Below are 144,179 nucleotides of genomic sequence, written 5' to 3' on the forward strand. Positions count from 1 at the left end.
TTCGATTTGCCATTTGACAGGGCAATGTTGTATTCTCCTGTCACTTCTATCAACATTGCCTCATCTCTGCATATTTTTGCTTCTTAACACATGCAGAAGATTTTGTCACTATAAGCTATTGAACAGGAAACGTCATTACAGGCTATGGTGCCAGAAAGGGTAGCAGAAGTCTCTTGTGGAGCACAGCAGTGATTTACTATAATGCAGTTGAAGGGTCTGAATTTTGCCTTTGTGGAAGTCAATTGTGTAAAGCCTTGTGGTTTCTGTATCAGCTCTGCATTTTCCAAGATAACAGCAACTCGCTGTGATTGAGGATTCTAAACTGGAAAAGGGGAAAGTGTTGAAATATTTTTTGGAAATGTTATTTGATGTGGAAATGAAAAAAAAAAAAACCATTAGAAGAATGTGGAATGAAAATATCTAAGGACATATCCACCTTTACTATCAAGATTTTTTATGACAGAGGACTTCACCTTATATATTTTTTTTAATTTTCAAAATTGTTATCCATTTTTAGCATACATATTTTTTTGTCTCTCTATATCTTGTTAGCAGTACCATGGATGTAACATCTACTGATTAGCATGGGTGTTTCTAGTGGCTTCCTTTGTGCTTTCGAGAAGCTTTTTCATCGGGAACTGCAGACATTCTTTCCTCTTCACAAAAGTGCGCTAGGAAAGTTAGATCAATATCAGCACTAGGGAGAAGAGAACCGCACTGTTTACGTACTAATAGATGATATTTATATTCTGTCTGGATATATGTCTGAATTCTTCAGAGAAGAACACCATACAACTTCTCAGTCGCTTCAGTTGCTGTGAATGGCTTTGTTTTAATAGATAACACTTTAATTAGTGTATTGAGAACCATTATAAAGACCTTTTAATTCATCAGTTCCATGTTTCATGTTAGAAAACGTAAAATTCTGTGGAGTGCATCCAATAAATTTTCTAATTGGGCTTATATCTGAGCACCCTGCTGAAGCAGTTTGAGCCGATACAGTGCCGTCCTGGCAGTATCTCATCATTGGGAAGGACGGTTTTGTTTCACTTTTAGCATTCCCAAGGAGTCAATATATGAATATGCCATTTTTTTTTTTTCCCAGTGTCTTCTTTTCACATAGAAATTGCTTTGGAGGAGTGTTGTTTGCTGCTTATGGAATAATAGGTCTAGAAAGTATTTGGGTATTTATTTTGTAGGCTTTTCAGACACTGTTTTTATGTCTGAGAAATACCTTGCGTGGTAGGCTTGTTACATACTGTAGTGATTTTCTGCATTACTTGCCTGTTGTCACAGTATACAATGAGAAGTTTGTGTTTTCAGTTTGTAAGGAAGATGGTGACTCTTTGTTGAAGCTTACTGGCAGCCATTCAGTGGGGCTTCTTATTTATTCCTTTATGTATGCTATTGTCACTTCTGTGAAGAATGCATTGTACATTAAGAAGTGCAACTGCTGTAGGAACGACGTTTCATCAAATTTAACTTAGTTTAATGAATATGATAGTTGATTGCATATGCTGAAAACATAAAGAGACAATACTGTGCCTGAGTTTCATACATTAATTCAGTGTATGTAGTGTCACTTATATTCTGCATGTATGAAAATGTTACTTTTCAGTTTCTGAAGCTAATCCTGTATTTCAAAATTAGAATAAAGTGATTCTAATTCATCTCAATTTAAAATATTTACTGAAAGTTTTTGTTTGTTTTGGTTTTGTTTGATTTTTTTGTGTGGGGTGGTTTTTTTTTGTTTGTTTGGTAAACAGATGATCCGTTAGTTTTCTTAACCAATGAAACCTCTAAAAAGCCCCACCAGCAAAAGTTCCCGTACTATGAGGTTTTTGCAATAACCTTTACAATTTACTTTTGAATGACCTGTATCACACATGTTTATTAGTAGGTGAAAGCATTAAGTATAGTTTGGGCCCATTTCCAAGTTGCAATTATAACTTGCACATCAGCTAACGTGGGTATTATGCTCATGTCAGGTTCTTTACTGTGTTACAGAATATTATTAATTAAACAGAAGCAAACAGATTGCTTGTTTGTCCCAAAGCATTGGCAATATCCTTAATACATTACTGTGATGTGTACAGAAGCTTAAAAATATCTCAATGTTCAAAATGCTACAAAACACTACAAAAAAAAATACTACAAAACTGCTTATAGCCTTAGTACAGGCTGTATGTTAGCTTCTGGACTGCCTTTTTAGTTCTGCTTTGAATGTTTCAGAACAATTTCTCATTAGCATAGCTTTTAAATGTAAATTTCAGGCTTCTGGTGCTTGCCTGTTACATTCCAGGTAGTCAGTGGAAATTTGCTTTGTTCCTTGTGGAGCAGTCCACGTTCATCTTGCTCATATTAAATCCTTAATTTGAATCGGTTCTCTCTTCTGTCATGCAGAATCATGCAGTCCAGGGTCTCTTGGCTGATGAAACCAAGTGGTTGATGTTAATTTGGCGAGCTGACGTCCTATCAGTAAATGGGAACGCTAGCCTTTTTTCCTCGTCTTTCTTCCTTTCCACTTTTTGTTTATCCTCCTTTACCTGCTGGTCACTGCGGTCTTGTATTTGTTTCCCCACGCTTTTGCTGCATTCTCCAGTACATGTATCACTTTCGTCACGATTAGTGAAGGCTGTATGAGTCAGGCTCCAGATGTCAAGTCCTTGTAATATTGCTTGTAATCCTAGAAAGTGCTGTATGCAACAGCAAAATCGTCTTTGTGACAGTGAAAGAATACATAGAAAAGATCTTTCAATTTACTGTGAATAGTTTCAGCTGCCTTTATACTGAGAAGACTCCCCATAAGGAGTCTGGGCTTGACCTTAATTTTCTTCCCAGAAATGGTACTCAGTGTGCAGGAGGTAACTGGGTGAAACAGAAGAGCTGGTGGAAATCGCAAGCAAAGCAGAAGATTTAACAGCAATTAGTTATCTTCCATGTCCTGTGTTGTTGCGTTTCCATTCCTGCACCATACAGTGCTAACGTAACATGCCTGTTTGAGTAATAGCCAGAAAATAGGGATGTGAAATGACAAGGGATAAAAATTAGGTATGGAAGGATATCTCTAGCCTAGCCAAGTCCAGGCCCAGGTGTTGAAATTTAGTTTAGAAGTTTTGAAATACTCTTTATAACAGCTATAAAATGCAAGTTGTGATTACTGTGCTGCTTAATTGAAACACTTAGTTTTTTTTTTTTTTATTCTGAGGCAACTCCTAGCTTAAGTTTGGTCCTAGAGACCACTCTTAGGATATGCGTTTCCTCTGTGTCCTCAGGGCACTTCAAGTAATGCAGGAGATACAGAGCAAAGCCTTTTACTGTGTTTTCTATCTTTGGCATTGCATGTTTGCTAATCCACTGCCATGAGCATTAGTTTCCAGGGTATTATCTGAAATGGCTTTATGAAATAGTAGATGGAGTATCTGTCAATGAAACACAGTAAGGTTCTGTGTGGGAACTACATGATCAGGTGTGAAAGAGTAAACAGTGGAAGTGGGTCATCTTTCTCTTCTCATGAATTGTTTGGCTGTTTAGCTAACTGGCTTGCACGGTGGCAGTGAAAAGGAGGTCCTTGGCCTAATTTTTGTGTATATTTTTAAAAGTTCTGACACCTGTGTATTTTAGTGTTTTAGGAGCGATCAGAAAGAAACCAGAGCTGCGGCATGCCAGCTGTTTGCTGGCAACCAAACTTGTAGAAAAAGGGCAGCATAAAGAGTGGAGACAACACATTTTTGTTTGTTAGCATGGGAAGAATCAAATTTCAGGAGTGCAGGTTTGAAAGAGATCATCTTTAACTTTTTTGCATGCTTAGTAGAAGATGGCATGTTTCTTACCGTGTACTTGTCTAAAATTACTTGTGCCTTCTACATTCCTGTTATAAAACAAGAGGAAAAGGAGAAAGTGCTTTTTTATTTTTTTAAGTCACATCTTTCAGGTACCTGTGCCTTTAAAAACTTGAAAGTGAATTTAGCTTGTTATTCACTTAGCTGTATTTCTTCAGGTTGCCAATAAAAAAAGTCTTAGACAGTCTGTGTTCCTATTACTGTGAAGAGATTAATGAACTTTAGCACTGAAATACAAAAATAGTTAAATCTGCTTTGAGCTAAGCTAGTAAGCTCTTTGAGATGTGAACAGTATTTGTATCATGTATAGAAGAGCCGGTTTTGGCTTCAGACTCCTGTGATATAGACTGCTAGGAGTCTGCAAAATGAGAGAATCAGAAATAACTTCCCATTTGCGCATCTAGAAGTCTGTGAGGGTGTTATAAAAATATTCATTGTAACAAATTATAGATTTGTGCCTTTCAGCAAATAATCATGCATGCTTCCATATTTCTCCCCTGTGCATTATTGTTAAAATGCTTGAGAGCAAGTGGGTTTAAAGACCAGGACTGCAGCTGTAGTGGGCAGTAGTTACGTATGGGTATGTCTCTGTCCTGCATTTTGGACAGATGCGCGCTTGCTTCACATGTATTTCGGATATGTTAATGTGCTACTAAGCTGGTGCTGACAGATCCCACTTGTTCGCATGGCTGTGGCACAGCAGGAGCACAGTCACGTGGCTTTTCACCATTTCAGAGTGCGGCCAGAGCAGACCGGTCATCTTGAACTGCGACATGTAGAAATGCTCGTGTGCCTCAGTGTGTTGCTTCTGCATCAGAGGAAGTGTCCTGAAGGAAAACATCCTGACAGCAGTTCTGATCTTGCTCCTGCCTAGTGCTGCAGTCAACAAAAGCATTAAGCTGGTCAGCTGAGGAGGAATTCCCTGCTAGTAGAAGCAAAAAATAAGGAGAATTAAACTGAGACTTAAAAATGGGTTTGCTAATGCTAAGACAGCTCTAGACCAGTATTTCTACCTCTGAAGTGTGATGTAAATAGAAAGTATATAACAAGTGTCTTGGGAGAGGTAAGGACTTTTCATTTCAAATTAGATAGGATCATCTCCATCTACAGAGCACGTTTAGAACATGTGTGCGCTTTAGAAAGCTTCCATCATAAATCATCGGAGTTTGTACCTCTGGGATTTCACAAACACAGTGATGACACTTGTAACACACGGCTTTCACAGCACACCAAGAATAGGATTTTAGACAAATTGAATCAGAACAGAAAGCAATATCCAACTACTCCGAAAGATACAGACTTTTTGCAGTTGCACCTCTTCTTGAGATTCTTGGGGAGCTAAATCACAATGGTAACCCTGTATTTTTCCTGATCAGTTTTCTTGGAAGATGAGAACTAAACATACAGTGCCATGTGCTTGTGCATATAGTACTGTGATAAACAGGATTGTGGCACTGAAATAACTGAAAAATACTCTATTTTATTTTTTCCTGCACAGTTCTCTGTTTGCCTCCACAACACAGCCCCATGAGTAGCTGTGGAAGAAGAGCTGTAACAGTGAAACAGGAAAGAACTTCTTTGGTTGGGGTTGCCACTAAGAAAAACACGTGCGAACCTGACATAAATACCTCTGTTTGTAAATAGGGACTCTGAATGGAGGAAGTGTTCATAATTTGTTCATCTAGAAGGAAAAGTCATGAGTGATAAGGTTTGGGGTAGCCACCTTCCTTCATAACATTTAAATGATCTCATCTAGCTCTTCCCATGTAAAACAGACTTTTTTTGTCTTGCTTAATGGGGTGACAAGGTCAGAACACAAGGTGAAAACGTAAGGTATTTGGTTTGGGTTTCAGATTTGGTAATCATGTACTGGGATTTGCCTTGTCAAGTGAGAAAACATTCATGAAGGCTTATTTTTTACTGATACGCGTAATTTGGATCATGGAATAAGGTTACTTTGACAAATTCAGATTCAAAGGATTTGGGTGTCTGTCCCTAAGTGGTACACTGTCCTAAAGAGGATGATCAGCAATTCTATACCAATGTATTGGAAAATTCAAATGCAATACAATAAACTGGTATGACACCCGAGACATATGTAAACTAGTGAAGTCTTGGCAATGGAACTTGAAATCATTTTTAACTCATTTGATTTGGGATTTCTGCAGAAACCGCAAATAATACAGGCTTGTCAAAATGTTCATCCTGGCTTGTGTTCCTTCTAAGTGCCTCCATTTAACAGCTGTTTTCTTGCTTTTATTGCGAGGATTGATTCATGCTTGTCTTGCTTGGGTTATATTATAAGCAATGGTCCTGTTGAATTTTAGTTAGGCTGTCTTACCCAGAGATCTGTCAACACAATTCCTTGCCCTATTTTTCTCCAAAGTTTCAAGAAAAACTCTTTTTTTCCTGAGCATTTAGACATCACAGCTCCCTGCATATTGGTAAGGTTAGTGGATTCAAGCTGGAATACTATACTGAACTGCTTTTTTATTATCCAGAAAACAAAGGCACTGTTGTTAAAGATGACAAAATGCACAGCTGAGTTCACAAACTTGTAGTGATACTTGAACTCCTTACTTCCCATCTATCCATCTCCATCAACATATTCTGCTACTACAAAATTCTAAGCAGTTGCAGACACAGTTGGGGAAAAAAAAAAACAAAACATGGCAAACACCACCACCACCACCACAAGTCAAACCCCTAAAAGCAATAAAAAAGAATAAACAAAGCCATTTCAGAATTTCTTCCTCCTAGTGTAGAATTTGCTGCTTAGAAAACCATGCTGGCAAAAATCCAGCTGCCATACAGATCTGAGTCTCGGTTCCAATAGCTGTTAATTGTGGAGGCTGTATCGTGAGAGTCTTGCAAGTCTGTGTAGCATGAAGACTTTCTGACTTACATTACATTTCTTTTTGAAAGGTGACTTTGAAAAAACATACTATGGTTCATGCACCTGAAATTGTCAACATAGAGCTTGAAAACTGATCCCTCAGGGAATGTTTTTTATGAATCACTGTAAAGGAAAGTAATGAAACTGTAAAGTATCAGTGACAGCTATGACTCATAGCTTCTGATTAAAGCAATGGAGGACATGTTGTGCAACAGTATGCAGCAGCATTGTCATGGAATGCAAAATTTTACAAAGTATATTCCTAAAAGCAATTTTCAGGTAGGCTTTAAGCTCCAAAGTGACTGAAAATATGGTCACATCTGAGGTTATTTTAATTATCCAAGGAGACGTGGGTTTTTTTGTGGATTGTTATTTTGCAGGTCTGTTTCTTGTTTGCAGAAATCAAGCCTTTTTTCTTCTTCAGGGCTTAATGCTTTTCGAAATGTGACCCTTTTCCCTTTCTGTTGTTTTTCAGGGAAGTACTGTATTTGCTGCCACTTCCGGTTATTGGAATAGAAGCTGAGAAGCAGAAAACATGTTGGAAACAATTGGTAACCTTTTTTATTTGTATTGCTATATTATTGTGGCCAAATCAAGTGTGCATAATAGATTTAGGACATTTGTATGAGAGAGGTTTTGTAAAAAAATATCTGCTGTGCTTAGAAATACGTGACATATTTGAGTTTTTGTATTTTGTGTTTGAAAACAAAAGGTGTACCCTCATTTGCTTAGTGTTTTAGTTCTTAGCCTTTTGTTTTGATTTCATTGTTTTAATCTTTACTAGAAATAAAAAGTTTGTATGAAAAAGGCAGATGTTTTCTGTTGTGGCTGTTTTTGTCACTACATATTTAAAGTGGCCTGTAGCCACAGTTCCCATAACTAAATTTTAATAAAGGCTGTTTCACTTTGGTAACCCAGTTCTAGATGGAGAAAAATGTCATTTTCACTGGCTTCTGCTTTGTGCTCTGCCTCTGACTTCCTAATTCATTAGATGTGTTTGGGCTTGGATTTTTATTCAGAACTGAACCATTAAAGTCCTCTGTAGTTTGAGCAATAAGGAGGGATATGTTTAAACCTGTTACGTGCTTGTATGTGTCTGTTTCTGAACTGCTGCTGACTAGGTATGGTTATCACTACAGATACACATCGGGCCCTCCAGGCCATGGAGCGCTTACAGGCAAAACTTCGGGATCGAGGTGACATTGCAAACGAGGAAAAACTGAGCTTATTAAAATCAGTGCTGCAGAGTCCTCTCTTTAACCAAATTCTCAACCTTCAGACTTCAGTTCAACAACTGCGAGACCAGGTAGGAAAAGCAGCCTGCAAGGCGCAAGAGAAAAATTGCTAAGAAGGTGCAAAAATGTTTATGTCTCTGCTTGTTGAATAATGAAATCAAATAGCCTAAATTAAACATCAGATTCAAAGCTTCAGGGAACCAAGCGGGACATATTCATTGCCTTTCCTGGGCTTTTTTGGGGCCCATAGTTTGTGTATGCGTTTTTTTTACATATATGGTTGTTACTTCTGGTGTGCATAGTTGGGAAGTGATGATACTGTGTAATGAGTTAACGTAAGGCCTTCTGGTTCTGTCCTTCAAAAGGAGCATGTTTTGTATGAGGTCTTAGAATTATTTGCCTGGGAGCCTTTTATTGCTTTTTGTCTCTTATCCTGCTAAAATGAGAATATAAAAGGGCAGCTGTGGAATGTTGACTTCATAAGAAAATGAAGATCTGTTTTGTTGTACAGGAATAAAAGAACAAAGAGAAGCAAGGCCTTGTACCGCTTTTTTCCTTGCTCAGCGTTTTAAGTAAAAGTGTTACTTTTCTACATGTCTTTGATGAGGATAAGAAAAGGGGCAGCAAGTCAGCTATATTGACTTGATTATTTATTACTGTAATTCAGTTTCTTTGTCAGCACAATTGGAACTTGAAGAATATAAAAAGCAGCTCAGTAACTGCATTAGGACTAAACTGTGTATCTGGCTTTGCGAATAGTTGTTTTGTTGACTTCTGCAAGATAGGCAGCTTTGTGGCTGGTATGCAAAAATGCTGAAGTGGGAGGATGAAGCCCCTGCCCACCGACGTTGTCATCAGTGTGGAGCCGCATCTGGTCCCTGAACGAACTGTGGCTGGTGAGGCGTCCTCACAATTTTGATGCTGCTAAAACTGTGTGGCATAAGATCACAGTCTAGCTCGCTATTGCTTCTTGTAGATCATCTTGATTCTATTTAGCACAGACAAGAAATACGTTAGAAAGGTGTCCACTCTGCTCTACATTACCGTGTTTTTCAAATTTTGCATGTTTTGTATGTAAAGACTTGATGGCATTGAAGTGATTTAAAAAATCTAGGAAAAAAAACTGTTCTGATGGTTGGTTTACTATTTGAAAAGGAGAATTTAACAGCGACATCCAGAAATAATGTGAATTATGTGGTAATGACTTTGGGAACATGTAGTGAGAAATAAAAGTGCTCCTGAAGCATTAATGGGAATTTGGTGAAAAGGCAAATTAAATTTTCACTTGCAGACATTAGCTGTGAAATTAGAGGATGCTTCTCATTTTGAATACAAACATCTAAATAGGTAAAATGAAGCAGCTGATACTACAGATAGGTAATTTGAAAAGAAGGTAATAATTTTACCTTCTGCTGTAATGCTTCAAGTTTATCTTTGCAGTAACTTCGGTGGCCTGTGCATGTTGTATTGAACTTATCCAGTCTAGTTGACAGGGCAGCTGTTTGTATGTGAATTCTTTTCTTGAGATGTGCTTATACGAACACTTACATGTGCAAATGTTTGTTTCTAGCTATTCTTAGATTTGGGTCAGCTCGTATTATAAAATACTGTATTTCTTGGCATTTTCGAAGGCTCAGTTTTTTTCAGGTGTCCAAAGTCACCCTTCAGTTTTATTTTTGTGGCTGGGGAGGCACTGTGCTCTTGAAGGTACCTGCAGGTTGGTGAAAACGGAAAGGCATGTGAATAGTGACCAGGCTTTTTGGCTGAGCTGTGCCAGACTAAGGAAGGAAACAAGTTGTTTCCCAAGCACTTGCAATCAGAGCTATGTTTGAGACAGGATGACAAGTGGTGCGGAACTGTTGAGTGATTTGGCTTTGCAGTCTATATGCCTTTGAACCAAAGATGGCTGAATTTTTTGGATGTTTAACGATAAGCTGCACTGAAAGTTGAACGGGGGCCTGTTTCTTGTCAAGGTGAAGTGTGATGCTGAACTGCTCATATGTTTTTAACTAGTTTATGAGTTTTTAAAGAGCTGCGAGACTATTGCAAAATTATAAGGAGAAGGCCATCTTTTTAGGAAAGTATAGGTTGAAAGGGAGGATGGGGCAGAGGAGCAATAATGGCAATCTACTTTCTAAATCAAACTGATTCCTTGCAAGCGTCCCAACAGAAGTGACCTCAATAAATTTTGGGGTAGGATGTATTCCTATCTCAAAGCCCTGTGTCTGGAAGGCATAGAGATGATAGTGAGAGCCTGGTTTTCTGTTTGTGCAGCGAGTCTGGAAAATGAGCTGGCAAATCTTGGAAACATCTGTCATATTTTTCTAGCAAAAAATAGGATGCAAATATACAGTTTTAGCAGACAAATACTGCTTGCATTCCAGTGAGAGTTACTACAATTTTTTATGGTCTAAAATGGTAGACTTTCTTTTCTTTTTCTCCCTACCCTCTCCCTCCCCCCTGTAAGTGATCTTTCAAGCGGATAAGTGGTCTTTCAAGCACCAGAAGATCTGAAAGAGTGTGTGTTTCTGCATGCAGGGAGGTGTTTCGGATTTGCTGTCCTATTTCCTTAAAGCTTCTGTGTGTTGACTGGAAACTGATCTCCTTCATTGTTGGTGTGTGCTTAACAAGAGCCTCTTGAGTTTGCATTTGTGTTACATGCAGTGTTGTGGACTGAGTGGCATCTTGCTTCATCCGGATGTTGGTGAGGCATGATGCTAAAGTCAGCTTTGGTATTTATTGGTAGGTGCTTGAAAGACTTTTTTCTTAAACAGGCAAGCAGTATTTGCTTGCACTGCAAATCTGTCATTGTGAAGTTAAGAAATGAAGTGAGAAAAGTCTAAGGACAGCAAAGGGTTGTTTTTTTTTGAGAATGGCTATCCTGACTTTGCTGTTCACTGGAGTTGAGCATGGAAGGAACCAGGTCTTTTTCTGGCTCTTTATATCCATGTTCTTCAACGAATCCTTGTTTTCTTCTGCTGAAGAGAATTCTCTTTGTTTGAAGATAAGGGAGTGATAGAAAAGAAAAAGAGAGATTGTCGTGTTTTGAACATTTCAAGAATACTTCATTTTCTTTACAAGATATTTTAAAGAAAATACTCAGACTGTGCTGGTAGTCCTCTCCTGCTTCTCATCCTGTCCTTTTTGTCTCTCCCTTGTCTGCCTCTTCCTCCCCTCTTCCTCCCCTCCTCTTGCCACTCCACTCAGGGCTCTGCCAGAGCAAAATACTCTTCCCTTGGCTAGGCTGCATTCCTCAGATTCTTTTTGCTTGTGAGTTTGACCAGCTTGAACTGCTTGTTCGCAATGCAGTAATGGGGAGCAGTCCTGCTGCAGCACATAGAGGGTTGCATGGGATAGCAATGCTTAGTGTCAGCACTAGTGTGAATTTAGGGAAGAAGTGGAGAAAGCATGTCTTTTCATATTGCCTGTAGCTCTTTTTGTTAAAAGAATATGTTGAACAACTGTGACTAAGCATTGTTTGATTGCATTTAGTGTCTATCTGTGCAACTAACTTGAGTTTTATCATACTCGGTGGTATTTGTGAATTTTTGTCTTGTACCAAATTATGTCCACATTGCAGATGTTATATACAGTAAGGAGAAAGCAAATCAAAGAAAATCAGCATAAACCAAATTATAAAAAAAAGCAGTGTTCTTTCATATGATACTTATATAATCCCAGTGCTGTAAAGCTACTTCTTGATGGAATTATGGTGATTTTATTACTACAAAGTACTGTAATTTATATACTATTAAAAATACTTCATGCAAACACAAGAGCATCCTCTTTCTAAGATTTCCACTTGTGGTTTATTGCTCCCCCTGGAATGGCCTGTACTTCTGTGGTTAGCAGGAATATACACTGTTTCTTCTCAACTTTTACATGCCTGCATTTCAGAGGGAACAGGGAAGAAAGTGATCATCACATTTCTGCTTGTAATTTGTCTGCAGATTCTGAACTTCTACCTTTAGGGTCATTATAAATGTAATTTTAAACCAGAAATGTTTTAAAGTGTATGGGCATGTGTGTGTTTTTTGTGTGCACGCGCAAACACAAACACACAGAGCTTTATTCTGTTAACAGTTTTACATTTTTTCTTAAGAGTTTTGGGTTTTTTTCTTGGAGTTTCACAAATCAGAAACCACTTTATTTGAGGTAGACTTCCCATGTAAAGCACATCCTCCATTGAATGTGTGACTGTGTTTGTTTAAAAAGGTTTGATTAAAATGAGGTGGTGTTATCAATTCTTCTTGAAGAGGTGGTGTTTGATACTGTGTTGTAGCTGTGCTGTGATCACAGTTGTACTGAAGATTTCAGGTGAAGCTTTTAAAAGTTCTAGATAAACTGCTGTCAACTGGAGGGTAATTTGTACCTTTTCCTGCTATAGATAGTGTGCAGCACTTCTTTTTGGAGGCATTTTAACTGTCATACAAATAAAAAGCATCTAGTGTTTTCAGAATAATGGAGTTAATAATTAGTTATGGAAGATGTCGTAGAAAAACATGAACAATTTCCATCTTCTGGTTTGTAAGGGAGAAGAAATGTGAGAGATCAGTTAATACCTATATGTTTGCAGTGATGTCCCAGCTCATGCAAGTATGCAAAAGGGGTCAAATGTCAGACTGAGAAGGTGGGCACTGTATTGCCAGTTTAAACAGGATTTGGTGTATGAAATGTACAAGGTAAAACTAAAATATGGATCTGCCTGGTGCTATACTTCTATTCTAGCATGGGAATGTGTGAGTTTTATATCAGAAAGAAAAACATAAATCTCTAGGAGACTGTCTTATCTTAACTGAACAACTCTTCAAACTCACCTAGAGAAGAAAATGGTGATTACTGGGGATACGTTAAGGTGGAGGTTAGTGTGCCCATCATGGCTGGCCTGCTGTTTGAACATTACAAACAGTGAAATGCGCTGTCTAAAGTAATCCTCTGTTTAGCAGTATCAGCAGAACATATATAGAACATAGTGTAGGTTGGGCATAGAGTTCCTATGCATAATGCAGATTTTGCTGTATGGGATATTGAGTGGTACGAGAAGGAACACATTTACAGTTTTGAAATTTTCTGTTGGTACTTGAAGTTTAAAAATAAGGCTTCAAGGAAGTGGAATCCCAGTCTTTTTTATTGTCATGCAGAACCCTGGAAAACTTGTGCTATAAAACTATGAAAAGTATTTGAGGCTGCAGTGTGCTCATCCTATATTGTGGTAAATGTGCCAGGCAAGCATGTAATAGATTGATGTGGAGTAAAATACTGCTTGTTGACAGTCAACAAGCAGGTGGGAAAACAGCGAAGTGAGGGCTCCAGCTTCACCTGAGCTTTATGCATTCATTTAAAGTGGTGTCTCTGTTCCTCTGTGACTAGAGTGGTTGGCAGAAACCTGTTTGCAAGTAGGTAATTTACTATGGTTGGGCAAAGTGGAGCATTTTCTTATTTTCTTTTCTGCTCTAAGGAAAGCATGGTGTCAAGGCTGCCTGTATAAAGGTATGACTGTGGTTTGCAGATCAGCCTGGTGATTTTAGACTGGTTCAGTAATTTTGTATTTAATTTTACCTCATGTAGAAGGTCATACTGGCAGCCACAGAGCATAGTGATGCAGAAACTCTGATCAGTGAAATATGTTCTGTACGTAGCCCATGAGGTGTCTTTCTTTTGTTCGTCAAAATACACATACCATTTTTTAAATTTTTCTTGTAAAATAATTGATAAATTTGTTTTGAAAAATACTGATACTGTAGCAGAAGTCTGTTTACACTTGCTTACCTCTACAGTTGTGTTGGAGTACTTCAAGCTGCTATGCTGATATGAACAAGATAATTTTAGGCAGACTATGGAAAATAATTTTAGATTATTTTAATAGATATCTTTCATGTTTTATGCTGATAATTCACAACTTTACGTCTATTATAAATATTGAATATTTTTGTTTTTAAAGTGTCTTTTTAAAATTGCCAATTGGGATTTCAAATATTTTTAACAAGCAATTTGCCTATCATAATGCTCTTTGATAAAGGAAAGTTTTCTGCTGTGTCTACAAATGTATGTTGCCATCAATCTTTTACAGGTAAATATTACACCTTCCATACATTCCACTGGTGAATTCCCCCAACTTCTCCATCATGGTGTGAACATGGGGTCCTTGCCGCATAATGAGTCATATTTGTTGGCTCAGCAGAATGGCAGCCCAGCTAATGTGCTTGAAGCATCAGTGAGATCCATTACTCCTCAGATTAATGGGAAGTCCTCTAGTGATGATTTTGAGCAGCTGATCAGAAATATGTCCCAGGTAAGCATGTCATCTGGTAACCATAAAATGTGGATCACTGATTATCTGGAAGATTAAAATACCTGTATGTCTATTTAAAAGCAACTTTGTTATTAAGCAAACCAGACCTCACTTGCTATATAAAACTAAAATAAACTTTTTAATTTGAGGAGCAATTGGTAAATGAGAAAACAGTTGCAAAAGTCGTCTTGATACTGTCACTGCTGAGTTATTGTCCTTAGCTGGGCAGCGTGCCTCTCTCAGATCAGCACGCCTTTATCTTTCTGTGCTCATTTTAGGACTGCCTCTCTGTGCATGAGAGAGATGCTTTGTCAGACCGTGCTCTTGTGTGCATAACTAATGCAAGCTAGTTCAGTGACTTGCTTGGAAATAGATGGAAAATTCCTTTTTGGCCTTGCTACACATTGTTCTGTAATCTTACTGCTTTTCTGTGATAGACAGAAATGTTGTACAAGTCATTTCAGTGGCTGGAGCTGAAAATGGCCAGGCATATATATTCTAGCAGTTTTCTAATTAACCTGTAGTAGAGCCAGATAGTTTTCCTGGTCAGCCTTTTGCACTTTTTTCCCTCTTTCTGAAATTCATTCTCTTTTTCTAGTTCTACTTGAAAGTTGACCTGTTCCCTCTGAAGTTTTATAAACACATATATCCTAGTTTAGTCACTGTTAAACATGAACTCTGTATTTCACTGTTGTTTCTTGATTTCCTCTTCTGGGCCGTAATAAACTCTATTTCAGTTATTAGCTAGTGTAACCTTGTCCAGCTGTAGCTGTCAAATTAGAAACTGATTTCCAAGGTGTTTACCACATTCCTTAATGCTGCTTTTCAACATTTTTAACATTTGTAACCTTTTTAAAATTTTACTGAGCAGGGTCGTCATGTTGAGACCATTGAACTTATTAAACCTGTAAGTGGTGGTCTGGGCTTCAGTGTCGTGGGACTCAAGAGTGAAAACAGGGGAGAACTGGGAATATTTGTGCAAGAAATCCAGGAAGGAAGTGTGGCGCATAGGTAAGATTACTACTGGAATATTTTACTGTACCAAGGGTTAACACAACACTGCAATTTAGTTGTTTCATTGCTGTTACTTTTGTGGTACAAGGGCACGTGTCTCTTGTGTTCTAAGACATACATCACAACGGATTTAAAATTCCTCATCACTACAATTTATGTACATTCGGAACAGGGCAGTGTATGATCAGTCATAACTAGTAGGGTTGTTTGTGAGGTGGAGTGCCACTGAGCAGGTGTGAAATCCAGCATTTATGTCAAGCAAGGCTTTACCTAAAGTTGTTGGACTCTTAGAAGAGATATTCAGCTTATGTTATGAGAAACTCAGGAATAATAATAGCTTGATGAAAGTAGATTTTCAGCTTTAATCCTGAGTCCATAAGTAGCATTGAGAGAAGAACAGTGTGAGGAAGAAAATTAACTTGGTGGTGGATGGCAGCAGCTCTGGTTCACTGCAGAGCAGTGACGTTTATCACTGTGTATGGATTTGCTGATCAGGATCCTGAGATGCACTTTGTGATGCACTCGGTATGTTGGGTAGGGCAGCTGAGTTATCTTGGTGCTATTTCTCACTATGCTGTCGAGGGAAATTTTCTGATCATTTGTGATCTGAACACTGTCCTTTTAACAGAGGGCAGAATGTGGACTGCAGAGTTTGTTCTGTTACAAAAAAGCAAAGTGCTCTGTGTCATTCCAATTTTTTTAAAACCTGCCTAAATTCCAATTTATTTTTTCTTTTTTACCTCCAAGAGGTCTGTGCTTTTACTTGTCTTACTCCTCTTACTCCATGGAGTTGAGACCTGTCTTTACCGAATCAGGTCCTGCCTGTTTGATTTCACTGGTGGGAGGAGAAATATTCAACAGCTGTTACAGGGCTCATAAATCAGAAAGGCCCTGGCAGTACTAAGTCTTTGGGAGCACTCTGAAAAACAGTTCGAAGCAAAATATTATGGCTTGGAGGTAAATAGTCTTTGTCCTGAATGCTGTTGAGTACCTTGGCTTCTACACTGTATGTGCTCACAAAAGCTGGTGTAACAGGGGTCCTTGTTTTCTTTTCTGCCCTTTGTTTTCAAAGCATTGCCACTTAGAATATTAAATACAAGATTCCAGAGTTTTTCTGCTTTGTTGCAGAAGCAATAGAAATGGTGGAGGAGGCAGAGGGTAACTCATCTATGTAGGTTTCATACACTTCCTTTGAAGTAGGTCTGAGGAAGGTCCGAGTATGTAATTTTACAGTAGTGCTTCCTTTGTCAGAAAGTGAAGAGTTATTTTTTTATTTTGTTCAGGCCTTTCCTCCCTCATTTAAAAGGGTTCTGTTTTGTCATTTTTTTGTTCTTTCTCTCTCTGCCTCTTCTTCTTTTTTTCTTTTTTAAAATTTTTTTTCCCCTTGATTTTGTGCAAAACAAAATTAGTTTCTCTACCATCGTGATGAAAGCGTGTTCCACTCCATGATTTGATGAATATTCAGAATGGGTGCACTGAACAAAGTGGAGCACTTGGTCTGTTAAGCAAGAGGCTCAAAGTCAAGAATAAACATAAGTTCCCAGGCTATGGTTGGGAGTGACTGAGATCTAATATGCTTAGTCTCGGATGGGGGTACAAGGAGAAGAAAGCTAGCTAGGGGGTAGTAGCCAGGGGAGAGTGGCAGTGGGATTAGCTTCAAAGGAAGTGATCACCAGGGTGCCGCATCAGCTCCTTTCAGCAAAACTGCAGGGAGAGATTAAAAAGTGGGGGGAATACAGAACAGGTTATTAAAAATACTGGAAAACTGTCAAAATATTGTAATTTCTGTGGCAACACTTCTTTGGTTTTTCTTGTTTTTTTATTTTGTTGTCCCTCTTCCCTGTTTACATGTATGTAACAGAGATGGAAAGCTGAAGGAAGCAGATCAAATCCTTGCTATTAACGGACAAGCCCTTGATCAGACAATTACACATCAACAGGCTATCAGCATCCTACAGAAAGCCAAAGATAACGTCCAGCTAGTTGTGGCCAGAGGCACTTTCCCTCAGCTAATCAGTCCTGTAGTTTCCCCATCTCCATCTGCTGCTAGCACAGTTTCAGCCCATTCCAATCCGGTGAGTATACCCCAAATGTCTGTGTATTCATTTCTGGACATATATGCGCTTACTGCATCTAGTATTTTGAGACATTTCTTTGTTGCTTGTATATACATTTCTTTGCAGTTCTTGAGGTTTTTCATCTGTTCATCTTTGTTGATTCTTTTCCTGTGCAGAGTAGAAAATATTCAGGCTCACTAGGGGGAAGTTAATCACAGCTGTATTCCTTCTCCCCATCTACCAAACTCTCTGTATCCGCCTTACTTCATGAGCTTTACTTTGAGGTAGCAATAAACAGGATCTTTTTTTCTCTTTACATTCTGCTAGAGCAGACAAGATTTTTGAGGCATTGCAATCTGATGTACACCACCAGCTGAGTGGGTGCTTCCCTGTTTGCTTCTCTGTTAGTGGTGGGGCTCATGTAGAGCTACAAGAGAAAGCCATGAAAATGCCATGTCTAGGGACACACTGGGATCCCAGAGAACAGCTCTGCTACATTTCCTTTCTTTTTAAAGCTTTTGCATAGGTAGGTGTAGAGAACATAGCTCAGAAACGTGGTGATCTTCACTGCACTTTCTCTTCTGGTGCTGTCCTTGTGTAATGGCTCATCCTGAGATGACATGGCCCATGCTCAGTTTCTGTAGGTTTCACTGTTGGGTCATCTGTCACCCTTCTTTAAGGCAGTCGATACCTGGAAGCATACGGAGCAACCAGTCTGGAAAAAGCAGCCATGTCAGTGTTTATTTTAGTCCTTAGCACAAAACTTTTAGTGAAGATATTTCAGAATGTTTTGTTTCTTCTGTGTGCAGGAATAAAGCTGGTTGGCCTAACTTTTCTTGTCAGCACACAGTAGAGGCCTGCTTTCTTCTAGTATTCCTGTGATGCACATCTTTCTCTGTGTGATTGCCTCCATGTTCTACCAACAGCTTCCATTGCTTGAAAAAATGTTCCTTTCAAACCTACCACAGTGCCTGTTTTTTTTTTTCTTAAGCATGCCTTCCCCAGTCCTTGGGTTCTCTTCACTTTCAAACGCTGGGGGAAAGCTGCTTATCTGGAGCTGTTCTTTTTCCTTCAGGCTTTGCTTGATTGTTCTTGGTTAAGACTGTGGATTCTTGAACAGGTACTAAAGGGCTTTTAGTTTGAAGTACCTTAGCTATTCCAAAATAACTGTTTATTTTCAAGATCCTATCTGGTGGAGTACCAGCTGTATTTTTACATTTCAGATGAGCTTACAATGTGGTTTGTTCTTCAGGAGAAACAATACCAGGAGTTTCCAGTTGTCCCTTCAGTACCGCCTCATACCAGTGAGCTCTTCTGTCACAGCAGTTTTGCTTCTGTCAGAACATGAAGCCTCCCATCAGAGCTACTTCATTCCAGTGCTGTTGATATGAGACAACCCAGAAACCTTTGTTTGTTATACAAGGGGCAATTCTGCTCATGCATACCTCACAATATCTGGTGATGCTTTCAGCCTTAACCTCTGAATTTGCTTTATTTTTTCTTCTGTGCTTTGTTATAATAGCCAATGTGAACATGCTTCTATCTGAAGATTTTAGTTTTCAGCCTTGTGAGGTTTTCTGGCAGCTGTATTTTTCTCACTGATTGCAGGTGGACATGGAGGTGGACAGTCCTATGTCGCTGCTTAAATTCGTTCAGCAAGTTCTTGAAAGGCCTGACCTATTACCCAGCTCTGGTTTGTACCAGAGAAGTTCCAGCTGTTGTGGAATGAGCAATTTATTGCTTAAATGTTATGTAATCGTATACCTAATAGTAATTTTTAGAAAGGTCTCATATTTCCACCTTCCTCCCACCTTCCTTTATTCAAAAACATACCCAAGAAATAAGAGAAAATATTTTTCAAGTTTTAGTATGTATGTCCTTGTTTAAATCATTTGAAATTTGTATTTATTCCTTTTAGGTGCACTGGCAGCATGTCGAGACCATTGAGTTGGTGAACGATGGCTCAGGTTTGGGATTTGGAATAGTTGGAGGAAAGTCAACTGGAGTGATTGTTAAAACCATCCTCCCAGGAGGGGTTGCTGATCAGGTAAATTCAACCTACCCTTCTGTTTATAGTTCAGTAAGGTGTGAAGTTACTCTTTTATAATCATGCGAAGTAGTGGTAGCTATTTTCATTGTAAGTGTAAAAAAGAGAGGGCTGGTGGTGAAGTTTATCCTCAGTAAAAGTGTGTTTAGTGCAGGGATCTCTGTATTTGAATATAAAAGCTGGATTAGGCTCTAAATCACATTTTCAAACCTCTTACATCATACATGTTTTGTGCCAATGCATTTAGACTCCTAATTCTTTCATTAACATACTGGTTGTAATCCAGAGGTGGGAAGGCACCAAACACTTGCTTTGCCTGAACAGCTGAGAAGAGCATCTGCTTCTCTCCACTGGGCTTACTGAAGCGTGGAGGAAGCGTGTGGCTTCATGTGTCTTCCTCAGGACATAGGCTCTACTCCTGCCTGGAGAACTTGTGAGAACTGAATTTGGTGATCACAGTCCATTTCAAGCTTGCCCTGTGGACAAGTGTCTAGGATGGTGTTTATGAAGGTCGAGGACTGAACAGGCACAGAGACTGGTCAGTCTTCCAGCCACAGAAATGGTGCCTGCTAACAGGGGCTGGAGATGCACGGACAGGATTTACTGCTGCACTCTTTCCCTGAGCAGGTAGATTGGTTCCTTTTACAGACCTGTATAATGCTTTTCTTATGGGCTAGATTCGTGTGAAGCTTTTTTATTTGTTAAAGATAAATTGCTAGGAGAGTTAAACAGTGTAAAGCAATATAGAAAGCTGGATCACGGTAAGGAAGAAATGCATTTTATTTTGAAGTTACAGTTAATCCTGAGGACCAGTTTTTAAACAGAAGTGCAAAGCTGAATATAAGTTTGTATCCCGTCTTTTGGAAGTGCGTTTGGAAATAACTTAAAGTTCTCTAGTCTAAATGCAGTTGACAGTAACTATAACCATATGCATTTTTTCTGTGCTCGACTGCTTGAAAAAGGATGTCCTGGATATTTCTGGGGAAAAGGCCTAGTAAAATTAGTATGTCATTGTGCAACCTACTTTTCTTCTCCATGTTACTTGGATATTGACTTGCCCTGCCCCCCAAAAGTCACCTGGTTCATATGTCTTAAAAGTGACTAAAGCTATGTGGTCTTTTTCTAATGGTATGGGACATGAGAAGAATGGCAGGATGATAATGTATTTTTTCCACCATTATTCTTCCTCCAGCATGGGAGATTGTGTAGTGGAGACCACATCTTGAAAATTGGTGATACGGACCTGGCTGGAATGAGCAGTGAGCAGGTGGCACAAGTTCTGAGGCAGTGTGGAAATCGAGTGAAACTGGTAATTGCAAGAGGTCCTGTTGAGGAGCCACCTCCACCAGCAGTCCCTCCAGGTACACCAGTACCCATCTCCACAGCAGAGAAACAGGTAATCAACAGTGAACATATGTAACTCATGGCAAACTTTTACTGCAGACTTCCTTTTAACTACTATTTGAATGTCTGTCACGCTTATGTTCTCAAAAGCCAGGATTTTCTTTCCCAGTATTGGTGTTCTCAGCTGACAGTCTGGGAGAATTAAATGTTAGGAGTCCATAATGCAAGGACCTATATGCTTGATGAAGCCTTTTGGGATGAAAGCTTAGGACTTCCATATGTGTGATCAAATAACTTCTGATTCTGGGTTGCTTGTGATTGTGCAGTAATACTTTGGAAGTAACTGAACCTCTGCAGTCTTTTCTTCAGACAGGCAAAGCTGGCTCTGCAGCATTTCTCTGTCTGCCTGTCCATTTCCTTACAAGGAACATTTCTTATTTCAATATCATTGCAACCATTCATCAGACAGTTCCTCCCTGTGCTAGCCGGCACACAGATGCTTCTTTCCTGCATCACCTGGCATTGCTCATTTGCTAGACATCTTCCAAAAAAAGCCAGCCAGCTGCTACCCTTATTCCCCTGCTGATGATTGTGCTTTCTGTGCTATTACTCCTCTACAACTGTCAGCCACTTAAAAAATGCTGTAAACATTATCATGTCCTGTCACCTCAAAGCCTCTACAAACAGGTCATTTGTATGTTTACAGCAAAGCCTGGTTTCACGAGAGCCAGGAACAGTAGTGTTTTGTCACATACAGCTATGAGCAGATATGCTTAAATGTGGTTACATGTAGTGACTGAGTGAAGAAAAAGCTAATTGTTTCTGAGCTTACAACTAAATACAATAATTTTTTTAATTTATTTTTTCCCGGTGTTTTTCTAGACATTTCATTCCTAGTTACAAATCACGTTTCAGATAGGTCACTTTGGAAGCAAAAAATCTTTAAAAATTTTTGCATGATTACCATTATCTTCCCTCTGTCTTTTGTAGTGGTGTCTGTGGAAAACAAATGTATTAATTCTGTCTGCTGTGGCTTTAAGGCAAAGAAAGTTAATCTTAACATGGAGTCTTCTGAGTATCTAAGAGTGACAGTCTGGTACTTCTGTGTCTGTACATCACTCAAAGGCATGAGTAAAGGAATGAGTATTTAGCCCATATATTAAATATGTGAAAAGCAGCAGTCTCAGAAGCTGAATTTGATAATTTCATCTGTGTATGTTTCTTCAATATTTGCCTTTCTGAGGTGATACGGTGCAATGTTGAAGGCCGTATCTACAGCTGCAGGATATATAGTCTTTCTAGTACCAAGGAAATAACTCAAAGCCACCAAGTAGCAAAATGTGACTTTTTTGACACCTTCCTCTCCATTCTCATCCTTTTCAGTACCTTGTTCCTGGCACATCTTTCCTGGCAGGAGGCAGGCTATCTCAAAACTGCTGCAGTCAGCATGAAGTTTTGTTTTTGAAGGGAGCAGCCAGTTGATGGTGTTGCAAGCCATATTAATTTGGGCCTTGAGTGAAGATGATGGTGGAAACAGCTTGGTTTGTCTGTTTTTTCCTGGCAGATACAGGATGGATGAACACTATATGATGCTCTTAAAGCTATTAGTCAGTGCAGAATGGCATTCCAAAATGAGCACTTCTCATTATGTCCCTTGTAGATGTATATCCTGTAAAAATTTATGAGGTTACAGAAATTGGAGCCGTTTATTAGTGACATTACCTGTGGCCAAAATACTCCTGTATTATCAAGAGGAGAGGTAGAAATTTATTCTTCTTGTGTTTGACTGTGGTTTTGTGTGGAGTTACTTAGATGAAGAACTGAAGTCAGATTTGCTTTTGTAAAGTAACGTCATACATAGCTCTACTGAAGTCGTCTTATTTTGGCACATGCTACTCATCTGGTCAGACTGGGTTTAGATTGGATCTGTCTGGTTGCAGTATTTGTACTTTAAAAAATATTAGCTGCTATCTGTCATGCAGAATGGACAGAATAAAATCAGATTATAGCAGGATCTTGATAGATACCTATAATGTTTATGAAATCCCATTTGAATATGTGCATGAATATTGATGTCCACATAAATACACTGAAACTGAAGCTTGGTAAATGTAATCGTATACTGATATATATCAGTTATAGAAGTGGCTAGTAAGTATCTGGTTTACATAGCTGAAAGATGAAAAATTACCCCCTCTCACTTTTTAAAAAGTTGAAATTTAATTTTATAGGTAGATTTTAAAAATTTTAATATGAAATCAATATTGTTGAAATGGGATTATAATACGTATTGTACTGCCACTAACAATAAATAAATGAATTCATTGCCCTCAACATTCTTTGTTATTGAAATTCAGAGGATTGTAGTAGATGTTAGTGGATATTGTCATTATTTAAGTAGCTGGAAGTATAATTGCTGCTTTCAAAAACAGAATTTTTAAGTCTTTTGAAAGGAAAATATATAATTGCCTCAGTAGAAAACGCTTTTATTATGTTTTAAATTTGTCATGCACAGGAAAAAATAGCTAGTTATTTAGTAGGAATTTAAATAAATAGAATACAAATTGTAATTTTGATCTTTTTGAATAGCACAGCACTCTAAAGCTGGTTCTGAGGAGGTCCCAGAAGATCAGCAAGCTACATATTCTAACATTTAAGCATGGTTTGTGTAACTTACTGTACAAGAGATTAATTGTTTAATTTATACAAATTTCACCCGTTGATTTTGTCACCAAAATGTTTTGTAGGTTAGGGAGTAATATCCCAGGGGCAGTGAGGGACGGAGGGCATGATCTGCGTTGCTTTACAGTGAAGAATGGTGGCCAAAACCAGCAACAGCATCCTGGAGTGCATCAATAGTGTGGCCAGCAGGACTAGGGAAATGATTATCCCCCAGTACTTGGCACTGGTGAGGCTGCAGCTTGAATACTGTGTTCAGTTTTGGGCCCCTTACTACAAGAAAGACAATGGGGTGCTGGAGCAAGTTCAGGGAGGGGCAACAAAGTTGGTGAAGGATCTGCAGAGCAAGTCTTACGAGGAGCCACTGAGAGAACTGGGGTCGTTTAGCCTTGAGAAAAGGAGATTGAGAAGAGACCTTATGGCTCTCTACAACTACCTGAAAGGAGGTTGTAGGCATGGAGGGTGTTGGTCTCTTCTCCCAAGTATTAAGTGATAGAATGAGAGGAAATGGCCTCAGGTTGTGCCAGGGGAGGTTTAGAATGGATATTAGGAAAAATTTCTTCACAGAAAGAGTTGTGAAGCACTGGAACAGGTTGCCCAGGGAAGTGGTTCAGTCACCGTTCCTGGAGATGTTTAAAATCACAGAATCACAGAATGGGTGGGGTTGGAAAGGACCTCTGGTAATCATCTAGTCCAACCCACCTATTCAAGCAGGTTCACCTAAAGAAGATTGCACAGGAATGTGTACAGGTGGGTTTTGAACGTTTCCAGAGAAGGAGACTCCGCAACCTCTCTGGGCAGCCTGTTCCAGTGCTCTGTCACCCTCAAAGTGAAGAAGTTTCTCTTCATATTCAGATGGAACTTCCTGTGCTTTGGTCTGTGCCCATTGCCCCTCATCCTATGCCTGGGCACCACTGAAAAGAGTCTGGTCCCATCCTCTTGACATCCACCCGGGAGATATTTATAAGCACTGATGAGATAGCCTCTCAGCCTTCCCCAGGCTGAACAGACCCAGCTCTCTCAGTCTCTCCCCTTTAGAAAGATGCTTCAAACCCTTCATCAGTTTTGTAGCCTGGTGCTGGACTCCCTCCTGTAATTCTTTGTCCTTCTTTAACTGGGGAGCCCAGAAATGGACACAGTACTCCAGATGAGGCCTCACCAAGGCAGGGTAGAGGGGGAGGAGAGCCTCCCTCAACCTGCTGGTCGGGCTTTTCTTAATGCACCCCAGGCACCACTGGCTTTCTTGGCCACAAGGGCACATTGCTGGCCTGTTCTCCACCAGGACTCCTAAGTCCTTCTCTGCAGTGATGCTTTCCATCAGGTCTACCCCTAACCTGTACTGGTGCCTGGGGTTGTTCTCCCCAGGTGTAGGACCCCACACTTGCCCTTGTTGATCTGCATCAGGTTCTTCTCTGCCCAGTCCTTCAGGCCATCCAGGTCTCGCTGAGTGGCAGCACAGCCTTCTGGCATGTCAACCCTTCCACCCAGTTTGGTATCATCAGCAAACTTGCTGAGAGTGCACTCAGTCTCTTCATCCAGGTCATTGATGAAAAGGTTTAACAGAACTGGACCTAAATTGACCCCTGGGGAACCCCACTAACTACAGGCCTCCCACCAGACTCTGCACCATTGATCACAACTCTCTGAGCTCTGCCATCCAGCCAGATCTCCATCCATCTCACTGTGCACTCATCCAACCTGCACTTCCTGAGCTTACCTATGATAATGTTTTGAGAGACGGTGTCAAAAACTTGCTGAAGTCAAGGTAGACAACATCCACTGCTCTCCTCTCATCTACCCAGCCCATCATACCATCATAGGAGGCTGTCAGGTTTGTCAAACATGATTTCCCCTTGGTGAATCCATGCTGACTTCTCCTGACAACCTTATTTTCCTCCACATGCTTGGACATGATGTCCAGAATAAGTAGTTCCATCACCTTTCCAGGGATGGAGGTTAGGCTGACTGGCCTGTAGTCTCCTGGGTCCTCCTTGCCCTTTCTGAAGACTGGAGTGATGCTGGCTTTCTTCCAGTCCTCAGGCACCTCTCCTGTTCTCCATGACCTTTCAAAAATGACAGAGAGCTGCCTAGCAGTAGTATCTGCCAGCTCTCTTGGCAGTCGTGGTTACCTCCCGTCGGGGCCCATGGATCTGTAGGTGTCCAGTTTGTCTAAGTGAACTTTAAACTGATCCTTTTTGAGCAAGGGAAAGCCTTCCTGTTGCCAGACTTGCTCTCTTACCTCCAGGGTCTGGGATTCTGGAGGACCTGTCTTAGCAGTCAAGGACTCAACTCATTCTTCATCCCCCTCAGGCAGAGTTTGATACATTCAAGTTGCTCTCTCACATAAAGAGCAACTCTTCCACCTTGCCTTGCTAGCCTATCTTTCCTAAAAAGTACATAGGCCTCCATAACAACATTCTAGTCATGTGAGTTATCTCAAGTCTCTGTAATAGCAATGAGATCATGGCCCTGCAACTGCACATCGATCTCTCATTCTTGTTTATTCCCTATGCTACCTGTTGGTGTACAGACACTTCAGAGAGGTACTCTGAGCATGAGGGTTTCTCATGAGGGGTGCAGAAGGATCCACTGTAATCATATGTACCCTTGAGGTGGTTGGCCTTCTCATCTTGGGTGGCAGCTAAGGAATATCTGTTGCTGCTCTTGTTGATGTGTAGATGTATAGATGAGGTTCCTGGGGACATGGTATAGTGCCAGAGTTAGGCTACTGATTGGACTCGACGATCTTTAGGATCTCTTCCAACCTGAACGATTCTATATCTATAGTTTCTCTGCTGAATACCAAATAATAGCAGAAGCAAAGTTGGTACTTTCTCTTTTTACATTTGTGTACAAGTTATGTGTTTATGACATCAAAGAATGTGGTGGATCTTTAAAGAAAAAAGGTTCCTTTCTAATCATGCTTTTCTTTTTAGGCAGATGCTTCCGTTGACAGCAGTGAAGATGGGGAGAAATTTAATGTTGAACTTACTAAAAACATCCAGGGATTAGGAATAACTATTGCTGGTTACGTTGGAGACAAGACATCAGGTAGTAATTGATTCCCGCGGTTTAGTATACAATCTGTTGTGTACTATGGTGTATGTGCATCAAAGTCTTGATTTTAGTTTTGATACAGCATATCTAAAAAAACATTGATCATCTAAAATCTTTTTAAGGTTTGTAAAGAAAAGGGAATTGTTTTTCCTTTTATGAGAAGGACATCCAGATTAGAAGCAATCAGTTTTATTATAAATTCCCACCTCAGCATTTTTTAATTCACTCTTGGCTAACGCTTGTGCTTTTATGTTTTTACAAAACACTTCTAAAATAGATTGAGGCATTTTAATTGGAACTGGTTGGGATTTTTATAATACATTACATTTTCATTTTTAAAAGGCTCTTGAAAGATGGTGCATTAGTTTTCTGAAGATATTGTTATTACTTTTTAAACAATGTGTGTAGTACTGCTGGCAGATCAAGAATTCCTTAGTGACTTCTGGATGTGATAAAATATTTGTTGACCTCTGGACTGTTGCAGACAGTAAGTCAGTTAATTTAAATAAAGAAGTGCAACAGTGCTCATGTACAGTTCTGTATTTTACTTTGTAATGTCCACTATGTTTTTTAGAAAAACAATCCAGAACCCTGTTAGGTCTCCCTATGGGTGATTTGGCAAATGCAATACTGCTAGGAATGGATCATTGTTGAACGTGTTCTAAAACATCTCAAAGAGCTGGTGGTTTGAATTCTACCCGTGTATATATTGTTAGAAAAATGTGTGGATAGGTTTGTCACATGTTATTGGCAGTTCATAATCTATTGGCTTTCAGAAGCTGTACTAAATTTTAACAACCTATTCCATAGGACAGGATGGTCACAGTTTGTGTAAGTCCACTCAAAACTTACTGCTAAGCAGCTTCCAGTTGAATCTTTAAAAGGCAAATTAAGTTGTACAACATGTGGTAGATTATATAGCATATTTTAAATTATTTAGTGTTGGAGTTTCTTCAGTCTTCGATTTTAAATTACTGTGCTGCATTTAAAAATACTCCTGCTTAGGAACTAGTTGAGCATGTCATTTAATTTTGTGACTTAACAGTTAAAGAAAGACTTTGCTGTCAGAGAAGCAGTAATAAAATACTGCATTACAATAACTGCAGCTGAATCTTTCATGAATGACAAATAGCAACTTGTCACATTACCATCCAGCTGCTACAGGATATAAAAATTTTTGGTAGTTAGTAGGACTAGCCATTCAATTATTCACGAAACCTGGACGGGGGGGAAGCAAAACAAAAAACAAAACAACAACAAAATCAAACAAACAAACAATCATAAAAGAATTGTCAGTGTCTTGACTTAAATATATCTGTAGCTGCATATAGTAATTAGAAGAAAACATAGATTTCACCCTCCTTCTTGCTAACTTTTGTAATATTGAGGCCAAGTAGAACATGAATTTCAGGTCTACAAAGGCACTGGGATTTCTTGACAGCTGTTAAAACTCACTTGGTAGTGGGTTATCTTCCCATTGAACATATTCATTTAACAGAGTTGGAGCTTTTGTTGAAAGTAAACTCTGTTAAGGTTTCTGATACCGATGTTGCAGGCTGGTGATCCTCAGACCTGATCTTATGCCAGTCTAAAATGGTTCTGATAAGGATTTTTTTTTTTTTTTTTTTAAATTGGCTGAAATACTGACAACTGTAGTTAAAAGCCTGTTCAAATATAAGTTGTAGTCCTGTTGGCTTGTAATTTTATGCATTTTGTTATCCAAACTTGCATTTCCTTAAACAGTTATTAAATACATAGAAAATACAGAATTTACCAGTTTAGTGTACTCAAACAGAATTTTTTGTCCTGTAGTTTTAAATCTCGCCAAGAGTCAGGGGTACTTTTTTGTCAATATTGATTTCAACGTTTAGATTAAAATATGTCAGAATGTTTCTTCTTTACAGCAAGAATTTGGAATTTGGCATTGTAAGATTTTAAATGAAATCTGGTCCAATGCAAGCTTACATTAATCAAAATCATCCTTTAGGAAAATGATAATAATATACATGTTTTACTTGAAGCTTATATTTTTGTGATGATTCTTTCCTTATCTTACCTGGGCATTGTGTTTTCTTTCTTTTTCTCCATTTGATTGGTGGCATTAGTTGGAGGGTTTTGCATTATATAATTTGTTTCTTAATAAATTAGTTAATTTTATTTTTTTTTTTTTTTTTTTTTTTTAATCCCAGAACCCTCTGGTATCTTTGTGAAAAGCATTACAAAAGGCAGTGCTGTTGAACATGATGGCAGAATCCATGTGGGAGATCAAATTATTGTTGTAAGTAAACACAGAAAGAAATTAGCTCACTTGTCTGCAAAACTCTGCTTCTTTAAGTTGTATGCTCGTGTAGTACTTTTTTGAAACATTTAGGATTGGTATTGAAATGGTGAGTCCTTTTTTTGACTGAGTATTCAGTCACATTATCTTTCTGATGATCAATCTGTGTGTAACATGTTTCTTAAGAAGTTCTGTGTTATATGTGTGTATCTTACCAGTAGGAGCTTTGAAAGGTAGAGTTTCAAAGTTCGATTAATATTAAGTACCTGTTTCCAGAATTATTTTTAAAAGTATATCACTAAAGCCTTAGATAGTCAGAGAAAGAAGAAAATATTTTTGTGAGTCAACTGTTGTGTGGTAAAAGTCAGGTCATAAATGCAGGAGCCGTGTTTTCATGGCTGTTGTAGATCTGGCCTTGCATTTGTGTGAGGACAGCACTGAGGAAAAGTTATGGTCTCTCCCCAAGTACAAATGTGCCTGTGTATTTATAAATAGAAGTATATATAGGTTTTATAATGATTTAAATGCTGAGTACAAATGGCTAAAATTGATTATTCCGAAATTTGGTTTCTTCTTCTATTGTGGATGCAGGAGGAGAGAGAGATTTGTGACCTCAGACAAAAGGATAATAATAATAATAATTTTGTAAATATGGTTTGTTTAATTATGGAGGAAAGATTAAATAACCCCAGCTCAATTTTAATTACTTTTTATATTTAGAAGAGCCCAGAGTTGGAAGAAGTTCAAAGAAGGGCAACAAAATGACTAAGGGTCTGGAGGGAGTAATACTTCATGCTGGAGGAATTAAAATAATGAAATATGTCTGTTGTATAGATAGACCAAAACAACTACAGGAGTCAGGATTATAGTACTGTTAGAAGTATTTTAGAATTTAAAGGCATTGAGGGGTGAGACAGAGACAGGACAGGATCATGTGGAGTTTTCAGGGAGAAGAAGAATTAGCAGTGGCATGTATTGGGGACAGTGGGATGAAACTGAGCAATGCCAAAGTCTTGGGTTTCAGAAAAAAAATCATGAGTTAATGAGATAATGGAGTAGCTTCAAACAAAAGAAGCCAAAATCTTGTTCTTTAAAATTTAAAACGATGGACCCAGAGGTAACATCTCGCTGCCTGGGACAGCATTCTGTTGGGAAATTGGACTTCATGGTGTTCAGTACTAGACTTCTCGTGTCTGATGTTACTTGGCCTCAGAATGACTGTGCTCTGTAGTTCTTCCTACCACAGTGGACAGATGTGTCTCTCCTCACCCTCCCCTCCTCAGCTCTGCTGGCCATGTCTGTGTTGGTTTATTCACCCAGTACTTTCTCCTCTGAGGTGGGGATGGTGGGAGGTCAGGCAGACAGGCTGCACAGCATGCCCTGCACAGCACATGCTATGTCTTCTCCCACCTCGCAGAGCAGATCTGCCTGGCCCTACTGTGGTGGGCACCCACAGCGCTACTCCTGACTTTGCTGTGGTACTGGTTGTTACATCGCTGTGGGATACATATGCTGGTGAAAGTGCTTAGTGCATCTAATGTCATTAAGTCGGCCAGGTTTTTGTTCTTTTGCTTCCATTTCTTTGTGCTCAGGCTAACAGATGCTGAGAGTTTGCCATATTAGTTTGTGCTGAACATTTTTTTTTTTCTGGGTGATGTCTTGTGAGCTGAAAAGCTGCTTAATCCTGCAGGTGGATGGAACAAATCTTCAGGGTTTTACTAACCAGCAAGCAGTTGATGTTTTGCGGCACACGGGACAAACAGTTCGGCTCACTTTGATCAGAAGAGGGCTTAAGCAGGAAAATCATATTCATCCCCAGGAGGACTTCAATGCTGCTGTTGAAAAGGACTTACTGTTCCAAACAATGGATAGTAGCGCAGCCAAAGGTAATTAAAACTGGCTTTGCTTTAAAGTTGGCTTGAAACATTTTTCTTCTCAATTGCAAACTGGAAATAAAATGGGCCGAATTCATCCTGTGTAGCTATTAGTGATGGGAGGGCTGCTGTACATGAAGGGAGAATTTGGTCTACTATGGTTAGATTAATCTTTTAGACACAGTGGTATTATTTGCTACATTTTCAAAGTGAATGTTGAAAGCTCTGCACTACATTGCACTTCTGGCTGAATTGCTTAAAGACTTTGATCCTGCAAATCTTCAAATGGTAAGAAGGCAGTGAATGTTTTATTTGTGCTCAAGGGTGAAAGCTGCATTCAAGAACAAGCAAAGAGATACCCTCCACAATGAGCAAAAGCAAGTCTCAGCTCCTTTCACTCTTCCATGTCAATTTCACAAACTTGAGGTATGAGAGGAGTAGCCTATATCTAGAGATTATTGATAGTGTGACAGGGCATTAACTGTATAGGTGTACAAAGTTCAGAAGCCAATGACCAATATTCATTTTGCTGCTGATGAGGTGAGATTAGTGAAACTTAAATGTAGACTGTGCAAATCTTGAAGGATATGTGCCAGATCCTGAAAGTCAGTGTGTTTGGATAGAGTATCTGCGTAGAGGCTGGATGCACAAACCAGTTTTTTTTTAGCTACTTGTGTTACAGGTTGATATCAGCAGAAGTATATCACAATTTGTAGACTGAGACATAATCCTCACCTTTCACAAGATTTTGAAAGACCCAGTAGTATGATGTCTGTATGGCACCCTCTCATTCCAACCTCAAGCACAAGTTTATCCAGCCTAGAGATGTACAAGAGAGCTGACAGCCAGCAACATACGTAACAGAACTCTGTGGTAGGAGAGTCTTTCTAGAAGTGAAAAGTCCATCAGGTATGCCAGTCTCCAAGTCTGTAGCATTTTTGTTTTTTGGTGTCAGCTTCCTGAATTGCACAAAGGGAAAAAGAGGAAGAAAACCAAAAGATAATACAAGAGTGCTAAAGAACATTATATTTAGATGCTTTCCAGTAACTTTTCTTTCAGTCATAAGTTGCAGCTACTGATAGCTGTGCTTTTTTTTTTTTTTTATTTTTTTTCCCCACTTCTTATTTCATTGAAAAATTCACTGGAGAAGGCAAAACTTTAACAGAAGACAAAATGTCTTTAAATATGGCATTTCTTCCAGCCCCATCATGCCAGATTTCATTTGCTAAATATAGGTCCAGTTAATAGAGACTCGGTGCCCTGAGGCATGCCTGTGGGCTTGATGGGTGTTTAAAGACATGAAGTAGCTGAAAAGACTTCTTCTTTTTCCAGATAACAGTGAAACAGAACAGGGATCCCCATCACTGCCATGCACTGCCACTGTGGTAAAGATTGGAGAGGACATGAAACAACTGGAAACAGGTTCACAACGTTTAATATTTTATTCTCTGAAAATGTGCTTGGTTGTGCTTACACAAAGATCAGGTGTTCTGTGTGCCTTTCCATCTCCTCTGTGCTATGTAGCTGAGGTACAGCTAGAAACTGAAAGTATTCATAGGTTGGATATTAGGAAAAATTATTCATGGAAAGGGTTGTCAAGCACTGGAACAGGTTGCCCAGGGAAGTGGTTGAGTCACCATCCCTGTAGGTGTTTAAAAGACATATAGATGAGGTTCTTGGGGACATGGTTTAGTGCCAGTGTTAGGTTGATGATTGGACTCGAGGATCTTGCAGATCTCTTCCAACCAAAAAGCTTCTGTGATTCTATGATTCTATACATGTAAGCATGTGCTATTCAGTGCTGTAACATCATTGACTACTGTATGTCTCTGAAACTAGTTATGTGTCAAAGATGTCACATGAAGCAGTCTGCCTTTGCTATATGCTCAGCCCTCTTTTTAGTCTAGTTTTGTAGTTCTACTCTTTTTAATCTAGTTATGTATTAAACTTTTCCCCCTCCTCATTCCACAACATGCCTTACCTTTCTAGCTGACTGCAGCTGCCCAGCTACAGTCCCAGGACTTCTACCTCTTCTAGTCAGCTTCCTTTTCAAAAATTCCTGAGCTTTTATTCATTTCAATCTGTGTTACCTGATAATGTTTGAAATTCAGTCAGTTCTGATGCTCTGCTTTGCTCTGATGTTTTCCTTACTCTTTGTGGAAATTCTTATTTTCTAATGGGTATTTTGCTTTCCCTCTTGAGCTGCTAGGTCACTGCTGCATTTCAGAAGTCCCAATGTGATGATATGCTTTCCAGATTGAGACAGCACTTCATGGTTTTCTAGCATTTTCTTACTTCCTGAGCTAGAAGGCAGCGGAAAAGCATCACCCATATGAGTTCTGTAATATTTATCTTTTCATAACTCATGCTTTCCGTTATCCTGGATAGCTGAAGAATTTCTTCTTAACACCTTTCCTTCAAATACTGCAAGGTCTCTGCTTTGGGGAAAGTATTATATTTGAAGGGCACACAACACCTGCCTCTATTTTTGGCAATGTTTTAGTAATGTTCCTGAGCAATGACTAGGTTAAAAACACTGTCTGAAGCTGTTAGTCACTTAAAATTCTCACTAAAAGTCAGTGAGAGTTGAAAACTTACCTTATAATGAAGATTCTATTCTTTGCCTGTGAGAAGCATTCAGATCTAAAGAGTTTGATACTTAGTGTAGGCACAGTACAAACCATGGACCTTGAACATGTAGGGTCCTGTTAAGTCTGCCATGTTTGCTGACTATTGTATCTGAATACTGCTTTTTATTGTTTTCTGCCATAGAATCTAAACATAGTCAGTGAGGGGAAAATGAGCAGGAGGAAAGCATTCCTCTGTTTTTTTCACCCTGCAGATAAACTTTCAATCAAGCTAAGAGCTGCTGCAGTTTTCTGCCTAGCCTGTTGTATTTTTCACATCATCATTCCTTTTTTTCCCCTCATTCCCTTCCAATTTCATTTCTGCTCTTTAGCTATTAGAATTATTTCTCAATTTATGTGTGCATATATATGAATGTAACCAAAAAAAAAAAAAAAAAAGGAGCTAGGACTTGAGATATCTCACTGCCCTCTAGGGTCCGTGGTTTCAAAAAATCTGTTACAGTTGTGCTCATAGTCTTGAAAGTACAAAACTTCCAGATTTTGTTTGAAAACTTTCCTTGGACACTGTAAAATGCAGGATCTGTATGCAGTATCACATAGGTGAGTATTTCAACCATCCCCCTGAATCGATCTGATCAGCCCACATACAGTCTGGTTTAACAAATGCCTGAGGCATGTGACTTCTTCATTTGCTTTGTGCCCATTATCTCATAAAGTTGCACTAAATTCACTCAACCCTGAGGCTAGTTTAAGTGTGTATTCTTTCTTCCCAGCTATTCACACCAAAGTTTTTGTCTGAACTTCACGTCTGTCAGGTTAGCTTTACAGGGGCAGGATCCAATACTATTTTGCAAGTTTTTCCTCTGGTAAACCCAATCCTGGTGAGACAAAACATGTCAAATTTTTAGTTATATTTAGGAGAGTTCTGGCATAATGGGAATGATTATGTAGTCTTGCATAGTTCATATATTTTATCAGTTGTAGGAATAAATAGCTTATTTTACTTTTTGTCACAGTAATCTCAGACATAACTTTTAGATTTCCAGCTAACTCCTACGGAAGAAGCAGCTACGAAGGCAAAGTGGCAGAGGATTATGGGTTCAAATTATGAAATAGTGGTAGGTAAATTTTGATTACTCTTACTAAATACCCTTTTATCTGTCCACCTATGATGTTGCTAACGTACAGATGCAGGTATCTTTGTACTGAATTTTTTCCACTCTTTATAAAAATCATACATAAGCTCCTTAATCTGTTGAGATTATTTTAATTATAAATTTTGAGCATAAGTATATCTTCTTCTGTATTGATTGTATTGCCTATGAGTATTGTTGCACAGATTTCCTAGCTTCAAGAGGATAAATGTGTATTAGAGGAAAAAAAATAATATTTAAGGTGAACTTCAAAGCTCCCTTCATTAGCCAGAATTTGAAGCTAGTGCTTGAAATGCCTACCCATTCTGCATACTGAATGAATTGTTTGATGTAATGATCTAAATAATGCATAGGAGGTTTCCTGTAGATACAGTTGAAAAGCTGTATCTGAGTTTAGGACTTAGTTCAAAATTCTGTGCCAAAGCTGTAGTCTCTGTCAAAGTATGTGTTATTAGTTATATTTTTGTCATACACTGTTCCCACTTGTTTATGCTGAGGTGGTGTGGGATCAAAGTTTCAGTTTTTGTCTGACCATCCCCTGATACAAGGATTTGTCACATTTTTACACAAATGCATTGCAGACCCTCTTCCTTATCTGGCACAGATCATACTGGACTGGGCGCTGTTTCAGTTTCTGTGCTTAAGGTACTTTCCTTCTTCTTATGTAAGAGTCTGAAGCACCACATAAAGGAAGGTAAAACAGAGTCTTTGATGCTGGTTTTCTGTCCATGTGCATGGGGCAACATAATTGTATTACTCCAAACAGTGTTTTGCTCTGTTGTGGTTTCTGGATAAAAATTAGTGAATCTGTGACAGTAGTTTCCTTTCCAGAATAGTCTGCTATTTTGTGATGGTATAACTTTCACTGAATATTACCTGCAGATTTTAGTTTTTATCTGGTATTTGTTTATCCCTCTCAATACTTTTCTTATTGGGAAGTTAAAATTACATTTTTTTTTTCTTTTATGCTGCAGGTGTTGTTGAAAAACCTAGGCTAGTAACAGTCTAAAAGTCTACATTAGACCTGACAGTATTTCTGGTTTCTCATTTCTGGAATATTCACCTCATTGTATGTAAATTTAAATGGAAGGTAACAGGTACAGCTGTAAATATGTCAAAAGTAATAATTTCTTTATCTTACTTTAGGTGGCTGTAGTTAACAAATTTAGTGAAAGCAGTGGATTAGGGATAAGCCTTGAAGCTACAGTGGGACATCATTTCATCAGATCCATCTTACCAGAGGGTCCAGTTGGACGAAGTGGCAAGCTGTTCAGTGGAGATGAGCTGCTGGAAGTAAGGAAAAATGCTGTCTTATCTTAGTCTGCATTCAATAAGATTTTTCAGCAGTGACTTGCTTCTCACAGGTTATGACTTTGGGAATGTATCATATTTAACTACATACCAGGTGTAACCAGAAGGGCTTGAGCAGTCACTTCATATGTGAATTTATGTGAATGCATATGCTTACGTGCATTTCTCCCCTGACACCTGATTTTTTAAATATGGTTCAAAGTCACCAGAAAAGAATACCTAGCAAAAGCATTGATTCAGTAGGAACATCCTTACACAGTGAAGAGACTAAGTACCTCTTTACTTTTCTGAATAATTTTCTTAGAATTAAAATGTGAATTTGGTCCACATGAATGCAAGAAACATGAGCTGACAGAGTATCTAGTGTTTGTAGGGTGGTGTGCAATCAATTTGTGAGACTATCCATTCAGTTCAAACTTAAGTATGTGCTGATTCTCAGCACAAAATTTAGTAGAAATTAAGGGTTGGCAATGTCCATTAATGTGTCGGGTTTGATTTTTTTTTTTTGTTTGTTTGTTTTATTTGTGGATTTTTTGTTTGTTTTTTAATCAGGTGTTTAGTGGTTTGGGATTTTTTCTTTTTAACCGATTTTTGTGCATTGTATTTCTAAGCACTGTGTTTGCTTTATTTATTAAGGTGAATGAGATCTCTTTGCTTGGAGAAAACCACAAGGATGTGGTCAATATCTTGAAAGAACTGCCTATTAAAGTGACAATGGTGTGCTGTCGTCCGATAGCTCCCCCCATCACTCACCCAGAAGTTCTGGAGAGTCTAAGTCTATCTGAGGTGCAGCTCACAGAAAAGGTAGTTTGTCTTTCAGAAAGTCACTTAGAAAATGACTGTTTCTTTGACCAAAGCGTGCAAAGTTATTGTACAAGATTAGAAATATGATGTAATATTTTAGGACTTGGAACTAGGTAAGTAGAAAAAGGCAAATCATGTTCATCAGCCATACTTAAGGCCAACCAGAGATGTCAATCCTGGTAGGTCATGGGCAGAAATATTCTGTGATGCAGGTCTGTCTACCCAAGGCCTTAACTTATGTTTTGCAGGTGGGCTGTGGGAGTATGGTAAACTGAACTGTGTGTTCTTTAGAATCTGAAGACATTTAATCTGGTTTATACTTTGCCTTCTGGGTTTGTGTTGTGCAGAAGTGCATATGTGGTCACTGACAGACACACTTCTTTCACTCGTAAGTGCGAAACTCTGGGCAGCTTGATGTACTAAACACGTACCAGTGGTCTGCTGTGTAGTATACAAAGCAATAGCATTTGTATGAAAAGACATACAGTTTCAGTTCTGGGTGAGGCATCCAGTTCAGCTTGTTGTTCCTAAGCTTTCCTGTGAAACCAAGGGAAGAGTGTCTGTGTCTGTTCTCCTTTTTTAAATGGTCTGACTCTTGTCAGTGCTATTACGTTCATATCATGGCATATTTTTAGATATACTGTGTAATAACAGATATTTGCTGTATATTTGAAATACATTTACTAATGAAGTTTTCTGAAGGTTTGAGTTTGACAGAAATTCCATTTTGTAAGTATTTTTTCCAGTGAGTACTTTCATATACTTGCAACATAGTTATTTTGTTACAAGCATATGTGAATTAGGTGTTGGATTTATCAGGTTTCTTTAACTTTGCTGAGTGCTTGCGCTTTCTCTTTCATCACATAGTTTTTATCTTGTTCTTTCTGAACAGAGTTTTATCTCTTCACATTCACAAATATTTACATTTTATTGATGAACATTCACTGTTTTTTCTCAGGCTCATATAGATCTTGGATTCATTGGCTCCTCAGACACAGAAGGAACAGCTTTGGAAATAGCTGATGAAGGTCAGAGTATGGAAGAGGTGCAAAGCTCGTCTTTGGCGATGTGGGAAACAGAAGTGCAGCGTATTGAACTGGAGAAAGGGAGTGTGGGACTGGGATTTAGCATACTGGACTACCAGGTAACTTCTGCACTCTTGAGGACAAAATACTTTGTATTGTTTGGATGTCACAATATGATCTAAGCACGTATTTTAAGGGTAAATGTTAATGGAAACCAAGCAACACAGTAAAGCTAAATGGATGTCACTGCTGGTCACTATATTACTTATTCGTCTTACTGTAGTAAGGCTACAGGTTCTAAGGGTAATGGTGATACTGATCCAGAAAAACAGGTAATCCGTAATATACTAAAGACTTCAGAGAGCTCATCTGCTAGTGCCTCTGGGGCAATGAATGATGTGATCAGAATATTCAGGCATTTAGCCATGTGTTTTGCACCTGCAGTGAGGTACTTAGAGCAGGATCCAATAAAGGACTTAGGTTCTTAAAGCAGGATTTACTAAAATCCAGAACTGCAATTCTGAAATCGCTTGCTTAGCTGCTGTCTGTCCAGGATGTGCCCTAACCCCCATTCATTTTGTGTTAGACTTCAAAATTCCTCAGTATCTCAAGTTGTGATTCTTGGTGTGTCCTGATGAACAGCTCGTTGCCTGTCTCCTGCCTGCGCTTGATAGGGATCCCAGAATAAATCTTCTTCCTGTTTCCACTTGTCACAGTGGGTAATTCTTAATCTGTTCAAAGTCAAGTAATTTCTCCCTGTGATCAGCGTAGGCTTTTGCCCAGCTCTTTGGTGGTGCTGCAGGACCCAGTCTCCTCCCAAGCCTCTGCTGGATCTTGTCCCTAAGAATTGATGCATTTGTTCTGGAGGTTACCTCCACGTGGAAATTAGTAGTAGTATTTTGCATTTGCACACTGGTACAGATGAGGAGCAGTGTAGTTTAATAATCTGAAGGATGAAGGCATAGTCAAATATATGTTTTATGAAATGGTAATTACTTTTTAATGTGTTGCTCATGATGCTCTGCAGTGAAACACCATGGCCGAGCCTGAGTATTTGGAGTCCATGTCAGCACCACCATGTTTTTGCTTCAGCCTCTTCTGAAGCATTGACACAAATGGTGGTTGCTTGTGTGGTTAGTTACTTTATTTTTTTTATGGGTAGTAATACTAAAAAGTTATGGGAAATACCTTAAATTGTTTCATACGTTTTGCAAATGTGAATTTCATTACACTGTAGCTGTAGTCAGCTTTCTGAAAATTACATTTTTTTGATGTTATATTTGTGATTTGTCCTATGCTGTCTCCTTTGAGATGTGGTTAAAATGTTTCATTTTGCCACTGAAGTTTCTGCTTTTGTCTAAGACTGTGGACAACAAGTTTATAGTGAGATTTATCTTTGTATTTAATTTTCAATGAAAGGTGACTAAAGTTAAGAACAATTATATTTCTACTAATACGTTCCTCATGTTTTATATAGTGGCAAACCTGTGGGAAAGTCTACATAATTTCTTGCACCCAGGGAAGACTATAGCATACACTAAAGACGTGATTTTTTTCAAAAAATGTGTTGTGCAGTGTCATTTAAAATGACAGTGTAAATAATTGTTAAAATAGTGAGGAAGACATCAGTGTTCAGGCTTAAGTTCCTTCTCTGGCAATGCCAGTAATGTTTCCACTTGTGATGTGTTTTATGGCTCTTTTTACTGTGTTAACTGCCATGGAGTATTAAGGGTCTTAGTGTCCTTCCCTCTTTCCCTTCCTCAACATCTCTGCTTCATCAGTCTCCAAGTCCTGTGGTTTTAGGTGCTGCCTTGACATTGTTCATCTTTCCAGATGCACATCTTGGCATAGAAAGTTGTTACAGTTGCATGCCATTTTGTAGATGTTTGCTTTTCTATTCCTTTTATCAGTCAAGCTCGTACATTATTACATTTATTGGCTTTTTTCTCTGCAAATGAATTTCGTTCTGTTGGAAACGTTAACATGTAATAATGTTCCTTGGGAATGCAGTTCTATAAAGAATCAGGCAAATGTGTGCTCCTATGATAATTGTTATATATGTTCCTGGCTTTGTATTTTGTAGTATTTGATGCTATCATTTTTATAAAAATCAAGGTTTTGAAGGATGGGGACTTCTACTCAGTTTTCTTTTTTAAAAGCAAACAGCACTTCATTGTGTCTTGTTGATGAGAGTGCTGTATTGGTATGTTCCTGTCTCCCATAAAGTGGGAGTGTTTAATTAGGCATGAACAAGGACTTGCCTCTTAAAAAGTGCTTTCTCAGCTGAGCAAGATCTGGTGCCATGAAATACAAGAGAGTTGTTGAAAATAAGCCCTTTGTTCCACCAGAAGTGCACATGTTAACTTTGCCCCAGGCTGCACTGCCCAGCTGTATTCTTAAACCACAGAGTGTAAGGGAGGATGAAGTCTGCAACGCTGTCATCGCAGTAGGAACTATTTGAATTTCTGGTGTGTAATTACTCATTACAGTAAGAACAGCACTTTTCAATTTAGCAGTATTTTATTCTGAAGATATGTGATGGGACATCACCTAGAAAGGAGTAATAACTTTCACATTTAAGAATTAAAAATAGGTGGAAGTCTAAATATATCTGGGCAGTGTAGACAGGGGGGTATGATCCTGATGAGAACTCTGCTGGGGCAGAGCTCCAACTTTTTTAGTAACCCAACTCTGCATAAAAATTAGCCTCTCAAAACATAAAAGAGTAAATAAAATGAAATATTTTTCTTCCTTTTATTTAATTAGGATCCTGTTAATCCAGCAAACACCGTAATTGTGATTCGCTCCTTAGTTCCTGGGGGAGTGGCTGAGCAAGATGGCAGACTTCTTCCTGGGGATCGGCTTATGTTTGTCAACGATATCAACCTGGAGAATGGCAGCCTGGAGGAAGCAGTACAAGCACTGAAAGGAGCCCCAGCAGGAACAGTTAAAATAGGAGTTGCCAAACCACTGCCTGTAAGGATTTGGGAGTTTGATGGGTATTTTTCATGTCATTTAAGCTGATACATGATGATCGTGACTTCTGCATACACTTTGTTTGCATTGGGGTGCTGCTGGGTGACTGGAAACATCCAGAAACTGTTTTTAAACTGTCCTGTATCTCCTTGCATGTAGGAGTGGCCTGTATAGTGTATGACTGGGATAGTGATTGCAGGACCTGGCATACCTGTCTTGCAGCTGAGAAAACAGCGAAGCATCTTGCAACCAGCACAGTCTTTTAGGGCTGCAAGGTGCCAGGCATACTTTTGTACACTTTACAAGAATCTCTGAATGTATGAGATGGTGATGTCAGTTTTTTGTGATTTGCCTGGAATTTGCCTGTACCTTTGCTTTGCAAGGTATTGTACATACACAGTCTTTGTTTTTAGACTGTGCACTTTACTTTAAAGAATAGTGAGTAGTCTTCAGTTCATATATCTCAGACTGGTTATTTTAGTACAGCCGTAAATAATTTCAGGCTTGATTTAGAAGGTGGTATGTAGCAATTAGAAGAATGAAATTGAAGGAGACCTAGGGTTACTGAGATACTGTTTTACTGTAAGGATGCTAATGGACTAGTGTCTCTGGTATGTTAAATCCAAATCAGTAGAATAGCATCAGTTTATACATACAAAGAAGATACTTTTCACTGTGAGCCCAAATGCAGTCTTTGGGGTTCATTTTTGCTTTTCATGAAATTATAATCTTGTAATCTTTGTGGATGGAGATATCAAATTTCATTCCTAGTGGATCCCTGTGGAGCGAGTGGGTGGGAATGGCTTGTGTTTAATAAGAGGGAACTTTTTAAACTTACTTGTTAGATTCATTTTTTTGTAGTTGAGACTCTGTTACACACTAAAATGTCTTACAAATTGACATTTTCATACTTAAGAAGATGTCACTCTAAAAGAGAAAATGCATGAGGCTTTCGTTGCTCTTCCTAGTATTTTGTAAACATTCAGTATTTACACTTCAGTATTTCATGTATTGTGCCTGACAACTAATTAAACATTGTGGATAGTCACTGGCTTCTTTGTAGTACTAGACAAATACATCTAGCATCAAATTATGTTGGGAGAGGCTACTGGTTGTTAGTTGGAATGATGTTTTGTCCTCTTGAGGGTCTTCACCTGGCGGATACAATCTAAAAACACAGACAGTGGATGCAGTCTTCCTGCCTCCTAACAAGATTACTTTGTGCTAGCAAGGTTGCAAAGGCCTCTGCTGTTAGGCTCTTTCTGTGATGGCAACTCTGATAGCACTTTTAGTATATGTTTAATAAGAGCAGAAATTGAAACTGAATTCAGACTAAGCTTTGGGCCCTGGTTTAGCTGAATAGGCCTTTTTTGTTACTTGGAGATAAAAAAAATGAGATGTGAAGCTGAATCAGTTCAGGTAATTAAAAAAAAAAAAGTCTCTTTACCTGCCCAACACTGTGACTGTGATTGAAATGAACTCTTTGCTGCATTTGGAGTACGTTTGCCTCTCTAAACCCCGACATGTAACGTGCTCTGCACACCCTGTGTCCTGGCCACTCATCCAACTCAGAGCTTCATTCTTTCTGCAGCTTTCACCAGAGGAGGGCTATGTCTCTGCTAAGGAAGATTGCTTTTTCTACACTTCACAGTCACTTGAGGAGGAGGGGCCAGCTGATGCAGCCCTCTTCCATGCTGAGCTGGCTCTGGTTAGTGGCCCAACTTACCGAAGATTTCCTAAGTCTTTGCATTTTGTAATGAAAGGGGTTGCTTTGTCACTGTTTATGCTTATTTTTTAGTGTTTACTGTCACTACAGTACTCATCCACCATAGCTGCGATGGGTCTTCACATGGTAGAAACTGGCATCTGGAGATTTTGGCTATTTGCATGTGCTGTGAATCTGGCCTATGATATTATAGATGCTGAGATTTTCAAAAGTGAATGGCTACCCACTTCTCTTTGCATGCACTGAGTATCCCTTTGAAAATCTCACCTCATGTAGAGAAATGTTCATGTACTTATTTTGTAAATAAATCTCTTTGTCTATATATCACGACACATTACTTCTCTACCTTAAAAAGTTTTTAGAACTCTCTTTTTGCATGCAAGCTGGTTTTAAAAGGAATGCTGTCTGTCTTCAAAAGCTGCCAATGCTTCCTCCTGGTAGTATTGTTTAGACTTCAGCATCAATCAGTGATTATGAGATTTGCGAGGTCGAAAGTGTTCACTTCTACACATAATGCGGCTTACCTGAGCATTCAGTGCCTTACATAGCCCAGAAGTTACCGGTAAGAACTCAGATAAAAAATGCAAAGGAAATAGGACTCTACAAAAACAAACAAACAGCAATAACAATCAAACAAAAAAATCCAAACCAAAAAAAACCCCCAATATAAATATATTCTGGTGTGTCATCTTCATTTTCTGGGGTCATGAGTAGGGAAGCAGTTTCTACTAAACATCAGAACCTAATTCACTAGAAAAAAAGAACAAAATTAAACAAAAACCTGAAAGGAATTCTTCCAAGGCAAAAAATCTCTGAATTACTGATTCCAGTATGTTTGGTTTTTTTTCACATTTGCAAATGCCAAGCTGATTTTAGTAACTTACTTTTAAACATGACTGCCTGTTTTTTCTTCTGCAGTTTGTTACCAACTACCTTGCTATAGTAGTTAGATAATAGGATTTACCTTATTCTATTCGTTGAGAAGAAGTATGAAGAAGCCAGGTTAGATATTATAAACATCCTTTAATTAAAGATGTGTTGAAAAGATCATATCAAAATTTAAGTATTTAGAAATTTGACTTCTATCTGTGATTCATACAAAAAAAAATTAAATTGTCAAAGAACGATGAAAATATGTGGCAGATAATAATATGCTTAAATTGTCAGCTCTGTCTAATTAAATGTGCAAAATATGAAATTGAATGTGCGGTCACCCGGTTGAAGATGTGTTTGCAGAGTGCGCTTGTAAGATACTATATTTCATAGGTAAATCTGCACTCATATTTTACAAGTCTGTCCCTGTTTTTCACAATCCCTTTTTTTAGGGCATAGCTTTGTTAACACTAGTTTGCACTTTCTAGATAGCTGAGAGTAAGTTACACCAAAGAAGAGGTTTGAATTATCTGTTTAATATTCAAGGTTGAGACAATAAAAAATAGGTCATTTTTTGCTGCTTCTGTTATGAATCTGGCATAATGAATTCATAGTATGATTAACCACTGAGGCTGAAACCCAGCACTTAGATCCCATCTCTGCAGATGGGTGCACATCATACAGGTTTAGGGTATGGTCTTGGCTCTGAACTCACTGGTAATTTTTTTAAGCATATGCTGCCTTCTTGAGTTCTGCTAAGTAAGATGAAATCATAATCAACATCTACTATGTGAAGCATCATAAATGAAGTCTTTTAGAACTTAATTTTATTCTAGTATTTTAAAGTATATGAGTCGTCTTGAAATAAATTGTATTCCATTTACAAAATAGGCAAAAGATACTCCCCATGTCCATGTCTGGAACTCTTTTATAATTTTCTGATCTAAGATGGGAGAATTGTCCTTATTAATCCTGTTGTCAAATGTAAAATATTTTGGAAATCTTAAAAAATCATGTCATAAATGTTTCTTTTAAATGTATTGGAAAGCATTGCCGCTTCCAGAAGATCATTTGTTGTACTCTTTTAAAAACAATCAAACCTATGAAGTTGTATGGAGGTAACATTCCTGATAGGTAGCACTAAGTGAAGCTCATTACTTTTTCAGTGCTAATTCTTGTTAGAGAAAATTAAGAAGTAAAAAAAAAAGCCCTAATCAAACCAAAATTTTCATGCCGAGGAGTATAGCAGAATTGTCCCAGCACTTCATACTTCTGTTAACAGGCTTCAGCCTGCCTCAGCCCTGCAACTCATTCCACTTGAAACTCTCACTTTACTTCAGATAGTCTTTGCAACCTCTGAAGATGTAGTAACATGAATTGTAACTGGAAGCAGAAACGTTTCTTACTGTTCTGTGCTAATATAAAATCAATGTAAAACATGGTGAGGGGGAACAGAAGGAAAAGGGAAGTGTCAGTCAGTAGCAACTGAGGTGCATGTGTTTGGGGCTTATGTGCTGTGAAGGTAACAGCCTGGCTGATTGAATTGCTTTTGTTATTAGGTGGACTCTGGCGAGGCAGATCTAGCGGATGAGCCCACATTTAAATCTCAGTATTCTGTAGAGAGTGACGCCTTCGAGGCTTCAACGATAGCTCTGCATGGCAGTGCCTGTAGCAGTGACCTCAACTACAGCTTCTCTTCTCCATTCCCAACTCCCAAGGTAAAAAGGAGGATGGTTTTATTGATGACAAACTGATTATAAGTGTGGAAATGCTGTATTATTAGATATAAATGTTTTATGTCATCCTGGTTCAAACTGCACTGTTTCTTACCAGATTAAAGTGTGGCTTTGTTTAAGGTAATGCTGCTGTCTTTCAGGCGTCTGTGTTGAAGAGAGAGGCTGCTAGAAGGTTGATAGCTTGGATTTGTGTTTTGTGTAGCCACATAAAGTATGGTGAGATGTTTGTAGTGTTACAGCTGTGGTAAGCAGTCTGTTATAAAAATTTAATTATTATTACTTCAGAGAATAGTGAAGAGTGGTAACACAAAAGAACTGCATTGTTCTATGGTATTTTAGGTATGAAAAGCAAGAGTAAGTTTTAATCTTGAGCTTTGCTTTTATGCTTCATAGTATGTTTGCTAGTACATTTTCTGTGTTCTTGAATTAAATGTCCATAATAATACTATAATTACATGTAAAACTGTATATATCCGACTTCTGATTACTAATAATTTCTATTTAAAGTCAATAAATTAAGTTACTTAAGAGTATTACAAAGATCAATATCTTCTTTCTTGCTGGTCACATACCCATACTGACTTGATTGTATCAGATTTATGTTTTGTTTCTCTCCGTGGTTTTTCATGCTCCTTTTTCTTGGCAATCTGTAAATTTATTTCAGTAACCCAGAGTCTTCCAAGTAATTTCTCTTAGCAGTCATCTTTGAAAGCAACATTGTAGGGATTTATTCCAGGGTTTACAGTCTGTGATCTTGAATAGAGTAGCTGCTGCTTTTTCCTGCACACCTGAGCTGCAGTAACTCCCTTTATCCGTTCTGGAATATGCTCAGCCCTTATGAGGCACTGGTTGGGAAGCTAAATTAATCTTCTAATGGTTTCTCTTAATCCACAGAAAAGCACATCTCTGCTGTGCCAGTGGGACAGATTGCATTGTTTAACTCTATAATTGTTACCTAAATGGATTATGCATTTTGCGTGCTGAGAAGCATTTTATGAGATAGAGGCTGGATTGCATTATATATCACGTTGATGCTCTAGGAAGTCTTAAGTTATTTTCAGTGTTGACTTAGAGCAGGTTTCGTTTTACATGTTTTTTTTAAAGATTATGGTCCTGGCTTTTCATTGTTCCTCTCTGTACCAGTATGAAGTGAATACAAAGTTCTCATCAAGTAACATTTTATGCTTCGCAGTTATGAGTGACTCCACAAAGTAGCCATAGCAAGAATATCTGCTCATAAAATAAGACTTCTGAAGCAAGTCAAATGCAGTAAAGTTTTAAAAAGTGCTATTAGATACTATGAGGAATGGAAGGATATTTAAGCTATTTCTTACTGCAGGGAATTTGACAGGTTCTGAATGCCTTTGGTGTCACTTTGAAAACAGGTCATGAAAAAGAATACTTAAAGTCAGAGTAGTGCAAATGCACTAATGAGGTTGCATGTTGCTGTAGTTACAAATTCCTGAAATACTTTGTCTTCAAATATTACTGCATTGGATATGGTTTTTTTCAAGTGAAACAAAAATAAAAATGGGCATATATGGCTACTCTAATATGTATATGTGGAATATAGAATAAATCTTGAAAACGACCTTGATCTTGTTTTCACTGATTTTGAAATGGTTACAAAAAAAGAGTTAAAAGTAGATAGCTTACTTAGAAAGACAGTGAAATAAGACAAATGGATTGTAGTTGTGGTGTTCTGTTCTCCAAAACGTTGGAAATTATTTTGTTGATTGCATCATACAGATTAGTTGTATTTAGGCTTTGCTCAGTTGTGTTCTCAGATGTTACTTAAACCAGTTATTTACAGGTGAATGTTTTTTGCTGATTGTCTGGGACAGAGCAAGTAGGTATGCACTTCATGAAAGATGAGAAAAACTAATTCTAAGGCCCTTGACAAAAAATATTGCAAAATATCTCAAAATCCTGGGAAATATATTTTTTCCCAGTTTTTGGATACCGAGTAGAATTAGTAGGACCAGTGGATAACAGCTAATACAGCTAGAGGTACAATTCTTGTGACTATACTCACTGCATAGCAGAGAAAAATCCCTAATATTGATATAGAGCCTATAAATCAAACCTCTTAAGTCCTTGATCTATTTTTCTAATATCTAATGGCCTACTTTAAAAAAAAAATAGTTATATTGAAAGCTCAGCTAGAGAATATTTTAAGTGTGTTTTTTCAGATGGCTGTGATTATTAAAATCCCCTAAAATATTTGAAATGCAGGAACTTCAGATGTTGAAAGAACAGATTTTGTGTAGAGAACTTAATGCTAGTACTGCAGCCATAATCGATACATTTCCAGTAAGTACTAACTGCTAAGCTTCTGTAACTGCGTCGTTGTATTTCACTGTTATCGCAGTTCAAAATCTACATATTAATTTTTTGTTGAGATTCACTTGAGTTTTTGCTTTTGCCTCTTCATGTGGAAGGGATATTAAAATATGTTTCTACTCAGTTAAATGGATGATTAGTGTTAGGGAAGTTTTCTATTCCCTAAAAATTAGATTGTATGCTTATTGTCTGAGCTGCTTGAAATTGCTCTTTGCTTGCTAAGTGTTTTGAAAGTAAAGACCTTGGTCTTGCAGAATTCTTCTACCTAAGATAGACATCTGGATGCTTTAATATTAGTACCTTGCTGGAATTGTTGAAAATGTGTGAGTGGACATTACTTTGCTGAAATTACTGGGGATTTATTGATGAGTACCAAACTAGAACTTGGCCTTCAGCAGTAACCTTATTTTCATTGATTTCTGGTGTTTTAAAACAGAAGAAATTGTCTGAGGAACCAAGTAAATTTTATAGTAAAATGCCTGTAGTGACCTGTTGAAGACACTGATGTTACAACAAATATATTTAAATTCTGTGAGATTAATTTCATATTTTAGCATGGAATGTACTTTTAAGTCACACCACAAGAGAGTGTTGATTGTTCTTTGTCTGCTGTGTTTAACAGTCTGTTGAAGAGGAATGTTCAAATGCTGCAGCTGATTTCTTTGCATCTGACAAGAATCTGTACAACATGGATCTGAATCAGAGAGTGGGAGAACAGAAGTCTGTAGTGGGCAATAGCCTAGAAACCACAAATGGTTTTACTAAAAAGGATCTTCTGCCTCTGGATGTTTCGGATATCAACCAAAATGAAAGTGAAAACACAGCAACATGGACTGCATCTCAGACAACAACAGAAATTGCACTAAATACAAGCCTTGCTACTACCATGCAGTTTGATCCCACTGGAAAAGTAAAGATTTTTTTTTTTTTTAACTAATAATTAAACTCATGGCAAAGCTATATTAAACCACAGAATTTTCTACAGAAATCAACACTGGCCAACAGCCATGTATGGTTGTTTGATTATAAATGTCCATCAGATGCGGTAGTTTGCATCAAAACTTACAGATTTAGACCTATCCAAAGCAGTAGATTATGTATGGTGTGAAGATAGTAAAGTCCTAGAGACTGGTCATACAGGGGTATATAAAAGTCTGTTTATGCTTCACAGCACTAGATACTGCTGGACCACGGTGTACCCACTGGGCAGGCCAGGGGACATTTCTTATCCCCTGTTAACCTCTGCAGAGGGATGGGTGCATGGAGGAGGTGCACAGCTGGAAACCAGGCCTGAGAAGCCCAGGGGTAGTGCTGTGCAGTACTTGCATCCTGATGTTTGCACAGGTCTGTGTAGTCCAGCTCACAAACTGGCCTGTGATGCCACAATATGCAAACATAATGTTCCTTTATATGACAGTGACTGTGACATGTATTTATTTTTTTTGTCCACTCAGTGATCTATTAGAAAATTCTTAAAAGAGTTGCAATGTCTTACAAGATGTTTTTCTTTAGCACTGGCAGATTGTCAGACATCTGTGGTGAAAAAGTCTGAGTGCCCTTGAATTCATCCCACTAATTTTTAAGAGTGTTACTGATGTCCCTAAATTAAAAGCATACTTTGTGGTAGATTTGCTGTATTACCTGAATGAAAATAGAAACCTCATGTTTGATCTTTGATGGACTGACTTCTCCAGTGTCTGTAAGGAGTCTGTGTTAACTACACACCCAGCTTTTGTATAAAGTAAAATGGGTTGAGATCAGTATGTCCAATTCTGTTTTTATCTCACTATTCTGAACTGATGTTATTTTTCCCTTGTGTTAGGATCAAGTGCTTTTAATGGAAAAGAGATGGCCATTAGCTTCAGAAGGAAGTTCTACAACCCCAAATTCAGTCAAAAACATGTATGAGAAGACTATCACAATTGCAAAAGGCAATTCAAGTCTAGGTAAGCTAGCTAACATTTTTTGTAACCTCTTCAGATGTATGGCTTTCTCTTTTTCTTATGTGTTCCCTGTTTTACTAGTAAAGACTAAAGATTTTACTTCTAGTGAGGAAAGCACAGGATATTCATTTGCTGCTCTTACCCTGTTTACCATGAACATCAAAGTAAAGTGTCCAGTCTCACTGAGAATTTTTTTTCCTGTGAAAGAGTGTAGTCATTCCTAAATGTTAACGATTTTAATATGTTGTTTTTTAATGTCTGCACATTTATATAATATAGGGGAAAACTGAGATATAGCGAAGGAATGCTGTAGGAGAACACTTTGGTCAAAGAGCTGCAGACTAGACTTTCAAATGTATGTAAGAACACAAAACGATACTGATTTTTGAGGATGGTCAAAGGTGTGTAAACAAGCTGTTCACTTTCTTCCTACATATTTGTACTTGTGTCTTAAATGCCTTAGTGTTTCTGAAAATCAGATCATAGATGCATTTAATGGGTAATATTTTTAGCTCAATTATATTATAATCTTGTAGAGAATTCAGAGTTTTAGGTATCTGAAATCTGCAACTTCCTGAGCGTACTGGCTAGAGACACATTTTGGATTGAACAGGCACAACAGGTGGAAGTGGTTTTTGCTGTCCTGTCATGGTCTCTGGTGTGGTCTTGGGCAGTTTGAGAGGGAACACAGGAGTAACATCCTCCCAGGGATTTTCCCAGAGCTTTTCCCAGAGCCCGCACAGGGGAGGAGTTGTGGTGGGAGGCAGTGACGCTCCTCTCCCGTTCCTGGCCAGTGTGTTTATTTGCTTCAGTTTAAGTTCCTGTTGCTGTTTCTTCTGGCCAACTGCTTGTCTTTGAAGACTGTGTTGTTGGTAGGTCAGGGGTTTGTGTGGGTGCTGGCTGTTTGTGGTGATTCCACAAATGCTTTATGATCGATTCTTCACAGAAAACACCCCGAAGGGAGCCCATGGGCCTCTTGTTCATAAACGATCACCACTTGGGACTCCCTTCCAGTGCAGAGGTGGTTGGGATGCTGTGATGCTGTAATTCATTCTACCTGGAATAGACTGCCATCTGATGGGTGGATGCTCAGTCTGCTCCATATCCCCTTCTACTTTGTGATACAATTAGCATCCAAACTGGATCAGGAGCTGATCTGGTTTAAAATTGGCCTCTGCAATATAACTGTAGTCAAGGCTGATGTGAGTATAAGTTTTGTCTTTCATTGGTGTGAAGTAGCTGGGTAACTACTGCCTTTATTGACCTCATTGCCAGGCTATATAAAGCACAGGTCACAGTGTGGTTCCAGGCATTTAGATTTTTAAAGAAAGTTTTATTTGCAATAACCTCTTAACGGAGCAGTGTTTTTCATGTATGTCTATCAGTATTTTAAGTGCAAAGAACAAAGCAAATTTCATGTCAAGCATAATAAAGCATAAAAATACAAACTTGGGTCAGGATGCACACTGACAGACATTACATGCATGAAAAGTAAGACTGGCCTCTCATGTATACATGGTATGAATGTGAATAATGCTTTCTCCTGGCTTTTGACTGTAGTCTTTTTCTTCCAGTCTCAGTGTGCTCTGGCCTGGGCATGGTGACCAATTTACACACATGGCTGCACTGCTTTTAACTTTGATTTTTACAAAAGGGGCTAAATCATGAGCTGTGAATGATGTTGAAAGCTGCAGCTCCATCAATTATTTCCGTTGAGAACTGGCAATTCTTTTTTCCTTTTAAATGGTGTCACCCATAGCTTGCAACAGCTCTTCAAATCCAGCCACAGCTGGAGCTCTGACCTTTTGATTGCGATTTTTAAAAGGTAAGGGGACAGACCACTTACATGCAATAAGAGCTGAAATGCCTTTGTCCTGTGTGATATATTTGGCACTTGACAATGGCATTTGCATTTTTAACCTGAAACTGTAGCTATCCCACGTGTGACATCAGCCTTGCAGATCTTTTGTAAAGGAGGATGTCAGCATAGAAACTGGGGTTATGTTCTTCTTAAGTGACATTACACTAGCTTCACTAATACTGTAGTTTGTTGCTGGCTTAACCAAGCAGCAAAATTAGGTTCAGAATTTCAAATCACATTTCAGCTGTTTCTTGGAAGGTTTGCTTTTCTGTACATGCTGCCTGTTTCTGTTGCAGGGTTGTGCTTACATTCAGATCTGACTGAGTAACCTGTGTGAGCAGATCTGTCAAGAGATGGTTGCTGGAAGGAGTATGTGAGTGTAAACACTGGGGGAACCACCCCAGTACAGCACCTGTAAATACCATCTGTAATGTGCTCAACATTATTACATCACTTATCTAAAGGCTCAGTTATAGCAGTTTGCCTCTGCTGTTTCTAGTAGCAAGGCAATAAATCAGTGGCATTGTGTGTCTGATATACCCATGTTTAAATGACACCTGACCACAGCTGATGTAGTTACCTGGCAAATCGTCAATTGAGTCAATTGTAACACTGTATTCTTTCATCAGTTTAATATAAAGTGCCATCATGAAGATGGGTTTTTCAGTTTTTCCAGAAGATAAACCTTAATTTCTGCATACCAAAATAGAGAGGTACATGTTCTCCTGTGTCTTAAGCAGCTTATTGGGCAGTTCCTTTCTAGTCAGGGCCACCTTCTCATACTCTAGACAGCTTTGTTAATCTCAACTACAAGCTGGTTTGAGGAGCCATCACTATTAAGAAACTTTTATTATCCTAGAAAGCACAAATAAATATCCAGAGTAGTGTTGTTGTTTAAATGGTTAACAGTATTTTTTTTTCCTCTGAGATAAATAGGCAGATATTTTTATGGTTGTCTGCTGTAGGTAGCCTGGGGCTTAAAGCTGCCTTCTAAACTCTGTTCAGCCAGGGTCTAAGATCACAGAGTAGAGTGTTCAGTCTGTTATGTTCTGTAGCCATGTTTGTATATATAAGTGGTTAGAATTTTATCATAGTCAGTGTCTTTGAGTCTGGAAAACACCATATGGCTTGCAGAGACACAGCTACACTCCTGGTGCTTGATAGCCTGATGTTTTCGTGCAAAGCCAGGAGAACACATACTAGAATATTCACTGCCTCCTTCTTCAATAGGTGTTCCTTTATAAGGTGCTCTCACTTCAGTGGCTTTGTCTTGTTGGTAAAGGAAAGCTTCCGAGTTAGCATATAAAAAAAAAAAAAGACTGACATTATTAAGATAGTAGAAATCCACTGGGTAAACCTCCAGGTTGCCAGCCCTTCAGCTACCTTTTCATTGTCTTAGTGAAGAACAGCTTTTTGTGAAACTGTCATCAGGGTTGATTTCATGAGCTCCAGCTGCCTTGAAAGTAATACTGACGACTCATGCATGTGAGAACAATCACAAAGATGTAAAGCCACAAGTAGGTCCCTATAGGCTCCACATGAGGGAGGGAGAAGAGCATCTTTTGTCTCATTTTCTGTTAGTGCGAAGAAAGAGGAGTTAAGTGGTGTCTATAAACATTGATAAGTAGTGTCCTGCTGTGCCAGAGGTGGGATTATGGTGTAACTCAAATAGTGGACTGTACCCATCAGTAGTGCATGGACTCTGACAGAAATCAGAATGCTCTTCTGGGTCTAAGCAATGCCCTGCCTATGGAAGCAGGAAGGCTGCCACTGTCTCAGTGGGACCTGATTCAGGCCTTCTGTTGAAAATAAGTGTGTGGTTGTACTTGGCCTATGCACCTAATCAACTGTTTAGTCATTTCACCTCTTTTCCAAAGACGACTATCATAAACTAAATTGAAATATGGTGTATAAACTCAGTGAAACATTCAGAAGAGTGGTAAATTTGACTGGTTTAGAAGCATTTTCATTACATTTTTTATTTTCTACTCAAATTTTCCACTGTCTTAGTTTTTTTTATATTGAGCCTGGTATGTGGAGTAACACAAGGTAACGATAATGTGATTTGTAAGTGCTGTCCCCTGTTGGAAAGAAGGAAATGCCAGGAGGAGCAACACTTTAGACTTACTGGCACTGGCAGGTTGGCTGGCTAGCTTTTACATTCCATGCCCGAAGTTATATTTTTTTCCCTTGGCACTCAGAGCTGGGACCCAAATGATGTTATTAACTGTGTTGTGCATTTTTCACTATAGGTATGACAGTAAGTTCTAATAAGGATGGCTCAGGAATGATAGTCCGCAGCATCATCCATGGAGGCTCAATAAGTCGTGATGGACGGATTGGTGTGGGAGACTGCATCCTGTCCATTAATGAAGAATCAACCACTAACTTAACAAATGCACAAGCCCGGGCTATGCTAAGGAGGCATTCACTTATTGGACCGGATATAAAGTAGGTAAAACTACATGATGAATTGTGGTAGGAAGAGGCTAATAATCAAAGTCTGGTTATTTATGCAAGTGTTCTAAATTAAAGTTGTCTGGTTTTACAACATGAATTTACTTTTAATTTACAGCTTCAGGAGGATAATTCACCTTCAGATTACAGCTTCTTGGGTTTGAAAGATAAAATCACTTGTGTGAGAGGCTTTGGTTGTTCTTAGAAAGTTATTACTATCATTAGTAATCATCATCATTACTGCCCTTCCTGGTTTTAGTGAAAGAATGGGATTAGTCAGAGTTTTGCATTCATAGTATGACTCCTCTAAAGAAAGTCAGAATTTCCTCAAGGTGTTTGTGTTTCTCCAAGGTGGACTGTTGTGGCCAGTGATTTCATTTGATGGAGATCTTTGTAATGGTTTTGGCTGCCAGACAGAAAGTATGACACATGGTGTTAATGCAGAAGAGTAATACCTTAAACATTTTCAGTACATCTGTGACAAACAGCAGAAATAGTCTGTTTTGTGAAGTCACTTCCAAGTTTTTATTAGTACATACAAAGGAGCTTGTTGCTCTAGTGCATACATATCTGCTCTTGACAATACTATTTTAAACTTGCAGTAGTGAATATAAGCTTTGAAAAGTCTACTTGCTTGATGAGAAAGTTTCTTCTTCTCAAGTTCACTCAGTTTACAGAATTTTATCTTGAAGTGTAATTCTTTCTGGCTGATGTGGTTATGGAGTTAACTTTGCCCACATGCGCCATCTAGAAATGAAGTTGTTCTAAGCTTGTGGATGGTGCTCTACACACACCAGTGCTGGGTTTGCAGCTTAAAAAATCTAGTAGCTGCTTTTCTCAAACCTATGGTAACATAGATTGAGTCAGATCTGTAAATGGGACTAATGAAGCCGTTTGTGATAGAAACCTATACTTATTTAGGGGGGTCACCTTGAAAGGGATCAGTTCAGTCTCAGTGCAGTTGCAGGTAACTGTGTGGTTTCTGACAGTTTAAAATGGACTACAGAACATTGCATTCTTCCCCAGAAGTATTCTAGCTTTGAAGAGACCTAGCATTTTGTAAACAGGTAGCCAGAGTATCTTCATTGTGGGTGGTAGGTTTAATTTTCTGCCCCATAGCTGTCATATGTTTAGGATTATGATTTAATGCCAGCTTGTTTAAATATTGGGGTATGCTCATATAATGAATTACATTATTGTCAATGCTGTCATGAATATGAGCGAGTCAGTGTTGGTAAAATATGACATTGATTATTATTGTAGTCTTTCAAACTATATTATAATTCTGACTGCCATGACTGAAATCAGTTGGTATGTGTGCATGCATGTGTGTGTATGTCTGCTTAGATACACAGATGCGATAGCACCATTCTTCACTGAGGAGTCTTTTATTAGTGCCACAGTTACATGATCAAACACAGATGTGTTCATTATTTGTGCTTACCCTTTAACAGCTGCTGCATTTTACACTAGTGTGACTCTATGGGGTTTTTTAGTAGTCTTAGTCTTTCACAGATATGTCAGAAATACCAAAACTTTGTCTCAGATGTGAATATTCAGATTTTCCAGAAAAAGTACATGCTCTTTCTGAAACATCTCACAGAAAAGGGGCAGTTGCTATTCATGTTCTTAAGAATTTTGTCTTTCATTTTATATTTATGTTCTTCAGTGCATTCCCATCATAAGAGTTTAAAGTGAAGCTATCTTCTGCACTTCAAAGAAATGAAAGACCAAATCCTTTGGTAGCTTCTAAAGGAGTCTTGCAAGAATAAAGACAGCATTTTTGGGCCTACATAATTTTGGTACAAAATTTTTCAGCATAATTAAACTTTTCTGTAATTTGTACTATCAGAAGTATTATACAAGATCCCAGAAAAATATTGTGATACAAACATGTTGGTAAAGTCCCAAGTCAGGAATTTGGCCATATGGAGCATTATCTCATGATAGTTCTTGTTTGCTGAGAGGGATACAGACCTGCGTAGATGTCATTTCAGAGCTAATGTAGTGCACCACCATGCAGGATTTGCGTTTTAAGGGGCAGTATTTCAAATAAGCAAATTGAGTCTCTTTGGTGTCTTCCTCAGGAAATGGGGTTTCACAGCATTCAGGTATGGCTGTCTTGATGTCATTCCTCTTAATCCATACAGGGCTGCAAATTTTGCACCTTAACGTATAGACTGATCTTTTTTGGGGTAGAAGAGTGTCCACCAAGAGTGTTTAAGCTCAATTATTTTAATTTCAAAGCAGTGTTTTAGTGGCAAGCATTATTTGGTGCGAAAACATAAAGCTGTTCTTACTTGACACAAAGAGGTTGCTTTAAATTTTAATAAAGGAAATTTGATTTTGAATCGTTTAAGAGTCAGAAATCTGAGTTTCAGACTTAGATTTTTTTTTTCTGCTTTGTGTGTAGAAAACCAGATGTGTGGCCTTGCCAGAATGCATTCCATTTCACTTCTCACTCCACCTTGCCAGAAGCTCTTATATTTCTGTAAAAATAGCCATGGTTTTGTTTTCAGCAGCAGCTGCTTGTAACATCTGTCGGATAATTACAGAGCTGAATCAGAATTCACCTGCATGAAGTGTGGGGATGAATTCTTGATCAAGAAATAGAAGATAGATTACATTTCCATTTTTTGTGCTTGTTAATATCATTGCTATAGACAACAATAAAGAGCAGATGCTTTCTGAGGGAGGTGTAGATGAACCAGTGGAGAATGGGGGAAAAAAAAAAGGAGAAAGAAAAGAAAAAGCAGCTCATACTTTTAACTACATAAATATGCCTATCACATTCAGCATGAGACACTGATATTTGTTAACATCATTGTAAAAAGATGCTGCATCATATGCTTCACATTCTAGATCTTCTCCAGCACCTGTTGATGATCAGGCCCTCTTTTATGTGTGAGTATTGGCGATTCAGAAACTCATTATGGCTCTATGTTGCAATCTGTCTGTAAAATCATTCCATGCTTTTATGACATCCATAGTTATGTCAGGGATATATCCAGATATAGGTACATATTCTGTGTGTGTATATGTGTGTGTGTATGTGCATGCACATGTGGCTGCACATGTGGATGTTTGTATATATTTTTTTTTCAAGTATTAGTGTGTGTATTTGTGTATGGTTATGGCTTTCAGCTTGAAGATTGGAGTGTACTTCTTAAGACTGGAATGAAAAAAAATTCTGAACAATTATTGATAATATTTTAAAATTTCACCTGTGACAGCCATCCTAGATGTGCTCAGAGCACGTGTGCGTGTCTGTGTATGTCTGTGTGTATGTATAGGGTTCACTGCTAGAATTGACATGAGTATCATGTACTGATATCTGGATTAATCTCAGTGTCATATTTTCTGTGGCACTTATATTTTACTTCCTTCATATATAAAAAGGTTCAAATTAGACCTTAAGTGTTAATGACAGTAATTTGTCCTGAACATTTTCCATACTTTGTTATTTGGTTTGTTGGTGTTTCAAGGTTTTGTGTGACTGTTCAGTCAAGCATGTAATAAATGTTCCTCTGTACTGCATGTGGTGTTCTGTTTATGAGATATTTTCATATGTACACTCTTTGGTGTTTTCATTGTCACTGCTTTCATTGCTAGTGCATATCTCTGGGTGCGGGAGGGTGGTTGCATCTCTCAAAAAAGGAAGCCAGAACACTTTCTCCTTCAAACTTTACAGCTATGAAAGAGAGGAAATGACTAAACTCTGCATATACTTTCTCTTGAAATTGTTGAACTTTAACTTCTCTTCCAGATAAGAAATGAAACAAAACAATAGAGCAGTCACTTACTTGATTTGTGTCTTCATCCCTGTTGCCTGCCAGTTGTTTTTCTTACTCTCTTCCCTGTGACTGTATTAAGGCAATTATCAGTCCCTTTTGCAGCTGAACCATCCAGGTGCCTAGGTGGATTTTTATTTCCACTTTACAGCACAAGGATCAACAGAGTTGACCAGAGGAGCCCAAGACCCTTCTTGTTTTGGGCCACTCATCACCCCAGTCGTATGCTGAGCTGTTCAGGATGATGCTGGATATCTTCAAACATCACTGTGACCTCCAGGAGTGAGCTACAGTAGCTATCTAGCAAGTGATGGAATTGATAACTGTGGGTTGTCTGCCCATACAGTACTAAACAGGGAAAAAATTGCTGGCAAATATAAATCCAAGGTCTTTAGTACAAACTGGCCTTGCTGTCTGTCACAGAACGCAGGAGGCAGGACTGACAGCCACTTACTAAAGACAACTTTCTGGTATACGTATTTCCTAAAACTAAGTTTCAGCAAAGCTTGGTTTTTTGTATAACTTTTCACTTCATTAATAACATGCAAAGGAGAGAGAGAGGAGGAAGACAGGCACATCAGTAATACAGCTTAGCTAACAGAAGCAGCTAGGGAAAACTTTGTAGTTAACTGAACTTTGGAAATCATGAGCGAGAAACAAAGGTGAACTCCTACACAGAATATACCTTTTTATTTAGTTTTCTTTGTTATGCTTTTTTTTTTTTTCCCAAAATGCAAATAAGCGTTTTGGTTTATATTTCTGAAGTAGCTGAAGCATTATTGAAGTTTAGCGGTAGATAAGAGTAAAGAGTTAAAAACATATTGAATGTTCCCTTTGAGTGCTTGCAATTAGACAATTAGAATGGTAGTTAGGCACTAGAATAGAAATAATGTAATTTTCCAAAGACAGCTCCCATTGATGCTATCTAAATTTGACTTGTCTGTGGGAATCAATTAGGTAATTCAGTTGCTCAATTTTAAATCATTTTTCAAAACGGTGGAGTGAACCTCTTTTCTTCCAAGTTCCTGTGCACAGAAAGGGAAGCTTTCCCATCTAAGAGAGCTTTTTGGAGGTATTTGTAAATAGTACATAAGGCTGTTTTAGTTCATCCTTTGAGGCATACCTTTTGGATGTCCCAGCACAATGTCAGTTATTCATTCATACAATGAAAACCAGCAGGGTGTCCCAGAAGTTGGAGTGCATGTGGTTTACCTCCCCCTTAGATGATCTCTAGCGCTGATGTCGCACAGAAGTATGAGGTGAGGACTACTCCTACCCTTGGACCTTGGGACCCTGCATAATTGTTTGCCATGTGCTCCTTGAACAAAAGGACTGGATAACAGTTTAAAAATGTTGGATGCTCTGCTGTCATTGTACTCTACTGTCTACACCCAGGCTGAATCTGGGCATATCTGTTTCCTTTTTAGGAGTCTGCCATTCTCCTTTCCATACTTCGAACAATATCTTCCAGCTGCAGTTTAGCATGAAAGGGATTGTCCAAGCCTTCTGAGACAGCAGAAGTGTTGCTTGCAGTTCTGATTTCTTTACTGCAGCTGTCTTTCAGGGGAAAGTACATTATTTACTTCTTACTTTTGCAGGGTGAAAATTGATGAATTTGACAGGGATAAAATGGGTGAATGTAACAGGATGAATGATATGTTTTCTTTCACTGAAATGCAGCTTGCACATCTCATAGCTTTTATAGAGGCAAGATATTCTTATGCACTTAGTGCGTGGTGCTTCTGCAGCAGCATTGCCCCATGAGGGTTTTGAGACCATAATATTAATCCTAGCTCCTTGCTATAGTTCAGTGCATTTGGAGTTGAAGATGGCTAAGAAGTAGTAGTGATTATTTCCAAAAACTCTTTCCCCCCTTACTTCTCTCCATTTCCCTGATAGGGCTTTGCAGATAACTGCTGCATGTCTTGCATGTTTCCCAGTGCTGGAGTGCCCTCAGGAAAGACTGCTAAGAGTCAGTGATCTTGTACTGAATGTTTGTTCCCTAGTGTGTATTAACTCCCCAGCAGTTCAAAATAAAAACACTTTCTGTCAAGCACATAATGCTTGTATGTTTGAAAAAATGGCCAAAGAAAAAAAGGGAGGAGTCTTAAGGAAAATAAGATGGTTATATTATTGATGGTTTAGAAATTATCATTAAAAGAACTGGAGAGTTCCTCCTTGTCACAGTTTAAACTGATCTGGCAATCACAACCATGATAGCCACTTGCTCACTTCCCTCCCCAGTCCCAAATAAGGGAGACAATCAAAAGGAAGGAAGGAGCTCAGGAATTGAGATAAACAGTTTAATAAAAGAACAAAATAATACTGATAAAACATGACTACTACTACTATATATCTATACCTATATCTTTACCTATACCTGTATCTGTATATATATATATATATATAAAATGGAAATAGAATATAAAATAAAATATACTCAATGCAGTTCCTCACAAACGCCGTACTTACCGAGCAGCCAGTCTGAGGGGAAGAGAGAAAAAGGCAGAAAGACCCAGAGGCATCTGCAAAACAGCCAGGTGGCAAAAGGCCAAACTAAAAAGAGCTCCCAAACAGAACTCCACTGAAATTAAACAGAACTGGAACAGGCCTCCTTCTCCCCCTCTGTCTCCTTAACTGGAAAAATTCCAACTCTCCTTAAATATGAAACATGACGATAAGGGAATTGAGTATTTTTATTGATCAGTCTGGATGTCAGTCAAAGTCTGCCACATCTATTCCCCTTTCCCAGCTGCCTCACATCGGGGGGCAGAGAGCTCAGAAGAGTCCTTGACTCCCAGACAACAACAACTGAAAAAACATTGTCCTGAGGTTTTATCTTCTTGTTCTCAAACTAAATCTGAACAACGACCATGCTAGCTACAAAAAGGAAAATTAACTCACTTTCAGTCAAAACAGCACACTCTTATTCATCACCTAGGCACCTATTTATGCATCTTCTGCACTTCTCTAGATATGGTAGATGTGAAAGGATGTAGGGAATATGATTGGGCACAGACAAAGAAGACAAAGGAAGATGGTCCTTATGATAATTTTGGTAAAGTGTTTTTGGACAGACAGCATTAGTCATTTAAAAGTTTATTTGCTCTACCTTATACTGCTTGCTGTGCTCAGCAGAAAACCAGCAAGAGTGGGAATCAGTGGCAGCCAGGGAATAATAGACAGAAGAGGACTCCAGTCAGGGAGTGATGGACAGGAGAGGGCTTCAAGTAAGTGAGAGAGTCGAAGCTGAAGGAGTGTCTCCTCAGCAGCTTACGTGTCCTTGTGAAGTGGCCAAGACTTTTTTCCTCTATCTGTTCTGTGGGGAAATACATTTATATTTCTTCTAACCGTGTGATGGATGGGAGGACAGCCTTTTTTGTGTGTTTTCTGTCAGCCTTTTTGGCAAACTTGGATCTGATATTTAAGCTGCTTATCAAACAACTAAAGCTTTTTAAGAAAACTAAGCAAGGAAGGCCATCTAAGTAGCCCTGTTTAGATCATGGTTTCGTTTTACATGTAGAGGGAAGTTTTTAAAGAAGTATTCTTCGTGCCTTAATGTTTTTTCTTTCTCTTTGTTTCCCCCTCCTCAGTCTGTTGGTCCATTTCTTTTCTGGCATTCAGACATGATGGGGTTATACCAGGGCTTCAGGAATCTGCATGTAATTTGGCTGATGAAACATGACTGTCTGACTGTCCCAAGCTGGTTGAAAGTGCATGAAGGGGTGGAGGAACGATGTGAGCAGGGTATTGCTCCTGGTGGCATAGGTGGTGTGCTGTAGCACATTTGTATGTCCAAACTCACACAGTATTGTTCACCACCACCGCAGAAACTTGAGATAGAATCAAAACTGCCCAGGAAAGCACAGAACCTTCTGCAAGCCAACTTCCAGAAGCTGCTTAAGCCAACACTTGGAATGTTAATGGTGCATCACACCTTACACATCATTCAGTGTTTGTTTTTGCACAAGGAATCTGTTTCGACTAAAGCTAGCTTGTCCCTATTACACTCTTGTCACTGTCCAAGCATCATTTTCTTAAAACGAAGTGACCAGCCCTCAGAAAATAATGTGCTGTTCAGCTGCCTGATTTAACCATAAATGCATATTTGTTGCACAGTCACAGAGGATTAGCTCCTGTCCCCAACATACCAGCGTTATGGCTGTGAAGTCAATGACGTGAAGTAGTCTTGAGTGCCTTCCTCATACGCATTCCTCACACCCATCCAGCAGTCCTCATGCTACTTTAATCGTGTCCCATTTTGTTGCAGTATTACATATGTGCCAGCAGAAAATTTAGACGAATACAGGGCCAGTTTGGGACAACAGACGGAGGGAGCTGTGCCACTTGAACTATTTCCTTCACATACTGTCAGGTGAGTCAAAAGACTTACTGTTTTCTCCCATAGGGCTCTCAGTTGTAAGTCTTTCCATATCTTTGTCACAGCTGAGGAAGATAAGTTTTATTTTAGAAAAGCTGAAAGATGGATGATTTTATTCAGACCAGCAACCATTACACTGAAAAGCTGTTCAGAACATGATTTTAGCTTTGACTAGCAATTTTTTTTTACATTTTTACAAGGCTGTTTTATAGCTGTTTGATCTACTCCAAAAGGAGATTGAACCTGCCTTATCCTAAACATCTTTAAATACCATGCAATTTAATGTATGTATTGCCACAAATGCTCAGTGCTTCCAACGTGAGAATTTGGCATTTATGTTCTCTCCAGAACATATAGTGGAAAGAATTAGTTATGCTGTCCTTTTCCTTGATTTTCAAAAATTTGTAATTGTAGGCCAAAATATTCAAAGTAACTAATAACTTTTGTTGACTTGAAATTAATATCTAAAAGCAATAACTGTTTTTTAATGTTGCTGTTGTAATTTCTTTCATTTTGGAAACATAAGTAATTACCTTCAGCTTTGACTTGGTTCTGTTTCCAAAATACAATCTTCTGTGATTGTCAGTTGATAGCAACTGAATTGCAGAGATAAGTGGACAGGGAATCCCCCAATACTATATTTATTCTAACAGACACCTGAAAATAAGTTTTTTACATTAATCCTGTCTACAAATTCTAATGCTGGCATGGTGATCCGCTACATGAAATTTTGCAGTGAAATGGAGGTATTAGGTGGGTTCTTTAAAAATCATTTTCTTGTTCCTTTTCATCAGCAGGGAACTCCCAGAGCTTCCAGAACGTGAAGAGGGGGAGGGAGAAGAAAGTGAATTTCAAAATGCAGCTTTCACTAACTGGAACCAGCCTAGAAAGTGAGTGCAGATCTATTTGTGCAGTATAAAATCTAATCTGCAATTCAAAAATTTTGTAACTTGTAATATATTTTAAGAGGAATAAGGAAACAACAGAATTGCCGCACTTTTGTATATTGTGCATTGTAGGAGTTGATTTTTACTGCTATTTGGCTGGATCCCTGCAATCTAGCAGTTTCTTGATTGCTTTATGCTTTAGCAATTTATCTTTGTAGGCTGACTCTCTGGAAACCAGTAAGAGGAGATGAAGAGAAGCTTTCAAATTTTTTATTAGAATCCAAAATGAAGTGAACAGTAGACATAATTACAGACTTTCTGAGCGATTCAGTAGATAACTCCTGACAAAACTTTGCAAGGAGGAGTTATTTCTGAATGTTTTTAAACCATTGTGCAAATCCAGGTGTCTTCAGTATGCAGCACTGTCATAATCCCAACAGATTTTGTTTTATTTTGGGACTTGTTTTGTCACAACAGGGTTGAACTCTGGAGAGAGCCCAGCAAGTCACTGGGGATCAGCATTGTTGGAGGACGAGGGATGGGTAGCCGCCTGAGTAATGGAGAAATGATGAGAGGGATCTTTATCAAGCATATCCTGGAAGACAGCCCAGCTGGCCGAAATGGAACGCTGAAAACTGGAGATCGGATTGTGGAGGTACAAGCCAAGTGCCTTTTGCTTGCAATACCCTCATCATCTCTGGAGACACTGAGATGGATGTGTGATCGTGGCCCAACAGCTGTGTAATTGCTCCAGCTGGCACCACTTGAGCCATACAGAGTGTAGTACCATCTGCTGATGTTTGTGTGCAGACAACTTGAAGTTGAATATACATCCTAAAGCATAGGTGACTGACTGTGTGAGCATGAATCTACAAAGCCTGCAGTTCTACCTGCCTGTTTTAAAGCCAGAATGTATAGGAAAAAGCTTAAGTTTGGTGAAGCTGAAAGATTTTACCTTTGCATGTTGGATAGCAACAGAAGTGGCCAGTGAATAGCAAATCATGCAGATGCCAAGCTTGTTTCTCCCTTAAAGAATCTTAATCAAATCACATCATATTGTGCATCTTGTGGAGGAATTAAGGGAGATACAGTTTGTTTCCTGGTGACATGAAGAATGCTGGATTTGATCCAGAGGAAGTTACGAGCATCGTGCCCATGCATGATGACAGGGTAGCCAGTGATGTTGCAGGGAGGGATTTATCTAGATTTCTTTTCTGCTTAGACAATCCTGTGCTCGTGCAGCCACTTCAAGATATTGAAGAATGAACGTACTAAAAGGAGTGTGTAATTCCTGTGATGATTATCAGTCAGTCATTACCCTGTTTCCAGTGTTCCATTAGGAACTGCACTTGTTTTCATTCTGCTGGATGTCATAAGCTGACTGTCCATCAGTAAGAGCATAGCCAGGAGGGTGATGGAGGTGGTGATACTCGCCCGGATCAGACTGGGCTTGCTTTAAATTGCAGTTTACTGTCTGCTACAAGAGCAATATAAAGGCTCTGGAATTAATACCTTAATGTAGGTAGCACTTTCTACAACAGGGTGAAAGAGTTTCCAGTGTATAACAAGTTCAGAGGTAGAATTTTGCTTGATGGCCAACAAAGTTAAAGAGCATTCATTATGTCTGAATACCTGGATTTTTATGTGATTGCCTGTGACAATGATGCTTGTAGAAGTTGAAGTAGGTGAGTGAAATTAAGTAAGCAATGCTCTGTTAATGTGACTGTTCATGAAGAGATTACTTCAGTTTCTCAAGTTGTGGCATATCTAGGCTTTTCTGTCTGCTACTGCATACAGTATTTCAGAGAGGGAATTGGAGACCCTTAGTGTTATTGTTCAGTTCTTCATAGGTTTAGAAGTTTCTCAGTTTGTTTTTGTTCTCTCTTTATTTACATTGGATGGTAGAGTTAGACAGTTAAAAGGTAGGGGTAATCCTCATTATATAACTTCATGTGCAAGAATTGCCACTAACAAATAACCTTTCCATGTTAGCTTCTGGCTTTTATTGTGGTCGTTGTGACAATGCTTTACTGATGCTAACTTCAGCATAATATGGTTCTTGTCTGGATTGCAAGGCAACCTGTTTTACACACCAATACAGAAGAAGGCGTGAAGAAAAGTGACCAGAGAAAAAAATGTCCTTAGCCATCCTTTGTAAATGCTTTATTCTAGAAGAGAGAAAGTTTTCAGCTCTGACCTAAAAGTCTGACTTCTAGGTAAATTGTCTAGAAGATTGTCTTACCAAAAAAGAATGAAAAAAAAAAGGAAAAAAGTACACTATACTGACACAATACTCCATAGTGAAAGACCCTCCAGCACCTAACAAGTTTCAGTTTGTTAATCTCATAAAGTCCTGGGAGGTAGGTAATTCTCAGATAGGAGTTACAGGAAGCGATATTTGGCAAATGCTACCACTCTCCTCAGATTACTTCATCACTTCTTATTATCATATCTCTTCTGTTTCGTTGCCTGTGGAAAAACCGAAGGAGCTTGAACCAAGAATGTTGAAAAACCTGTTTTTGAAGCCATGGAGAATATTTATTTGATGTCCTTTCAGTGCTCTTGGAAATCTCAAACCTGTGTGTGTGAGACCTCAGACCAAGTCAATAGAAACCAGTAACAGAGGTTTGGGCTTAGATTTTAGTCAGAGCTCCCTAACGAGAAACAAAAGCTGACTCATGGTTCTTGTAGCTTCTTGCAATGTTAAGATGAGGCCTTCCAATTACAGGTGGATGGAATTGACCTCAGAGATGCCAGCCATGAACAAGCTGTGGAAGCCATACGGAAGGCAGGCAATCCTGTAGTCTTTATGGTACAGAGCATTATAAGCAGACCAAGGGTAAGCATAAAGCATATGAGAAGAGATGTAATACCTAGTAATAGATGAAACTAATGTTCAAGGTGGTGGTGTTTGGGAATGGGATACTTAATCCTGAAAGTTCCATCTCAGCTATTGTAGGAACAAAGATTTGATTTAAGTATTATTTCCATTTAGAATGAAATCGATTTGGATTTGGAATTACCCTCCAGCACGCCGTCCTCAAACTATTTTGAAAAGCCTCAAGAAAGATAATTTGTTGGGGGGCAGAGTAGGAGTCTTAACTAAAACCAGCTCTTAGAGATTGACAGCATGTCTGAGGAGCGCATGCAGAAATACAGCACCTGTTAAAAAATTCATTGGACATTAATGAAAGGACTTAGAAGTACACGGAAGTTTTCCGTCACTAAGCTGCATGGACATTGCAGAGAAAAGCTTCTGAGCTTTAATATAGGTTGCTTGCATCACTAGAAACTAAACTTCCTCTTTGTAGAATTTGTGTAAGCTGCATGTTTATTTACTAGTTGTCTCATAACTCTTGTTCCCCAGCCAGAGTCTCTTTATAGCTCTTCTTCAGCTTCTGCTCCCTGTGGGCAGAAAACTACTAACCCATTTTATCATCAGTCATCTAAGGTAAAGTTGCATGAAAAATCTGTGTTGAACATTGGTTATTGATACTCAAGCTACTAAAATAAGGCTTTTTCATTTGCTGTGATGTGAACAAAATTTCCACTGCTGAATGTTTAGGCCGGTTTGGGGTGGGAATTATGCCATTACTTTATCAGAATTTATTCAGAGAATGCTGCTCTGCTCTTTTTAATTGTAGTTCTTTGTTCTTCTTGTTTTCCAGTTATTAAGCTTGTTGGTTATTTCTGCACTGTTTATTAACAAACCCTTGTTTCTCTGTAAGCAGAAACGTTGGAAATGCTTTTACTGTACACGATTTGTGTTGTGATCTTCGTAAATGGGATTATATTTATTGTCTTTTTTTTTGAAACTTGCATCTGTACTTTCTAATAAGATCCTAAAAGAGAATTTCCTGCCCTTATTCATGTGCAGTCACCCAGATAGCTAGCTGCCTGCATTTAATATGGTACCACTGTGTATTTAGCAAGGCAGTCAGTTTCAAGTGATGCTAATGAGTCAGTTTCTTCCCCTTTATTTTCTTCATTCAGGCTGCTGAAGTTGTTGAAGAGATCTTAAGTGTACTCTAAAATAGGCCGAATAAAGTACTCCAGAATAGCCCAAATAAAACAAGCAGGCTGTGAAAAACTAGTTGATGTATGATTTTGCTAGCAAGCAGTTATCCATCAAATCTGTGTTTCATACTGTACTGCTCTGAGTAAGAATTAATATATCACCATGGTTATGGATAATTTGTAGGGTTACAGCATTATGCTGTATGAAATGCTTGCTTTTTTTTGATACCGTAGCATCCTAGACACATTAATAAAATGCTGAAAACAAATTAGTTGAAAAATGAAAAAGAAAACAAAGGTAAAATGAATCCTGTTACTTTAGGGTTTGTTTCTGGAAACAAACAAACAAACAAACAAAAAAGCAAACAAAAAACCCCAGCAAAACAAATCACCACCACAACAACAAAACCAAACCTCTAACAAACAGGAAAAGAAAAAAAAAAGAGAAAAAACAATCAACAACAACAAAACAGTAAAAGGAAAAATAGCCTTTATTTTAGTATTTGCTTTTCATGTCCTAGACTGGGCAAGAAAGCATGCTTCATGCACACTGTTTAAAACCTAGCTGTTTAGGCAAACTCAGATGCTCCATATTTTATCACAGTAGTCAGTATATTAATACAATGCAGCTGCATGGATTACATTTTGAGCTAGCAGTAGTATTTTAGGTGCTATGCCCTCATTACACAAAATACAAAAGGCGAGATTTTGAATTACTGTGTCTAATCTTTTGTTTTCTCTTTTACTAGGATTCCACTGTTTATGTACAAAATGTTTGTGATGCTTATTTTAGTTGCTTAAAATTTCATCAAGATACAATTTAAAAATTGTTTATAGATGACAAATGTAATAATACAAGTGTAATAGGATCATTGCACTAGCAAATTACTTTTCCCAGACTTCTCTTATTAAAGACAAAATCAAATGTGAATCATGTGTGTAAACAGAAAGTGGTGGTGTACTGCAGGGAAACTGCCTGTTCACTGAGTGAGTCGTCAGTGAAGAAACTTTGTTTATGCACAGCTCTGCTTTCTTGTGGCTGAAGATACTACAGAACCAAGACATATGTTGTCTTACCAAATTACATTACCTTTTGTTTTTCAGAATGAGACGAGGATACACATTTAAGGATGCATTTTCTATTTTCAGGAGTATTTAAGATACCAGAATTTTTAAACAGCAACATGGATCTGGGTTAAATTACCACGATATAAATATATCAGTTAATGCTACAAGTCTTTCACATTCTTTTCCGCTTATTATGCTTTTTATTTTCCAGCAATGTTAAACTTACAGCCCTTAGACATTGAGGCAATTGCCAGGTGGATACACCTAGTGTAGAAATTATTTTTAAGTATACACTGAGCAGTATTTCCAACATAGTATGCAAAGTCAGAATTGTCCCCTCTTTATAAAACAGGTTCCAATCTCAAATAGATTACAGTATAAAATTATATCCTTTAATTTTGTCTAAATAGGAAAACTCTTTTATGTTAAATAATAATAAAAAAGTACCTTGTATTGTTTAAAGAGGAATTAAATTCTGTTAAATTCAATAAGTTAATAGATGCATGCACACACGTACAAAGCGATCTGTAAAAGTTATTATTAGATATTAAGTCTGTTTAGAGATCCCTAATAATATTAAACCTCCTCTTTTGCAAGTTCACAGTGAGCGTGTTACCACAAGAGGTAAATCAAATTATGACAATCTGTGGTTTTTAAAATAAAACTAAATCTACTACATTATTACAAATTATTTTGTTTATTCTAATCCAGAAACCCACCATTTTATAATTAATTAATGCCTAAGACTATCCCAGAAGCTGACATTCTTGGACAAAATTGTACAAATAGCAGAGCAAGTAAGTTTTCTGTTGTTCATGTTGCTGAACTCTGCACTTCATGCACTTTGTGTGCTAGAACAGATATGAGGATCGGTGCATTTCCTGTGTGCTCTGCTAATCATAGCTGATACAAACATGGAGCAAACACAGTTTTGCTCATTTTCACATGTCTGTAGCAAAGTGCGGGAAGCAAACGTTTTTTGTTTATCTCAACCTGCTAAAAGTATATTTTGTTTATGAGTCACAAAGGGTTAATTTAAAAATGTTTTTGCTTAGTTTGCTTACTATGTTTTCTTTTTAGAACCCTCTCCTGCCTTTTCCACAGAACAGTCTTTTCTGTAGGCCAACTCTCTTCAGCAGTACTAACCCTTTTGCTGATTCTTCTCAGTTCAACACTAACAAGGTTGGATTATGACACCCCATCATCTTTTGACTCACAAAACATTATATGTGTGCTTTTTTGCTGTTAGTGTCTCTCTGCATTTAAATTATTTTATATCAGTTTGGGTAAAATATTTTGCTGATGAGAGTGAAAATTGTGTGTAGAGAATTAAAATGACACATGCACATAGGAAGGTTTTGAAGAAGTAAAAAATTGCCAGCTCCATTAATCATAACCACTGATTCTGATCTAATCAGAGCTACCAAAGGAGTAGGCTCTCAGTCTACTCTACAAAATCAGTCCCTGCGGTATATCTTAAAATATCCTCCTGCGTTTTACTCTCTCATCAGTGTGAAGTGTTTTGCTGCTATGTACTTCATTATCTTTTTATGTGGTTTGGACTTTCCAGCTTTGAGATCCCTTTATTCTTTTTGCATGAAAAGAAAACATTGGCAGTTTTCATTTTATGATGCTGAAACTATTTTCCCTCTTCTTCTTCAAAATGCTTTTAATGCACTATGAACAGGATGCTGATAGCTTTGGAAATATGAAAAAAGTTAGATTCTGTTTTTTGTAGTTAGTGCTTACTGCATGTTATTCATATTGGGAACAGAGTTAACCTTTGACACAATAATAAAGGCTTAATTCTTATGTGCATGCTTTTCTGATTTAATGAAATAATTTCTAGCTCATTATACATCTTGGGAGTGATTGTACCCTTTGTCTGTTTTCCCATGTTGTCAAATATATCAAATGTACAATGAACATTTATAATATGATATGTATAATTGCATGTGTGTTTTTTTAAATCTGTCTTTGTATTTGTACAGTTCTGAGGAGAGAGAGTAGAACCATGACATAAATGCCAGCTTGTATTTTCTATATTTTCTAAAGTATTTCTGAAAAAAATTACACATATTTTTAGAGAAAACCTAATGTTTTTGCAGAGAAAACCTAACAGTTTTGCAGTTCGTGCATAGTTTCTTTTTTTCTTTTTAAAATTGGAATAAGAATGTTTGCTTCTGCTGAACTAAGGTTCATGTACAGTAAGAAATTTTGCTGAATCAGGGTCCTTAATAACCCCTTGAATACTTTTGTCCATTTATAAATGAACTTAATATTAAGTTGCTGCATTTAGCAAAATGAATCCGTAATTGCAAATGCGTTATTGGTTAATAATGCCGTGTGTTGCCAAAGGTACTGTAACATGTGGATTGCTGTTTTCTGTTACTGTAGGAGGTATCGAATCCAATTAGGGTTACCTTCCGTTGTTCCCCAACTAACCCTTTTGCTCCCACACCATTCAAGGTTTGTCTTGATTCCAGTGAGTGGGTCCTACCATACTTGTGTTGTACGTTTGTACATGGCCTGTGATACCTTCCAGGGTGTTGCTTCCTCCTGCACCTGTGCCTCCTGTGTTGAAAGTGATACTGCTCCAAAATTGCTGCCATTTTTAATGTTTGCTTGGCTGTGATCAGAGTGACCCTGGTAGCCAGATGGGTTCTTGCAGTGCTCGATGCTTTGCGTTGGAAATGAAATACTGTGCCACGGCACGCTGAAAGTATTTCATGAGTTAAAGCATTTTAGGTTTTGTGTGTGTTGCCCGATTCAGGGAGCAAAAGTCTTATGTGTGTGTAAACTGCGGGATCCAGCTCCTGCTGCTGACAGTGCATGCGTGGCAGGCTGAGTTCTGGAGGCATTGTAGCATCCTTTCTACCCTTCTAACAAAGGAGCCATGTTTTTACTTCCATGTCAGCATTTCTTTAAACACCAGACATGTTCAGATTTATGTGCACATGCACAGAGTTGCAGAAATAAGCATTTTTTTGTCAATCAGATTATGGTGGCTGCAGTTCGTAAGTGCTCATCTGTCAAAATGTAGCCATACATCAACGTTTTATAAATCTTCTAGAGTTCCTTGACAGCAAGTTTTTGTTCTTTTTAGTCATGTTTTCTTTAATTTTGTGGAGTTCTTTGATACTTCCATTTACCAGAAGTACCACCAAGCTGATATGTTAATTTTGGTTTTAAAACACAGAGACTATTGTAAGATCTGCTGATCTGGTCTGCTCTCACACTGTATTTCCTCATTTTTTCTGTGTGTTATGTTGCTTTCTAGTTAAAACACTAGGAAGCACTCTGAAAAATCTGTGTTTCTAGAAGTGCTCTCCCTTTCACCCCTCCTTGAAGTAGAGATATGTCACCGGCTTGTCTCTATGGCAGATACATTAATTTTTTATTATGAAATATCACTTTGAATGTTATTATGTAGTGTTTCCACCCTACTCTGATTCTGATGGTTAACAATGTCTCTGCTAGAATTTCACTGCTTCAGTGGACATTTATGTCTGCCCTGTAACTTTTAGTATGGTTTAGAGTATAATTTACATACAATGTAAATACTTCCTGCATGAAGCTTTAGTGATGCAATGTATCATCTCAGCAGGATGCCGTTGTCTTGAAGTACAGATCAATGTGACTGATAGGATACAAAAAATCACATGGCATTTTTTATATAAATATTTGGCTTGGATTCCATATTGCAATTTCCCACACTTTTGACATTTAATGACTTCTTAGTTAAGCTCCTGGAACAAGTTCCCAAATGAAAGGAAAATCTTTTTCAAGGAGAAGCAGAATGAGGGAACTGAAATAGGGTATTTGCATTTTCTATAAGTCTTTGGAGTATACAGAGGTTGAAGGTAACTTACTTTCCCTGAGAGATGGGACTTTCCTTAAATGCCAGTATGACTAAATTGTTAACTTCTTGTGTTTTTTCAACACCTTCAGTTTAAATCACACTGAAGTTTTCCAAGGTGTATGTTGTTATCCATTTCACAGTTGCCTCTGATGAAGAAATGGTCTCAGTGTTTGTAGCACCCAGAGACACCATCTAAGATATTGTGTTCAGACTTTTGCTAATGGAGGCAATGAAAGCTGAAATGATGAGAACAGGGCTATGAAGTTAGGGCAACACCTGAAAATCCTAGTGCTGGAAAAATACTTGGTTTTCATCTGAAGTTTTTGTTGTTCCTATCAACAGCTGGTCTGCCAAGTATCAAAGTCTCTTGCGCATGCATAAGCTTCAGAATGGTGATACTCAAACCTGAGTTTCTTGCCTGCATGTTTACTCTGAACAAGCCAAAATGATGTGAATTGTGATCACTTAGTGAAATCCCTGATGAGAATCAATATTCCTCAGAGAAACTAACTTTAACTGTTACATTGCAGTAGTCGTGTTTATACTATTAACTTCTTGTGAATATGAATACACTATATACATCAAGACCAAAAGTATTATTCTCCTTTGTGATTTAATCTGTATCCTCCTTTATTTGATCTCCCCTCTGCAGCTTACAGAAGACCAGTAAATTATGACTGAAAAAGTCTAGTTACTGTAGATTTCTTCTGTTATTGTATGTTTCGATTTGTTTTTAAATTGTCCCTTCAGTTAATAGACTAGTTATTTTCTTTTTTCTGGAGGCATTTTTGAAAGCATTTCCCTTTCCTTCTTTTTGGCTTCCAAAGCATATCATAAGAAGAAATTATATGCCATGGCTTTTAAAAATAAAATTAAGTAGAAATCCTTTACAAATATGGCATTAAAAAAAAAAAAAAAATCTCTGAAGTCTTCTTGAGACTTTTTCTGAAATATAAAGTAGCACATAAAACTTTACTGAATTGGGCTATTATTGTGAGTTCTGTTTGCTTCTGAATATGTTTTGGAGTGATGTTATCTCTTACCTTGTGTTTGTTTATATCTTTGATATCTTGCAGCCTTTCTGTGCAGTGTTATTCATTTAGAATTCCAGCTGCTTGGTATTTAAATGTCAAAGCCATAGTCATTGCCATTTCAACATTTTTGCCCTAAACAGAATCTGCAGATGCTCAACCACTGTATTTTTCTTATTCTTCACAGGCATTCAATCAATCCGATATAGAGCCAGAAAAGACTTCGCATTGTAACTTGCCTCTGCCCCCTCCTCCACCATTTTCAGGAATGAGCTGTGATGTTGTACCTTCATCTTCTAGCAGAGTCCCGGAGGATGTGGAGAAGGAGGATGAGTTTGGTTACAGCTGGAGTAAGTTTATCCGGTGTGATAATGTTTGAAAGATTCAATGGTGAAATAGCCCTGTAGCAGAAGACACGAGGGTTCCACCTTGAGCTACTTTGTTCTCATGTGCCTCATGGTTTGGGTGTTAAGTGTTGCTGTCAGGTTTCAGTTGTACTTGACCAGATGAACATGGCAGAAATAAAACTATTTTTTTTCTTCATTGCACTCTGATCTCTATTTTCTTCAATGATCCATATTCACTATTTCACATGTAGGACTGTTGAAAGAATTTCAAGTGTAGTCTAGGTAACTTTGATAGCTTCTGTTACCTCAAGTTGTAAGTGGAGAGAAGATTATTGCCTTTTTTGGTGTCTTTTTTTTTTAAGATAAGCTTTAATGTTTTCTGAAGGTAGAAGGAAAGCTAGGAAGTAGAAATACTGTTATAAATCATCTAAGGATTAGCTTAAAATAAAGTATGTTATACACTTAAAATTATCTTAACCAGTTTGGGATTGTTCAGTTAGACACTGCTCACTGGACACTGATCTTGATTCTCTCAGTGACTTGTGAAACTTTCTAATGTAAATCCAACCTCTGCTGCCCATACCTTTACATTTAGAAAAGATAATGCAGCGCTATGGAAATCTACCAGGGGAGCTACACATGATTGAGCTGGAAAAAGGAAGGACAGGCCTGGGACTTAGTCTTGCTGGTAACAAAGACCGATCCAGGATGAGTGTCTTTATAGTGGGAATTGATCCAAATGGAGCAGCTGGCAAAGATGGCAGGTTACAGATTGCAGATGAGCTACTAGAGGTGAGTTTTTGCAATTTTTACTGAAACTCAAACATACTGACTTAAAATGTACTGAAATATTATATGCTTGCTGCAGTATAGGTGTTCTTCAGTGGACTTTGAAACCTCCAAGTTATCTGAGTTGACATCACTATGCTATCAGATTTTCATTCTGGTGTATGCCAAATAGTGGCAGCTGGGACTTTTTTTTCCCTGGTTATAGTAGTACTAAGTAAAGGGGTGTGTGTATTTTAAATGAATAAAAATGCAAGATGACAGCAGTTTCAGGGTTATGGAGGTGTATGAAAGAGGAATGCATTGCAGACCATGGAAAATATTGAAGTCCTTTATTCTATCCATTTGTGGAGTGCTCCAGACTGTCTAATTACTTTTCTATGTACTGGAAGTGTGATAATATCAGAATATTTTTGTGTTGTGTGAAATATAAAATAGAGATTAAGCTGGAGAAACAGGAACAGGTCCATTTGTATCATAGACTTTTATCTCATGACATGTTCAGTCTGTTTTCTAGTGGCTTTGTGTAATTTCAAAACTTTAAGTGGAGGCATTTGAGGGTGCAGTGAGGAGATGATACAGGGAGGGAATGGGAAGGCTGGCAGTTGCAGACTAGGAGAGAAACTAAGGGATTTTTGGCACTGTGGACCTAGTCTTATGGAGGGGCCTGTGAGCTGCAGACCCCAGTGTTACCTGCTAGATAATTCTCTTGGATCAGTTAAAATCTGTTTTAAAAGCCTTGATGTTGTAGATGCTGACTGTCCTCAGAAGACATTGAAACACATCAGACTGAGTCTGCTCTCATTTGATTGCTTGCTTACTGTCCACACCATAAACCTACAAACTGATGCCAAGAGATTGTCTGAACTTCTTACAAGAGGAGACACCTGAGTTTGCTCATGTTCTCATGTAGCTGTCCATCAGCTGTGGTGGACCTGCCCCGTCCCCCAGCTGACAGCCTGACCATGGTTCTTCACAAACCCATGGCAAACACTGGAAGCAGTGCTGCATCTATCACTCACTGTTCACTGCTTCTCTGCTTCTGTTATAATAGTACTACCTCGGTGTGTGTTGCATTATTTTTCCCTTTGTGTAGGTCCAGGCTATCCTTTTCCAATCATTCAGTTTTCTTAGAGTGGATTTGTGCACTGCAGTTTTCCATTTCCAAGAACAAATGCAACTAATAAAATGTGAATAATGGCCTTAGGTTGCAAATTCATGCTCCAATCATATCTGAATCATAGGAGCTTCAAGGGGTTTCAGTGAGTCTGCTCTGCCAAATGAAGGTAATGATTGTCAGGTCAAATCTTCAGATTGCCTGGCTCAGACCTGAAATTCGATAAATAATAGCAATCTCATTGCTAGATAGAAGCGGTTCATTTATTTGCGTGGTTAGAATTTCCCATGGCCCTGCTTTACCAGCACATCAGTCATGAGGTGATCAGTGGCAAGCGGAAATAGATGATGTGCCAGGTCAACTCAGAAAATTACACTTTTAGCACTGTGACAGTGTTAGTCTGAAATCAAACTATAAGGTTTTACTCGAAGAAGGGAGTGAAAGCAGGACACAACATACTCTGTTATTGTAGTATGATTTCTGCTTTAGTGATGTAGGATAAGGGAGTTTTCTAAGGCTTAAAAATTAGTTTAAGTATAAAGGAACTAATATATTTTGAGAAGTAATTGCTACCTTCCTTTGTATAGATAAATGGACAAATACTCTATGGAAGAACTCATCAGAATGCTTCATCAATAATCAAGTGTGCACCATCTAAAGTAAAAATGATCTTTATCAGGTAAGTTCTAGTTAAAGGTTTGGCTAATAAGGTTTATTTTGAATCTTCTTAAGTTTTGCACAGTGATCTCTTTTAATTTTGGTAAGGTAGTTGTGATTTTGAACCCAGTTCTTAGTAGTTAAATTTGTCTTGAGTCTCTTGTTTAGATATTTGCATTGTGAGAGACAGATAAAAAGTAAAAGAAAGTGCTAGACTTGAACTTCTAAGAGTATGGTGCTGCATTCCTACATTCTTACTACATTCTTTAACTGAATCTATTGTAGAAATAAAGATGCAGTAAATCAGATGGCTGTTTGCCCTGCGAAGTCAGTAGAGGCTTCACAGTGTACTTCAGGGACACTTCAACATCAAGAGGTAAACTTTTTTTTTTCGCATTTGACTCAGATGCTAACATTGTTCTGGAAAGAGGAGTGCCCTGTCTTCTTAGGAAATGCTACAAAGAAAAAATAATGAAGGGAAGAACAAATGGGATTTCACTAAATCTACTAAATTTAGTACAGTTACGCTCAATTCTGTTTTACTTTATGTTCATCTAAACCACGGGAAATCTAACATTCCTGTAAATATAGCAGTTGAAATAAATCCAGAAGAGAATCAGACCCACTTTAAATGTTTGTGCACTACTTCATTTTGATGGAAAATGTTGAATATAGTGGCTCATAGTTACATTTTCATTTTCTATTAGATTGATATAAGTGCTGCAAACTCCGGTGTGTGTTCTGACTTGAGTTCTTGTAAAAACATCCAGTATGTGGAACTTCCTAAGGTATGTGCTGAAAATTCAGTTTAGATCAGCCACATTTGTATTCCCCAGTGTTCTTTTTTGTGATGGAGTCCCTCTTATGACAAACAAACTTTGTCCCATGCTTACTGTAAGTCGGAATAGAGATTTCTAGAGGTCTTCTCTTTCTATTTGTGAATGGATGTCAAGGCTTTCCTGATGACCGTCTTTGCAAATCTCATGAGTCTCTTCACCTAAGTTTGCCAATTGCTCTGTGTCTCTGAAAGAAGTCACTTCTTGTCCTATTTGCAAAACTTTTAGTAATGAGCTGCTGGTGGTGTCCTCAGGTAAAATTGTTGCCTTGGGTGTTCAAAGTAAATGAATTAGCAGATTATAAGCACCAGATTCCCCCAAACAACATACATGTTTAGCAGAAATTGTGCAGCTGGGAGAAAATGTCTAGGTGTTCTGTAACTATGAAGCTGCTAAATGAGGGTGGAAAAAATGCTGGTTCTGCCTGTTGACATGGAGAAGACAAGCTGCATTCAGTGGATGTAAGGATGGACACTTGCAGACTGTAGGTAAATTTTTCTCCTTGGAAGGCATCTAACCTTCCATTACTAGCCAGAAGAATAAGTTACAGATGATGGTGTCCAGATGATTTAGTTCTAGATGAAAGCATTAGGGAAATTTCACTCTGCCACAAACATTTAATGGTTAGTTGGAAAGAACATATATTATTCCATCCTCTGTGTATATTTTTTCTGTGTTTTCAAATGACTAATTTAAGCTATATCATGAAGTCTTATTTACCTCAGTTTGTATTTTCCAAGTATTTTGTTTCTTAGTCCTGTTTATGAATTTAACAACTGAATCACAATTGACCTTGTAAGTTTCAAAGAAGTGGATTTGAATTTGGAAGTTTCTCAGATTTATCTTGGTAGCCATTATGTTGTTTGTAGGTTTGCAAAGCCTATTTCAAGAGTTTATTAGTTTAAAACAAAGATATTGATGCACTGTGAACGCTCAGACTTTTGTTAATGTCTGAAGGCTTTACTGGTCTTTAGTAAATGTATTCCAACATTTTGATAAACACAGTACCTCACCACTTAAATATTTCTGTTTGCCTCAGGATCAAGGAGGTTTGGGCATTGCCATTAGTGAAGAAGACACAATTAATGGAGTAGTTATTAAGAGCTTAACAGATCATGGTGCAGCAGCAAAGGTGGGAGAACATTTAAAATCCAAATAAGGAATGAGAATGGTTCTTGGAGTAGCATCCAGAGCTCATATATTTTTTCTTCTATGTTGTTTCTAGGATGGACGAATCAAAGTTGGAGATCAGATCCTGGCGGTGGATGATGAAATTGTTGTGGGATATCCAGTAGAAAAGGTGCTTCTGAAGTATCAGCAACGTTAGAGAAATCACACCACTTAATGTAGGAGGTGATTGTGTCTTAAATAGACCAGTGTGGTTTTTATGACTACACTCTGACTTCATTTTCAAAGCTGGCTAAAAACCCAAAGATTTCGCAGGCGTATTCTGGATAAGGAAACTACTGCAGAATAAGCTAAAGCCTAAAATTAAACCTTAGCTGCTGTTTTACAGTAATGCAGTACATGATTCGTCTGCCTCTGTGCTACAAATGTGATTTTTTGTTTTCATGTGGTTCAGATCTGATGACTGAAAGGCACTTAGTTGTGAGATAAAAGCTATGAACTATCACTCAATAATGGCTCTTCATAACTACTCCACTTTAAAAGTATTAGAACTAGTAAAATTAATATATGTAAACTGACATCCATGAGTTGCATCAGTGGTAAATCAGGTCATAAATTGTGCTTATATATGGGGAGTGTCTCTAATAATGACCTCATTATATTCCAAGCCTGGCATTTAGCCCTTTGGAAGAAACTCTCTCTATTCCTAAGTAACAAGACATTTCTAACTTTGAGCTCTGCAAGCTCAGTTTGGCATCTGTAATGAATCAAGGAGGGCTTTTTACTAGCACATACTTTGCTACCAAGGAAAGTGAGTCCTTAGGCATGAGAATATCACTTTCTGTTTGTTAAAGGGCATTGGGAAAGCATGCACCTTATTCTTTGGTGTGCTGCAATCTCTGAAGCAGTAAATGAGTAAGAGAGAGTTGTCTGCAGAGAAGTAGGTAGGCTTTGGAAGAAGAGACAGAGAGATTGAATAAATAAGTTCTGAAAGTACTTCTAATTCTGCTGAAATGTGAAGTCTAAGGAGGATTTGGTGTCATCTCTGTGAGATGACAATTAATTTTGAATGTTCTTCAGTATCTCCTTAAACTAGATTTTGAATTGCTTGTGAGTGTCCTCTCCCTCACATAGTTCAGGTAATATTTTCAGGTTTTCCTTCCAGCTGAGCATCTGGTTAAGGACTTAGGATGGCAGTAGCACAATTATTTTAGTTAGTAGATGTTTTGACATTGACTTCTGTGGGATCAGAATTGGGCTTCACACAGGCATTAAAACGTAACACCAGTTTTCCACTTTTTCTAAGAATTGCTATAAACAGTATTTTGTCGAGAGAAGCCATCTAAATACTGACACATTCTCATCTGATATAGTTTGGCGAAGTTTCATGCAAGCTACTTGGTTAACATCAGCCAGGTCAGGCCCACAATTAACTCTGTTGCTGTTACTTACAAAAAACGTCAATATTTGTCCTGGTTCATTACCAAGAAAACCTGCAGGATTGTGACTTGTAGCTGCAGTTTGCAGAACAGTTCTTCTGCTTTATTTTTATTTTACAACCAAACAGTCTACTTACACTCTTCACCAGCTTTTCTCTTTGTTGTTCAGTTCATTAGCCTCCTGAAGACTCCCAAAACTATGGTGAGGCTTACAATCAGCTCAGCAGAGACGGATAGCCTTACTGCAGCACCAGTCCCTTCCAGCACTGCTCCAGCAGAGAGGAGGAATATGCAGCCACCAGCAACTGTCCCCTCTTCTAGCTCACCAGAACCAGAAGCAGTCAAAAGTAAGATTCTCCTTGTGTGTCTGTCTTCACTGAGGTTGTGACATAAAAAGGAAGACCCAGCTTGTAAACAAGTTTTCTCTTTATGTATGCATTCAGCTGTCTTCTGAGTTGTACTTTCTAGTAGTTTTAAATTACAGTTCCATCTAAATAAAGCAGTGAGGCTCCACACTAAAGACCTAACTCTTGCCTTCCCACCGACCTCTGTTGTAGAAGCAGGAGGATGGAGGAATTCCCTTCTCTCTCCAAAGGGCTGTGCAGCAGGTGCCTCTGGCATGGTTGTCTAGACCTAAGTGGGAAGCATTCCTTTAAATGAGGGAGAGAAGTAATCTTTCCTAGAAAGTCATCTTTCCTAGAACAGGGGAATGCTTGAGGTTGTCTTGCCATTTATTTACCTAAATTTAATGTTTTCAGTAGTGCCATGTAGGCAATTTTTGACCTGATATTGATGCAGCTATCTAGATGAGGTCAGCCTTGCATACCAAGACTCCTTTTCAGTTCTTCAGTTTATGTATTTCATGTACATTTTATGCCATCTGGACGTAATTATTATACTTAAACCTTGACTCCCCTTACTTAGCTCAAACTAAGCATGCACCATTGTTCATCATACACATGAAGAACTTGCATAACAGAACAGCAGAGTAACCTGTTTATTCTTGCACAGAAGCTTTACCCTTAAAAAAATCTTAATTGCCCTCTGGTTCCCTTCAGAGGCCAAGCCTCTTAGTCTTGAGGCTTGCTGCTCCTGCAGGATCTAATGCTCACACTATACCTAAGTATTTGTGTAAAATAAATTGATATTTCTGAATGGCCAAGTCCTCTGTTAGTTTCAGTGAAGCTTCATTTAATGAGTACCCTTTCCAAGTGCTTCTGAAGGATTTAGATGACTGGTTTTATTTTTTGGAAAAAATGTAATTTTCGTATTTCTTTAAAGCACAGGGGACATCAGTGAGAGAGATAATCTGAATGTCCCGGATCGTTCAATGGCTGATTCTTTCCTTTAGTTGCTACACAATATCCGCTTGTAGTATTTTTAGGTATTTTTTGTCTTTGAAGGATACAGAACTGACTAAAATACTGAAGCAAAGATCTGTTTGTGACATACCAGAGATACTGAATTTACAGATAAATTGCTACATAGGTGTCATGGAGGCACCCCAAAAGTCATTGTTAGGTGGACAGCAAGTTCCAAAACAGACTTAATTCTAGCTGGAAAAGTGTAGCAAATAAACCAATTAGAAACAGGTTTTATACAAGCATTTAGCACTCCGACAACATAAAATACAGGTTCGGATATCAGTTGAGGAGATTATTGGGTTACAATAACATAAGAATAATGAGGATATACAACATGCACGCATACAGTCACAAGAAACAAAACCAGAGGCCTCTTATTCAAGGGTATCCAGATGAAATAATCACTTGCCTGCATTAGGTAAGGGTTCCCACTTGCCTGTGTTAGACAAGGACTCATTCAAGGATATATCCAGCAGAGAAAAATAACCACTCACCAAATGAGGATGTGAGACACACTCAATTCCAGGAATTTTCCTTAGATGGCATCCCAGTCTAAGAGGAGGGCTCCAGTTCACAGAGTGCTGCTCTGAGAAGACCACTCAAAGAAAATCTTCAGTGGGGACCCTGTTTTATAGCCTGGTCAGATCTGGCTGTGGTCATTACCATATACTCCAAAAGCTTCTCTGCTTCCCTGGGCAGCTCCTTTGTTGAGGACCCTGTCTATTGACTGAGCGTCCCACACCTCCTGCCTCCCAGCTGGGTGGAGGTGAAGTCACCCTGCCCCTAGGTGGGGACGTTGTGACTTAGAGCACCATCCAAAGTGTATACATGGGGACAGGCACAGTCTGGCATTGATGGTGCTAAAGAGCCATTAATTGTCCCATTGAAGGCTCTGGATCTTAGAGGGATGTGAAGCTGTCACAGTAGAGATACCATATGTGTTTATGCTATAAGAATATACATATTTACACCACAAAACTTACTGTTTTCAAAAGCTGTGTCAGTGGCCAATTAAAAGTTTGACCAGTGTAAAAAGGTTATTTTTGAGGGCCAGTAAATATAATGATATGTATAAAACCTTTGACTTGACCATGGATTGCTGGACTTGTGAAATACCACTAAATTTGAATCATATATAACATTCTTTTTCCTGGTACAGATCTGAGTCTGAGACATTTAGTTAGATGGATCTTGACTTGACTCATCGCAAAAGTTCAAGGCCAACATCCTTGAGTGCATGTATTTAAAACATACTATGTACTCCATTTACCTCTGATCTACCTTGAATAGTTGATGGTATAGTTGTTTAAATAAAATTCTATCCTAAATAGAATCTTCTGTCTACAATAGCTTTATTTGGCTATCCAGACTGTGTGAGTGAATTTGATAGTACAAATTAAGCACAGCATGAGTGATATTTTATCAGTAAGCTCAAAACTGTGATCCAGGTACTCAATGATATAAAACCAGGACAACTGCGATTGAAACTACAGGGTAGCACTTGTCTGAGGGGAGAGTTGGCACCAGGTCAGCTGTTCAACTGTCACTGTAGAGCTGTCAATGGACTCTCAAAATGCTGTTTTAAATTCCATTTTCTAATATCAAGCCCTCTTATTGTAACCAGGATGTTTAATTGTTGTTTTAGATACAAGTAGATCTTCAACTCCAGCCATGTTAGCCTCTGACCCAGCTACTTGTCTCATCATTCCTGGATGTGAAACAACCATTGATATCTCCAAAGGACGTACTGGTCTTGGTCTGAGCATTGTTGGAGGAGCAGACACTTTGCTGGTTGGTTGACAAAATATGTGTGTCACTCAAGTGAAATAAAAACAATTAAATTAAAACGTTGGGTAGATGAGATTTTTCTCTTCATTTGTTCCTGTAGCATTTATAGAAAGATACCAAAAATACTAGTTCAGGGAAAAAAAAAAAAAAAGAAGCACTTTTAAAATTGAAAGTATAAATAAATGTCTTAAATATTTTTGTAATTTGTTCATCATACGTAGGCTGTTTTGTTTATCACTGATGAATTATAGTAAGAATTTTCAGTTGCTCTTGTTTCAAAGTATGGGTGTGTTCTTTCAAAATGCAATTTATTTTTGTTTTATATATCCACAGGGAGCAATCATTATCCATGAAGTATATGAAGAAGGAGCAGCATTTAAAGATGGGAGACTGTGGGCCGGAGATCAGATATTAGAGGTATGGTGGTTTCTTTGGTCACTTCTGTTGTCATCTGCTAGCTAGATGTCTTCTGTTTGTCTGCTGGAAAGTCCTGCAGACTTTATAATTGAATGCTTTCATTGCAGGTGAATGGGATTGACCTCAGGAATGCCACACACGATGAAGCAATAAATGTCCTCCGACAGACTCCCCAAAAAGTCCGTCTGACTGTGTACAGGGATGAGGCCCAGTACAAGGAGGAAGACATGTATGATGTACTCAATATAGAGCTCCAAAAGAAGCCTGGCAAAGGCCTTGGGCTGAGTATTGTTGGGAAAAGGTGTGAATGTACCTGGGCAGTCAGTGTCTGGGACTTGTTGGGCATGCTCATGTTTCTGTTGGGGTCTGGTGCTCAGATCTGTGGGCTTGAAGGCCATACATGTGATTTTGTGCCTAAGCTAGTTGACCATTCCTAGAGGAACTGGCCCAATGTTACTCAACAGAAAAATGAGACGATGTTCAGTGTGTTCCCAAAAGCAAGCCATGAAAATGGCTCTCAAACAATACTGTAATGCAAAATCCATGTCTGTATTTGCAGAAATGATACAGGGGTGTTTGTGTCAGACATCGTCAAAGGAGGCATAGCGGATACAGATGGGAGGTTGATGCAAGGAGACCAGATACTGACAGTGAATGGAGAAGATGTTCGAAATGCTAACCAGGAGGCTGTTGCAGCTTTGCTAAAGGTATTGGAAAAGAGAAAGTGGATAAAAGTGGAGAACTGAGATCCAGATTTTTTGAAAGCTTAATTTTTATTCAATCTGAGTTCATACTGTTATTGAGATGTCAGTAAGAATGAGCTGTGGATCCAGATTTAAGCTTCCTGAAGTCTAAAGCATTTCGATTTTGATACTTTGCCTGATGAAAGTGGGAGTAGTGGTGGTACAGTGCATCTTGTGTTTATAGGACAATAGAAGACCATTACGTAGAGCAACCTAAAACTTAATACTGTATTTTCTTCAGCAAACTGGTAACTGGGTAACTATCTCACATTTTTAGAAAGACACACAGAACTGACTTTAAATAATGGAGAATTCATCAGGGTAGTTGTGCCAAAAAGCAATTATTTTCACAGTTGATAATGTTAAATTCTTTTTTTGCTGTGTATGGCTAGTGTCACCTTACATCTGTTAAATACTATAATACATTTTCCAGTGACCACAGCTCTAGTATAAGAAATAGCTTTCTCACAAAGATAACTGAAGTAAACTCCTGTCTGTGGCTTTTGGAACCAGAATTTCTGTTCTCAATACATTTGATGCTTCTGATGTCCTCCCCCGATGTCCAAATCAGAATGAAGTCAGATATACAACATTTCCTGTGGTCTGGCAGGAAGTCCAGCTGGTCAGCCAGCTTGTCTGTTTTCCATCCAGGATTTTGAGACATTCCTGCTGCATGGTAAGGATTCCATTGAGTCAGCATTTTCCAGTGGAAAGCTTTTCCACTGGAAAAAATTTAACAGCCACTACTCATAACTGACTCTTGGATACATAGACATATGATCATACTTCTTTGTGCTCACATTCAAAGGTATATTTTTCTAGGTCTTGAAAAGTTCCTTGAGCTTTTTGCTTTTTTTTTTTTTTTGTTTGGGGAGGAGAAGGGGAGATTAGAAGGGGGAAGTAGGAGCACATTTTCTGTAGTTTTCAGCATGTGCCTGTGAGAATGCCAGAACAGGGTCTGTATTCTGGCAGTGAACTTAATAGTATACTCTTCTGGAGTAATCGTACTTTTCCACTCTTAACCTGATACCTCATTTTATTTCAGGTTAGTACATTTCTTCTTCATGTGCTGCACTTATACATCTCCTCTAAATTAAAACTCCATTTTATATGGAAGGTTGCTCTCATTGTGGCAAGCATTTTGGAGCCCAATTGATTCTTAGTTTGCATGTATCATTCATATATTTGTGTTTTAAATACTCCATCCCACTCGGTAGTACTTGCAATTAATTGTCCTAGCCCTGAGAAAAGATGCTTTTAAAATACTTCAGATACATTATTGTTAGTCATTCTGTTTTGTTCATGCAGTATGAATGGAGTAAAGCACGATCACTCACATGTAAGCAGTTACCTTATTTTAGTTCAGGTATCAGTTCTCTTTTCATTCATGAGAGTAAAATCTAGGAGCAAATTGTCTTGAATTGCCTGAAATGTATTATGCTGGAAAATTATTTATAATCTTTGGAATTTTTATTTTAAGTAGCATGAGACCCTTAGAATGTGTCATCAGGCTGAGAATCCCACCTGTTCTTAAAGTGTTTAAGTATCCATAAAACATGTGAAAAGCTGGTAATTTTTTCCCCTCATTTGACTTACGGATTTATTAAACGGGAGATTCCAGGGAGAGAGAGAAAGCTGTAATAAAACTAAATGTGAACTGATTTATTCACGAGTTGGAAAGTATTATCTCATGCTTTCACACATAGTAAGTTCAAAACTGATTTGTGGGTTTGCATTTTATGTGAGGATTTGGTAATTTTAGGTACATAGGTTACTTCCTTAATTTTCCATTTTGGACAAGAGTAGTCCATATGGCTTAATATGAGTCAATTCATAAAAGCAGGAAAGAATGTTTTTTCCGGAGGCCTGATGAAGTCTTTCCCAGGACACAGAGACATTATCTTTTTTTTTTTTTTTTTTTTTTTTTTTTTTTTTTTTTTTTTTTTAAAATAAAAAGCAATTTACTAGTAAATCTCTTCTAGTGTCAGCCCTAACAAAACAGCAACAGGATATGAGATATGGAAACCCTATTTGAATGGGTATGTCCTGTTGTTGGCTTCAATATATTGGTCGTTTTTCTTACTGTGAATTTTCTGACAAATACATGAACTTTTATCAGGATAATACAGATAAAGCATGATAAATAAAGGCAAATGTATGTCATAATAAGTTACTTGTATACAGGAGCTCATGCTAGCAGCTTCCCAGTGGAAGAAAGAAGAAAAACCAAAGTAGCCATGAAAATCAGAAATTTCTGTATTTGAACAGGTTGCAGATAGCTGGACTTCTTTTGGCACTACTTGTAATATTTCAGAAGTCCAGTTTTCTTAATGTTAATTGGGATAATAACTTACGTATCTCTTTCTAAAATCTGCCTAACGTCTTGATTTCACAATATTTGATTGCAGGGTGAATTTTCTTTGAATACATGCATTTTATACAGACATGTAAATACTTAAGACTATAAGGAAAAGCTTAAAGAGCAATGGGAGGATTTTTCAGTGTGCAAACAGTCTGTATCACCTGTCTTCCTGTTGGGAGTCAGCTGCAGAGAGGTCACTTAAACTACAGATAGAGGTTTGGAAAACCTCTTGTCCAAAATTTCTTTAGTTATATTGGTATGGACCCAAAGTAATAGATAATTTCAAGAGCAGGGTGGAGATGACTGACTGCTAGTTTAAATACCACATTCTTCGTCATATGAACAGAAATAATGATTAATACCTTGAGGTGTTACACTGTTTTTAGTGCTTATTGTGAAAACATTCCATTTCACTATTCCTTGAAAAATACCATCTTGAAAATATAATTTAACATTACATTTGAGAAGACAAAACTACTCCCTGTTAGATGAAATGTAACTGAATTAGCCTTCTTGTGTAATTTTCACATCTGTATTGTAATACTGGTTAATCCAGAAAGTACCTTGCTCAGTACTGAATATCCTGGTCTACTTGGTTTATGTGGCTCTGATCCTGCCATGAGCTCTGTCTGCTCAGAGCTCATCACAGGGTTGTTAGCCTGTTATTTTCCCCTCTGTCCATATTTTTTTCTTCTTTCACCATCTAATAAGTGTCTTAAATATTGTCATAGGCTTTAATGTTGTAGATAGAAGAGATGTCTTATAAATGACTGGTTCTTTAGTGTTCTTTAGGTACGGTAAGACTAGAGGTCGGAAGAATAAAAGCTGGTTCATTCCACTCTGAGAGGAGAACATCACAGAGCAGCCAGGTGTGTAACTGTAAAATTATTTAGTTTGGATGAAATAACATGCAGTTAAATAATGAAAGCTAATAAAAAGAGTTGTTTTTTTATAATAACAATGATTTTCCACATACCTGCTCCAACATGAAGAAAAGTAGGAGTTTTTATGTACTTTGCAGCTTTTTGGTAACCATTTTATGTGTTCACTTTAGCATATTTTATCTGTTAAAGACATGATCCAGACAAAAATGTATTCCAGAAATGGCTTTGCTGTGTTGCCTAGTTGTTTTTTTATGGCTTCAGGCTGGGAAGCAGAGCTCTGATTCTCACTGATACCAGAAGAACTTGGAGCAGACTTTAAATCTTTCTGTTACTTTAGGGGCACTTGGCATGCCATGAAGTATTGTTTGAGTAAACTTAGTGAATTTCTCTGCTCCTTACATATTCTTACCGTAATCTCAGTCATCAGAAACAGGAAACTTGCACCCTTGCCATCAGGCTTCTGTCAAGTTTAGTCGTTTTGTAGTTGGTCGAATGGTGGAGTACTACAAACTGGCATCAGTTTCTGTATTTGAATGCATCCCTCATGTGGCAGCAACTCACATAATGGTTCTCTCTAGTAGGAGCTATATTTCTGAAAGCTCACAAGTTGCCTTGGAACTTTCTCTGGTTATAAACTGGATATGCAGATCATCAAGTACCAAAGATAGTTTTAAGACAAATAATTAAACAGTTTCAAGTGAGACGGTTAAGACTGGATAAGGCTGAAATGTTAGGCTGTCTTCAAAATGGATAATGCCAAACAAGATGAAAACCTACAGGCTCTGAGTGGTCTTAATATAAACTGTTAAGTAAGAAGAAGCTGACAGTGCTGAATGTTTTGAAGAGTCTTTAGCAATAAATGAATTACTCTCACCAGGAGCCATGTTGTTCCTTGAGATACCCCTGCAGGTATAGTGAAAATCTGGTAATTGTGCAGGTGAAGCTGAGTAGAGAGTCTCATCTTGGTTTTGGCTGATGGATTGGGTGAACATGAGGGTACATCAGGATGTATAACAATCTGTCTTTTATATTCTGTCCCGATCTTGGTAATCATGGCTGACTTTTGCACCAGAAGATCTCTTTGAGGTGATAGAAGGTGCAAGTATAAGGACATAGTCTGGCCCTCAAAAAATAAAAAAAGCCTGGCACTTGAAAGCAATGCATGGGGTTGTAGAGGTGCAATCTCTTGTTGGTATAATGATGTTTCAAACAAGTAGCCCTCTAGACTGGCCAAGAAATATGTGTAGGTTCACTGTATCAGCTTTAACTGTGCACAGAAAAAGTACAAGACAGCAAAATCCACTGAAGAAAGTGGGTTACAGTTTTACTTTTATCAATTGGGTGTCTGAAGCTGCTTGTCTAATCCCAGTCTAATGCTGTATTTAGGTCAGTGAAGGAAGTGGCAGTCTGTCATCATTCAGTATCCCAGTTTCTGGGTCCAGTGCACCTGAGGTCTTTGAAAGTACTCTGAAGAAGAATACCAGTAAGATTTCTTTGGTACTTTTATACAAGTGAGCTGGTAGCTGAGATCTTTCACTTTCTCTGAAATGTTGTCATTATGTGCTGTAGTCCTCAGTTATTAAAACGCTGCAGAACTGGTTGTTGTGCAGTACCTCTTATCTATCTGTGAATTTCTTTTTATAAAAGGAGCTAACACCTTGTTATACCAGCAGTTTAGAGGTTGAGAATCTAAGTTGAGCCATGATTTTCTTCTTAATCTAAATATATCTTCAGTCAAGCTGTCTCATTCACAGAAATTGAGATACTGTGTGGTTAAATAAGAACAGATGTTGGAATAGCTGTCTCATGTTCAAATTTAGAACTAAGTTACTTTCTGACAAATGTATTGCTAACAAAGAGTATTTTTTTTTCTATTATATTTGAGCATGCTTAGCAATGTTATTCCAGAAGTTATTTAAATGGAGAGAATGAAGGACTTTTTCACCTATTCTAGAAGTATTGCAATCCTATTAATGTAATGACAGCCACATTCAAATTCTACTTAAAGCATATGTCTAAAACCAGCAGGAAGTTAGAATCATCATAGCAGTTTATCTAACTTTAATAGAAGAGTTTCCTAGTAATACTAGTTTAACATTTTTTAAATTCATTTCACAGCAGCTTCTGAAATACAGGGACTAAGAACAGTTGAAATAAAAAAGGTAAGTTACAGCATGAAGTAGTATTTATCAGGAACAGGTTTTGTAGTTGTTGTCAATAGATGTGTTCACAGAGAGGAAGTAATCTGGCCCTGGTAATCATTTTGAGAGAGGAACTGATGTGGCAATAGCTAATTAATTGACCTGTCTTTTCAGGTCAAGACTCCATTGCCTATATTTTTATGTAAAATCAATGTAATTTTTGCTATGACATTTTGTGACCTGTTTTAAGAGCAAAAGAAGGATTAGTGAGAGATAATGGGACCTAGCTTTACTGTTATCAGACTGAGTTAAATCCAGGCTGTGTTCTAGTGAAGTCAAGGGAACTGTACCGAAGTTGCAAGCCCATTGTTTTGTATTTCGTATTTTTCTTCGTATATATTTTTAAAGGATAGGCTCTCACATGACAGCTGCCAGGTTTCCAGCTGTGAAATTCAATTAGCTTCCTTATTTACAAGAGCATGAGATCTCAGTCACAGGCTGCTTCTGATTGTCCAAAGTATTGTTTAGCTTTATGTGACATGTAGTTCACTTGATTACATGGGTTGTAGTTATCCATTCTGTTTGTAGAGTAGAATCTGCAAATACCAGTTTACAATAGCAGTTTTTGCAGTTAGGCAGTAGGCTGTTGTACAGCAGTGAACAGCTAGTTTTGTTCTTCAAAAACAGGACACTAGGGGGAGTGTGAAGATTAATTCTGGTCTTTGGGAGGTTCATAATAGGAGATTAATGTAGACAATATTGAGGACAAGCAATCCCATCTGTTCTGTTTTCCTTGCCCGGACTTTCTATGCTGACATTAAGGGTCTGACACTGAATTCTGTGAGTATTTAGTTTGGTTAAGATAAAACATAGAACTAAGTCATCAAATTGTCACGTACCAGTGATAGGAAGAAACATATGTTGTTCTCTCTGGGATTTCCTGAAATGGTGCATAGTGTATTAACTTAAAAAATGGCTAGAGACATCGGGATTCTGATTTTCATAAGATAGAGGCTTTAGTATTTTTTTGAGATAAGCCTACAATTCTCTGTGTGTGCTTTTCTTTCCAGAAAAATCTAATTTTTTTTCATGACAATAACAGGGTCCTGCCGATTCACTAGGAGTGAGCATTGCTGGAGGTGTAGGAAGTCCTCTTGGAGATGTTCCTATATTTATTGCCATGATGCATCCAAATGGAGTAGCAGCTCAGACTCAGAAACTCAGAGTAAGTTAATTGTTAAGAAAGTTGTAAAGTTTGCATGGGTAATGCACAGCAATTACTGTAGGCAGGTAATAAATTAAGAGTTTAATGATACAGTCAGAAGTGCTTCTGGCTGTGACAAGAATTTTCACTATTTGGATTGATGAAACAGTAACTCAAATTAGTAACTTGGTAAAAGGTAATTGCTGAAATATACTAACTGTGGAAAGGAAATCCTAAAGAAACCTTGGATCCTAGAGGGAACCATTCTGTGAAAACTAAAGGTAGAGAGAGTGGTTCAGAGTGATGAATTCTGTAAGTGAGCCCATCTGATGAGTGTGGTTGTTCCTGCAACTCTGTGTATACGGTCTGTTTTATCTCTCATGTTTTCTATGCTTATCTGTGGGAGTTCTTATCTGATCAAGCACTTAGATGGCTACTGTATCTAGTCTGTACCAGAGACGGTTGAATTTGACTTGTACTCTTTGGAAAACAGACAGTTTTATTTCAGGACGAATTCCAACATACAATCTCTGGTGATAATCTACTACCTCAGCCTGTCTGTCTTCAGGTGACATGCAAAATGCACCTTATTTTTCACATGTTCTGTATTTCTAGAGTGTTAGGATCAATTCTGTAAAGCATCAGTACTTTTTACACTGAATACACTAAACCGGTGTAATTTGCTGATTGTGATATTGAATTTTCTACCTTTGTATGGGGTCATTATATAGTTCAAAGATTATTTGCCTTCAAGAGAAAATGTACTGTGAAGAGTTGCTAATGTCTTTCTTCCTGCCCTATATCACTGATAAAATCTGGCTAAATGCAAGTACAGGGTTTTGCTGTTGACAAGGGAATCTATGTAACTAAATTTTTTCTTAGTTAGATTTTCTACATTTTCTTCTGCAGGTTGGGGACAGGATTGTTAGCATCTGTGGAACATCTACTGAGGGCATGACTCACTCTCAAGCTGTTAGTCTCTTAAAAAATGCTTCAGGCACTATTGAATTGCAGGTAAAAAATATTCAGTGACATTTGGAATATTTTCTAAATTCTATTTTGCCAGGTACTACAATGAATTGTTTTAGTGTCAGCATTCTCGTTTTACTGGTTTGTGAACTCTGTTCCTAGGTTGTAGCTGGAGGAGAAGTAAGTGTCGTGACTGGTCAGCAGCAGGATCCACCTACGTCCAGTCTTTCGTTTGCGGGACTGACTTCAACCAGCATTTTTCAGGATGATTTAGGGTCAGTAACTATAGAATATACAACCTTTTTAGCCTGTTTATTTGGGTGAAACTCAAGCTAAAAAATTAACAAGTTTTAGAAAATCATGGATTAATTGTTTGACTTAATAGTAACATACACATGTGGTATACATGGGACCTGTAGGTCCTCTTCTGCATTTTGCATGATGTGATTTGCTGTGCTGCTTTATTTTGCCCCTCTGTAAGAGTTATGATGTGATTTGATTTCTTCTCTGTAAATACAGTCTCCTTTATTTCACTGAGCCTTGGTAGCCGGGATTAATTGATACACCCAAAATATTTTTTCTCAGACCTAAATAGCAAGGCCCTTTCCACAGAGGGACCTGTGTTTCCATGATGTGCTTTCTAGCACTGTGCAGTCAGGAGCATCAAACTTTTCTGGTATACAAGGTATACTGTTTCTGGTTTACTGCAAGGTACTTCTATGTAAACAAGTTTTGCCTAAAACTCTGTCATAGATCAGAGGCATTTCTCTTCTAGCAACAGGGAAAGAGAGAATGTGGCTCTTTAGCCACACAGATCTATTTCAAAAGATAGAACTTCAAAATTTCTTGAAGTCAAAGTATATGTGGGTAAATATAAATGCTCTGTATAAATGCATACATACAAATGCAGAGTCATGTATTAGAGGAGAAGAGAAACAATTAAACCTTACAACATAAACTCTTGGGGCTAATTTTAGACTTTTTTTAGGAGATACAATGGGCTACAGGATTTTTAACGTAGATGTTTATTATGGAGATTCGTGGTACTGTTTTTGCATATCTGGTTCACTATTAAGCAGTTTTAGTGGGACACGGCAGCCGTAACTATGCCCTGAGCTGGATGCAAGAGGCGTTTGAAATAGCTACCTTTGAGTAATAACTAGGGCATTAGACAGTTATGGTGTTTTACATGAACCAAAATAGCCAGTTCGTGATAATAAAAACATTTGTAGTTACAGTGGAAAGGGAAATGTATTGCTTAGCTTGAAAGGAAAAACATTTTGTGTTGAATATTCTATTTGTTAAATCATAAGTTCAGAAAACATCACAATACTCAGTTTTCCTTTTCTTAGACCTCCTCAGTACAAGACCATTACTCTGGATAGAGGACCAGATGGCTTGGGCTTTAGTATTGTGGGTGGTTATGGCAGTCCCCATGGAGACTTACCCATTTATGTGAAGACGGTGTTTGCAAAAGTAAGTGTAAATTTGTTCAGTCAATCCATTTATTAATTACTTCACAGCAGCTACTACCTTAAAACGTGAGTTTGAAGCCAAAGGATTGTTACAGTTTATCGCAGTTTCTGTGATGCAGGTGCTGGTCAAAATGTACTTGCGGGATTCAAAGGCTATAGTCCTAGGAAAATTCAGAATTTCCAAATGCATGTGACTCTGCATATACACATTTCATAACTGAAATTGTGCACATACTTAGAAAAACAACACCTTTGGCATATGTTTAGAGTGACTTTTCTTCAGGTAGTAGAACAGACTTTTTTTATCTGTTGTGACTAAGAGACTGAAAGGTAGACCAAGATAAAATAATTGACCTCAGGCTGGACCTTTGGGGAAGTTCAGGTACTGACCTGGGTTTGATAGTTTGCACTGCCCTAGGAAATAACCTTGAGTCAGAAAAAATTGAAATCAATAATCCCAGACTTTTCTGGTAAATAAAAGTACAGAGCTGGGTTTTGATTTCTGAATTTCTTACACCAGTTGCTGAAAACGTCTTCAGATCTTGAAAATCTTACTTCTGTGATAGCAGAGTTTAAATGTTATACTAGCTGAACACGCAGGGTTAAGGGATTATAAAAACTCGTAGATCTGATTTCTGGATAGTGTGAAACTTAGGGCAGGGCATACTGCAGCACTAGCAGGCTATACTACAATTTACTGTAATTGAATCATTGAAAATTAAAAAAAAAATTGAGGGTTTTTGTGCACTGAACCCATCTTAGGCTGTAAGGACAGCGTGACAAGGAGAGAAAGAAATGTCTGCATTAAATGTTGTATCGTTTCAGGGTGCGGCAGCAGAAGATGGACGCCTGAAGAGAGGGGATCAGATCATTGCTGTGAATGGGCAGAGTTTAGAAGGGGTGACCCATGAGGAAGCAGTTGCTATTCTGAAAAGGACAAAAGGAACAGTCACTTTGACTGTTTTGTCATGAACTGGCTGCCCAAGGGGTTAGGGTCAACAGGACTATATTATTTACATTCAGCATAGCAAAGAGAATGGGAATGTTTATATAGCCTTTTTGCTCTTACAGCTTCACAGGTTTGTGTTACAACACTGAAGAAAAGTAACATTTAAACATATTTTTGTGTACAATATTAGTACTTCTCTTACTGTCAAACCACTGGGATGGAGTTATATCAGCTGTGGAAAGACATGGATATTTTTGCTATTAGTATTATAATGGATGCTGTAAGCAACCAAAAAAACGGAATGTTTGCATTAATAACCACACAACAAAACTGGAGTGTTTTGCTAAGAGCCTTTGAATATTTGAAGTATGCTGGAAAAATGATAAAATCACCAAGTCAACAAGGGGGTGGCATGGACAGCAGTACTCAGAAGAGAGAAATAAGGCTATTGAAAAAAGTACAAACAAAGTATGGAATTTTAGGAAAAGAAGGAAAAGTATGTAACCAGGAGAAGATGATTAATGGACTTAGATGGCTGTATTTTTTCACAGTGCCCAAGTAGAAGGAGCTGGGAGGGTGACTGGTGTGAGTTTCTTTGTCTGTTTGTGTTTTTAAATTTTATAAGTCATGATGTATAAAAAAAAACAAACTAACAACTGTGCTTTAGTTTGGCTTTTTGTTTGGTTGTTTTTGTGGTTTTGTTTTGTTTTTTTCCTGTGTTTGGGTTTGTTTTGTTTTGTTTTATTTTGTTTTTCCTGTGTGTATGTTTTGTTGTTCTTGTTGTTTTAGGCAGGGGGATGTATGTGTTTGTTTTGAAAGGAGAGGAGTTGTGCTCAGGGCTAAAAAATCCATTTGCTATTGGAAACTGCTCCTGGTGAATGAGAGTGCCCAGCAACTGCAGTATTAGAAGAACTAGACTTTTATAATAGTAGTGTTTTCTAGCCTATATGGGTGTGAAATCAACCTTCCCAATATGAAATGTGTGTAAGTGAAGGTTGTCCTCTGCCAACATGCAAGATTGACTGCAGGCTCTGTGCTGATGTTTCTGCAAGCTGCTTGAATCAGAGATGCGAACAAACTGCTCAGGGCAGGTTTACTTAGCTGCAGAGACTTTTGGATATTGGTAAAGCTGAGGTGGAGGATGTGATGTTATGGTGTTGCTGGCGTTATTAGTAGCAGCGAAAGCAGAGTCCTCCTTGGAGTGAGGAGGCCTAAAACCAGGAGTTGGGGGTGGGTAAAAAGCTGAAAATCCCTCCCAATGGAGGAGAGCAGTGAGACAGCAGTGAAGGTCTTCCCACATCAGCATTGAGCAGAAGAGGAGATTGGAGGGCTTCAAACATTGTTTTGGGGATATTAATTTTAGAGGCACAAATACAAGACAGTGTCTACTAAGTACAATGCAATCATTGAGCTGTTCTTTGGGCAGCAGTGTGGTCAGTAGATTTACCAGCATCCTCAGTTTCCTAAGCTGGGTTTCTAACTAAATCTTTAGCCAGAAACCACACTCACTGAAACCCTTGGCTGATTGTAGGCTGACTTTGCCTCTGCTCCTGCAAACTGGCTGTTAGGAATCTGGCAGATAGAGCACACTTTGCCTGTGGTTTACCTTCCTGCAGAAAAAATTCACCAAGTCTTTTAAGAGAGAAAGATACCTAGCTAACTAGCATGCTAATTAGCAACAAGACCTTTTGTGTTAATTAGCAAAAATAAATTGTAGCAAGAAGGCCACCATGTTAGTTGTCACTTAAGAGAAATCTGAACTGAAAATGCTGGCAATGATCAGGCTATTATTTGGGGATAATACAAAAGACTAGCTTTTGTTTTAGAGGGACACAAAAACCAGTATTAGGAATGCCTGTGAATTAGTATTAAAAATTGATAGCTAGGTCTAAGTGTAATAACTTAAAAAATGCGTTTTGTCTCTTTATTCTAGAAGTTACACTGTGATAGGATAAGATGAAAGAAAACAGGTGGTACTGTTACTGATGCTGTTGTTACTCAATTGCTATTCTGTACTCATTCCTTGGTTAGCGTGAAAAATGCCTACAGTAGAGTATGTAAAGTCACTTTGCATAGTATCTATATTTGTAACAGAAGTAGTGTACAGATATTTTGTTACTACTGTGTTGGAAGATTTAAGTGAATAAATTTCAAACTGTCATGTTAAAGAAATAAAGTTGCAGGTGTGTCTCTGGTTGCTTTACAACTGCATGTTTGCATTATTCATACTGTTTTGAAAGGTTTATTCAAAAAAATCTGGAGTAATAAAAAAAGGCATTACTTTTTGTATGAAACTTAAAGTATCTGCTAAAAATTGCTTTTATTTGATTTTAAGATTTTATCTTCTCTTGCAAACTCTTAGCAAATCCATGAGACAGATACCAAAACTCTCTGGGAGTTAATACAAAGCTGCTGTGCTTTTTTGAAGCAGACAGCATTAATCATTGTTCAGTCTTTTTAAAAAGCATTCCTTCGGACATGGGACTTGCTATGATGGATCAAAACAGTGAGCCACAAGGCCTGTGACTGTGCTTTGAGCTGTGACCCACACTGCTGCTTCGGAGCACAGGGTCTTCCCCAGCCCCCTTCTGGCAAACCTGTTGTGTGACCACAGCTTAGTGCTGCCATGCACTGGGTCATGAGGTGAAATAAACTTGGCAGGCTTAGAATGTTTGGTTTTCTTTGGCATTTGGTATTCAACTCAAATTCCATATCACAGAGGTTAGTCCTGTAAGATGCTACGTACCATGGCCCCAGTTCTACCAACTATTCGATTTTTGGTTACATTTTTTCCATGTGGCTGTATTAACTATGGGACTTGATAGGGTAGGAGCTGGGTGGCCTGGCATCTTAATGGCTCCAGCCCATTCTCTTTTCAGGTATCCAGCCCTTTCTTTTAACTCTGCTTACCTCTTAGATAATCTTAGAGTGGTATTAATGAAAGAGACTTTCTGTAATGGTGGGTTTGGGGAAAGGACAGCTGGCTTGTCAGGATGAACGTAGTTCATTCCTTGTCAGCAAGCAGGTATCATTGGTATGACTTCTTTCCTGCTCGTTCCTTTGCTGGATTTTATTTCTGGGTTAGCTTTACGTAAGCAATGGTCCTGGTAATTCTCAGTTTGGAGTGTGCTTGAAATTTAGTAGCGTTTGAGGATCCCCTTGCCTTCCATCTGTCCAGCCTATTTTATAAGGAAAAAAAAAAAAAGTTGTTGTCTTTGTTCTTAAGTGGCAAAAAGATGTTTTACTGACAGAGACTTACAGGTAATGTAGATGAACTTTGTACTTTTAATAATGTGTTACAAAGAAAGCTTTTTCTCAAAGTGAGAGTGACATTGGAAGCATTGGAAGGAGGCTGGTGGTGGTTTCCCACACAAATCATTTTCTTGCTTTTTAAAAACAAATTATTTGAAGCATCTGAAATATTCATGTGTATGGAGCACTTCTGTATTAGACACCGCTTGAAACTACTACTAAGAGATAAAAATCTTCACTTTCCTTACAAATGCTTTTAAAACTGTGAACACTTGTCCTTAGCACATTCAACACCTGCGGTGTATATACAAGCTATTTTTATTTCATTTTGAATTGTAGATTGTGCATCTTCCTCAAAAGCTGTGTAGATCTTTCTTTTAATGCAGGGTTACATGTTAACTTGTGAAGGCGTGCCACCAATGTTCAGCAAAATGCGAACAGTGTCATAGAATCATGGAATAGTTTGGGACTGGAAAGGACCTTCAGAGGTCATCTAGTCCAACCCCCTGCAATGAGCAGGGACATCTTCAACAAGATCAGGCTGCTCAGAGTCCCATCCAGCCTGGCCTTGAATGTCTCCAGGGATGGGGCATCTGCCACCTCTCTGGGCAACCTGTGCCGGTGTTTTCCCACCCTCAATTTTTTCCTCATGTCTAGTCTGAATCTCCCCTTTTAGTTTAAAACTGTTACCCCATGTCCTATCACAACAGGCCATACAGAAAAGTCTGTCCTCATCTTTCTTATAGGCCCATTTTAGACCCTGAATAGACACCATAAGGTCTCCCTGAAGCCTTCTCCAGGCTGAACAACCCCAACTCTCTCAGCCTGTCTTCGCGGGAGAGGTCCTACATCCCTATCATCATGGCCTGGGCTGCAAGCTCACATTGCCAGCTCATGTCCAGCTTTTCATACACCAGTAACCCCACGTCCTCGGCAGGACTGCTTTTAATCCCTTCATCCTCAGGCCTGTACTGATAACGGGGGGTTGCCCTGACCCAGGTGCAGGACCTTGCACTTGGCCTTGTTGAACCTCGTGAATTTCACATGGGCCCACTTCTCGAGCTTGTCCAGGTCCCTCTGGATTGCATCCTGTCCCTCAGTCATGTAAACTGCACCTCTCAGCTTGGTGTCATCCACAAATTTTCTAAGGGTGCAATTGATCACACTGTCTGTGTCATTGATGAAGATATTAAACAATACTGGTCCCATTGTGGACCCCCATGGGACACCACTTGTCACCAGTGTCCATCCAGACATCGTGCCATTGACTGCTACTCTCTGGGTGACATGATCCAGCCAGTTCCTCATTCAGCCAAACAGTCCACACATCAAATCCATACCTCACCAATTTAAAGAGAAGAGTGTTGTGGGGAACCATGTCAAAGGCTTTACAGAAGTCCAGATAGACAATATTGCTAGCCTTTTGTCCGCCTTTGTAGTTCCTCTTAACTAATAAACCACCAAGGGCGAGTCCTGCCTGACCAGCCTGATAACCTTCTACACTGGAGGAACTACTTTCTGATCAGTCTCTGCCTTCAGATAGGTAGTCTAAATATAACCATCAAATAAAGGGAGTGTTTGAATCACGTACAATAAATCTTATCGGTGCTCTTAGCTGAGTGCGCTACACTGAATACTTTAAATGCTTGCAGTTGGATGTCCAGTTTACCCACAGACAGACAAAGCAAAGGTTTTTTGTCAAGATGGGAGGCTTTGAAGTTGTCAGCGGTTGTTAATGTGTTCTGATGTTTCAGTCTTTGGTGGTTTATTAGTTAAGATTACAGTTTATTAAGTGTAGTCTAGTGTAGTTAAGAGTGCACTTTGAGCAAGACAGGCATTGTGGCTAAAAAGGAGTGTTACTCATTAGTATTTCTGTGGGATGTGGAATAACTTGTTGAGACTCTCAGCACTGGTCAACCACAGAGAATTACAGTTTGGACTGTTTTCATAGCGTGTATTTATGCATTCTCACTGTTCATAACCGCAGAAGAATGCACGGTACCAGGACTGGGAGGACTGAGACCCCACGGTACATTTTCAGGATGCTTTGTCAGGTTTCCACTACAGCACACCAGACAGAAACAAGGGAGCCTGCGTTTCTTGTTGGGCACTTTGCCTGACCACTTAGGCTGAGGCACATTAAAGGCCTTTGCTGGCTATAACTTGCAGGTACCTTCTCATCACAGGGTTGCCATAGCCACCTCATCCAGCACTTCATAGTTTCACATTATTGGGGACTTCACAAAAAGCAATGGGAGCAGCATTGTGGGTAGTTAATATGAAATTAATTTTTCTCTGTGTTGGGAAATCTTTGACTGAAACTGTAAAAAACACACACATTTTGATTTGAAAAAAGTTATTCATGACTCAGTGTTAGATGTGGATATGTCTAATGGGAGTATAAAGGTCAACGTTGCAGATGAGTTTTATAAATATCCATATAATCCTAATGGTTAAAGCCATAAATGCATACTGGAAAGTTTTGTTTGTGACAGGAACCACTGAGGACAGATGATAATAAAGATTGTCATATGGGGAAATCATTAACTTTTGATACTGTCACCAAGACCAGAAGATGGTTAGAAGTGATAGTGTTCGTATTTTTGTCACGCATTTTTAGTAAGTCCAATGCCTACCCTTTTTTTCCCACATTTTATACTTTTTCCCAAATGTAAAGTGCCTGCAAAGAGCTAATAAAGTGTTATTCTTCTGATATTCTTGGAGTGAAAAAATGACTCAGTCATGGTTTTAAATATGTAATTTTTATTGATTTTATCAAATATATACAAATACAAGTAGTGAAGGAAAATGTCACTTTTAATTTTAGAATGCCCTTGAGGAACCTAAGTAACTCCCAAGCTAGCGTCCAGGCCAGACACTTCACTTTCAGTAGGTGACGTCTTAAATAGGACCAGTGACACATTAGATGTAGTAAATTAGCGTTGTTTCATGGTGATCTTAAATGCTGTATAATAATATCAGCTGCATCTGCAGCTGCTTATTCGAATGGACATAGATGGTTCACTGCTTGAACTCCTGTTTCCTGAAAAAGTTACTGTAAAGAGAGGGCTCTACCATTTCCCTTGGAAGTCATGCTCTAATGGAAAATAAAACATTTTGGAAGAACAACTGTAAGCTTCTATCTGTATGAGAAATTCTGAGTTTTAGGTCCCAGGCAGGAACAAGCTCTGATGCTTTTCCTGACAGACTTGCTCGCTGTAAAAAATTTCTTCCTCATGTTCCAGCCTGAATTCTCCCTCTCCTTATTTAAAACCATTAGCCCTTGTCCTATCACAACAGGCTATGCAAAAAAAGTCCCTTCCCATCTTTCTTATAGGCTCATTTTAAGTACTGAAAGGCTGCAGTAAGGTCTCCCTGGAGCCTTCTCTTCTCCAAGCTGAGGAGCATATATATACAAAGAGAAGTAATCCACTCAATTTAGTGTTAATGTAGAGTCAGAGGTTGTTCTAACCAAGTATGTGTGTTAATTACTTGACAACAGTGTTTCTGGACGTAGTCTCCTGGTGAAGCTTTTACAGCCCCTTTGGCAACACCAAACAACAGCAGTGATTGCTTTTGTGTTAAAGTGCGTGTCTAACAAAGCCAGTGCACTAAGTATAAATCTGTCCTGGCCAGGAAAGTGAGTTGCTTGAGACAAGGTGGGAACCTCCTGGGCTGAGCTGAACTTCCTATTATGACTAAGCACATTCTATTTTCAATCTGTGACTTATCTCTCTAGGAGCAACTTGGCTTTTGTTTGTGTCAAATGGCAGCTGACCACCGAATTCTGTTTGTATAGTCTTTTGTCCTCTGGAAAAAGGGCTTTACTTTTCCTATTGCAGTCACTAGAGCTGTAAAAAAAACCAACAAACCTAACTGGACCTTTTTCTTTAAGTGCAGATTTATAAAATATTAGCGTTTAGTAGAAGTTACTCATTAAGGGTTTACTGTTTGCTCTCATGTGACAACCTCTTCTTTCCACCTTAAGAAGTCAGAGTCTCTTCAATGTTATTTATTTTGCAAGCAGCCAAAACATTCCTGTCTACTCTTCCCCTGCTTCCATTTATTTTGATTTGTGTGTGTGTGTTGGGGGAGCTGTTATGTGTGAGCGGAGGATGCCAAGGGCTTTGTGTGTGTGTACATGTGAGTATATGTGCATATATATGTGTAGTTTGGGGAACAGTAGTGCTAAGTATTAGCCTGCAGATATTTCCTTCCAGGCATGATTTTTTTTTTCATGGAAGAAATTATAACAGGCACCCTGCATGGGTGTTTCTTGGGTATTTCAAGACCAAAAAAAAAAAAGTGTTTATGTGGTCACCTGCTGGTTGCAACTTGAGCACTTAGCTTGGGAGCTTGGGGCTGCCCAGGTTTCCAGTACCCAGCCCCACACCTAGAGACCTAGATTTGTCCATAGATGCTGACTTTTGTGTGGCTGCATTTCTACGAATTAATCATTTTCAGTACTAGCCACTAGATAGCACTAGAGAATCAAGGTAACTCTCAAACAGCGTGAGATGCAAAGATTTAAAGGAACTCGAGTACTCCAAACCTCACAACCACTGTATTCTGTGGTTGTTGTTCAGCTCTGATCAGCAGCCTAATGGAAACTGTTCAATCAGGAGAGAGTAATTTTAACTTCTGGCGTATTTAAAATGTCCACACTAATGTATTCCTAAGCAAAAAAAACATAGAAGTAGCATGAACAGTTATCCTACTTCAGCTCTCTTTTTAATATTTCTGGTCTTTATTGAAATCCACAAGTTTCAACAAAATGTGCATTAAATCCACAATGTTTCATTCTGGCCATCACAAAATGAATGCTTTAAAATTGAAGCAAAATGTGCCTTCAAAAATATTCATAGGGATATATACTTTCCAAAATTGTGCCCTCCAAATCATACCCTGAACAGAACCCATTTGCAGAGAGGGTAAAAAGTCATCTGTGCCTGTAACTTTCTGGAAGTTTACTCCATCCTTTGTAAAATTTTTAAGCATTTTTAGTTTTCCAAGGAGAATTTAAGGTAATGAACTAATCATTACTGACCATCTCTCTGAGAAGCTGAGAAATGAGGTTTTCAATCTCTGCTATGAAAAGCAATACAGTTACAACTTCTGCTTGCTTACTGTTAGCCTTTCTAGAAGACACATGTTTTTTTAAAGAGTATGGGAAACGCAAAAAGGTCATAGAGAAAGGCATGGGTTACTGCCTGCTCATGCTGTGCATTTTCATAGGTTTTGCACTTCTCTTGCATGTAAGTACTTTCGATCTGCACATCCATAAACAGTTTTTTGGGCAGTCCTGAGGAATATACACAGGTATGCATGGTGCTCTGCAAGGTAAGAAACTTGGTAATCTCTTCTGAATACTGCATTCCTGACTTTGGTTTCAAAATACTATGTAGGTGATCACAAATTCTTCTATTATTTATTAACAGACTTTGTATATCCAAATGCCCATCCTAATTTGATAACGTCTCGAGATTTTGGCAAGGACCCAAAATTTGAAGGTCTTGAACTCCTAGAGTAATGGCTTCTGAATACTTGTCTTAAAGGACAGGTTCATAATCAACTCAGGGCATCTGGCTCTTGTGGCTTGTTCTGAAGTACATTAAACAGACAGATATCTAAATATGCAACTGTAGTGTGGCTTATTTGCTATAGGCATGCTTCATTTTACGTGTGGGGACTTCAAGGACCGCAGTGTTAGCTGTCACTCACAGAGGACTAGGCTGACCTTGTGCAAACTCTTTCAGCCAGGAAGCTGTTGCAGAAATGACAGCCTGTTATCAAGAGATGCATTGGGCTATCTTTGAGGCTTGCTTACACAAACAGTACATCCAGAATATCGTTACCTAGCAGCTTGCCATAGAAATTCTCCTTTTTCCATCGGTATGTGACACGGGTATGTTTAAACAAGATAAGAGATTGAACAGCACTGAAAGTTGATCATCTGTTTCTATACAATTTATGTGAAGATTTTGCAGCCCTTCTTTTTCCTCCCACGCCAGTGCCTCTGCTGTAGTTTTGAGGGCTAGCTTTTTGGTGATAAGAGTCAATGATGTGAACATAGAGCTGAGTAAGGTTTGTCAATCACACTCCCAGCCTGCTTTAGGCATCCTTCACTAGTGGACAGCTATTTGCAGTTGGCAGCCCAGGGAAGTGGTTGCCTGCAGGACTGAAAGGTGAACTAGCAATATAGTGCAGATAAAGCAAGATTAGCGACTGAAATTGTACCACAAATCCTTCCAGCCTCTTTTGGCCTTATTTATTTATTGCACATATAAAACTACACTAAGCATGTCCAAACTACTACTATAGTTCATTCTCAAATGCAGCAGATTTTACAAAGTTTGTTCTGTGATTTGTTTTGCTTCAAGTGCCAGTGGCAGGGAAACTGTTTTTCTAAGTGCTTTGAAAACAAGTTCCAGCAAAACTGATCTTTATCAGATCCTGTTGAAAAGGCTCCACATACTGAATAATGAAACAGGCCAGTTAAATTTTAATCTGGGTTACATAAAAGATTGTTCTCAAAGTGGCACATATTGACATTGTTCTCACACCCCTTCACTTGCAGCTGGCAAGTAAAAAGGCTGAGAGAGATGCAAAACCTGTGTGTGTGTGTCTGTGCATGTGTGTATAAACAGGTTTTGGGTAGGTTATGGCAGAATCACAGAAGCCTTTCTGCAGTACCTTGGCTGTTTTGGTGTTTGATTTTTCCCAGGTGGAATGGGCAGCCACGCTGCCCTGTATACTAAGAGTTACGTAATTCAATAGCTCTTGAGGGGAAGAGTCCTTTTGGGAACTCACTGTCAGTGCACTGAGGATCTTTTTTCATGTAAATTTAGAGGAGTAGTGAGGTTATGCCCAGGTGTCCATGTGTGGCCTGAGCTGGGAACATTCCTAAGTAAAGGAAAAGGGATAAAACACACACACTTGTGCGGAAGAATGCATTTAGCTTATTATATGTGGTAAAATTTAGTTGAGTCGCCCTAGTACGATTGTAACTGTTGTATATGTATATGCTGTTGGATGCTATTCTTTGTGAAGGACCTGCAGTTACTGCAAGAGGAGAAACAAGTGAAGGCACACATGCATAGGTAAACCAGACTACCACTCCTGAGAGCTATAGGATTGCACCAGTGCAGCCTAGGATAAATGAGAAGACAGTCCGATGCTTTAGTTCTTTTATTTGGATTTCTGATATAATAGTAATTCTTGTCTGTAGTGAAAATTGAAGCAATTTTTCTAAGTGAGTAACCTCTGATATTTAATATTAATTCTAAAGTATTTGCGAGGTTGCTTTTCTAATTAGCTTTATTTTTAAAGGACAGGAGTTTTTGTCGGGAATTAAGAAGAGTTTCTTCTGTGTTGCAAAGTCACACCCTAGGATATTTTAAGATCTAAGAACAGGCAAATTCTATAGTATGCCAAACTTAGAGGTAATTTACATACCTGTGATGCCCGTTAATCTACATCAGAGACTTTTCATATTTACACCTGTATACCTCAGATGGTAAAATGGCCTGAGGCATTTGGCTCTCCCTTTGTTTTCAAATGGTGTTCTATTAGCATTGGGTATGACTTCACTTACATGCAAGACTACTTTTCAAATCACCATGGAGAAAATTTTCCTTGATTCACTTTTTTGCCATGGGAATTAACTATTAATCAAAATCCCAGGAGCACTGCTATAGCTAAGAGTTTAGTCAAACAGGTTGCAATGGCCAGCTGCCGGGTGAAGTGCTAAGGCCAGCTGAGAATGATACATGCTCAAGCCCCAGAAGCAACAGAATACACAACAACCTCAAGAGCTGCAAGGCCAAAGTTATTAACCTATTGTCTGCTGAGTCTTCGGGAAGTATCACATCCTCCTTGTTAATTGTATTCAGTCCCCAAAGAGAACTGAGGCTGTCTTTGAGGCTGTGTCTTCAATGCAGTGAACTCTCAAAATGCTGGGTAATGCAGTCTTCATCTCTGAGGAATGAAGGGAGAAAGGGTCAGAAAGAGGGAAATGGCCCTCCCTTTTGTCACAAAAGCTGTGCCTTTTTTAAAAGCTTGAGCTAGGCTCAAACCCTGGCCCAAGAACACCAACCACACAATAAAATCTTGTGGTTTGTTAACCAAAAACAATTGTCAAACCCACACTTCACACATTTTAGTAGTGGTGATTAAACCAAACTTCCTCTCCATTGTGCATGTGGTCTTAAACTTGCACCAAAATTGTGTGGATAATTGTTTGCTTCAATACACTGCCCAACATTATTTAATTACAAAAATGTGCTTGGCAGGAGGGAGGTGGAAGCTGAAAAAGACAGCATCCTTGTCAGCAACCCATCTGGTTCCCAAAAAAAGTGGGTTGAAAGTGTGTGAAAGGCAGATGGTAAAACACTGCATAAGTGGTGTTATGTGTGCTTGCAGACAACCTAGAAAGTGAGGCTGAGCAAAGGTATGTGACTGAAAACTTCAGGAACCACATGCTATGCTATCCTGTCTCAGGAAAGGTACAAGAAGGCTGGACATTGCCTTTCTGGTGCTCTATAATCACTCTTCTAGTGCTTAGAGTGTGCCTGAGTAAGGCATGGCTCAGAGAGGTCGAGACATTTCCTGCCTAAGTATTTCTGCTGACAACAGTCTGAAAAAATCATGCTCTGTCACTTAAGAATCAGTAGGGAGATCTGCTAAGCAATCTCCTTTCTGTTTTCCTTAAACAGCAAACTTTGTCATCCACACACCTTACAGACACACCAGACATTCAGATTTGTGCATTCTGACTCCGAAAGCCCAGTTAACATTAAGCAGGGACACCACCAAAATAAAACAAAGGGAGGTATCTTCCATAAAGTGCAGTTACCCCAAGCAACTGTTTTCTGGTTATAGTGTTGCATTCAGATGAGAGATGAGATGAGCTGAAAGCAAGCAGCAGACAGTCTGAAAGACTGACAATGTTTAAAGCCAAACTCAGTTCTAGAGAGAAGTATTATATGCTCTGTTGATAGGCTTCTAAGCTAGATCATGTGGGAAAATAAATACAAATTCCAGCTGGAAAGTATTCCCTCTCCATCTATATAATTATGATTTCCCTCCTAGCTTTTTCCAAAGACCTGTAATCACTACTTTAGCAGATAAACCCTGTAACTGGAAATGAGGCAACTATAGTAAGCAGCTGTCTTTGCATTCGTGATTAAGTCGAGCAGGGCAGACCTGAATCAGATTTGTAAGGCATAAATTTACCTTGTAGCCAAATAAGCTAAAAGTAACACACCCCTTACCATCTGCTCATGAAAGTTTCCAAGCAACTGTGCTGCAAACATCCTCTGGAAGTACTGTTACGGGCACATAATTGATAAACTGTCTGCATGCTTTAAGGCAGGGGCGTCAAACTCATTTTCACTGGGGGTCACATCAGCCTCATGCTTGCCCTCAAAGGGCCAAATGTAATTTTAGGACTGTACAAACGTGGGAGTAGTTAGTTAGGGGAAGGTAACCACAAGGCTGATGTGGCCCCCAGTAAAAAGGAGCTTGACACCCCTGCTGTAAGGAGTGGCGTCAGGGCTTCCTGGCCTTCAATGGGCCAGGGCAAGTGCCCATTTTATATCCAAATATATGGTTTTGAACCAAAGTGCAGTTGTGATGCAAATCCAGCTACACAATTCCACCTGTTAAAAGTATAAATTCATGAACTTCAAGAATAAACTTGTTCAAATGCACCTGTGGAATACAAAGAAAATCCCTACTAAATACTTGTATTTATCTGGGACAAAGACGATGTAAATTGCCAGAAAAATCTTAACATATGGTAAGGACTGTCTGCTTCTACAGACAGCATATGTGATGGAATTCAGGAGTTTATTTCTGTTTTGATAGAGGCTTCAGGTATAAACCTGAGGAAGTCATACAGTTAAATATGCTACCAGTTCAGGTTATTCCAATGGCTTGACTTTGCTGATATCTACCTGTCACAATGCTGTTTATTCCAGGAGATTTGGAGAGGCATTCCAGCAGGAGATGCAGGTAAACTGGAGAATGCATTGACAAGGTACATGTTTCCAAATAGTTGAATTTGTAGGGTAAAACTGTTGTTTCTGGTGACCTGATATCCATCTTATTTATTTTTCAGTGTAGTCATTTGGAACTAATTCTCCTGTGGCTCCTTCAGCTGACTGCTCTTGTGGCACAGCTTCAGCTTTAGTCTCCAAGAAAAGGTGTCCAGTTTGGGCAGTACACTATATGAGGTGAATTACTATGGTCAAAGACATACCTTAGGAGTAAACTTCTGATCCAGACTGAAGTGCTGATGGAGGGAAACCCAGACAAAATTACATCTACTTGAAATAAAGTTTTGACAATACAAGTTAGTTGTTGTTAGCATCTGAGTCATGAGATTTAGCTCTGTGTTTTAGTCTTGTCCTCAACATAGATGTTTCCATGCTTTACAGACATAAAAGAAAGGAATCCTTTTTATTTCCGTATGTTTTAGGAAGGAAATATTAGACAGTGTTCAAGAAACGCCACTGAAATATACATCTCTACAACATATACAAGTCTGTCTCTCCAAGTTACTACTTGGCCACTGCAGTTTCACAATTCAGTCCTCAGCTTAATGTATTAAGCCACTATGATGAATCATAAACAGCATCTGAGAAGTGGCGTTCCTGGCTCTTTGCCATAGATTAATCACCTTCTCTTTGAACTGGAATCCAGGAAAGCTGCAGTGCTAAAGTGAGGAACAACTGGAAAATCAGCAAAGCCCAGGTTTTATTTAGAGATTTGTAGTTTTAAATCTGTTCTACCCAGAAAGTCAGAGGTTGTAAAGGAATGAGCAAGAGGACTCAGGGGAAGCGAGCAGTGGTGTTCTGTCTACAATGGGTAGAAGCAGTGCAGATGTTGATGCTGCCAAAGACTGACACTCGGTGTGTTTCTCCAGGAGGGAATGGCACCCTGTTTCTCTCGAGCCAGAGGGCTTTCCAAGTGCTGCGCTCCAGCTTGGCCCTGCCACAGGCTGGGCTTCACATCCTGCTCAGACCATGAGCTTTGCACTTAGGCCAAGGGCAGCATTTCACAGATTGTAACTGCAGATACACAGGACAAGGGCCAGTGGATTCTACCTGGTTCATGCAATTTTTGGCCTTTTTACCCCTCCCTTCTTTTCTGAGCTTTTCAACAGCTGCTGAGCATGGCAGTGGTATTTTTTCAAGGACTGTTCGCTCTGTGTGTCACTTTGTCCTGATTAGCTGTGAAGATATTACTGAGGCACTGCTGGAGCAGTTTAAGAAACATCTAGTGAAGTGGAACAATCTTCACTAGATTGCTGCCTTTGTGATCAGTATCTTCTGATGTTGCGTCTTATGCCTCATTTATTTAATGGAGACATCATAGGAAGAGACTTTCTTTTTTCTCTCTGGTCTTTCTCTGTGCCTGGTCACAAAGCCACAGGTTACTCTTTCGGTTTTCACTTCAGTATTTCCAAGATAGTAAGATATGAATCCTGAATAAGGTTTTTGGGTCAGAGGTATGAGATATATATAAATATATATAGTATAAATGTACACTATACGTTATTATATAATGCCTATCATATATTTAGTGTGCGTAAAGTATATAAATACCGTATATACTATACCACGTATATTTAGTGTGCATATAGAATAAGAATGAATCAATGTATACTATATAATAGTGTATATATCTGCTATATCTCTATATAAGAACATATATAGTGCATATGCATACTATTTTATATGTCTGTATGTATATACACACTGTTTTAGTTGTATTCAGCCTCATCTGATTGCTGTTGGATGCAATATTGAGAAACATCGAGCCATATAAAGCAGAGTGCAATGTGTTGTTATAAACTCTCTTGAGCACAAAATGGGTAAGTTAGCTCTCACAATGCTTTAAAATCAAGTATTCCTCACACACTTTCTTGCTACAAACCTCCAAACAATTTATCCGAACTCCAAGTGTCTTCAAAGTGTTTGCTTTCATGAGGTATCTTACTAGTTTTCGCCATCATGGGGACATATTTGTGTGTTATTAAAGCTATTCTCCATCTTGTCTTATTGCACAAGTATTATATACTCTACTCCATGCAAATCTTGTTTTTTATCACACTGTGACAATTCAAAGATTATGATGATGACTTAAACCCTAGATTCTATTTTATATACTCTTTTTGCTTTGGGGGAGTGAAAGGACCACATAATAACCTCTGATTTCCAGACACAATGTGTGGGCCAGTTGCTTCTCTTCAAACGGTGCTACAGCTCTGATCGGAGAAATAGGACCACTCCAGCCCATGAGGTGGTGCATGTTTGTCATCACCAGCATTATTTTTTGATGTCAGCAGAGATCCCGTCCCGTGGTTCTCCACATCGTGCGGCACAGTGGAGCAAAGGCACGTCAGATGCCAGCAAGACACTGACTACAGAGGGCTCAATCAGGCACACCAGGGCAGCGGAGAAGCAGTATGCGGTGTGCCATGTCACCTTGCAGGACAGCTTGTCCAGAAGGGAATTGAGAACAGAAGCATTTGACTTCAAAAAGCACCATGCAGTGACTGTTGGCATTTTGGAAATGGCCAGTGACCTGTGAGTAGAGTTAAAAAGAAAGCTGAGCTTGGTTACAGATGATCTTAGCCCCAAGACTCCACTCTCCATTCTGCTCAAACACAAGCGTGACAGAAAAACACACATCAAGGAAAAGGGAGAACTTAGCATTTGTTGTCCTTGATGTGCAGCAGGATGTCAAAAGAAGCAGACCCTTTCCACGTGGCAGTGACTACTAGAGAATACAAATGATTGAATTAGTTCAGCCAAAGTGACCAGAAAAACTCCAAAACTATCTTAGCTGTAGAAACTATCACAGTATAATGTTACCCTGAGACATTTCTCAGAGATATATGGGTGGTTTTATAGTATTCTTAAAAAAGAATTTTATTTAAAATGGCACTTTCTTAACTTAGAAGAGCTCTGGCTCACAGGAGTCTAAATATTTTGTTATCTGTAAGACCACTATTACAAAAAGTGTCTACAAAAATATAGGAAAAATCAAACACCCACAAATAGACCACTTACAAATAGCTTTCACATTAAGTAGCCACCCACACTAGTTAGCTGATTTGATTTCTTAGATCTTATCCCTCACCTCACCCTTCTCCCCATCTAGACTATGAACCTCAGTCCTTCCATGATCCAAAATCTTGACTATTTTCCGTAGGACAGACATGTCATACTTTTCATTCAGGAACATGTTTATTTCCAGCACTGTAAGGGAAAGGGCTTGACCCAAATCTGTTTAGCAACAGCACCTCTGGAGCACTTACCAGAGGAGATACTAGCTCACACTTGTCTTAATGACAAAGGGTACAATGTCCTACTCTGTGCTGAAATTTTCTTTGGGCTGGCGCTTTGTAGAGTGTTGTACTGCTTGTGTGGCTTTCTAAGTGCATCTCTTAACGTAAAAAAGGGAATTATGACACTATATGAGTTGTTTAGCAAATTTATACTATATGAGCTATTGTAAGATGTTCAGTGGAGGAAGGAAATGCAATTCTCCCCACTTAACAGGAAATTAATAGGAAACTAATAGGAAATTAATACTAAATTTGTAGTAAATAAGATGGGAAAGAATGTAATACTAGAATCAAAGTGGTTCAATAAAAGCATTCAAGTGGAAGAATATAAAAGTTTGTAATGACATACTGGATATAATAAAGAGTTGATGAAGGAAATTATATTTAGTCTTGAAAATATCACCACAAGAGAAATGTCAAAATATTCAAGGAAACGTGAAGCATGATTTAAAAATGGGGGTCCTCAAAGACTTGGTTTATCTGGGGTCCTCAAAGACTTTGGGACAACTGCTGACAAACTGAGATAGGATTTGATTTTTATATGGCTGGCATAGAAAATGGAACACAGATATAGGCTAAAAATTTCATTGTAGCTGTTCTTGAGCTTTAGCCTTAGGCTTCAAGTAAACACACAAATATGGGTGGTGGTGGTAGGTCTAATTTTTCTTTTACTTGGGAATTTGTCATATGTTACTCGCTATTAGTGAAGCCAAACTGTCAGCCCAAGGGGCAGCTTCAGTTTGTCAGGACCTCAGGGTTTGAAAGGAGGTGGTGGGAAATGACCATCAGCACGACACCCAAACATATCAGTGAAAAATTTCTTTCTGCTGGCTCACAGCCCGAGGCTTAATCTGGGATTGTCCATGCAGCCTGCAAAGATGTCCCAGACTGGGCAAGGGCCTTCTGAAAGACTGAAAAAACCCCTTGGTCCAGGTTCTTCAGTTCTGAGATATACAACAGCATCTATTGCTCTGCACACACTGAACCAAGAAGGCCCAAGCTCAGCAGAATAAATCCTGACCACATTGAACCCAATTGCAACAGTCTGACTGGTTTTAAGAGGTGCAGTATTTTACCTGGGAAGTCTATTTCTTAGTCTCAGAAGCAGCAGGATCTCAGCAAGAGGAAAATAAAACCTCTTCAGCTGAGACACTCCAAAGAAATAGAAAGTTGTGGCAGAATTGTTCCTATATCTGCCCTGAAGATGCAATATGTAGAGCCAGGTAAGCAGCAGTCCTCAGATAAGGTGCATTTACAATTGCAATGTGATGGTGACTTGATTATGGTTCCTGAGAACAGTAATGATCTTTTTAATGCAGTATCTGTGACGGGTTAATAATTGAAACTCAGAGCTGCTGTTGCAAATACGTGGTCTTCAGCAGTAGATTCTTATCCAGATCTTTGGCTGCTAACTGAATCTTAGCCTGTGGGCTTGATTAACTGTGCCCTGGCATCTCTCCTGTTAAAAGGGCAGTAATTACACACTCCAGGAGAAAGAGAAAAGACAAGTCAATGGAACAGATTGGGATAGGCTCATGGTATTTTGTTTCAACTACAGAACAAAAAGCAACTCTTTAAAATTGGCTCCTGAAATAAAGATGCACTTCTGTTGTTCAGGATGGAATTATGGATATGCCTATTGCAGAGAAGCAGAATAATCAGTGGGATTGTATAATGAATTTCCCTATTAGTTTCTTCATGAAGGAGTCTTAATTGCTGCTAAAATAATAGGTTATTTGTGTCCAGTGCTGTAAAGATGATGAGTTTTTTCTATCCAATAAGTTATTTCATGCAGGAGGGAATCTTACAGACCATGTATAAAAATATCTTGATCTCTGACCTTGTTTGTTGGCAGTTATATAACTTCTCCCAGATCATTATTTTGCTGCATTGATGAAAATCTATTGAGCTGTTATTTAATGCTTAGCTACTGCAATGTGCTTTTGAAAAAAAGGTCATAAAATTATTTTCTCTTTCTCACTCTCATAAAATTGAGCACAACTTTTTGTTATGAGCCTGTTTTCCTTTCTCAACTGAAGTTCTAAGTGCTTTGGAAATTTCAATCATGAGCCCAAACTAAAGAAATTGCCTTCCTCTGAATCATGGAAAAATATACTTGCCTGCAGAAAATCATGATAAAAAGGTACAGGTGAAACTGAACTGCTTAAACAGAACTGTGTGGTGCTATTTAAGATTCTTTATATGAGACATCACCCCTGGGGTGGAAGACACAATTCAGCCCAAGAAAATTTTCTGGGTTTTATCCAAGAAAACTTTGCTGTGCCTTCCACTTAAGAGTCTGAAAGTCTTGTGAAAAGAGAACTGTTGATGCTGTCTACTCTTTTCCTTACAGGCAGAAATCTTCCCGAAAGTTGCTTTGTGAGTGCATCTGTCTGTTTCTAACTGTATTTCAGAGCAGCATCACTGGCAGGGAAAGGAAACAGGGCCTCTGATTTCACAGGCACACTGCACGCACACTCAGTCTCAGTGTGCAGGGTTTGAATCTGTGTTTGCAAATCTTCCTAGTTAATAATAAACTAGCACAACAGACATTAGCCAAAAACCAGCAGCTCCCACCTGGGATCATAGTGAATGTTGAGGCCATTTTCGACATGACATCAGTTTTAGACCACTTTCTCTGCTCAGCCTGCTTTCCTTGCATAGATTTAGGGACTTAGCACTTTTTGGGGTCTGATTTCCCGTTAATTCCAAGGTTAAGAAGATGCCTAAATTAAGTCCTGAGGTTCTGGAAATTTGTCTCCAACTCATGAAAGCACTTTAGCTTCACTGAACGCTCTTTGCACATTTAGGTTTACACCTTGGCATGGCTTGTTGGGTTTGTTGCTCTTAAATCAGCTTTAGCAGGTGATCGATCTTCTCTCCTCTCGGCTTATTTAAGTTTCTTGTGAGTCTTGTTATAGCACCCAACACAAAATGCATGAAAAAGGATAATGTGGGCATTAAAAAAAAGAGAAAATTGGGAATCCGGAAGTTGAGAGGGTCAAATGAGTTAGCAGAAAGAAACTACAGCCACGCCTACTGTGTATTGTTCCTACAGATATGAACTCCATGAAACAGCTCATTTGAATTTTTAATACAGTCTTGGTTGCCAGGTAAAGTAAACAATAACATTGTGTTATACAGAAAAACCTTCTGCCTTTTATCTGCAGTGTTCATTTTGCAGTTTCTAACACCTAAATTCAAGCCCTGGGATCACCCTTAGTTTCAGCAAGAACATTATGTGGTCCAGCCTGGTTTCTGCCACTTCATTTTCCTTTAACAAGCAATTCTCCTGTTGCTCCCAAGTCTTTGACTTCCCCTGAGCTAGTGAAGAAAACCACAGATATGATTTCTAGAGAAGAACATCTGGACATACATTCACTAACACTTAAAAGTGTGCTGAATTCTGGGGATAGAGGAGCCCTGGCTCACAGTCACCCTCTCCATTGAGATGGGATCCCTGGTAGATAAAGACACAGCTTTGATCCCACTCAGCTGCACAACCCTGTCTCAGAGAAGTGAAAGCACTAAGAGGGTGCAAGGACAAGCAGAAAGTCTGCAGAGATATAAGGATTATAAGATTACAGATAGACAGATGGTCGTTGAAAAAGGATCATCAGGTATGCAAGGATTGAAGAGGCAGAACATGTAAATAAAAAGCAAAAAGTCTGAAGAAAGCAAGCAGAGAGCTTAATCTAAGGACTGCCTGGTGTCACTAAGTCACCAGTGTGAGGCCTGTGGATGGAGCTGGTGGCAAAAGGCAGCTCAGCAGCACTGAAAATCTGGCCTGATGAGCTCCAGGCACTGGCTCTTCTGCGCCAGTTCACTGATGCTTGCCTCATCAGCAAAGGATGCCTTATGAGGGTGACAAGAACACTTGAATCCTACTTGTCTTGTGTGAGTCAACTGAGAAACAGCTGTTTCATATTTTTAGTTGCATTTGTCTTGTCTGCAGTCTTTTCCTATGGCTAAGGGTGCCCAATGGGACTTACCCAGAAGACAGTGGTTTGTTTTGTTGTTTTTTTTGTTTTTTTGTTAGGAATCATTATTTATTTGTAAAATTTTGTTGTACTTGAATACACTGAATGTCTGAACAGAGTGACTGCTGAAAACACTTTGCTTGAAGCAAGCTGGTAATACATGACTCCAGGGTGGAAGTGATAGCAGACATACTGGGTCAACAAAAGTACATTGGGGAGTTGTTATCTCTGACTGTGTTAATATCTAGACGTGTGTAATGAGTCAAGTGGCAATAACTGCCATTTTTACTTAAAAATTGCTCTATGGAAATGAGCTTCTCCCTGTTGTTGTTGTTTTTGTTTCGTTTTGTTTTCCTTCCCCCCCACCCCCTTTTTTCATATTATTTTTCAGATTTCTCTCATTCTTGTTAGTGTTTTAGCAATTATCAGCTAAGCCTTTCCCAGCTTTTTTGCTGTGACTTCAGCAGTTCCTCATGATATTTTTGAAACTTGGTGATTAACAGCTATAAATAATAACTTTTCATCCTGGCCATTTTTTTCCCATCACTTAATTTGTAACAGTTTTCTAATGATGGGTTTATGTCACCTGTGAGGAACATACTGCATTCGTACAGACTCAGGAGTTCAGATTGTTGCATGAAGAAAGATTTCATGCTTAGATTTAAAAGGTAGATTAATTCTGGTACAGTGCTTCTTGTAATTCAGCATTACCTATTCATAATGCTGTATGTTTAACCTTTTATCTTTTATTCTTCCATGCTGAAAAAGAAGATGAAAACAAGAGCTATTGGTCTTGGGTTTAGATTCTGGAAGTTAAAGAGCAACTCAGACAGGTTGCTGTTAATTTGGAGCCATAGTCCATTAGTGTAAATGTTCAGCTCCAGATCTTTCAATCTAACTTGAATGGCCTGGCCATTCTGAGAAGCTGTTTCCCACCCCTGTGTGAAAACAGAATGTCAATTGATGTGATATATCACCAAATGCAGTTCTAACGATGGCCCTGACTCAGATCATATTGCGTTCAGTGGTATGTTTAGGCTCTCAAAGCATGACAAATAGGTGGTAGATAAGAGTACTTCTCAGAAAGTTCCCTGCCAGGCCCTCACATATATGTAGCTTTTCTTTCCCAGAAAATGGGGAGGTATTTAGGATTAAATCACTGCTGGAATTCTCAACAGTGATTTCTATTAGGTAACTATTGCAATGACACTGCTTTTCTTCAAGGCTTATGGCATCATCCTACAGTGTGCATTATACAATGTTTGTTCATGCTATGGTGGTAGGTTAATTGTTATGCTGAATGCTCATTTTAGTGTAGGCTGCATACATTTTTCATGCAATATTCTTTTGTATTTGTATTATTGTGCTCTCTACATAGCCTGTTTCAAAATTGTTACCTGGACTCCCTTTTTCCTTTCCTGTCAACAACATGGATCATTTGTAGAATCAATAGTAAATTCTCCTCAGCCTTCAACTGAATGTCAAACTGTAGCTTAGGTCTACCAGACATTTTTGAGGATTGGAAAGCACGTAAAACATTGCTTTCTGTCTGTTTTATGGCACAAATACATTAAAATGTTTATATACGTATATATACACCTATGTATTTGGCTCTCTCTGAACTAATTATTCATGATGGGTTTTATTCCTAAAGAAATAAATTACATCTGAAAGACATGACATGTATCTTTTTCTTTTGTATAGGGTATTTTTTTTAAGGAAAAAAATGGTTCTTGTTTGCCTTTAAATTTTCTGGAAACTTGTATATATGAAGAAATTACACCTTCCTTCTTAGATCAGTCACATATTGTAGGTCAGAGTAAGAAAACACTTTCCTCTTCTTCTAGTGAATAGGGCCAACAAAGTTACTACTGGGATCTACCAGTTTGTAGGTATTCAGGACTTGACAGAAGCACTTTTTCCATGCTTTACTGTCATATGGTTTGATCACCTTGGGCTGCCCAGTCCCCTGAGTCAGAGAACTATGAGTATGGGAACTGTGACTTCTCATTTGTGGACACTGAAATTGTAAGGGACCAGCTGAATCAGCTGAATGCTCACAAGTCTATGGGGCCTGATGAGATTCATCTCAGAGTGCTGAAGGAGCTAGCAGGTGTTATGACTGAACCCCTCTTGGCCATCTACTGAAGTTCTTGTGAGTCTGGGGAGGTCCCTGCTGACCAAAAACTAGACATGGTTATTCCAAACTACAAAAAGGGCACGAGGGAAGACCCACAGAACTACAAACCTGTTAATCTAACATCCGTTCCTGGAAAAATTGTAGAGAACATTATACTGGGTACTGTTGAAAGGCATTTAAAGAACAATTAAATCATCTGGCATAGTCAGCATGGGTTCAAAAAGGGAAAGTCCTGTTGAAATAATTTGGTATCCTTCTATGATACGGTCACCCACCTAGTGGATGATGGGAAGGTGATGGATGTAGTTTTTCTGGATTTTATTAAGGCCTTTGATACTGTCCCTCACAGTATTTTTCTGGACAAGTTGTCCAGCTGTAGGATGAGAGGGTTCACAGCACACTGGCTGAAGGACAGGGCTCAAAGGGTTGTAGTGAATGGGTCTGCATCCAAATCAACCAGTCACCAGCAACGTTCTTCAGGGCTCAATATTAGGACCAGTTCTGTTCAACATATTTATCAAAAATCTGGATGCAGGACTCGAATGCTGCATTAGCAAGTTTACTGATGGTACCAAACTGGGAGGTGTTCTTGACTGTCTTGAGGGGCAAGAGGTCTTGCAGAGGGATTTAGATAGATTGGAACATTGGGTAATGATTAATGGCATCAAGTTTAGCAAGTCGAAATGCCAGATTCTGCACCTAGGACAGAGTAACACTAGGCACAAGTCTAAATTGGGAAGAGTGTGGCTGGGGAGTAGCCCTGCAGAAAGGGATCTGGGGGTCCTGGGTGACCTTAAGCTCAGTGTGAGCCAGCAGTGTGTGCTCAGGCAGCCAGGAGGGCAAACCCCATCTTGGGGTCCATCAAACACAGCACAATCAGCCAGTCAAAAGAGGGGATTATCCCCCTGTATTCAGCATTGTCATGGCCTCAACTTGAGTGCTGTGTGTAGTTCTGGACTACACAATTTAAGAAGGTTGTGAGGGTCCTTGAATGTGTCCAGGGGAGGAGAAAAAAGCTGGTGGAAAGGCAGGAAGGAATGTCCTGTGAGGAGTGTCTAGGAACTTCGGGCTTGTCTAATTTGTAGAAAAGGAGCCTGAGGGGCAATGTCATTCCTGAGGAGGTGAAATGGGAAGAAAGGTGCTGATCTCTTGTCCCTGGTATGCAGTGATAGGATGTGTGAGATGGTCCAAAGCAGCACCAAGGGAGTTTTAGATTGGACATTAGGAAGCATTTTTCTACTGAGATGTTGGTCAAATACTGGAACAGGCTTCCTAGAAAGGTGGTCAATGCCCCAGTCCTGACAGTGTTTGGAAAATGCCCTTAATAATATTCTTTAACTTTTGGTCAGCCCTGGTCAGGCAGCTGGACTAGATCATCATTGTAGGTCCCTTCCAACAGAAATATTCTATTCTATTCTATTCTATTCTATTCTATTCTATTCTATTCTATTCTATTCTATTCTATTCTATTCTATTCTATTCTATTCTATTCTATTCTATTCTGCTCTGCTCTGCTCTGCTCTGCTCTGCTCTGCTCTGCTCCATCCTATTCCGTTCTGTTCCATTCCAAATGGTGATACCTGCATGTGAATGTGCACATGCTATACAAGGACAGTACTGTTCTTCTTCTATGAACTGAATTTATTTCCTGCAGGTACTGCAATTGAAGAATTTTGAAAGGAAGATTTATTGAGTGCCGAAGCCAACAAAGACAAAAAATAATCTTTCACATGAAACAAGCACTTTTAAAAAGTCAAGCATGTAACTGGTGGCTGTTGTACTTTAGCTTAAGGACATCACATAAATTATATTTGACAAATTAGTTATGGAAGGTTATGCACATCTGTTTGTTTCAGTGCTATGAAATATTCATTTCAATGTAGCTTCTGTTTGGCTGAACACAATATCCTCTTCTCAAAGTTATTTCAGGTTCTTCCTTGTATCTAGGCATACTAATAATGGTCTGTTATCTTGGTTTACAACTAATTGAGGCAAATATACAATGTTATGTTATGTTACGGTATGGTATTATATGGTATGGTATGTTATATGTTTATGTTATGTTATGTTATGTTATGTTATATGTTGTTATTCCTCCTTTTAAAACAATGCCAATGATCTTTATCGAGAGCTCCAGCTAAACTTTCAGAAAATTCAGGTGACATTGATTTGTTATTCTACATCAATTACCTTTCATGCTGAGGTTACAGACAGAACACCATTGATTTGTTTATTTAAAATGAAGTTGCAATGAATGATTCATTTCTGTTCACTTGTTTTTTTAGATTCGTCTGGAATATCTTCAGCTGAACCCTGAGTTGAACTGTCAGAAATTTGTTAAAATATAAAAATGACAGTGACCAAGTTTGAATTTAAATACATCTGTGATAAAAAAGCTGGTAGAGTATATTACAGCATAGGCATAAACAAATAAATATTCCTAAATATAAATTACTGTAGCTGTATTGACTAGGCAATCCACCACAACATGTCCCAGGAATTCCTTTGTATTTTAATTTATCTGCACTCCTACAAAGAATGTTAAAAATCTGGAGTTGTAAATACACTAATAAATTAGAAACAACAATGATTTATTGTAAATTCATCATAGAAACCTGTTAGTGCAGATTAGTCAGGAAGAATTCAAGCTGTGCCACTTGCAGCTCATCTATTTGCTGGACATTTCTCTTATATTCCCTATTGCTTAGCAGGTCCAGTAAGATACCTGCATATTGAAATAAGTCTTCCCTCCACCGTGTCCCATCCACCCCATAAAACAAAAATATACCACAATGAAAATATTTGGGTATACAAAGTCTGGAGTTTGCAGTTTAACACAATAATCTATGTTCTGGTCTGTACTGTTGAGAAGATGACACTCAAGACTCTGGATTCAGGGTGTTTTTCCTTATTAGGTCAAATAAGGCAGTGACTTAGTTCAGAATATGCAGTATTTCTGTGAGGCTTTGTGGCAGAAAAATATGCCAATCATGGCCATATGTGCTTGGAATATTTCTTAACATACAACATTTTTTCAGCACAGTTTAGGGTCTCTGTGTGTTGCCCACAGCATTTGGGAGCCAGAGTCAAAGCTCAAGGCACAGGAGAAAATAAGTTCAAACTGAACTGATGAGAACTTATTTGTTATCCTTCTTTCTGTTTCATACAGATGATTTAAGAAATGTGATACCAGAACTCAGGACTCAGATTCGAATAGATCTGCTCAGGAAAGAGAGTTCAGTTTCTTCCCAATGCTGGTGCAGAACATACTGCTTCTTTGCCCTTCCCTGCTGTTTGGCTTGCTGCTGGTCTCGTGCTTGAAGGATTATTTAGTGTTCTCCTCACTAGGTAAGGCCTAAGAGATGTCTTTTCTGGCCTTTCCTCTTACTTGGAAAACTGTCCAAATATGACACACCACAGTGTTTTCTTCCTGATTCTGCTGCTAGCCTGAAAAAACAGTAATAGTAAACAGTGAACATACTTAGCTTTGAATTTTACTGATAACTACCAGGTGATGTTAAGTCTGGCAAGCTACAAGTGTTTTTCTTTTCTACTGTGAGAGTAATTCCTTAGGAAACTGCGAAAAGCTTGAATCTTCTTGCCTTGAACTGGAATAGTGTTTAACCTGAAGTATCTTAAATCATTTTTGTCCTCTGTTTCTAGGTCACGGCCTGACTCACGATTACTGAATAAAATTGCATAAAAATACCAGACTGCACCATGATACAAATCATGGCATGACTGTTCATTTCACATGGTAGTCCAACCAAATATCCTTCTCTAGTATTGGCTATATTGATAAGATGACATTATTATCAGTGACGATGCTCTGTGATTTATCACTCTCTGGTAACAGTGAATGGATGCTGGCTGGAGAACTGCAAGCATCTCTAAGGTTTAGGAGGTGGTAGCAGATGCTAAATTTTGGTAAGAAACAGAAAGAATAAGATAATAAGTACTATAACACTCACTTTGTGTTTGGCCCGTATCTGATGATGTTACCCTCCAAAACTGAAAATCTCTGACAGAACGCTAGTTAACCGTGCTCATATGATATGTTCATGCCTAATAACTTAGGTGGGATAAAGTGCATTTAAAACTAGAATGAAAAGAATTTTATCTTGATTCTGCAGATATAAAAATGTTCTGGGTTCTTACTGTTACCACAAATGAAGTATAAAATGAAGCTTTCTTCAGTGTGAAGAAAGAGCCAAACTGTTGCATGAAGTTAACTAGCAGTGACCGTGGTGCTTATTTGTTTCTAAGGCTTGTGAAAACTATACCCACACACAGACACAGTTGACCAGCGATGACTGGCTTTTGTATTCTAACTGTTCAATATGGATTCAGTACATTTTTGGTTTGAGGATGGTGACAAACATTTGCAAGATAGTGAAGGTGACTTACGAAATAGCAGGTATGGTACATCCTGCCAACACTACCTAATACAGATTGATAGTTTGTCTTTTTTTCTAATTTGTTTGTTATTTGCCCGCCAGCTGTCTAGCTATTGCTTCCTCAGACTGGAGTTTCTACGGTACTGTCATGTAAGGACCTAATCCAGTACATCTTATATTTGTGAGTAATGCTCAACTGTATTAACGGTGCTGCTGGCAACACTGATATCACTCATGTGAACAAATGTTGGAAGAAGAGATCCAGCTATATTCTGTTAAAAACGGAGATGTAGGTAAAAACTCACCAGGAGAGCAGATTTGCCACCTACTGTAAACTATGAGGTGGTACAAGGAGAGAGAAACAGTGTCAGTGCCCTGTCACTAGCTGGCAGTTCTCAAAACTTGTTGTGACCTCTGTCACCTTGAAGATGGATATTCTTTTGCCTTAGACCATTTTCCTGGAAGACGCTTAATAAATGTCACTAGATGCAAGTGGTGACTCTATGATAAAAGCAGTAGTGTGATACCAAATCATCAGCAGAGGAACTCTCCCCTTTGGCTCTACCAAAAGAATTCCTAGTCCAAAACTTGGCAGTATTTGAACTTCTTTTCTCTTTCCAGCCAGCATCCACCCACCTACTTTAGATGTGATGTGCTTATCTGAAGCGTATGAGTAGTTCCCCCTTTGTGGAGAGGACTGGGGGCCTAGCTTGTCCAGATTACTAATTCTTTTTTTGAGTATTTGCTCTATTTCCTAGTATCTGGGATTGCTGATTGGGAAAGGGCAGGCATGAAAGCAGCCCTTGATGAGGAACCTGCTTGACTTGTTCTTGGCAGCCTGTGTGTGAACTCACCATCCAGCCAGTGGCTCTGGGGGAGACACTCTCCGAAGTGTCCCAGAAGAGTGAGGACACAGCTTCCACACTTCTCTCCAGGACTTTCTGCAGGCATCTGGCTTTCTCTATTCCAGACTCCTGAGACAATGGCACAGTCCCTTGGGCATCTGTTTTAAAGCACAAAAGCCTTTGTGTAGGAGCTTACAAAAGAATGCAGAAATCTTTGAGCCAAGAGCTGAGATCACCATGTGTATTCAAAATGACAACAGAAAATGGCCATCTCTAGGGGCAATCGTGACTTAAAAATACTCTTGAGCAGCATAGCGTGGGAATCAGCTTTTGGCTGCAAATATGTAGCACCCCCTAAGTGTCCAAATGCTTGGGCACTGTTCTATTAATACGGATTTTAGGCAGCTACTAATTGGTCACACACACAGGAATAAAGTAGTTGGGCTGTGAAAGTTTGCCTCATTTTGATAGAGTGTCTGCCAGAACTTTTACTCTGCTCTAGACTTGATGGTCAGTCAAAACAAAATTTGTTAACTCCTTCTAATCTTGGAGTTTTATGAAATGATGGTGACTTGATTCATACACTTAGTTCCTGCTTGTAGGTACTAACACTTCTCTGCTCCTCTTTAAACTGCCATTGACATTTCTAGGAATCTGTCTGTGAGAATGCTAGAAACATTTGGTGCATGGATGCATAAGAATACTGTGACAAATTTGAGTTAGACATCCAAATATTAAGTAAATTATTAAATATTTAACAAGTTGTAGTTGTCAGGGCATTAATCTGAGTCCCTAAAAGGTATTAGAATGGGAGAAACCAGAACTAAAAACTTTTGCAACATAGCTCCTTTCAATCACCACAGAGAAAACAGCCATAAATAAGTCAGAATAAGAAAATGTATTTTTGAGTACGTAATATTTTGGACCAGTAGTGTTATCTAGTTACTACCAATTAAAAAAAAATACCACTAATTAAAAAAAATCATGTGAGGAGAGAAAGGGCCAAATAAGCCCACAGATTTTTAAACTCAAAACAGATGTTGGGAAGAATATGCAAATGAAAGGGGACAATTTTTCTCAAGCAGAAAAATAATTTGAAAGCAGCATTTTCTGTGATATGTTCATACAACTTTGGACAAAACCCAAATTATTAATTTAGACTAGACAGGCCAGTTAAGGACAATGAAAGACTCCATGTGTTTTTGTCATATTCTTAATCTAGAGTGTATGGTGAAGTGGCATGTTTATGTGTGAAATGTACACATGGGACGTGCAAGGCTGCCTGCATGTTAGGGCAGATGCAAGTTTTGAGTGGAAAACTCATTAATTTTTTTAATACAACTGCTTCTGAACATGGTTACAATAGCTTAACACTGCTTTAAAATGAGATCGGACAGGCCTTTTACTGCTTTGAGCTATTTTATTCCGCTGTATCTCAAACTCCACTGTATGTTTTCCTCCTGCTTTTCCTATTAATATTTATGTGAAGTATGAGTTCACAAAAATACTTGGATCTTGGTGATCCAAGGCTATTTATGTATCCTTATATTTAAAAAAAAAAAAAAAGGTTACTAATCTGAAAATATTCTTAAGGTGATACATATATCTGTATGTATATCTACATATCTGTAGATAGACTAATGAACACACCATGTGGATCATACAATGCAATCTGATGGGTCATTTCAAGACAATTTAAAATGCTTGTGAGTCTAGGGTAGGTAGGTCCAAAAGTAATTCCATGGAAATGAATGCAGAAAATATAGATTTCTGATGTGATGGCTCAAATGCAAGAGATTTTCATGCAAATTACATTGCAACAGCAGTTGTTTTTTTGATCTCAATAAATCTTTTGACTAATTCTGATTTGATAATTTTATACAAAACCTCAAAAAAATCAGTGAAGGTTGGCAAGAGGTGCTGCAGGAAGATTTACCAGCTTTTATTAACATAAGTAAGGCTTCATGAAAAAAGGAAGCATTTTTCAGAATACGTTGTGCTCAGGAAAAAGACTGTTGAGATAATGAAAAGAAGAGCTTATATGGATTGGACTGAAAAATAATAGTGTCTTAAGAACACTGGTACATGGACTTGGTGAATAAATGTGATCAAGGTAAATGATCAAGTTTCAAACATGAGTTTGTTTTGTTTTTCTTTTCGTTTCCTCTTTGTGTTTGAAGTTGACTTTAGACTTTTTTGAATTTACTATAGAAAGCTGACACATATTCCACAAAATGGCCTGACATTACCCAAACTGAAAGCTTCACTTGTAAATATTCACAAAAAATATTTTCATTGGAAGTATAGTGCTAAACATGTGGTATTATGGTAGGCTTTACTAATTGTATATCAGGTGATTTCTCACTTGAACCAAGGTTGTGGGGGAATGGAAGCAAAATGAACAACAGAGAGCAAAACATTGGAGGGGTATTTAAGCAATATGAATGAAGGGAAAAACAGATGTTTTTTAAAGATTTGTTTCAATGAAGTTAGAGTTATTCCATTGAAACCAGATTTGCTTCTTAAGGGGAATCAGGTCAGGTCCTAACCAGTTTGCTGATAGAGTCAATTTAATTTCTGATATTACCAATGGAAGAATCGGAACACAGTTGTATATATGTTAGGGATTGTCAGCAACTCAATCAACTCTACCTATTTTCTTTTCGCTCATACAAAGAAAAATTCAGTGCACCTAACATAGAAAAGAAAGGTGTGTTTTGACCTTTGGGTATTTGTATACTCTTACATAAAACTTAAAATAGATGGGTTTCTTAGTCTGAAAAACTGTTTAGAGCCCCAGTTCTGACTTCCCTATTCAACTGAGCACTGAAGTAAATAATTTAAAAAAACAATGGTTCGTTGTATGTATAGGACTTCAGGTCAGCTACTTATAAGTCTGCTAAACAGGACTGTCTTTTAATTAGATCAGTGTTGGGAATAGTTCGGATAGTTTGTTTCCATCACAAATACAATGAATATGCTTGCGGCTCCAAGGGACAAAAGCTCTCCAACGTCTTTTGATCCTGGAATGTGGCGAGTGATGGTCTGGGGAAGATACATGCATGGGTCAAGTGAGGATGCAAATGGATGAAGTGGTCAAAATGCTCTATATCTGCCCACAAGTGAAAGAACAAGAAGGCAACCAAGTGGGGCAAGGGCCTGCACAAGCAGGGTGTGAACGGATGTTTTTTCTCTATGCTACATGTACTGCCACCAGATCAATGGCATGTCCCCTCAGGGTCTTCTTTTTTGTGTTTTGTTTTGTTGTTGTTGGTGGTGGTTTTTGTTTGTTTTTGGTTTTGTTTTCTTTTTTCTCTCTCGGAAGCTGGTGTGAATGTCATTGAGTACTCCACCCCACTCATTTTGATAGTTCTGTTTGGCACCATTACCTTCTCTAAGCTGAGAAACCAGAATGCTACAATTTTTCCTATTTCTTTTTATAGGTCCTTTCTATCACTCCATATTTCTTTTAAGATGTCTGATAGGTAAATTAGGCTTTTAAAGTTGCTTGCCCTGAATAATAAAAATATTAGGGGGCAGTTACAAGACACTAAACAGTCTCCATTACTTAGAACATGCTAAAGATAGTCTTGAATCTTATGAGGTTTTAATTTTTTTTAATTTTATTTTTTTTAGTGCTTTTCTGTATTACTGCATAGAAACAGACAGTTCAATAACTGCAATAGTGGGGAGATATGTTGCCTCATTTTTTAAAATAGCTATTGACCATGAAACATTCGAACAGCAATATTACAAAGATGAGAGAACATAAGAATGAGCAACTTTCAGGTTTTTGTTATGTCACGTCAGAAAAGTTCATATATTCCTACTTATTGCATTTTATGTGCATATTTTGCACATTAAGTGCACAAAATATAGACTTGTGAGATTTTTTCTTCTCAAACTCTGATAATATATGTGGCTTGTCACAATTTTGAAAAATTAAATAACACGTGGGAATATGAAGATCTGTGAAAGCCTAAAGTGTCTTAATTAGTGGTTTTGGATTTTGGTTGGTTGTTGGTTGGTTGGTTGGTTTGTTGTTTTTCGGTTGGTTGGTTGATTGGTGTTTGTTTGTTTGTTTGTTTTTTTCTGGATGGGACAACCTTGTTAGCATGAATCTAAAACTTCTTATGTTTGCTAAATCAGAGACAAAGGGCTAACAAACAAAACCTTCTTGTCTGGCATATTATCACTATCATAAGCTTTCTAGCTTCCTCTAGTTTGTTTTTTTTTTGAGCCAGGTTGATTTACATATGGTTTTCTATTTAAATCGAGTTTTCTGTAAATTAACGTCACATGTAACTGAAGCTTAATTATTCTTAGTAGTTCTGTCACGACATCTGCACCAGAGTAAGGTAAGCATGCCAAGACAAATCTTTTAAAAGTGCAGAAACATGTATAAAGTAAAAATATACTCAAATTGAAATAGATTGCTTGCAATAATATGACAAAATTTAACTGCAGTGTGACTTTACTGGGCAAAATGATAACAGATCACGTGACTATTTTTTTGTTGTTGTTGTGTTTTGTTTTGGTTCTTTTAAATCAATGTCAGGTACTCACTGCAAATTCCGTAGTGATCAGTTTAGTAGCAAGGCATACAAGGAAAATTTGGCTTAAACACTGTCTTCATCATAAGGTGGATTTAAGTCAAACTAGGCAAAATTATAATTTTTTTTTTTTTTAAGTAAAAAAGAAAAAAAAAAGAGAAAATAAAAAAGAAAAAACAAAACAAAACAAAACAAATGAAACAAATAAACAAAACCAAAAATCACCAGGGAAATTTGATTTCCCAGAGATATTTACACCAGATGAATCATTTTGGCTGCAAGGCAGACTATTTCAGGACTCCATCTCAGCTTCCTTTTCCTCATTATTGCATGCCAAAATCCAAACTCAGTTGTGCACAGATTTCATCGCCCTAGCTACCTGCAGCTGTTGGTTGTGACTGTGAGGCACTGAGGCTGCTGGCTGCAGCAACTTCTTTGTTGTGTGGCCACTGTGAGCATTGGCTGCTCAGGCTCCCATCTCACTCAGAGCACGCCAATGACAAGACAGCTGCCAAATAACTTCCTGTGTACTTTGGACAGAAATCTCAGTCTAAAAGTCCTTCTCGGTGCCTCATTTCTGTTTGTCTTGTCACTACAGCAACAGGGAATTGTATTTTTACAGTTCTATTATGTATTGTGTCTTTTCCTGCTGATGACTTAGTGTCCTACTGATGACCTCAAGCTTGTAAATTTTTGGTTGCAGACTGGCATAATGGAACACAGTGACCTGTTTCATTGAAAATAATTGAATATTTTCCTGACATTTAAAAAAAATATCAAAAATTGACTGAAAAAAGAAGAAAAAATGACCTCTGTATGGGAGAGAAGGGGAAAATAGAGAAATATGCTTGTATTTGCATCCCAGATCTGCTGCCTTTATCTTAGATGGAAGATTCTTAGAGGCGTCTCTTCCCAGGAATGATCAGGTTTTAAAATATATTTAAGCAGAGCAAATAGCTAGTTACTGAATCATCTGTTTTCTGAAATATCAGTTAGCAGATTGGATTTGCAGAAATGGTATTTTACTGTTAACAAGTTAAAAAGTCACTCATTGGCCAGTGTCCCATGTGCCAGGTGGGGGAGTTGTGTTGGTGTTACTCTCACTGATTTATAAAATCTCTATTACTGCAGATCTGTGGAGATTTACAGCCCTGTTATGCTAGAGCCCCTGCACTTTATGACAGAAAACAAAAAAAACCCAACCCTCCAAATACTGTACTTAGCACATTTTTTTACACGTAAAAATACAAACAAGTTACTGAAATAAATTGAAATAAGGATGGGCATTTAAGTGCCAGGCTGCAGACTGCAAAATCAAAGCAAAAGAAAAATTATGTAGAAGAGCTAAACTAAATTAACTTCAGAACTTTCTGCAGGATGAAGTTTAAAAATTTTGTATGTGAAATAAGCATTTAAAATAAATACAAATTTCATGCTGCAAGGATGAAAGTGCTATGGGGGCATCTCATTTCTCCTGGCCTTTCCCGACAATGCTCTGCTATGTGGGTGAAGAACTACTAGAGAAAAGAGCATTTGCTCCATCTGGAAGCGAGTGGGCTGCACAAAGAGCAAGGCTGTTTTACTACTGGTATTTGAGTTGCATTATTGTATGAAGGACAATGCTGCTTTGCACAGGGAGACATGGTGACAAGCTCAGAAATTAGCATCACGTAAGTCTGAATCAGGTTCTCTTCTAATACATGCATGCTCATTTCTGTAATAGACAACAGTAACCCCTTATTTTCTTCCTTTATATATGCATGCAAATTGTATGGTGATGGAAATGATATAGCTGGGGTATTTAACATCAGGTTTCAGTGTACCAGCAAAGCAGCACTGAAACATACCTACCATTTAATATAAAAACCATACAAATAAGCAAAAAATAGTCAGCAGCCTCTGGCTGTGGAAGATTTGGCCTGTATATTAGAAGCAATTTCGCTGCTGTTAAATGTAGAATGCATGCCACACATTAGCTAATTTACTCCAATATTTAATTACTGTAAGAGGGCCCAGCTACTAAAAACATACTGCTGGCCTTGCAAATTTAAAACAAGCAATTCAACTGACTAGTATCTGCTGCTGATTCAGTGTTGCTGTGGGAAGACCTGATCTCAGTGTTTTAAGTTAATATATCTGAAATTCCAGTTTTGTTAACAGGCTAACTACAGTGTTATTGCCAATGTGCTATGGTAAAATCTGGAGCTACTGTTAGCTCTGTATTTTGTACTTCACTGTAAGAGCTATTCTACAAATAGACAACTAGAGTAAGGCTGACTGTTATGTTCCATCTTGTGACATGGTAATTTTTTACATGTTTTTGTGAAACTGTTAGGCACAATACTTTCATTGTCATTTTGGCTTCATAAACTACTTGAAAAACAAAGCTAGGGTTTTGAGGTAATTAGTAACAGGTCTACAGGGCGAGCTGTAGAGTACAGTTGTCCTTTTCCAGCAAGCCTCTTGACACAGAGAGAAGAACAGCACAAAGTGTGCTGAGCTTACATTTGGGTTCAGAACATTGACACACTATAAGTATCACACCATAACATCCCTGTAGAAATACATTCCCAGCCTGGAGAGGAACAGAGGACAAAAAGCAGCTCCACAGTTTTGACTGGGTTAATGCCATGCATGCCAGACAGTAAGGCATGCTGAGGTGAAACATAGTGAACACAGTGGCTGCTGCCTTGCAAACCTTCTGCAGAGGAGATCTGCCAGAGTTTAGTTCCCACTTGTGAATAAGGGCAATCTGTATGAAAAGTGGTGAAAATCTTCCTATGCATGAAACTAATTTCCATGCCAATTGAAGGCAGAAGTATTAGGATGTAGTTAATAGCGCTTCTTTTTTAATAAATGCTAATGTTGATTTATTGGGAGAAGTAGAATGGCAGAAAAACATCTTTTATTTTTTTTGTAGATTTCCTCTGAGAAAAACCTGGTAGATAATAAATGTGCAATGTATTTTCCAGACTGATTAGTCTGTGTGGTAAAGTAAGAGCTTTTCAATTTTTTTGAATGTTATTTCTTTATAACCTTTATCTCCTGCTGTGAAGGCATCAGGGACCTCTTTTAAAAAATAATAGAAATGAAGTTCGAAAATAATGATCCTTCACAGCCATGTGGCATAACCTTTGGATTAAGAGGCATTTGAGAAGAGCTGGGACTGGTATTTAGTACAGGCTGCAGAAGGAGTAGGAAATTTCAACAGTCATGATTTAAAGACATCCTGAATGTTAAAAACGTAATCTGATATAAGATTGTATCTATTTTCTGCCACTGTCAGCTGGACTCAGGAGCTAGACTCGAGATGAATTGTGGATTATACTGTTACGACTATGAGCAGACTCTGCGTGTCCTGTTTTCTTTATGATGAGCTGCAGAATTGGGGCTTACAAAGTACACTCAGCTTTTTGGCATAATGAAATAGGAACTTTAAGACTTCATTCTTAGTGTTTCAAATTTCCATCTTAATGCTTTGGGCTGACAGCCAATGTAATGACAGTTTTTATATATTGTGTAGCTTGTTCTGTAAAGTACTCAGTTGCACTCTTTTTTTTTAAATCACACAATTTCCAAGCAAGGCACAAACTGTTCAATAACATCTCTTAAACACTGGTCTTTGGGGAAGTGGAGAAATACACAGCACCTCTCTTGAATGACTACAAAACATTGAGTCAACATGAATAATTCATTCCTCACTGAGCACAAGATAAGATAAAATCTGTACATCATACCTAGTCAAAGCAGCTTGATGGAAATCTCCCTTCTTCTGTGACTTGAGCAGGACTTACCAGGACAGCAGCAACAGACTGTGGTGAAATACACTCTGACAACCTTTTCCCTTCCAGCCTTCCTTTTACATCTAAGTCATGACAAAAGACAGCAAACAGGTATTTCTTCACATCAGTTGCTGTTAGAGAAATAACCTTATTTTCCCAACAGTGGCTAGACTGCCCGTTAACCTGCCAGTAAGATGCAGAGATTTCTAATGGTAGTTGTCTCCCTACTGATGGTGCGGGAACCTATCAGATGAGGAAAGTTTTCAGTGAAGACAGGAAAATTATTTTAAGCTATTGGCTATGCTGTGCTATTACTAAACAACTGTGTGATTGATGGACCTGCAGGTGACAGCACTAGCTACTGGCAGCAGCAGCAAAGGACTGAGGGGGACTGAAGAGTTCTGAATTCAGCCCAGGTTATGAAATGCAGGCCCTCATCTGAGATGCATCTGTCACCAGCACTTTTTGCTTGTCCTTATCCTCTTTGGATGCTAATGCTTTCCACAGATAGCAATTCCTTCAGATGCTGGCCCTCACCTAGCTCTCTTGCTCCTCTAAATTTTGTTAAAGGTGCTGTTTCGTCCTCTTCTTTGATCCTTGTATGTAAAACCACAGATAATTGTAACCACTTATTTAATCCAGAGGAACTGATTAGAGGCTCCACTTTCAGCCGTTAAAGTTCGCCTAGGTGTTTACCGGAGTTTCACACACTCTGTCCTCTAACCTAGAAAGCAGTGATGTTATTCATATACAAAGCATTACCAGACAAAGATGACAAAATATCTATCATATGTGAGGATGTTTCATTTTCAGTTCCTCTAAACATATGAATGTGACTGATGAGTAAATAAGGTGTTTTGTTAGCAATAGGGATAGTTCTTGCTCTGTCTTCAGCATTGTGTTACTATACCACTGTTTAGAATCGGTATTTCCCTTTGGGGTAGGAACTGAACAGCCATCAGAACTACTGCAAAAGGGAAAGCTGCAGCTGCTGGCTGAGAAATTGCAAGGTCCCTCCCACAGCAGACACACCTCCACAAACTGCTTTGACATGAGACATTCCCATGGACTGCACCTCTTCATGAACTGCTCCAGTGTGGGTCCCCCATGGCACCACAAGACCTTCCAGCAAACCTTCTCCAGCATGGGGTTCCCCCTCCATAGGTCCACAGGTCCTGCCAGGAGCCTGCTCCAGTCTGGGCTTTCCATGTGGTCGAAGGCTCCTTCAGACATCCACCTCCACTGACATGCGGTCTTCCACAAGCTACAGATGGATCTCTGCTTCTCCATGGATGTCCACGGGCTGCAGGGGGACAGCTGGCTGCTCCATGGTCTGCACCACAGGCTACAGGGGAATCTCTGCTCCAGTGCCTGGAGCACCTCCTGCCCCTCCTGCTTCACTGACTTTGGTTGTTTCTCTCACATATTTTCACTCCTTTCTTCAACTGCAGTTGCTGTCATGTAGCAACTTTTTCCTCTCTTTAAATGTCTTAGCACAGAGGTGCTACCACCGTTGCTTGCCTTGGCCTGCAGCGGGTCTGTCTTGGAACCAGCTGGAACTGGCTCTATCAGACACAGGAGAAGCTCCTATTAACTTCTCACAGAAGCCACCCTTGTAGCCCCCCTACTACCAAAACCTGCCATGTAAATCCAATACAGGGTGATATTATAGCTCCCTCTTTCTTCCACTACCCCAAGCAGGCTATGTGTCACATGAACGGGGAGAGAAGGGGAGACTGCTTCTGCTACAGCAGAGTCAGAAAAAGTGAATGAGCTCAGGCAGGATTATCGGGCTGCAGAGGGCCTGCACCACCCCCTAGAATTACTGCTTCTGCCAATGTTAGAGAGACAAGAGGCTTCTGCTACTGGAAGAGCCCTCCATCTCCCACCACACTGTCAGCCTCCACTGCAGAAGGGCTGTCTGGATTAGGGAGGGTGAAATCAATCATTTGGGCAGCTGAGATTTCTCCGCTGGTGGTTCTTTATGTCTGTCCCCAGTGCTTGTGTCTGTCCCAAGACAGGGAACTGCAGGGCCAATGCCAGCTCTCTTCTCTCAACAATTTGTCACCAAGAAAAATTATCCAACTTTAAAAAACCCACAGACTTTCCTGAGCCATCTGTGACCTTTTCCTCAGTCTACTACTATAAAAGTTAGGGATGTAGGGGAACGTTTGACTTCAGATATAGTCCTGTGGCTGAACCTGCTGACCGAAGGAGGTCAGAATATGGTGCGTTCAGGAGTACCTGCTTTGCTGACAGTGACTCCGTAAGAAGCCATGAATACTTAGGTTTGTGTTTCACCTGAAATGCTGGGTCTGTATTTGGTGTATGTGGGTTTCCATAGCAAGATGAAGAAACACTGCAAATGCAAACTCTGTGACTGTTCACAAGGCTGAAGTATGAGGACTAGGTTGCACTCTGCAGGGTGAAGTGAGTCTGTGTTGAAATGCAGCCACAACCACAACGTACTGCTCACATCTTTTCTGCAGCTTCTAGTATCGGTTCACTTGGAAGAGTCTCACTAAAAAAGTAGTGCGGTTGACTTCATAAGACTTCTGATGAGAATGGAGGCTTGAGTTTGATTTCAGCTCACTCTTCCATCATCTGGTAGTAAACTAGGTTTAATTTATGACATCAGATGTGCATTTTTAAAGTCTGAGTTGCCTTCAAGTGATTACCTTCAGATTACCCCTGAGCACATGACTCAGTTTGCAGTTGTCGTGAAGTGGCCCAGAGTCTGGAACTGGGGCTCTGCTTTGCAAATAATCCCTTTGCAATCATTATGACTTGGGTCACACTCTTTTACATGCTGTTCAGTAAACTATGCCTGTATGTCATAGATCCTTGGACAGCAAATCTAGAATGGTGTTAGTGCTCAGATTACCTCCCTACAATGCTAGTGAAGACTGAAAGAGGAGAAGTGAAAGGTGCTGCTTTTTCTCCTACTCTTACCCTGTAAACAGCTATGTCCTGCTATTCATGACTCCAGATGAATCCTCTGAGCACATCCCCTCCAATTAAAGGAAAAATAGCATGCATTTTCACTGCACTATTGCCTAAACAGCCAATTGATCATGACTTTTACCTTATATGACCTGACTTCCATGAATTTTGACAGTATGACTTCTCTTCATTAGTAAACAGCTACCTGGTGTTATTTTGGAGCTCAAATCCCAGAGAGCATGTTTGCTTAAAAATAGATGATCTATGCAGCAACATATGGGCAGGTCATTACAAGGGGTTCCCATCATCTAAATGTGCCTTTCCGCACAGTGAATTAAGGCTTGGCTTGCAGCTTTGCTTCTCAACTCCCCTGGGAGCTTCAGTTCAAATCTGGGCTAAAACTTTAACTGACCTGAGATGACCCATTTCCAGCTAATTCTGCTTCTCAGTCCTTGAACAACTGGCCCTTCCCAAGTAACATTGAACCTTGGCTGGCTGGTTGAGGAGCATGTGAGGTTCATACCCCCTTTGCAGGTACTCCAGAGCATCCTGTTGGGCATCTATCCAACTGCAGACAAGTCTGCTGGCTGCAGAAGCAGGGAGGAAGGGAGGGACAATCGAAGGGAAGGAGAGAAGGAAGGGAGGACATGACAGATAGCTGTCCCCAGGAGCATGAAAGTCTGCCCTGTAGTGTTGATACACATTATATCCAGCTGTACTTGCTTTCTGCAAACCATTCTATAAAGTGTTTCTTCCTGGCGGTTGTGGTGGCATTGTCCCAGACAAACATATTCAGAAACTTCTTCTTGTGCCACAGGCAAAGTGTTTTTGATTTTATTTTGAACAAATTGTCAGTCTTCCAACAGCAGGGAAAGTGGCTAGAACAAGATGAAGATGTTGGTACTGTACAATTTTAAATGTGGTTCTAAAGCAAGTTAAATCTAGAATTATGCTGATAAAGGATTCAGACCTGAATTTAAAAGCTCTTTCTAACATTAATGTTTTTTTTATTTGCTTTTTGAAAAGCCCATCTTAGAGTTTCAGTTTTTCATAACCTTCTATTTATTATGCTTTGTCTGACTACCTGTTATACAGGACTGTAGTCTTGTAATTTAAAACTTGGAAATACTGGTTTTACGTCTATATCCAACAGAGCTGAATAGGACCAAAGCTACAATAACTAAAGCCTAATCATTCAAGAGAATAAAGTCTATACTACGGGACTACTATAGTAAAACTCTCTTTCATGTCTTGGTCGTGGAAAATTTGTGTCAAGTTTTCCTTACAGCTGGACTGCAAATCTCATCTAGAAAGATGAGAAACTCAGACCTCTAAAGCTTTAAAATATTTTTGCAGAATAGGTTGCTAATATTACTTACAGAATTAAAAAAAAACCCATAACAACAAACAAACCAAAAACCAAACCAAAAAAACACACACAAAAAACCCCACACAAGGTTTATTTATTTTTTACCCAAACACCAAAATAATATCATATGTCTTATAAATGATAAACTGATATTCCTCCCAGATTTTGAAGAAAATATATAAGGCTGTGGAAAATTCTTCACAGTTTCTTATAGTTAAAGCATCTATTTGCTCTCCGTTTTTCAATATGAAGGTGCTTGTTTTCAGTGGCATATATAATGCCTACACTTTGTAAAATCTGTGGGTGCTGTTTTGTCTTTCTTTGTACAATTAAGAAACAGAATATTGCAAGATTGTCAGATTTATTTACCCTGCCACAAGTGAGAAGTTATTTTGTTCCATAAGCATGTAAGAGATCGAGGCATCTCTCAGTGATGGGAGACAGCAATGTGCAGCATAAAGAACATGATCATGTGCGTTTATCTGAACACAGTCTATAATTTAATTGTCAGGTATTAAATTTGGATACAGTTCTCACTGCCTGTATTTAAGCAACTACAGAGGAGCAGGTCCTTTGAACTTGGTTCTCATATCTAAGGATGGTACCATGACAGTCTCCCAGGAGCAAAACTGCTATGTGGAACAGTGATGAAAGCATTCTCCAGCATCTTCTAGGTTACTGTTGCTATTTTAAAATAAGCCTATGCTTCAGGCATGTTATTTCTAGACAGGGATCTTTTTGTTTTATCTTTTTAACATGTTTTAGGGTGGAAAAGTAAAAGTTCATTGACAAAACTTGTTACTGACGCATTTTGTAATAGCATCATAGTGTGCTATGGTATGTAAATATATTTTAAAAACATATCAAGGATTCATGCTTAAACTGGTTCAGTAGACATGTGAATCCTGAAAAGATTTTCTCCTACAGTCTGTGAACAAGTTGGTACAGCTTTTCTCAAAACATACTGCAACTTGCTAATTACTGTGTCTCATTTCCTCAAAGCAGTAGTAGCTCCCGGAAGGATGAATAGCACTGGCATTGAAGACTGAGTCATGGAGAAATCACAGACCATCTAACAGTTCCAGGTAATCTGTGCTTGCACGGACTCTCAAGTTTCGGCATTATTCTTTCACCAGTTGACCCAGCCAATCGTGAAGTAGTCTTCTGTTGGCTTTTTAAAGAATCTATGGGATGTTCTCCACTTCCTCTAGGAATGAAGAAGTGCTAGGCACACTTCTAGGACTGGACATGGCTAAGACAACTCCAGAAAGTCAACAACAATACTCCAAAATGCAGACGTATGACAGTTTTGCTCTAAAAAGCCCACTTTGGAGTCTTAGTGGCTTTGAGTTAGATAAGGGTAGTGCCATGCATGTATCTTGGAGCTATTTAATTGAAATACTAATGTATTTCAAAACTGAAACACAAATAACTCATCAGGATGCTAATATGTAGCTTGAACTGACTTGAAATAACTTGTGTATGTTTTTATGCACTTTTTCCATGTCTTGACTGCTAAGATGTCAGGAGACTTATTAAACTACAAAGCCAGATGTCTCTTCTGGGTTTGTGGTGGGTGGGTTAATTAGTCTGGGAGATCAAACAAAGAGACAGTTATTTAAATATAATCTTTTCATATATTGCTTTGTATCAGTGGGTGTTTTCACTAAAGGTCATATGTCTTTTTCATTACACACACAGTAGAATTATTTTCTGGGGGAGGTTAATCAAGCTAGAATTATAATTTAGGTACAGTTAAGGTGGTACACATACTCTTTTAGCTAGTGTATGACGAAAGATGACTACTGTATACCTGAGGAAATCCAACAAGGCATTAAATATGCAAGTAGTTCTACTTGTTTCAGTGGGATTGCTGATGTGCCTAAAGAGAGAAGCTGATGTGAATATATTACTGGCCTAAGGTTACTGTTATCACACACTCGAGACTGCAGAAAATGCTGCATGTGTATTTTCAGGTTGACAATTTTCATTTTCCAGTGTTTACCATGAAGTGGAACATTTTTTAATATAACTGGGATGGGATTAAGGGAGAGTTAAGTTTGCAGAGAGATAAATGAGATTGCACTAGTCAGCATAAGGGTCAGTATTTTCTGAGATCTTTTACTGCATATACCTAGTCCTTGAAAAAAAGGGGTCTAAAGTGAATATTATGTAGATCACTCCAAGATAAGGTACAAAATAGGGAAAACAAGAAGAAATATTTTAATATTCCTTTTTTTTTTTTTTTTTTCCTGGTCTGTTACTTAAAGATTCCTGTAATATAATAATAATCAGACTAATACTGAATTTTGACTTCTGCCACAAGCATTCCATGCAAGGTTATCATTACAATGTTCTGACACTGGAAATCTTCTGAAAAGACCCAATTGCTCTAAATCAAATGGTTGCTTAAACATGAGTCAGAATCTTCTTTCAGCTTAGTTTTCTTATACGAATTTTAGATACTGAGTTTTAAGTGAGTTTTTACAGCAAATATTGCTGAGAATATCACAAGAGCATGAATGGGAGTAACCAGAAGCCTTAAGCATCATGTATGTACTTAAGAAAGACATAAGTCCTCAGTTGTGAAAATTGTAAGATAGATTTAATTCTGTCAGTGTGAGTTAATAACTAGGTCCTGTTTACAATTATTTTCTTTTCTTCTTTGTGTGTTTAAGAGTGAAACATAAAAGCTTAGAACTAATCTCTGTCTCTGGATTCTGCAAGTTAATTGTGAAGAGTAGGTTAAAGAACCACCTGTAGGAGAAGCATTAAACTAAGTTTACAGTCTATCTCTAGTAAAAAGAGCTGCACAAAGAGTAAGTGCACAAAGAATAAGCCAGAGTATTCTTTAATTTTATTTCCTGTTTCCTATAGGAAAGCAGCTGAACACCAGTCACGCTATAGGAAACTATGATGAGAAAAAATACCCTAAATTTCAAATAGTTTCTGTCTGGGAAATGTCATAATTCTTTTGACTATTCAAGATACTTCAGGTGGTTAAGTAACAACTGATATTTAAATACTCACCAGCTTTTACAAAATTACTTCAATGACTTTAGCTTTTTGTTACCTCAATTCAGGAAGAACATCCCTACCACATACTTGGTCATCTGGTATTTGTTATGCTAAAATGAAGACATTCCTTCTTAGAGAAGTACCTTTCTGCTCTTGGATAGTGCTCTAAAGTAAAACTGAAACAAAAGAAAACAGAAAGTCACAATTGGCTTGTAAGATATTTCAGCACTAGGCTTACTGTCTTCTGGCAGGCATGGCAGAAGAAGACTAAAGGAAGATCCAGCTCAGTATGGTGATATGTTCAGTGGGAGGAGAAGCACTGGTGCAAAGGAAGATGGCATAACCATGAAGCAGTTTAGGAGCTTTTATCAATGCATTCTTTGTCCTAGGTGCTTATAGCTGTTAATGTCACTAATGGTAACTGATGATGCGGATTGATGCGTTTAGTGATACAGTGGAGGAAATCTTGGTTTAAAACATCAAGAGAGAGATTGAACTGCACTGCACTGTTTTCCAAGTGACCTAGTTGTAGCTAAGGCCAGTAACCTTAACTAAGGCCATTGCTGAGGAAATAATACACTCATATTTTACATATGAATCCCTTATGCATTCCCTTTTTGCAAGGTTAAGGGAAGAACAGAAGGTACTGTAAGCTGTGAACTTATTGTCTTTTCTTGAAATATTCTCTAGGCAGACAAATTGCTTTCCATAGCCTTTTTTTTTTCCTGAGCCAAAATAAAATTTCTAAGTTAAAAAGTTTATTTCTTTTGTAGTTGAGTTGATCTTACAGCAGCACAAAAGAAAAAAAAAAAATTATACATGCTTTTACATGGAAGTCACTAGGATAAATTGAAGAACTTGGGGAAGAATGTATTTTGCCATTGAAAGCCAAACTTCAAGATATTAGGCTTTACTCCACATTGGATGCAAACCCATGGTGTTGGCAGGTATAACGATTTAAGAAGTCATCTTTATTTGTTTTCTTGACAGCCTTTACGTGGGATTTTGCCAGCCATATCACGCTTAGTGAACGATCTGGAGAGACAGCCAGAATTCAGAGGCCAAACATATCTGTTTGGCCAGGTAAACTTCACTTTCAATAAGATTTGTGTGAATTTTTATTAACTGTACTTATACGGTACGTAGTTTAAATTTACATTAATATAGCCCATGACAGAACTTGGGTCCAAATGGCGAACATGAATAAACAAAGTGATTGTATTTTAACGGAGAAGATTTTGTCCCATGCTTACTTTAAGCAACCAGTGGATATTATATTGCCTTACATAAGTTGCTTGTCCCTTTTGTGGATGCTTATTGTCAATTTAGGGGTTATTGTAATTATTTAAATACATTTAACTTTCATGTAATGTCCAATGACGGCATATTTTATTGCACAAGGGAATTTGAAATCTGTTGCTGTCTATGAGGACATAGAACATCTTGAAGTTTGAGAATGTTCATAATTTTCATGAGGCATACCTGAGAATCACAGAATGTTAGGGATTGTAAGGGACCTCAAAAGATCATCTAGTCCAATCCCTCTGCCGGAGCAGGAACACCCAGATGAGGTTACGCAGGAATGTGTCCAGGTGGGTTTTGAATATCTCCAGAGAAGGAGACTCCACAACCTCCCTGGGCAGCCTGTTCCAGTGTTCTGTCACCCTCACTGAGAAGAATTTTCTTCTCATATTTAAGTGGAAGCTCCTATAGGTCTGAGGCCTATAACAAGAAAAATTCTAGAGTTCTATTTTCATTCCACTCTGGAGGTTTAATTCGTGTCATGGTGACATCAGTAATGCATCAGTAATGGCGTAGGTCACTCCTCTTTACACCTCCAGTGTAAAGCTATATACACAATACAGGTATATGTATCAACACTTTGGACACTACTAACTCTTAGGTTTATGAGCAGGTATCTCACTGTGGTTTAATTCTCTATAAAATAAGCATGATACGTATTTCTTACAAGGAAAATCAAAATGTGTGCAAAATCTAAAAGGCTGAAATAATTTTCTTGTTACAGGCCTCACTGACATAGAGTGGCTGCTTATACTGCAATCCTCACCTGCTCATGACTGCATGATCCTCCTCTTATTTTCAGTAAACTTAACTGTGCTCTGGTGTTTCAGACTTTGAGTTCAGCTGATTACTTCCTTCTTTTTAGAGAACTGCAAGCCCAAAAGTCTTCTGTCTCTAGATGATAAGTTGAATTCTACATGCAAATTAATTTATTCTACTTTTTTTACTAGTCTAGTCTGTGCCTTACACTACATTCAATTCATAATTAGTTCTACAAATTGTAAATTATGTTTATCCTTTCCCTCACTGAGGTCCACCAGCCTGAACTATGTTTGCTCAGCTCTCATTTGTTATCCAGGTTCAGATTTGCAAAATTCATTTCTCAGGAGAACAAAACAATAGCAAACTATTGGTATATAAGGCCAAGAAAGGGTCAAGTTTGTTTTTTTTTTTTTTTTTTTTTAAATAGGATTTGTATACCAGAGTAGCTGTCTGTGAACAGTTTTTGAAGATACTATAAATGCAGCAAAATAAAAAATCTGTCTGAAAAAAAAGTTACTGTGACATTTTCTATTCTTTCCAACAGCAGAAAATGGAGTTGTCTTTCTACATTTACCCTTGGACATCCTGAATCTGCTTTCTAAGACAACTTATACAAATTAGCTTTAGACTCCTTCTTTATGCTAGGTGCTTGTAATTCTGAGTGTGGGATGCTTTGCCTGCCATCACCGGCATGTTAGTGCCTTGTGCAGTACCAAAAGAAACATGCTCAGTTCTGCTCTTACTGTATGAGAGACTGCACTTTGATGCACATAGTGAAAATCTCTCATATACACAGTGCACCAGGAAAAATGCATTTTGAGTCTTTTCACTGACGTTGTATTGATCTGTGAACAGTGGACTTTTGGATTCTAGGAAAGCATTGGAAGGGCAAGCTCATAAAAGGAAAAGTTATTTGCAATACTTAATACTTTCTTTTGTTCCTCTCTAGAAACCACCATGTGTTTGATGTTCAAAGTCCATTTTTCTCTCTCTTCTCTGTCCAAGCTTAAGCTTTTTTAAGGGGGCATGGTAAGGAAAGGACTGTCATCAGCTTAAGCAGAACTAAACAAAGGAATTCATGCTGATGCAATCAGTACCTGGTTATACTAGACTCAAAAGAAAAAACATAAGTTATATTCACATTGGATCAGCTGTTTATTCCACATGTGTTCTTCAGACTCATCTTTCAGAATAAGCTATCTTTTCTATAGTTACAATGGACTTGAGTAAAAATTATGTGATCAAACAGTTTCTTCCCAGAAAAGCATGAATTCCTCTACTCCTTACCCTCGCTAGCCTTCCACCACTTTTTGTCATACCGTATCTTCAAGAGATAAATTAATGTTGGATAATAGTGATTCATGACCAAAATAATGGAAGCAGAATAGAATAGCAACATAAACCTTTTTGTGCAAATCTAAACGTATATGTCTTTACATATAGTCTTTGGAAGGCACATGTTTAGCCAACTTTCCACAAATTAATACTCTTTCTTCCCCATCACATCATCAAAATTTGAAAAGGGGAGATATTTTGTCTATCATCTGTGGCTCTATTATTTTAAGAGGTACCTAGTGTAATGATTAGAGAGTGAATGATTCGGATTCATTCAGTCTTAAAACAGCTGAGGGAGGTGTTCAGAGAAAGCATCTGACCCCTACCAAACTACACATCTGTGCTTTAAAACCTGAATATGAGTTTCATATAAATGTATTCTATACTGATAGATAAAGAATAGATAAATAGATAGACAGACTGAGAGACTGGTATGGTATCTGTGTGATGCCACAGATAACATATGTAAGTACATATATGTGTGTGCATGTATGTTTGGATGTATCAATCTCTTTACCTCTAGATGACTAGATATCTAGCGATACAGGCATAGACAGAGGAACAGATTGGTAGATAGATAGATAGATGATAGATAGATAGATAGATAGATAGATAGATAGATAAATAATGACATACATAGAATTGTAGAATTGTAGAATCATTTTGTTTTGGTTGGAAGAGACTCTCAAGTCCAACCATTAACCTAAGGCTCTCACTAAACTGTGTCCATAAAAACCTCATCTATATGTCTTTTAAACAGCTCCATGGACAACAATCGAACCACTTCCGTGGGCATCCTGCTTTAATGCCTGACAACCCTTTCTGTGAATAAATTTTTCCTTATATCCAATCTGAACCTTCCCTGGTGCAACTCAAAGCCATTTCCTCTCATATCTCTTGCTACTTGGGACAGGAAATCAACATCTTCCATGCTACAGCCTTCTGTCAGGTAGCTGTAAAGAGTGATAAGGTCTCCCCTCAACCTCCTTTTCTCCAGTTCTCTCAGTCGCTCCCTGTAAGACTTGTGCTCCAGATTCTTCTCTAGCTAGACCACCCATCTCTGAACTCTCTCCAGCACCTCAATATCTTTCTCGTAGTGAGGGTCCAAAACTGAACACAGTATTCAAAGCGTGGCCTCACCAGTGCTGAGTTCTGGGGGATGATTACTGCCTTGGTTCTGCTGGCCACACTGTGATAGCAGCAGGATGCTGTTGGCCTTTTTGGCCAGCTGGGCACACTGTTGGCTCATATTCAGCTGGCTGTCAACCAATACCCCCAGGTCCTTTTCCATCAGGCAGCTTTCCAGCTACTTTTCTCTGAGCCTGTAATGTTGTGTGGGGTTGTTGTGATCCAAATGGAGGACCCAGCACTTGTCCTTGTTGAACCTCATACAACTGGTCTCAGCCCATCAATCCAGCTGGTCAAGATCCCTCTGTAAAGCCTTCCTACCCTCAAGCAGATCAACACTTCCACTCTATGTTGTGTGCAAACTTATGGAGAGTGAACTCAATCCATTCCTTAAGATCATTGATAAACATATATAGAGCCCAAATATATGTAGGGCCAAAACATAAGTCAGGTCAGCTAGCTCATTTTTCCTCACAAATTCTCAGAAACAGAAGAAATATTTTCACTAACATAGATATTCACAGATTCATACAAACTGACAGAAAAGCATGGAAAGTTTTAACCTTCCGTTTGCCAAAATGAGCCTGTAATACCAAGGGTGATGCTGCCTTTGAAGTCCAGCATATGCTTTGCCCCTAGATTGCTCTACCAACTAACAAGCTATACCTGGAGAATCAATGTCACGGAAGCACCCCAAAAATCAATTTAGATAGGTGCTGAGCTCCAAAAATATTTTATTCTAACTTGTTCTAATTCTTTAGCAGATAAGCAACTAGAAATAGGGTTTATCCACAATTATTCAGAGCTCCAACAACATTATAAAATACATATTTGGATACTGGTTAGGTTTTCAGTTACTATACAGCCAATTCAGACTCAAGGGTTTCCAAACTCTGGAATGATAGTTCAAAATACAGAACTTCCCACTCACAAAAAGTGAGGACTCTCAAGGGTACCCAGAAGATCACTTACCAATAAGACAAGGTGTCTCAGTCCTTGAGGAAATTTCCTTAGATGACACACCTGTCTAAGCAGGATGTTCTTCAACTGCAGACACACTGCTCTGAGGAAGACCAACTCAACAGGTGTCTTTGGCAGGCTCCATTTATACCCTAGTTGACTCTGAGCTGTGGTTATTCATGGTAGTGGTCTAGAAAATTCCCTCAACCAAGGCATTTCATTGGTCAAGAGCCTTGTCTGTTGACCAAGTGCCGTGTGCATGACCACAGTGGTCTATTGGTCTAGAAGTTTCTGGTGGTTTTGAAGGTGGAGGGGAGCAGTGCATCTGCCACAATCAAGTACCATTAATGTTAGCAGTCTAGCCATAGGTCAGCCTTCAAGGGAGAGAATTAACCAAGGGTGTAGCCATATGGCCTGACAAATATGGACAATAACTCATTTTAGATTGAATTAAAATTGTGTACTCTGCAATGAAGGAGTGCTTTACACAGTTTCAGATTAGACCATTAATAAACACTGCAAAGCTTCCGATCTTCAAAAAAGCTAACATTTTTTTGAATTATAAAGATGCACCTTGCTGGCTTTCAAGGCCTCCCAACACACAGCCCTGAAAGAAAAAGAGTTGTTATTAAGATTTAGTAGAAATTTTGCTGTGGAGCATTCAGGCACTTTGAAGGCTTAAAAAAAGGCTTTACATTTGGAAGGTCAAGAGAACTATCAAGAACCATCCTCAAGTGACTTTTATGTTTTTTATATTGTGCAATTTGAGAAACAACATGAAATGCCTTTTTCTCTGTTTTTGTGAGCCTTTCTGTGTGATAGCCTCTCTTTGGTGTATGTTCTCTGTTCTTGGTGATACAGTGCTGGCATATTAAGCTTCTGAAGGGAGGGAAGGCAGTCAGCATGCAGTTCTGGAGGGAAGAGATTTATTACACCCTGATAATGACACAAATGATTCAGAGGTCTGAAGTAATGAGAACCTGAGGGCTGATACTAAGAAACTATGTCAGGGAAACCCTCAAGCAAAGCTTATGTTTCATCACTTCCTCACCCACTGATAAAATAAACTGCATTTCTCTCTGGTAGAGCAACCCTCCTGCTTCATCAACCTAGAGTTTGCTGTAGTTCTAAAAATGTCACAAGACAGTTTTATCTTTAGGGCCAAAAAAAAGAGGCAGATCTCAATCTAGAGACTGTTGATAAACTCTGTCAACAAAATGACCCCAGAAGTGACCTAGCTCTCAAGTGACGTGCTTCAATAACCTACATGGAAAAAAATCAAACAGAGCTTGATCATTACTTCTGTGGGGTTTTACAATTCTGTTACTATAACTTGTCTTCCATCTCAGTCAATAAGTTATAGTAGGAGTTATGAGGAAAATGGTTGTTGAAGAGATCAGTCAATCAATTTCTCACAATATTTGAAAAGTTACATATTGGGAATTTTCAGATCTTCATTCCTAAAAATGTTCTGTGGGTTATTACAGTGAATATGGAAGAGCTGCTGGAATGTCTGTCTGATAGGAGTGTCAGGATGGTTATCAGTATCTCCCCAATGCTCCTGTTCAGTTCGGCATCTTCATATTTATTCTAAGCATAAACTACATGAAGATGAAAGGAACATCATCAGATTGTCCTGAAGGATAATTCCAACTACTCAGACAGTATTCTAGATAACAATTCATGAGTCATTGACATTATTCCACACATAAGTAAACAAAACTGTGTTAGTTGTAGGAAAGCACTGAATGGGAGAGAACACTTCTTGGATAAATAAATTTGTATTCCTCCCTAAGCCCCATTATGCAGGTTTACCTTTTGAAGTAAATCCTGGTAAAAAATGAAGAAAAATGCATAAAACTGACAGCAGATGATGGACTAGTTGTGATAGAGGATCGTTTACAGATAAGTTGGTAGGATGGAAGAAGGAACATTCCAGTGAGATTACAAATTAGGCTGATTATCAGAAAATTCATTTTTTATCTGAAATGTCAGTTGTTA

General features: G+C 38.5%; 1 protein-coding gene across 1 annotated transcript; it reads left to right on the forward strand.

Moving 5' to 3' along the window:
* Positions 1 to 7,861: 7,861 nt before the first annotated feature.
* On the forward strand, positions 7,862 to 93,078 carry MPDZ (multiple PDZ domain crumbs cell polarity complex component; the record flags this gene model as incomplete). Its single annotated transcript, XM_080362500.1, has 44 exons — positions 7,862 to 8,044; positions 14,044 to 14,265; positions 15,137 to 15,276; positions 17,141 to 17,354; positions 19,255 to 19,383; positions 20,576 to 20,779; positions 26,343 to 26,457; positions 28,653 to 28,741; positions 30,432 to 30,627; positions 31,948 to 32,037; positions 34,242 to 34,321; positions 35,504 to 35,650; positions 36,305 to 36,472; positions 37,431 to 37,616; positions 40,264 to 40,473; positions 42,065 to 42,181; positions 44,632 to 44,790; positions 47,774 to 48,061; positions 48,974 to 49,097; positions 53,208 to 53,406; positions 61,474 to 61,578; positions 62,382 to 62,474; positions 62,949 to 63,126; positions 65,200 to 65,310; positions 72,637 to 72,799; positions 73,392 to 73,588; positions 75,287 to 75,378; positions 75,642 to 75,732; positions 76,064 to 76,144; positions 77,232 to 77,324; positions 77,418 to 77,492; positions 78,929 to 79,106; positions 81,769 to 81,914; positions 82,245 to 82,328; positions 82,436 to 82,629; positions 82,888 to 83,035; positions 86,216 to 86,302; positions 87,704 to 87,800; positions 88,436 to 88,479; positions 89,561 to 89,683; positions 90,572 to 90,676; positions 90,794 to 90,906; positions 91,984 to 92,107; positions 92,932 to 93,078. 44 exons carry the CDS (start codon positions 7,862 to 7,864, stop codon positions 93,076 to 93,078), a joined length of 6,129 nt encoding a protein of 2,042 aa, XP_080218626.1.
* Positions 93,079 to 144,179: the final 51,101 nt, after the last annotated feature.

The sequence above is a fragment of the Nesoenas mayeri genome, assembly GCF_963082525.1.
Source record: "Nesoenas mayeri genome assembly, chromosome: Z".
Taxonomy (NCBI): Eukaryota; Metazoa; Chordata; class Aves; order Columbiformes; family Columbidae; genus Nesoenas; species Nesoenas mayeri.